Source organism: Babylonia areolata, chromosome 7 (genome assembly GCF_041734735.1).
Source record: "Babylonia areolata isolate BAREFJ2019XMU chromosome 7, ASM4173473v1, whole genome shotgun sequence".
In the NCBI taxonomy this organism is placed as follows: domain Eukaryota; kingdom Metazoa; phylum Mollusca; class Gastropoda; order Neogastropoda; family Buccinidae; genus Babylonia; species Babylonia areolata.
In genome coordinates this window covers 701,923-846,101 of record NC_134882.1, presented here as the reverse complement: position 1 = coordinate 846,101, position 144,179 = coordinate 701,923, and the positions used below count along the sequence as shown (strand labels likewise).

The 144,179-nt window shown below is 43.7% G+C and overlaps 2 protein-coding genes across 3 annotated transcripts; one reads left to right on the top strand and one right to left on the bottom strand.

Annotated features, from left to right (window-relative positions):
* The first annotated feature begins 45,455 nt into the window (after positions 1–45,455).
* LOC143283641 (uncharacterized) lies at positions 45,456–69,278 on the top strand. The gene is made up of 4 exons (XM_076589828.1): positions 45,456–45,507; positions 49,762–50,208; positions 55,144–56,733; positions 57,520–69,278. Exons 2-4 carry the CDS (start codon positions 49,762–49,764, stop codon positions 58,132–58,134), a joined length of 2,652 nt encoding a protein of 883 aa, XP_076445943.1. The 5' UTR covers positions 45,456–45,507; the 3' UTR covers positions 58,135–69,278.
* A 16,126-nt stretch (positions 69,279–85,404) lies between these two features.
* Positions 85,405–111,075, bottom strand: LOC143283640 (MSL complex subunit 3-like). 2 transcript variants are annotated; one of them, XM_076589826.1, is made up of 12 exons: positions 110,725–111,075; positions 109,684–109,766; positions 108,825–108,917; positions 107,990–108,137; positions 102,650–102,694; positions 102,105–102,203; positions 99,239–99,405; positions 98,659–98,808; positions 95,327–95,537; positions 92,265–92,649; positions 89,971–90,055; positions 85,405–87,602 (listed from the first exon to the last, which is right to left on the bottom strand). In XM_076589826.1, exons 1-12 carry the CDS (start codon positions 110,821–110,823, stop codon positions 87,566–87,568), a joined length of 1,602 nt encoding a protein of 533 aa, XP_076445941.1. In that variant the 5' UTR covers positions 110,824–111,075; the 3' UTR covers positions 85,405–87,565. The 2 variants fall into 2 exon arrangements, with proteins under 2 accessions (XP_076445941.1, XP_076445942.1); XM_076589827.1 differs by having other exon boundaries at positions 92,265–92,646.
* Between the last annotated feature and the right edge of the window lie 33,104 nt (positions 111,076–144,179).

The window sequence follows — 144,179 nt, the reverse complement described above, 5'->3', positions numbered from 1 at the left end:
AAGGCATGTTTATAGTCCACTGGATGATGCCAGGCGCTTTGAGCAGCATTGGTGCTGGATATCGCGCCATAGAAAAACTATGTATTATTATTATTATTATTATTAGATATCGATCTGCCCCTCCCCCTCCCCCATTATCTTATTTTATGTTTTAAAACAGATGTTGTGTAGCGAATGAAGATTATTGATCCGTCCACATGCATCAAATTGATGTCTCCTTGAAACAGACTGAATCTCTCTGTCTCTGTCTCTCTCTCTGTGTCTCTCTCTCTCTCTCTCTCTCTCGGACAGATTGGAAGAATAGACCATGCCTAAAATCGGAATCATGAATAAAAAAAACGTTTTGGGTTCTGAGTTATCTCTCGATTTCTCAGCATATGAAAAATTCCTTGAGCTTTTATGATACCGATCGGAGTTGACTTTTCCAGTCACCGAAACATGGCTTTGGCCAAACAGGTGTGGTCGAAAAAAAAAGAAGAAAAAAAAGCAAAAAAAAGCGTTAGCTCTACCTGTGGACGAGGGTGTGGGTGCTGACAGTGTTTATTTCTGTCGTGAAGGTGGTGCTCAGGATTCATTTTGTTTTTACTCCCAAGCAATTAGCCCAGAAGTACTCGCGGAAGCACTCCTTTGGAAGGAGTCATTACAACAAGCTACACTGGACTATAACTGATTTTATTACTATCAAAAGGAAAATTTACTTACTGACCGACTTCTGTTTTTGTGATTGTTTGAGTTGTTTGTTATTTTGCTAAAACGCCAGTGTTGAGTAGCCATTTGGGTACGTTTGCTCGGCAGGACGTTTACCTTTTTGGTTCCAGGACCGGACATCAGTCTCGACAATCAAATTATCAGCATCTCCATCACAATGGACTGTTCCTTGTCCCTGGTTTTCTAACCTGTTACCCCCCCATCACAATGGACTGTTCTTTGTCCCTGGTTTTCTAACCTGTTACCCCCCATCACAATGGACTGTTCTTTGTCCCTGGTTTTCTAACCTGTTACCCCCCATCACAATGGACTGTTCCTTGTCCCTGGTTTTCTAACCTGTTACCCCCCATCACAATGGACTGTTCTTTGTCCCTGGTTTTCTAACCTGTTAGCCCCCATCACAATGGACTGTTCTTTGTCCCTGGTTTTCTAACCTGTTACCCTCCATCACAATGGACTGTTCTTTGTCCTTGGTTTTCTAACCTGTTACCCCCCATCACAATGGACTGTTCTTTGTCCCTGGTTTTCTAACCTGTTACCCCCCATCACAATGGACTGTTCTTTGTCCCTGGTTTTCTAACCTGTTACCCCCCATCACAATGGACTGTTCTTTGTCCCTGGTTTTCTAACCTGTTAGCCCCCATCACAATGGACTGTTCTTTGTCCCTGGTTTTCTAACCTGTTACCCTCCATCACAATGGACTGTTCTTTGTCCCTGGTTTTCTAACCTGTTACCCCCCATCACAATGGACTGTTCTTTGTCCCTGGTTTTCTAACCTGTTACCCCCCATCACAATGGACTGTTCCTTGTCCCTGGTTTTCTAACCTGTTACCCCCCATCACAATGGACTGTTCTTTGTCCCTGGTTTTCAAACCTGTTACCCCCCATCACAATGGACTGTTCTTTGTCCCTGGTTTTCAAACCTGTTACCCCCCATCACAATGGACTGTTCTTTGTCCCTGGTTTTCAAACCTGTTACCCCCCATCACAATGGACTGTTCTTTGTCCCTGGTTTTCAAACCTGTTACCCCCCATCATGATAAAGCGTTGTTTATTGATCAAGCTGGCAAGAAAGCATGACACTTTCTTTGTTGATACAGTCATGTCAGAAGTGTTGATACAGTCATGTTGATACAGTCATGTTGATACAGTCATGTCAGCAGTGTTGATACAGTCATGTTGATACAGTCATGTCAGCAGTGTTGATACAGTCATGTTGATACAGTCATGTTGATAGTCATGTTGATACAGTCATGTTGATACAGTCATGTCAGCAGTGTTGATACAGTCATGTTGATGCAGTCATGTTGCTACAGTCATGTTGATACAGTCATGTTGATAGTCATGTTGCTACAGTCATGTTGATACAGTCATGTCAGCAGTGTTGATACAGTCATGGTGATAAGTCATGTTGATACAGTCATGTCAGCAGTGTTGTTAGTCATGTTGATACAGTCATGTCAGCAGTGAAATCCACTGCCATGCCCATGACTCCTGCCTGGCCAAATCCATACCCATCAAAACCAGTGATGCACTTGGTGTTATGTATTTCGACGAAATCTTCATAACCGCTCACTGTGCAGACTTAATGGAAAGTTCAACCTCAAGGCCATTACAGTCGACGTAGAAATGACTGACCAAGACAGGCTGCAGTGCCATCTACCCGTAACATTGGCATCTGGGTACCTCTTGCTGGTGTCCAATGGCATCAGCAAGGAACTGATTTTGTGCTTGTTCCAAGAGTCCCGATGGTTCAAAAATGCCAGAGGGTTCCAACGAAGGTGATATCCAAAAAGGTGTTGCATGTCCTCAGGATTTCTACTTGCCGCTGAAACAACTGCTGAAACAGGAGCCACCCACTGTTGCTAACTATACGACATTGATGGTAACCACCTGATCTGCCCTCTTCAATGTAAAGTCTAACACTACATTTCCTACCATGGCTTGTATTCTTAATTCCGGCTGCTTTGACAGTGTCCACATAGATATGTTTGTCACACATTACACTGTCGGCAATGTCATGCAGTAAAGAATCAGGGTCAAATATTCCTGACAGACAGGTAGTCAATACGTTGTGTTTCTCTTTCGTCCCTTGATTGCCGTGATTCTGATGCCCCCTTATTCTGGTTGCTGGAATAATACTGCAGGCCTGTGACTGACTGCATTGCACTGTTCATTTCAGCACGTGCTGGCATTGAGAACAGCCACTGTGTACGCTGCGACTCCCCCATTCCCTCACTGTGTGTCAGCCCCAACCAGTGCTGTTGACACTCCTCATCACTTGCTCCATCACCAGGTCTGGAGTTGGACCTGTCTAGTATCTGTCGCTTCCACGGATGGCATGGTGGCCATTACAGAACTCATGAATATCCTGATGGATCAACTGAAGAACTTGCATCTCCTGCAGGTAGATGTGCACTGATTTTGTGTTCAGGTCATGCCCAGTGACAAAAATACAGCAATATTTCCGGCAAAGATTCAAAGTGCAGAAGCCACATTGATGATCAGCCATCTCAGTCTTCACGCCGTCCAACCTTTGCTGAACTATGTCCTGGACTTCTTTTGCACTCACTGGCTCTATAAGCTGTTCGCGCTCAATGCACTGTCAATGTATCTGAGAGCTTCAGAATTTAATCAGGGATGATATTTTCATCAATGCACTGTCAATGTATCTGAGAGATTCAGAATTGTCATCAGGGATGATATTTTCATCAATGCACTGTCAATGTATCTGAGAGATTCAGAATTGTCACCATGGATGATATTTTCATCAGTGCACTGTCAATGTATCTGAGAGCTTTAGAATTTAATCAGGGATGATATTTTCATCAATGCACTGTCAATGTATCTGAGAGATTCAGAATTGTCATCAGGGATGATATTTTCATCAGTGCACTGTCAATGTATCTGAGAGCTTTAGAATTTAATCAGGGATGATATTTTCATCAATGCACTGTCAATGTATCTGAGAGATTCAGAATTGTCATCAGGGATGATATTTTCATCAATGCACTGTCAATGTATCTGACAGCTTCAGAATTGTCACCAGGGGTGATATTTTCATCAATGCCTTGTCAATGTATTTGAGAGCTTCAGAATTGTCATCAGGGATGATATTTTGATCTTCCAGACAGTCTTTGCTCTTCATGACCATCTGATGCACTTCATTTTGCCACCTTCATACTCCAGCCAGCTGTACACTTCATGTTGCCACCTTCATACTCCAGCCAGCTGTACACTTCATGTTGCCACCTTCATACTCCAGCCAGCTGCATACTTCATTTTGCCATCTTCATACTCCAGCCAGCTGCATACTTCATTTTGCCACCTTCATACTCCAGCCAGCTGCATACTCTTTCCCACGCTAGATTGACGTCTGCTGCACCAGGGTTCATAAGTCATATATACATATCGTTCTTTTCACATCAAGACTTGATGTTGGCAGACTTTGCCATCATGTACCTTGCAAACATTCTGAATTTATTGTCTCGACAGTGCTCCGACAATTTTATTCAAACAAACCTGATTAACACGTATTAATATATTTATATTCTGTATATTAACAAGCAGAGCATGAATTATTTCTTGTGCTTTGAGTGAAGTATCAACAAAATCGTACTTAAGTACGAAATGATACCGTGGCTTATAAAATGTCATGACTGGTAAGAAACTGGAAAACATTCATAAAAATAAATTTTCGTCTTCTATAAAATAAAATAAAATAAAAATATATGTAAAATACATGAAATTGAAAATGCTTGTTTCCTTTTAAAGGAGCTGTCTTACATTGTGTACGGTTATCTGCTCACAGAGATATAGGTCAGCATCAGCTCTCTTACATGGTGTACGGTTATCTGCTCACAGAGATATAGGTCAGCATCAGCTCTCTTACTTGGTGTACGGTTATCTGCTCACAGAGATATAGGGCAGCATCAGCTCTCTTACGTGGTGTACGGTTATCTGCTCACAGAGATATAGGGCAGCATCAGCTCTCTTTCATGGTGTACGGTTATCTGCTCACAGAGATATAGGGCAGCATCAGCTCTCTTACATGGTGTACGGTTATCTGCTCACAGAGATATAGGGCAGCATCAGCTCTCTTACATGGTGTACGGTTATCTGCTCACAGAGATATAGGGCAGCATCAGCTCTCTTACATGGTGTACGGTTATCTGCTCACAGAGATATAGGGCAGCATCAGCTCTCTTACATGGTGTACGGTTATCTGCTCACAGAGATATAGGGCAGCATCAGCTCTACCCGGCAGCAGTCACATGTTGATACACAGTTCTGTGCCGCGCCAATAACCGTTCCCTGGCGAGCTGCATTCCGTGATGTCCTACCTCCCTCACACACCCTCACCTAGCAGCTTGCCACTCGTTGTCACGTGATGTCCTACCTCCCTCACACACCCTCACCTAGCAGCTTGCCACTCGTTGTCACGTGATGTCCCACCTCCCTCACACACCCTCACCTAGCAGCTTGCCACTTGTTGTCACGTGATGTCCCACCTCCCTCACACACCCTCACCTAGCAGCTTGCCACTCGTTGTCAGGTGATGTCCCACCTCCCTCACACACCCTCACCTAGCAGCTTGCCACTCGTTGTCACGTGATGTCCCACCTCCCTCACACACCCTCACCTAGCAGCTTGCCACTCGTTGTCACGTGATGTCCCACCTCCCTCACACACCCTCACCTAGCAGCTTGCCACTCGTTGTCAGGCACTGCTTCACGGCCGGCAGTGTGAAAAATAATTATCAAAAATGAAAATCTAATGTTGCCCCCCACCCTTCCCCCGCCCTACCCCACCCCCACACAGTGGTAAACTTTACACCAGTGTGATCGGTGTATTTTAGTCTATTTTATTGTAAAAAGAACGGTTTTGTCGCACGCATTTGGACCATTCTTGTAGTACAGAAGGAGATATCAATGTCAATGGATCAACAAGAGTGAGCCGCTATGGTCGAACGGTCGTGTGGTGGTCATGGAGAAGACTTTCAGCTGGACCCTTTCCGACCCCACAGCCCTGACTAGTCAGGCCTCACTGACTTGCCAACAACAGTCCCTTGACCATTAACCGCTGGGCGTGACGCGTCATGCCCGAGCAAGCCTCTTGTCGGAGATAGGACAATGACAGCAAGCGACGAGCAGTGGTGGGCAGATCAACACTAGTGTAGCTGAGGAGTGACCAGGACGACAAGCAGTCTTCATACCGGTCAAGTTGTTCAGTGTAGGGTGTCCGGTGTTGTTTACTGGTGGAGGTCTGTGGCCGTGGTTGCTGAGAGGGAGGTTGGGGGGCTCAGCTGAGTTCCTCGTGATCTTGTCATGTGTGCACTTCGCTCCAACAAACTGTGGAGCACACGTACCTAGTGCTCATCGGAAACATTCACTTCCACTCCTTTGTGGCGGCAGAACACGGGACTGGTTTGCTCTTCGGTTCACGGGAAAGGTCGTCAGGCACTGGACACATGTTCTCCATGCAGGTCAGAATAATGCTATAGTCAGGTCATGTTTTTGTGGTGGTGCTTTTTTTTCTTTCTTTTTTTTTCTTTTGTTCTGTTCATGAACCCTGACTGTGACATTGTACGGTAACTATGGGAATGCATTGCTATGATCATAGTGTTTAAAAAAAAGGGAAAAAAAAGAAAAAGAAAATAAGAAATAACAACAACAAAGCATGTTATGACCCTAAGCATGAGACAGTCTGTGACAAGTAGCGCAATACTTTTCATTAAATACCTTTCTTTAAGTATAAAAAGGGGAAAAAAAAGCACACATATATATATATAGCTGTTTGTTAACTCTCTCAATCTGTTTCTGTCTGTCTGTCTGTCTTTCTCTGTCTGTCTCCCTCTCTCTTGATCTTGTAATGTACATTTAATACGCTTTTGAATATGGAGAAGAATTTACACAATGAATGAATTGGTCTATTTGTAAACATAATATGTTGCATGTTGCGCACGAACATGTTATGTATTTACTGATTCCTCCATTTCTTCAAGTTATCGATTTATCGTCTGCAACAACAGGGTAGTTTTGTTTGAGCGAAGCACGTGTTCTCTCAGCATGTTCATTGTCCCATTGTATCCCTCTCCCCGTCTATGTCTGGCCCGGTGGTCTTCACAATTAACCCTGTGTCAGTTTTAGGAGAAGTTTTGGGGCCTGTTTTATTTTCAATTGATATAAATGATCTTCCACTTCATGTTTCATCCTCTTGTGAACTTTTCGCTGATGATACAACACTCCATCAAAAAGACACAAATGCCAACACAGTATGCACTGATTTGCAGAGCGATACTGATAAACTTATAAACTGGACTGAAATGAACCACATGGCAATTCACCCACAGAAGTCCAAATTTATGTTAATCACAACCAGACAAAAACGACAATATATCAAATCTAAAATAAAAGGGCTCAAGATACTTGATAATGATTTGCTGGAAGTTAGTTCTTATAGACTACTTGGTCTTACACTTGACAATAACCTTTCCTAGTCTTATCATATCTCTGCTTTATGCAAGAAGTTATCGAAAAAAGTATTTCAGCTCAATAGAATTAAGCATTTCCTTAATCAACATACCCGTAAATTATTTTTTCATGCATACATCCAACCAGATATTGACTATGCATCAACATGCTGGGACGGGGCTAGTAAAAAAATTGCTTAAAACCTCTCAAAAGTATATACAGACGTTCGCTTAAGCTCATTCTCCTTAAATCTTCTATTCAAGCAAATGACTATGTTGAACTAAATATTCCCCCCTTTCATCTTAAATGTCGCTTTAACAAGGGTGTTTTTATGTACAAAATTATGAAGAAATTTGCACCGCCCTATCTTAAAAGGAAATTCCCGGAAAAAATAATTCGTAGCAAGAGTACCATTTTTACCCCTCGTCCCAGAACTAACCTTTTCATGTCCTCTCTCACGTATTCTGGTGGTAAACTGTGGAATGAAATACCGGAGTATCTTAGAAATAGATCTACCATAGCATCTTTCAAAAAAGCATATCAAAAATATCTGATGCAACAAATGTAATTAGTTCCAGCAAAAATCAAAGCATGTGATGAGATCCTAGTAAGCCAACATATTTTGATTAATTGTTCTCCAACAGTGTGTAAGCAAGGAAAAAGGCCAGTGTAAATATACGTGTGTATGTCTGTGTTTTTGTGTGTTCGAGAACATGTGTGTGTTTGAAGATTTTCTTGTGGCAATGTTTTGTATGATTTTCATGATGTTTCCGTAATTGTAGTCTTTGATTCACCCGTTTTTGTATCTATTATTATCTATTTGGTTTGTTCTATGTCATTTATTTATTCACACTTATTTCATTCATCATTTTGTGTGTATGTGTGTGCATGTGTGTGTGAGGACATGGTGTAAAGAAACTTCCAGCTTATCCATTCTACCCTCAATAAAACATTTGACATTGTCATTGTCATTGTATCAGTGTCACTCTCTCTCTTCCCCCTCTCTTTATCTGTTTCTATAGTAAACCTCTCTCTTCCCCCTCTCTATATCTGTTTCTATAGTAAACCTCTCTCTTCCCCCTCTCTATATCTGTTTCTATAGTAAACCTCTCTCTTCCCCCTCTCTATATCTGTTTCTATAGTAAACCTCTCTCTTCCCCCTCTCTATATCTGTTTCTATAGTAAACCTCTCTCTTCCCCCTCTCTATATCTGTTGCTATAGTAAACCTCTCTCTTCTCCCTCTCTATATCTGTTTCTATAGTAAACCTCTCTCTTCCCCCTCTCTATATCTGTTTCTATTGTAAACCTCTCTCTTCTCCCTCTCTATATCTGTTTCTATAGTAAACCTCTCTCTTCCCCCTATCTATGTTTCTATAGTAAACCTCTCTCTTCCCCCTCTCTATATCTGTTTCTATAGTAAACCTCTCTCTTCCCCCTCTCTATACCTGTTTCTATAGTAAACCTCTCTCTTCCCCCTCTCTATATCTGTTTCTATAGTAAACCTCTCTCTTCCCCCTCTCTATATCTGTTTCTATAGTAAACCTCTCTCTTCCCCCTCTCTATATCTGTTTCTATCCTCTCTCTTCTCCCTCTCTATATCTATTTCTATAGTAAACCTCTCTCTTCCCCCTCTCTATATCTGTTTCTATAGTAAACCTCTCTCTTCCCCCTCTCTATATCTGTTTCTATCCTCTCTCTTCCCCCTCTCTATATCTGTTTCTATCCTCTCTCTTCCCCCTCTCTATATCTGTTTCTATAGTAAACATCTCTCTTCCCCCTCTCTATATCTGTTTCTATAGTAAACCTCTCTCTTCCCCCTATCTATATCTGTTTCTATAGTAAACCTCTCTCTTCCCCCTCTCTATATCTGTTTCTATAGTAAACCTCTCTCTTCCCCCTCTCTATATCTGTTTCTATCGTCTCTCTTCCCCCTCTCTATATCTGTTTCTATCGTCTCTCTTCTCCCTCTCTATATCTGTTTCTATCCTCTCTCTTCCCCCTCTCTATATCTGTTTCTATAGTAAACCTCTCTCTTCTCCCTCTCTATATCTGTTTCTATCCTCTCTCTTCCCCCTCTCTATATCTGTTTCTATAGTAAACATCTCTCTTCCCCCTCTCTATATCTGTTTCTATAGTAAACCTCTCTCTTCTCCCTCTCTATATCTGTTTCTATCCTCTCTCTTCTCCCTCTCTATATCTGTTTCTATAGTAAACCTCTCTCTTCCCCATATCTATGTTTCTATAGTAAACATCTCTCTTCCCCTCTCTATATCTGTTTCTATAGTAAACCTCTCTCTTCTCCCTCTCTATATCTGTTTCTATAGTAAACCTCTCTCTTCCCCCTCTCTATATCTGTTTCTATAGTAAACCTCTCTCTTCCCCCTCTCTATATCTGTTTATATAGTAAACCTCTCTCTTCTCCCTCTCTATATCTGTTTCTATAGTAAACCTCTCTCTTCCCCCTGTCTATATCTGTTTCTATCCTCTCTCTTCTCCCTCTCTATATCTGTTTCTATAGTAAACCTCTCTCTTCCCCCTGTCTATATCTGTTTCTATCCTCTCTCTTCTCCCTCTCTATATCTGTTTCAATAGTAAACCTCTCTCTTCCCCCTCTCTATATCTGTTTCTATCCTCTCTCTTCCCCCTCTCTATATCTGTTTCTATAGTAAACCTCTCTCTTCCCCCTCTCTATATCTGTTTCTATAGTAAACCTCTCTCTTCCCCCTCTCTATATCTGTTTCTATAGTAAACCTCTCTCTTCCCCTCTCTATATCTGTTTCTATAGTCTCTTCCCCCTCTCTATATCTGTTTCTATAGTAAACCTCTCTCTTCCCCCTCTCTATATCTGTTTCTATAGTATACCTCTCTCTTCTCCCTCTCTATATCTGTTTCTATAGTAAACCTCTCTCTTCCCCCTATCTATGTTTCTATAGTAAACCTCTCTCTTCTCCCTCTCTATATCTGTTTCTATAGTAAACCTCTCTCTTCCCCCTCTCTATATCTGTTTCTATAGTAAACCTCTCTCTTCCCCCTCTCTATATGTTTCTATAGTAAACCTCTCTCTTCTCCCTCTCTATATCTGTTTCTATTGTAAACATCTCTCTTCTCCCTCTCTATATCTGTTTCTATAGTAAACATCTCTCTTCTCCCTCTCTATATCTGTTTCTATCCTCTCTCTTCTCCCTCTCTATATCTGTTTCTATAGTAAACCTCTCTCTTCTCCCTCTCTATATCTGTTTCTATAGTAAACCTCTCTCTTCCCCCTATCTATGTTTCTATAGTAAACCTCTCTCTTCTCCCTCTCTATATCTGTTGCTATAGTAAACCTCTCTCTTCCCCCTATCTATGTTTCTATAGTAAACCTCTCTCTTCTCCCTCTCTATATCTGTTTCTATAGTAAACCTCTCTCTTCCCCCTATCTATGTTTCTATAGTAAACCTCTCTCTTCTCCCTCTCTATATCTGTTTCTATTGTAAACATCTCTCTTCTCCCTCTCTATATCTGTTTCTATAGTAAACCTCTCTCTTCCCCCTCTCTATATCTGTTTCTATAGTAAACCTCTCTCTTCTCCCTCTCTATATCTGTTTCTATAGTAAACCTCTCTCTTCTCCCTCTCTATATCTGTTTCTATAGTAAACATCTCTCTTCTCCCTCTCTATATCTGTTTCTATAGTAAACCTCTCTCTTCTCCCTCTCTATATCTGTTTCTATAGTAAACATCTCTCTTCTCCCTCTCTATATCTGTTTCTATCCTCTCTCTTCTCCCTCTCTATATCTGTTTCTATAGTAAACCTCTCTCTTCTCCCTCTCTATATCTGTTTCTATAGTAAACCTCTCTCTTCTTCCTCTCTATATCTGTTTCTATAGTAAACCTCTCTCTTCTCCCTCTCTATATCTGTTTCTATAGTAAACCTCTCTCTTCCCCCTATCTATGTTTCTATAGTAAACCTCTCTCTTCCCCCTCTCTATATCTGTTGCTATGTGCAAAGACAATATATTTTTTCGCTTTTAACATTGTGGTACCCAAATTATTTGGTTGAATACACATCTTCCATGAAACCACAGAGAATGACAGAGAGACGATATGAGGGGAGGGAGAGAGAGAGAGAGAGAGAGAGAGAGAGAGAGAGGCTCACACACACACACACACACACACACACACACACACACACACACACACCACACACACACACACACACACACACACACACACACACACACACAGGGCACACGTACTCTGACCTGTCAAAGACTCGGAAAGGATGGCGACAGCAACAGAAGAAAAGAAAGAAGAAGAGAAGAAGGGAAAAGGGAAAGAGCGAAGTAAAGAAAAGAAAGGCGAAGACAAGAGAAGAAGAGACAGAGGGGGAGTCAGACCTCTTACTCTCCTTTTCAGAGGAGGCCATTATCTTGTCTCTGTGCCAGGCCCTTTCAGGACACCCCGCGACAGCCTTGTCACTTTTCCACTCGCCGCCAGAGGTCGTTAAAAACGTTATGCATGTGTGTGTGTGTGTGTGTGTGTGTGTGTGTGTGTGTGTGTGCCTATGTGTGTGTGTGTGTGTGTGTGTGAGGGGGGGAGGAACGAGGCAGAAAGGGAAAGAGCGGGACGGCGAAGGGGCCACAGTGTCCAGCCTGTGGGAGGTTGTTGAGGACGACAGTAAGGTCAGAGAACACGCCACACGGGAACAGGTAAACCGGGCCTGCACCCCCACCCCCCTGCACCCCCACCCCCCTGTGCACCGTCCCAGAGGATGGTGGGAGGGGCGGGGTGGGGTAGGGGTTGTTGGACGGGAGAGTGGGGGAAATCAAGGGAAGCAACCAAACAACCCATCCTCGAGCAACTGGTGACTGGCTGAACTTGACACGGACAGTCTGGTTTGGGTAAAACATGGAGTGGTGTCAACTGGTGACACTGGCTGAACTTGACACGGACAGTTTGGTTTGGGTAAAACATGGAGTGGTGTCAACTGGTGACACTGGCTGAACTTGACACGGACAGTTTGGTTTGGGTAAAACATGGAGTGGTGTCAACTGGTGACACTGGCTGAACTTGACACGGACAGTTTGGTTTGGGTAAAACATGGAGTGGTGTCAACTGGTGTCGGCTTTTCCTTATTCATCAGTACCTCGCCCCCTTTCTTGTTTTCTTTGCAGTTGTCTTCTTGTTGATATCATGTTGTATAGGTATACTTTGTCCTGTGTATAATTTGTAATGAAATTTATAACACGATATTTTATTTATTTTCTATGCTGGTGTCTTCTTGTAGACGCCATGCTGTATATGTATTATATTTTTCATTATGGCTAATTGTAATGAAAATAGATATAGTAATACTTGTTTTGTTTATGAAAAAGCAACGATCATAAAATAGCTGAAAACAAACCAAACTGCAAGACATACTATGAAATCTTTACCATGAAGTTTCATGTTTCTATAGAACGAAAAATGATTTTAAGAAATGGTTATAAACAAAGGAACGAATGACAAGTGCAGCAAGCAGTGTGTTTTTTCGTTAGAAAAACGTCTTTTAACTTTAGAGTGATGTTAGACGGGGGTGAGGGGGGAAGCGTGAGAATGTGTGTGTGTGTGTGTGTGTGTGTGTGTGTGTGTGTGTGTGTGTGTGTGTGTGTGTGTGTGTGTGTGTGTGTGCGCGCGCGCACGCACGCACGCACGCGTGTAGGGGTTGGAGAGACAATAGGAAGAGGTGGTGTGATGACTGAGACTGGAAAAGAGACATCAAAAGTGGTAGATGTTAATAAGAACTAGTAAAGATTGGACTGACTGAAAGTAAAGTACAACGATCTCACACATTTCCATAACGGGATAAAGCATGCTCATTATTGGGAGAAAAAAACAAAACAAAAAAACAAACATTATCAATCAAAGGTAGATACCAACTGGACTTTAATTCCAATGTTCTTTAATTTGTCTGAGTAAGGATTATTCAGAACATCTTCTAGGGACAAATACAACTCTCTCCAACATTCCTGTAAGATGATTAAACATGCTCATTATTAGAAAAACGTTATGATTAAGCATGCTCATTATTAGAAAAACGTTATGATTAAGCATGCTCATTATTACAAAAAAACCTTATCGGCAATCAAAGTTATATACCAACTGGACTTTTGATTTAAACCTTCTCTAATTTGTCAGAGTAATAAAAACAAATATTCAAAACACCTTCTAAGGGCAAATACGTGTTCAGTGGAAGCTGGTCAGTGAGTTTTTCGAAAGACCAGTTGTTGTGTGAGTAGGCTATAAAACCAGACACAACAGGCTTAGCGACCCGTAGCATGTTTCGCCGGCTGAGAGTCACACGGTACACTGATCACCAAGAGGCATGGTACACTAATCTTGAAGGTCGGAATGTTGACAATGTGGAGCGAAACAACATGGCCACCATAGTCAGGGTGTGTGAGAGCGAGCAGTTCAGCTCCACCCAGCCCAGCACTAACACCCAGACAACACAAGCACAGACTTAAGTAGATAATCGTTCACACACATGAATGCTGACTTACCTGCTCAATTTGTTCGACGCAAAAGCAGCAGACTGTTTCGCCATTGCACGACTTTTATTCTTTAGTTTATACATCCATTAGATATCAAACAGACACATTTATTACGGTAACAAGTGCTAAGGCAGAGAGATATAGTGATTATGCAATGGCACTGCAGATCTATTTCAACAAATCTACCTCATTTTGCACAGCATCTTTCGGAAAATAACTGTCATGTATTAGTTTTGCAGTAATTAAATATAAACAAAACAAAAATCCCCAGACTACATAATTTTTATTATTCAGCCATTTTCCAGTTGGAGGATGGTGAGGGAAAGATCAACACAGCTATTTATATAACAGAAGATTTGATGTTTCATGGGATCCAAACATCCTGTATCTGTCTAGATGATATCAATACATGTGCAAGCTGATATCACTACTATAACAGACACGCTAAGTAGTGATCACTTACCGATTGTCATTACTTAAAAAGGTAATTAAGTGTAATGTTATTATGAAAAAGGTAAAATTCCAAAATACAATTATAGAAAAGCTGACTGGACCGAACTGGAAACCATACCTTCGATCACTGATATCAGTGACGTTCGCGTCGAAAATGTTGACAATTCATACGCTAAATTCATGGAAGCAGTTTTGTATGCTGATGCGTCTATTCCTAAATGTAGTGCAGTAAATCAGACAAACATTCGGGCAATGAGTGGTGGAACGCACAATGTAAAGAAGCTCAGAGCTTAAAAAAATTAATTAATTTAAAAAAAAATAAAAAAACCATTGCACTTTGGGTGTTTTACAAAGACCAATCAGACGAAGATAAGCACACAGAAATAAAGAATACAAAAAATCATTTAACTGGATATTAACACAGGCCAAACTGCAATACTGGTCAGATTTTTGTAACAAAGATGTTTCTGGTCTAAAGGATATCCACAAAGTCTGGAGAAAATTATTTTTTAAAGGTGTAAATCTCTCTGCTATCGACATTAAATTAGAAAACAATTATTTTTTAAAGGTACAAATCTCTCTGCTATCGACATTAAATTAGAAAACAATTATTTTTTAAAGGTACAAATCTATCTGCTATCGACATTAAATTAGAAAACAATTATTTTTTAAAGGTACAAATCTATCTGCCATCGACATTAAATTAGAAAACAATTATTTTTTAAAGGTACAAATCTCTCTGCTATCGACATTAAATTAGAAAACAATTATTTTTTAAAGGTACAAATCTCTCTGCTATCGACATTAAATTAGAAAACAATTATTTTTTAAACATATCTGCTATCGACATTAAATTAGAAAACAATTATTTTTTAAAGGTACAAATCTCTCTGCTATCGACATTAAATTAGAAAACAATTATTTTTTAAAGGTACAAATCTATCTGCTATCGACATTAAATTAGAAAACAATTATTTTTTAAAGGTACAAATCTATCTGCTATCGACATTAAATTAGAAAACAATTATTTTTTAAAGGTACAAATCTCTCTGCTATCGACATTAAATTAGAAAACAATTATTTTTTAAAGGTACAAATCTCTCTGCTATCGACATTAAATTAGAAAACAATTATTTTTTAAAGGTACAAATCTCTCTGCTATCGACATTAAATTAGAAAACAATTATTTTTTAAACATATCTGCCATCGACATTAAATTAGAAAACAATTATTTTTTAACGGTACAAATCTCTCTGCTATCGACATTAAATTAGAAAACAATTATTTTTTAAAGGTACAAATCTCTCTGCTATCGACATTAAATTAGAAAACAATTATTTTTTAAAGGTACAAATCTATCTGCTATCGACATTAAATTAGAAAACAAAGAGTTCCTGACTGCCTTTGAAAAGCTGAAGCATTTGCAGAAAGTGTTTGCCAACTCCAGCTGCACAGAGAAAGAGAGAATTCTAAGGGAAAAGGAAGCAGCATACGAAAAATATGATGACCCACAAATTACAATAAAATCATTATACAAACACTCCAATCACTTATCTGGAATGAAAGAAATTAATATCTTCTCCTTGAACAAACAAACAAACAAAAAACAAAACCAAAAAACGACAGTGGGACCAGACGCCATTTCAAATGAAGTGTTAAACCATTTACCGGATACGTTCCTCAGATTTCTACATAATCATATTCAATATTCAATACTCCTAATCATATTCAATATTCAATACTCATAATCATATTCAATATTCATAATCATATTCAATACTCCTAATCATATTCAATACTCCTAATCATATTCAATACTGCTGGTCAAACGGTGGCCTACTTTGCCTGCTGTATGGAAACAGTCCACACTGGTTCCTGTCCTCAAACAAGGCAAGCCAAAAACTGATCAAAATAATACAGACCAGTCGCTCTGACTTCACATGTTGGAAAGTTAATAGAAAGACTTGTGCTAAACAGGCTTCTTTATTACTGTGAAAAAAACAAAATACTATAATTCTAGTTAACCAAGCAGGTTTTTGAAAAGGAGGAACCTAGTTAAAATGACTAATCAGAGCAAACATCTATTTGCTCGTAGAAAAAATGTGCCAGCCCTGTCTTTTTGAAGATTATTCACATAAAATCAACTGGTTTATCAGGCTGCATGTTTAATCATTTCAAAGCTTTTCTAAACAACAGAGTCATCAAGACAAGGGTGGGAAACACTGTACCCCTGATCACCTGACGTGGCCGTCCCACGACGATCGGCAATGCATCAATACTTTTCAACGTCTTCACTCGCGATCTTTCAGTCCTTGTCAAGTAAGGTTGAAAAGGTACACTACATAGACGATATATATTCATATGAATGAAACTAACAATGAAAAAAAAAAACCCACTCCTCTCAATAAATTGTGCAAAGAGGTTGTGTCGAGAACTGATTAAGCTGACCAACAGTATGTCAGAAAATGGCTTGAGTCTGCAGCCAGAAAAGTCGTGCATGGTTCTGCTGTATCCTGGTTATAACCCAGACATATTACCTACTTTTAAAATAGGTGGGTGATGATGGAATATAAACAAGTAGTAAAATTCCTTGACAACAGCAGCAACACCACCAGTGTACAGAGAATACAGTTCAAAAGGAGCTCAACGACCACTCGGGAAAATGAACCTTCCAAAAATAGTGGCAGGAACAAAGGAGACGTCACACCTTCCCCTGCACCTCCACTCCCACTGCCACGCTCCACGACCCAAGATTCCACCCCAACATTGTCATGTCGTTGTGACCACCGTAAATGTTCTCCTCTCTCTCTCTCTCTTCGTGTGTGTGTGTGTGTGTGTGTGTGTGTGTGTGTGTGTGTGTGTGTGATTATACGCGCGCGCGCTGGCGCAAAGTGAACGTGACTGTCTACATATCAGCACAGACACATTGTCATACTAGCAGTAAATATAGTACTACACATTACAACAAATTGTGATACTGGCTGTACATGTAGTGCTATACATTACATTGTGATACTGGCTGTACATGTGGTGCTACACATTACAACACATTGTGATACTGGCTGTACATGTAGTGCTACACATTACAACACATTGTGATACTGGCTGTACATGTAGTGCTACACATTACAACACATTGTGATACTGGCTGTACATGTAGTGCTGCACATTACAACACATTGTGATACTGGCTGTACATGTAGTGCTACACATTACATTGTGATACTGGCTGTACATGTAGTGCTACACATTACAACACATTGTGATACTGGCTGTACATGTAGTGCTACACATTACAACAAATTGTGATACTGGCTGTACATGTGGTGCTACACATTACAACACATTGTGATACTGGCTGTACATGTACTACACATTACAACACATTGTGATACTGGCTGTACATGTAGTGCTACACATTACATCACATTGTGATACTGGCTGTACATGTAGTGCTACACATTACATCACATTGTGATACTGGCTGTACATGTAGTGCTACACATTACATTGTGATACTGGCTGTACATGTAGTACTACACATTACAACACATTGTGATACTGGCTGTACATGTAGTGCTACACATTACATTGTGATACTGGCTGTACATGTAGTGCTACACATTACAACACATTGTGATACTGGCTGTACATGTAGTGCTACACATTTCGGCACGTACACACATATTGTGATACTTGCTGTACATGTAGCATATGTACATGTAGCATATATGACGCTGGTCATTAAGATTAGACGATAAACCGAGGTGCGCAGCGTGCACTTTGCGCACGTTAAAGAACCCACGGCATCAAAAACGTTGTCCCGGGGGAAAATTGCGAAGAAAATGATAATGTGTTATACATGTGTATGTGTGTCCGTGGTTGAAGCCGGACTGAAGGACACAGGAAACGCATGACGAGCGCCCCAAAACAGCTGTCAGTCGACTGAACCCAGGTAGGCGGTCAGTTGTGCAAATAACTCGGATGCACTTAGCGTGACCGAAGATAGGCGTTATATAAGTATCAATAATGATCATGATAAAGACAACAACAACAACAGTAATAATGATAATAATGATAATCATAGATGGAAGAAGAAGAAGATGATGATGACAACTATAATAATAGTAACAACAAGAATGATAATGATGATAATGATAATAATGATAGTAATGATGATGATGATGATGGTGATGATAATGATAATACTAATACTAATAATAGATGGCAGAAGAAGATGATGATGATGATGATGATGACAATAATAATAATCATCATCATCATGATGATAATAATGATAGATGGAAGAAGAAGAAGTAGAAGAATACGATGATAATTATAACAATAATAATACTAATAGATGGAAGAAGAAGAAGAAGATGATGATGACGATGATGATGATGATGATGATGATGATGATGAAGAAAGCTGAGCACAGGCGTGACTAATTCTGATAACTGAGCAATAGAAAAGTACCGACACATACCATTTTCAGTTCCGACGTGTCATGATGTCGCGACGTGTGATCGTGCTGACGACGTCCGTGGCCATGGTCTTCCTACTGATGTTTTACGCACAGCCAACGTTCAGGTACTGCGTGGCGGAGAGGGCACACTCCTTCACAGGGCAGCAGCAGCAGCAGCAGCATCAGCAGCGGTCTTTGGCTCAACTTGAGGTCAGTGACCGCCCGGACACACACACTGCCCTTGTCAGTCAGCGGGTCGTAAGCATTGCTGTTGTCCTGTATCTGCCTTCGTTGCTTTGTGTTGGGGTGGGTTGGTTGTGCTGGGTTGGGTTGGGTTTGCTGTGTTGAGTTGTGGTGTGCTGTGCTGGTTGGGTTGTGTTGGGTTGGGTTGGTTGTGCTGGTTGGGTTGTGTTGGGGTGGGTTGGTTGTGCTGGGTTGGGTTGTGTTGGGGTGGGTTGGTTGTGCTGGGTTGGGTTGTGTTGGGGTGGGTTGGTTGTGCTGGGTTGGGTTGTGTTGGGGTGGGTTGGTTGTGCTGGTTGGGTTGGGTTTTCTGTGTTGTGTTGTGGTGTGCTGTGCTGGGTTGGGCTGGGTTTGTTGTGTTGAGTTGTGTTGTGCTGTGCTGGGTTGTGTTGGGTTGGGTTGGGTTGGTTGTGCTGGGTTGGGTCGGGCTGAGATGGGTTGTGCTGTGCTTGGTTGTGTTGGGACGGGTTGGGTTGGGTTGTTTTGTGCTGTATTGGATTGGGTTTGCTGTGTTGTGTTGTGCTGTGCTGGGTTGGGTTGGGTTGGTTATGCTGGGTTGGCTCGGGTTGTGTTGTACTCGGTTGTGTTGGGACGGGTTGGGTTGGGTTATGCTGTGCTGGGTTGGGTGGGTTGGGTTGGGTTATGCTGTGCTGGGTTGTGTTGGGACGGGTTGGGTTGGGTTATGCTGTGCTGGGTTGTGTTGGGTCGAGTTGTCTTGTGCTGTGCTGGGTTGGGTTGGGTTGGGTTGGGTTGCACCGGGAGGGATTGGTTGTGTTGGATCGGGTTGTGCTGTGTTGGGTCGGGTTGTGCTGTGCTTGCTTGGGTTGGGTTGGCTTGGCTTGGCTTGGCTGTGCTGGGCTGGGTTGAGTTGTCTCACTCAGAGGAACATTGGGGAAATTTTGGAGTCCCTTTCGTTGATGCTGGCACCATGCCCTTTTTTGTTTCATTTAGAGACATACCGCGTCCAGCTGGGAGACTATCGGTACCTAAACTGAGTACAGGACAGACGTCCAGCTGGGAGACTATCGGTACCTAAACTGAGTACAGGACAGACGTCCAGCTGGGAGACTATCGGTACCTAAACTGAGTACAGGACAGACGTCCAACTGGGAGACTATCGGTACCTAAACTGAGTACAGGACAGACGTCCAACTGGGAGACTATCGGTACCTAAACTGAGTACAGGACAGACGTCCAGCTGGGAGACTATCGGTACCTAAACTGAGTACAGGACAGACGTCCAGCTGGGAGACTATCGGTACCTAAACTGAGTACAGGACAGACGTCCAGCTGGGAGACTATCGGTACCTAAACTGAGTACAGGACAGACGTCCAGCTGGGAGACTATCGGTACCTAAACTGAGTACAGGACAGACGAACCGAGGCTTGGAACAACTGATTTCCCATCGTGTTTTATTTCAGACAAAAAACAACAAAGAAAAAAAGAAACAAACAAACAACAACAACAACTAAAACAGACTTGGTTTTAGTAACTGTGAACACGTGTTTAGAAAGTAGGCGGCGGCCCAATAATGCTCCTATCTCTGGGCCTTCTGAAAGATGCCAAATCTTCCCGATACTGAACGACAGTGAAGTTGCGCTAAAACAGCTTGTAGGCTACGTCACACACACAAAAAAGAAGTCATTTCGAACGTCATTTTGCACATTACGTCAATTACACGTACTCACTGAGCAGAAAGCAAAAGCACACGCATGGGAAAAGATTGAAAACGTGTAGCTCTCCCGCGACAGTCGTATTGTATTGTATTGTGATGTATTGTATCGTATTTTATCGTATTGTATTGTGCAGGGGGGGAAAAGGGGTGGGGGTGGGAGAGATATCGGTTTTTCCTGTGTGAAACTGGTTGACATAGTTTGTCAGGACTAGCACACAGATGGAAATCCATTCTTTCTACTGCGCACATCTTTGCGCCCATCCGGTCACTGCGCATCCACTAATCTCTGACACAGTATGCTATACATTCCTCACTGGTAACTGTTACATTCCTCACTGTAACTGTTACATTCCTCACTGGTAACTGTTACATTCCTCACTGTAACTGTTACATCCCTCACTGGTAACTGTTACATTCCTCACTGGTAGCTGTTACATTCCTCACTGTAACTGTTACATCCCTCACTGGTAACTGTTACATTCCTCACTGGTAGCTGTTACATTCCTCACTGTAACTGTTACATTCCTCACTGGTAGCTGTTACATTCCTCACTGTAACTGTTACATCCCTCACTGGTAACTGTTACATTCCTCACTGTAGCTGTTACATTCCTCACTGGTAACTGTTACATTTCTCACTGTAACTGTTACATCCCTCACTGGTAACTGTTACATTCCTCACTGTAACTGTTACATTACATTCCTCACTGTAACTGTTACATTCCTCACTGGTAGCTGTTACATTCCTCACTGTAACTGTTACATTCCTCACTGGTAACTGTTACATTCCTCACTGTAACTGTTACATTCCTCACTGGTAACTATCGGAGGTAGGTGGCAGAATGGTTAAGATGCTCAACTGCCAATATAGTGAGTTCGTGAGGGTGTGGGTTCGAATCCCGCTCTCTGGAAAATCAAACTGAGTGTCCAGTCATTTGGATCAGACCGAAGGTACCGCGTGTGCAACGCACACTTGGCGCACTGAAACAGAACCCATGGCAACGAGTGTCCTCTGGCGAAATCATGTAGAAGAAATCCACTCTGATAGGTACACAAATATAGAAGCATGGCCTCAGTCCCTGGCTGAGCGCGTTGGGTTATACTGCTGGTCAGGCATCTGCCTAGCAGATGTGGTGTAGCGTATATGGATTTGTCCGAACGCAGGTACGCCTACTTGAGAAACTAAAACTACTGTTATATCAGTGTGTGACAGACACCAGTGTGTGATATCAGGGTGTGACAGTCACCAGTGTCTGTGATATCAGGGTGTGACAGACACTAGTGTGTGTGTGATATCAGGGTGTGACAGACACCAGTGTGTGTGATATCAGGGTGTGACAGACACCAGTGTGTGTGTGATATCAGGGTGTGACAGACACCAGTGTGTGTGATATCAGGGTGTAACAGACACCAGTGTGTGTGATATCAGGGTGTGACAGACACCAGTGTGTGTGATATCAGAGTGTGACAGACACCAGTGTGTGTGATATCAGGGTGTGACAGACACCAGTGTGTGTGTGATATCAGGGTGTGACAGACACCAGTGTGTGTGATATCAGGGTGTGACAGACACCAGTGTGTGTGATATCAGGGTGTGACAGACACCAGTGTGTGTGTGTGTGTGTGTGTGTGTGTGTGTGTGTGTGATATCAGGGTGTGACAGACACTAGTGTGTGTGATATCAGGGTGTGACAGACACTAGTGTGTGTGATATCAGGGTGTGACAGACACCTGTGTGTGTGTGTGTGTGTGTGTGTGTGTGATATCAGGGTGTGACAGACACCGGTGTGTGTGATATCAGGGTGCGACAGACACCAGTGGGTGTGTGTGTGTGTGTGTGTGTGTGTGTGTGTGTGTGTGTGTGTGTGTGTGTGTGTGATATCAGAGTGTGACAGACACCAGTGTGTGTGATATCAGGGTGTGACTGACACCAGTGTGTGTGATATCAGGGTGTGACAGACACCAGTGTGTGTGATATCAGAGTGTGACAGACACCAGTGTGTGTGATATCAGAGTGTGACAGACACCAGTGTGTATGATATCAGAGTGTGACAGACACCAGTGTGTGTGATATCAGGGTGTGACAGACACCAGTGTGTGTGATATCAGGGTGTGACAGACACCAGTGTGTGTGATATCAGGGTGTGACAGACACCAGTGTGTGTGATATCAGAGTGTGACAGACACCAGTGTGTGTGATATCAGAGTGTGACAGACACCAGTGTGTGTGATATCAGGGTGTGACTGACACCAGTGTGTGTGTGTGTGTGTGTGTGTGTGTGTGTGTGTGTGTGTGTGTGTGTGTGTGATATCAGGGTGTGACAGACACCAGTGTGTGTGATATCAGGGTGTGACAGACACCAGTGTGTGTGTGTGTGTGTGTGTGTGTGTGTGTCTGTGTCTGTGTGTGTGTGTGTGTGTGTGATATCAGGGTGTGACAGACACCAGTGTGTGTGTGATATCAGGGTGTGACTGACATCAGTGTGTGTGATATCAGGGTGTGACAGACACCAGTGTGTGTGATATCAGGGTGTGACAGACACCAGTGTGTGTGCAGGGGAGGGCAGAGAGGCACGGGTCCACCAGTGACCTGCCCCTGGCCATGATGGAGCGTGACGTCACGTGGAACGAACCCTGGCCGGAGATGGAGATAGGCGTCACTCCTCCCGGACAGGTCCTCATGCCACCCACCCCTTTCTGACCACCCATACACACACAGAGCTGAATGACCGTTACCATGCTTCCTTGGTGATGATGATGATGATGATGATCATCATGATGATGATGATGCTGATGATGATGATGTTGGTCCCCATGTTACTCACCCCTTTCTGACCACCCATACACACACAGAACTGAATGACCATTACCATGCCTCCTTGGTGATGATGATGATGATGATGATGATGATGATGATGTTGGTCCCCATGTCACCCACCCCTTTCTGACCACCCATACACACACAGAGCTGAATGACTGTTATCATGCCTCCTTGGTGGTGATGATGATGATGATGATGATGATGATGATGATGATGATGATGATGTGTGATGATGGTGATGATGGTGATGTTGATGATGGTGATGATGATGATGATGATGATGATGATGTGTGATGATGTTGATGATGATGATGATGATGATGATGATGATGGTGTTGATGATGATGTTGATGATGATGATGATGATGATGTTGATGTTGACGATGATGATGTTGATGATAATGATGATGACGATGATAATGATGATGATGATGATGATGTTGATGATGATGTTGATGATGTTGATGATGATGATGTTGATGATGATGATGATGATGATGTTGGTCCCCATGTGACCCACCCCTTTCTGACCATCCACACACACACGCGCGCGCGCGCGCGTGCGCACACACATGCACACACGCATGCACATACTTCAATCATACACACTCTTTCTCTCTCTCTCTCTCTGTATACATGTGTGTCTGAAAACATGTGCGTGTGTGTGTGTGTGTGTGTGTGTGTGTGTGTGTGTGTGTGTGTGTGTGTGTGTGCTTATGTGTACTGAAAGATTGAACTGTGATCAGGTAGCCCCAGCAGTGCACTACGTGTGGTGCGGGGGGAGCAGGCAGCTGACGTTCCAGCACTACCTGGGCCTGCTGAGCGCTCTACGAGTGCTGAAGCCGCTCAAGTTCTACTTCTACTACACACACAACCAGCCCGTGCTGGACAGACTGTGGTACAACACCTGGTTTCAGGTGGGTTCTCATCACACATACGGACTTTAAAAGATGAAAAAACGGAGAAAAACGTGTGTGTGTGTGTGTGTGTGTGTGTGTGTGTGTGTGTGTGTGTGTGTGTGTGTGCGTGCGTGCGTGCGTGCGCGCGCTTTGTTTTTTGTCTTGTATTTATGGTTTGTTTTGTGTGTCCTCACCATTCTGTATTTTGAACTTCTTCCTCTTGTGATGATATTTATGCTTTTACCTTTGTTCAGCAAGTTCAGTTACATCATTGAAAAAAAGGGGAATGGCATGAGTTAATACTAATACCGCACTGTTTTCACTTCTCCAAAGGTGAAGCCTCCAGTGTTCCGGACCATTTCACGGGAGATATATCATAACTCATGCGCAGACTCAGTCCAAGAACCTTTCACAAACGTGAAAGATGTGTGTGTCTGTGAAGGAAGATCTATACGGATGCGCAAATGTGTATGTGTGTGTGTGTGTGCGTGCGTGTGCGCGCGCGTGTGTGTGTGTGTGCACGCGCGCGCGCACTTGCGTGCGTTCACACCATACTTCAGTTGATGGGGCTGCATTATCTGTGAGTAGCTGTGTAATTTCCTGGGCAAAGTCCCTGGCCTGAGGGTGTGTGTCCATGGTTTGCAGTGGATCCATTCCGCCAGTCTTTGCACAATGCCAGCATCGCCAGATGAAAGCTCTGCAACTAGTAACGCAGTCCCATCCCTGCTGTTTTCATTTTTCAAATGGTTGGCTATTTGCACAAGTGATGATGCAGAAAGGGTTCTGTTGAAATGGGGGGACAGCTTGTGAGTTGGTTGGTCAGTGTGGGGACAGCTTGTGACTTGGTTAGTCAGTGTGGGGACAGCTTGTGACTTGGTTAGTCAGTGTGGGGACAGCTTGTGACCTGGTTGGTCAGTGTGGGGACAGCTTGTGAGCTGGTTGGTCAGTGTGGGGACAGCTTGTGACTTGTTTGGTCAGTGTGGGGACAGCTTGTGACTTGGTTGGTCAGTGTGGGGACAGCTTGTGACTTGTTTGGTCAGTGTGGGGACAGCTTGTGACTTGGTTGGTCAGTGTGGGGACAGCTTGTGACTTGGTTGGTCAGTGTGGGGACAGCTTGTGACTTGGTTGGTCAGTGTGGGGAGGGAGAAGAGGGTGCATGCGATCGCCTTGAGTTGGACTGATGTGTGCAGTTATGACTGATATGTCGGAACAAAAAAAACAAAAAAAAACAAAAAAAAACCCTTTCAGTGGGGTATAGATATTGGAAACTGGGGGAAGGCTAAAATGGAATGGATGTCTTGAAAAACAATGTATCAACAGGTAATAAAGAATTCATTTTTCCAATCTTAAGCGTGCAGCTGCAGAAGGATGCAAGGGAGGTCTTCTTCTTCTTCGTTCGTGGGCCGCGCCTCCCTCGTTCACTCGTGTGCACCAGTTGGTTTTTAAGTGTATGACCGTTTTAGCTCCCGCACTGTAGGCAATCATACTCCGTTTTCGGGGGTGGGGTGTATGCCAGGTATGTTTTTGTTTCCATAATCCACCGAACGCTGACAAGGAGTACGGCCGCATATTTAACGCGCGTATTTGATCTTCTGTGCGTATATACACGAAGGGGGTTCAGGCACTAGCAGTTCTGCACATATGCTGACCTGGAAGATGGGAAACATCTCCACCCTTTACCCACCAGGCGCCGTGACCTGGAAGATGGGAAACATCTCCACCCTTTACCCAGCAGGCGCCGTGACCTGGAAGATGGGAAACATCTCCACCCTTTACCCAGCAGGCGCCGTGACCTGGAAGATGAGAAACATCTCCACCCTTTACCCAGCAGGCGCCGTGACCTGGAAGATGGGAAACATCTCCACCCTTTACCCAGCAGGCGCCGTGACCTGGAAGATGGGAAACATCTCCACCCTTTACCCAGCAGGCGCCGTGACCTGGAAGATGGGAAACATCTCCACCCTTTACCCAGCAGGCGCCGTGACCTGGGAGATGGGAAACATCTCCACCCTTTACCCAGCAGGCGCCGTGACCTGGAAGATGGGAAACATCTCCACCCTTTACCCAGCAGGCGCCGTGACCTGGGAGATTGGAAACATCTCCACCCTTTACCCAGCAGGCGCCGTGACCTGGGAGATGGGAAACATCTCCACCCTTTACCCAGCAGGCGCCGTGACCTGGAAGATGGGAAACATCTCCACCCTTTACCCAGCAGGCGCCGTGACCTGGAAGATGAGAAACATCTCCACCCTTTACCCAGCAGGCGCCGTGACCTGGAAGATGGGAAACATCTCCACCCTTTACCCAGCAGGCGCCGTGACCTGGAAGATGGGAAACATCTCCACCCTTTACCCAGCAGGCGCCGTGACCTGGAAGATGAGAAACATCTCCACCCTTTACCCAGCAGGCGCCGTGACCTGGAAGATGAGAAACATCTCCACCCTTTACCCAGCAGGCGCCGTGACCGGGACTCGAACCCGGGACCTTCAGATTGAAAGTCCAACGCTTTGACCTCTCGGCTGTTGCGCCCTTCTCAAGTGAGGTCACAATGTGTGTATCACACGAGTGGTCAACTCATCTGTATGAATGAATCCAACAGAATTATATGTTCAGATGTACAGCGTCCAAAAAGCAGCAGTTCCTTTAATGCTAATCCAAAGTATACCCAATTCTTCTTCCTTCGTGAGCCGCGACTCCCAACGTTCACTCGTATAGTGCACGTGTGGGCTTAGAAATTCTTATTATGTGTATGACTGTTTTTACCCCCGGCATGTAGGCAGCCCGTGTCATACTCCGTTTTCGGTGCGGGAGGGTTGTGTGTGTGTGTGTGTGTGTGTGTGTGTGTGTGTGTGTGTGTGTGTGTGTGTGTGTGTGTGTGGAGGAGGTGGAGGGGGATGTACTGAAATGTCTGTGGAAGATTTCTTGGCGCCTTGTGGATTCAGCCACAGCGCGGAGGGCTGACTGGATGAAGGGTCAGCTGGCGACGATCGTTTTCTCTAGCTTCTTTCTGTTTCTTTAAACACAGGAGTTCAAGGAAGCCGTGCCGGTGGCGGACATAGTTCAGATGGGCGTCAAACACAGCTGCGGCTCCAGAGAGATGCTGAAAGCCATCCTGGACATCCTCACCGCGGAAGGGGGAGTCTACCTGGGCGAGAAGTTGATCCTGGCGGGCATCCCCCCGGACTTTCTCCACCACGACACCTGGTACGCCTTTGTCCCCGGGGACAGGGACCTGACGCGAGGCATCGTGTACGTGAGGAAGGACTTCGGCGCCGGAGCCGCCAAGCAGAACGCCAGCGATCTCCTGGAGAAGATCCTGGCCGACAGGATGGGGTGCGTGTCCGTGCAGAAGCTGAACGATCATGGGCACGGGACGGGAGGCGAGTGCGTCCTCATGGATCAGACCCCCAACTACCCGAGGGACATCTGGGGGGCCCGGACCGCCTTCGGGGAGCTGGCTCGCTGGCTCTTCTACGGGCAGCGCGCTCCCTACCAGGTGCGGAGAGACCCCAGCAAGCCCATCCCGCGCATCGCTCACTACATCCGGGTTCAGAGCAACGAGAAGCCCATGTACCAGGACACGTTCAGCTTTACCCACTTCATGAGTCAGTCTGTTGAATTTTCCTTTCCTTTCTTTTTTTTCTTTTGCTGATTCGGACAAGTCCAGCTTTACACACTTCTTGAGTATGCCTGTTTTTGTTTTTTTGTTTTTTTCATGACAAGTTCAGTTATGAATCAAGTGAGTCTTTTTACTGTTTAATTTGTTTCTCTTGTTTTGCATCAGGACAAGTTCAGCTTTACCCACTTCTCAAGTGAGTCTTTTTACTGTTTAATTTGTTTCTCTTGTTTTGCATCAGGACAAGTTCAGCTTTACCCACTTCTCAAGTGAGTCTTTTTACTGTTTAATTTGTTTCTCTTGTTTTGCATCAGGACAAGTTCAGCTTTACCCACTTCTCAAGTGAGTCTTTTTACTGTTTAATTTGTTTCTCTTGTTTTGCATCAGGACAAGTTCAGCTTTACCCACTTCTCAAGTGAGTCTTTTTACTGTTTAATTTGTTTCTCTTGTTTTGCATCAGGACATGTTCAGCTTTACCCACTTCTCAAATCAGTCTGTTTTCTGTTGAGTTTTAGACAGACAGACAAACAACAACATACGGGTGGCGCTATGCTGCAGCGATGCGCTCTCCCTCGTGAGAGCAGCCCGAATTTCACACAGATAAATCTGTTGTGACAAAGATGTAATACAATACAACACAGACACACAGACACACAGACACACACACACACACACACACACGCAGACACAAACACAGAAACACAGACACAGACACACACACACAGACACACACACACACACACACACACACACACACACACACACACACATACCTACCCCTGAACCAAAGGTGTTGAGCGTGGCAGGCGTCCTGAGCGCGCTCCACTTGGGCGGCTTTGAGCACATGTATACCTACCTGCCTACATACCAACAACCTACCTACCAACCTACCTACCTACCAACCAACCTTCCTACCTACCTGTCTGCCTACCTGCCTACCAACCAACCTACCTACTTACCTACCTACCAACCTACCTGCCAACCTACCTACCTGCCAGCCTACCTACGTAACTTGATAGGTATACACACATATATGCATATCCACTCCTGAATCAACGGTGCTGCGTGTGGCAGGTGTCCTGAGCGCGCTACACGTGGGTGGCTTTCATCACGTGTACCTGCACGTGGACAAGGAGCCCAGAGGGTCGTGGTGGGACCTGCTCAAGACGGAGAACGTCACCGTCATCAGGCTGCAGAAACCCAACTGGGTGTACCAGCAGAAGATCACGGGCATCACCCACTTCAGTGATGTGTCTAGGTATGTATGTAGTCAGCTCCGGCACCGTGGCATCAACTTAAAAATGATTTATAAGGTTTGTTTGATAGGTAACATTCCATGTTGTGTCCAGGTATGAAGTCAGAGTTGACCCAGCGCCACGGAATGACCCTTAAAAAACATGATGATATATAAGGTTTGTTTGGTAGTTGACATTCTGTGTTCTGGACCTTAACCACATCTGTGATGTGTCCAGGTATGTTCTGAGCATCAACCACATCTGTGATGTGTCCAGGTATGTTCTGAGCATCAACCACATCTGTGATGTGTCCAGGTATGTTCTGAGCATCAACCACATCTGTGATGTGTCCAGGTATGTTCTGAGCATCAACCACATCTGTGATGTGTCCAGGTATGTTCTGAGCATCAACCACATCTGTGATGTCTCCAGGTATGTTCTGAGCATCAACCACATCTGTGATGTGTCCAGGTATGTTCTGAGCATCAACCACATCTGTGATGTGTCCAGGTATGTTCTGAGCATCAACCACATCTGTGATGTGTCCAGGTATGTTCTGAGTATCAACCACATCTGTGATGTGTCCAGGTATGTAGTCAGAGTTGACCTAGTGCCAACATTTTTTATTTAGAAATAAACCTAAAAAGAAATGCAAAACTCAGCTCAACGCATCGCAACTGAACGCAATACAATACAATACAATACAATACAATACAATACAATACACACTTTCGTAAGTGTTGGATTTTGACACGATTCTGCAGAAGAAATCTTCTCTAATAGTCTGACAGGTACTCAAACATAATGATGTACCTGCTCTCAAAGAGAAATAGTCTGACAGGTACTCAAACAAAATGCTGTACCTGCTCTCAAGGAGAAATAGTCTGACAGGTACTCAAACATAATGCTGTACCTGCTCTCAAAGAGAAATAGTCTGACAGGTACTCAAACATAATGCTGTACCTGCTCTCAAAGATAAATAGTCTGACAGGTACTCAAACATAATGCTGTACCTGCTCTCAAAGAGAAATAGTCTGACAGGTACTCAAACATAATGCTGTACCTGCTCTCAAAGATAAATAGTCTGACAGGTACTCAAACATAATGCTGTACCTGGTCTCAAAGAGAAATAGACTGACAGGTACTCAAACATAATGCTGTACCTGCTCTCAAAGACAGGTACTCAAACATAATGCTGTACCTGCTCTCAAAGAGAAATAGTCTGACAGGTACTCAAACATAATGCTGTACCTGCTCTCAAAGACAGGTACTCAAACATAATGCTGTACCTGCTCTCAAAGACAGGTACTCAAACACAATGATTTATCTGCTCTCAAAGACAGGTACTCAAACACAATGATTTATTTGCTCTCAAAGACAGGTACTCAAACACAATGATGTACCTGCTCTCAAAGACAGGTACTCAAACACAATGATGTACTTGCACTCAAGGCCTGACCAGCGCTTTGTGTTATGCTAGTGTCAGGCATCTGCCTGGCAGATGTGGTGTAGCGTATGTGGATTCGTCCCAACGCACTGACGCCTCCCTGAGTAACTGAAACTTGAAACCGTAACTGAAAGTGGATTGATTTTTTGTTGTTGTCAGATACAACATTCTGTATCGATATGGCGGCGCCTACCAGGACTTTGACTGTGTGTGGACGTCGCGCGTCCCTGACGGCCTCCTGGAGTACCCCACCGTGATCTCCCCAGCCATCTCCAAGAACGACCCGTGGCCGGACGGCCTGGCCCTGGGTATGATCATGGCGCGGCCAGGGGCACCCTTCATCCGGCACGCCTTCAAGGGCTACCGCACGTACCGCGGAGACAACTACCTCTACAACGCCATCATGAGGTCCTACCGGACTTACGAGCAGTTCCCAGACACTGTGCACTTCGATCCACATTTCAAGGTGAGTCTTGAGGCTAGGGTTGGGGCTGGGGAGGGGGTCAGTGGGGGGTTAGGTGGTTACTCTCAAAGTTCTGGTCAGCGTTCAGGGGAAGGTCATGCACCTGCTCCTTTCATTTTTTTTCTTATTTTTTTTTAGCAGATGTGGTGTAGCGTGTCTGATGAGTCCGCACGTCTTGACACCTCCTTGAAAGTGAAAGTGAAAGTGAAGCTGAGGTTGTTGATCCCCCTTCAGTGTGTAACACGCTGGTAGGCAGGCGTGTCTCCTTTACTGGGATCCTGTTGTGCTGTTGCAGCTGAACTCAAGGCGTCAAGTGTTCGTTCCTTTGCTTAGCGTCTTTCTACAATTGTGATTATAGACTAACATCCATCCCCTTCCCCACCCCACTCATGCCATCACTACTGTTCCTATTCTTCTCTTCTCAATGTGCATCACACACAAAAAGTATGAAGATCAACCAAACTCAGCAACACAGAGACAGTGGGGCTTTTGATTAAACTCTGAATTATTTCAAACATGAGTTGATTGTCGTATAAAACGTCAGATATGCTGTTCGTGCCATGTCCATTTTAGAGTTTAGCGATCTATTGGCTTACACCCTTAGGGCCAGGTTGTTCAAACCTGACGTCTTGAACATTGGCCTTGCATTATAGTGATGAATTGTACTTGCACCTGATGTCATTCATGTGTTCAGTGTTGAAGACAAATATTTCCATTTTTAAAACGAATTTACAGCTGCGCCTGATGTCTTACATCGTTGCTTTGTGTGGAAGACATTGCTAGTGAAACACTTCTATAAATGAATTCTGACCTGTATCCGATGAGTTTCGTTTTCTGTGTGTGCGGAAAACAAATGTTTTTATTCATGAATTCATACACGTATCTCCTGTCTTGGAGTTGCGTTTTGCGTTAGGGACAAAATGAGCGCTTTTGATACAGTAAGTGCTTGAAACATACATCTTCAACAGTGTTACGTAGAGATAAATGCCATGATAGACTGCATGAATCAGCTATCTTTCAGTAGTTTTGCTTGAAGACTAATGCCCTTATTGAGTGCATGAATCAGATATCTTTCAACAGTTTTGTGTGGAGATAAATGCTCATATTGAGTGCATGAATCAGATATCTTTCAACAGTTTTGTGTGGAGATAAATGCCCATATTGAGTACATAAATCAGATATCTTTCAACAGTTTTGTGTGGAGATAAATGCCCATATTGAGTACATGAATCAGATATCTTTCAACAGTTTGCATGAAGATTAATACCTTAAAGACTGCCTGAACCAGATATCTTTCAACAGTTTGCATGAAGATTGATACCTTAAAGACTGCCCGAACCAGATATATTTCAACAGTTTGCATGAATTTTAAATGCCCTTAAAAACTACGTATTTCAGCTGTCTTTCAACAGTTTCTGCATGAAGACAAAATAAATGCTTTAAAAGCCAACTCAGATTCGATTGCCTGGTGTGTTTCAGGTGTTTTGCGTGAAGGACAAGTGCTTTCCACAGTGGATGCGGGACTCTCACTGGGACCTGAAGAAGAACGGAGGGCGGGATTACGCATGGAGCACGGAGACCAGAGCTCTGCATCTGGTGGTCCCTAAAGTGTGGAAGTCGTTCAAGTCCCCGGCTGCCCTGAAGGAGGGCAGGGACATGGTTGCCGACGTGGGACGGAACATCTTGCAGAAAGCCGGGCGTATGTCCCTCCTGGACAATGCTTAAGATAAAATACAATACAACAGAATAAAACGGCTGCTTGTTCATTTTCGTCGATGGGAATGTGGGTGTTGTTGTTTGATAGTTTGGTTTATTTTCAGTTATGATTGATCTCGACGTAAAGTAGCTAATCGTTTCTGATATATAAAGTATCTCTCGTTTTTTTGTGTTCTTTTTCAAAAATGTTTTTCTTTATAATCTTTTTTTTTTCAGTCCAGTCTTTGAGATTACAGTCTTTGCTATTGCATGATTAGAAATCATCCCGTTAGTGATTATATACCACACTGATACAATTATTCATTCTCAGGTAATGCACAAAGACAGAATTATTTTCTGTTAGCCCTTTCACTACCAGTCAATTTAGAGTGCAAAATTCTCTTGTGCTATAAAGACAGAAAATATGGTGTCTAAGACTAGCTGGGGATTCCCCCTGTGATGTATGGAAAATATGGCCTATCCTACCGCGAACATAAAGAGCAGTAGGTTGATGGACTGATCTGGTCACCCTTCAGTGACATGGGTCCTCTACCCAGCTGATGCACAATGCGAGTTTGGGGGTGAAAGGGTTAATGTTAGACGTATAGGCCTACGTTAATAAACTAGGACATACGTAAATAAAATCATACATACATACGATCACACAGACACAAACATAAACACGAACAAGCGCACGTCTGCACATGAGAAAAAACGTTGATTTTTTAAAACCTATATACGTATGGGTGTTTTACAGTTAATGTGTAATGAAGAAAAGAAAATACATATTATTCAATGTTATATATTGTATTCAGATTATGCCATGGGTGTTAAAGATTCAATTCAAATTGTTCTATTTAGTAGGTTTATTTTACACTAGCCATGATGAGTGTTTTCGTCTTTTACGTTGTTCATTCATTAGAAATGCACATAACTGAATAACAAGACAAGACAAGACAAGACAAGACGTGTTTATTTCGGGAAACCCCGTGGGGCACATGAAAATGTTATATATTTCCTTGTGACAGAGTGAGCTACGAATGCCTGTGGCCAGAGGAAGAACGAGAAATATTATTTGTACATTTAGAATACCTGTATGAATGTGAAAATGTTTTGCACGTGGTAAGTGTGGGTGAATCGTGAGCTGTGCATGTTCATGTGTGTGTGTGTGTGTGCGTATGTGTATGTGCTGTAACGTCAGTCTGAATGTATCAGAGCTCGGGTGATGTGCGTCTGTGAGACGGAGTGAGCCTTGACTGTTCCGAATATCAGGTGGGGAAAAATTGTTAAGTTTTTATTTCATTGTTTATTCGATGGTTAGTTGCTGGATAATTTTATTCGAAATTCAACTTATGATTGAATAGTTTGAGAAGTTAGTTTTTGTTTTTGGTTTTGAAATGTTTGCTTTTTGATAAATTAATACTTTATGTAATTTATAAGACGTAGTGACTCTTAAATGAATATTGTATTGTTCATTGGAAAAAATGGTATGAATGCATGAGTGGTGTGAATGGACAGTAAATGTAAGAAAATAACATAAGGGGACAGTTAAATGAAACTATAGACCTGTTAGTTTGACTTGTATAACCTGTAAAGTTCTGGAATCATATGTAAGAGATACTATTGTTGATCATATGACAGAAAATTGTTTGTATGCGGAATGCCAACACGGATTTCGGAAACACAGATCATGTGTAACTCAGTTACTAGAACTCATGGAAGACTTCACACAAATGATAAACAGGGATGAAGATATTGATGTGCTTTACTTAGACTTTAAGAAAGCTTTTGATTCTGTGCCACACCAGAGATTATTAAAAAAGATAGAATCTGATGGAATATCAGGAAAAGTGTTAAATTGGACCTGGGATTTTCTCACAAACCGAAAACAAAGAGTTAAGGTGGGAGATAGTTATTCAAAGGACCCAATGGGTCCTTAGTGGAATTCCACAGGGTAGTATCTTAGGACCCATACTTTTTACATTATTCATAAATGACTTGCCTCAAACAGTAGCAAGTGTATGTAAATTTTTTGCAGACGACACTAAACTTTACTGTTCACCAAGTTCACGACACATAATGCAAAATGACATTGACTCCTTGATAGAATGGTCTGAAAAATGGAACTTATACTTTAATGCTTCCAAATGCAAAGTATTACACATTGGTCGAACAAACCCAAAACATAACTATGTAATGAAAAACGACGACGAAATAACCAATATTGTGAAATGTGAAGAGGAGAAAGACTTAGGAGTGACGTTTGATAAAGACTTACTGTTTGACAGACATATTAACCAAGTTGTTAACAAGGCAAATCAAAGGCTGGGTATTATTAAACGTACTTTTTCGTTTATTGATAAGGATATTTTTCTCCGACTTTATAAAGCTCTTGTAAGACCTCTCTTGGAGTATGGTCTCCCTGCCTGGTGTCATAGACTAATACGTCAATCAATTACTATTGAGAGTGCAAAGACGTGCTACTAAACTGGTGCATGAAATTAAGGATTTGTCTTACGAAGAAAGACTGAAATTCCTAAAATTACCCTCAATGAAAGCAAGACGAAAAAGAGATTTGATTCAAGCCTATAAGATCTGTAATGGTATAGACGATATCAAAAAAGATCACTTCTTTGATTCACCGCCAGATACTAATATGGAAACAAGAAACAGTGTTGATAAAATTTATAAACAGAGACATAACAATAACACAAGGAAATTTGCTTTCAGTTATAGGGTTACTAACGACTGGAACAAACTAACCACTAACATCAAGTATGCTTCCAATACCAACAACTTCAAGAACCTTATCGATAATCACAAAATTTTAAAAGACATCTGGTTTGACTTTGATGGTCCAAGATAACTGTAACTGGGTCTACTTAGACTGAGACAAGACTGATAACGACATAGCATAAAGGCCTTGAGGCCTTGTCTAATCATGAATGAGACGGGGCGTAAAAAGCCGTGAGGCTACGATGATCAACATCAACCCCTAACCTGAACCTGAACCTGAACCTGATTAATGAGGATTAGCTGGATACTCGTTCAGTGTGTCGGAAGGAAGAATTTATCTGGAGTGTGCCAAGAGGTAAAAACATGGAAAAAGTGTTGTCAGGGCTCCATGTTGACCAGCCAGGGAGTGGAAGGACCCCTTGTGGAACTGGTGTTTCCAGGTGGAAGTGTGCATGAGTGGGGGAAAAAAACTTTTTTCGTTTTTGTCTTAATCATAACTGGCTCAGGGGAAAATTCTTGTTTGTTTTCTGTTTCTGTTTACTGAGAGAGTGATAGACTGAAGACTGAAGCGAACTCGATAAATATTTCTTCCCTTATCTTGTCTGTTTCCTCACCCACTTAGGGTGCGACACACAGCTACTTCTAACCAGCCATGATTTCCTGCAATCCTTCGATCGCCAGCGCCAAGTCGACGTGGCGATCTTAGATTTTTCTAAGGCTTTCGATACTGTCCCCCACAAGCGTCTTCTCCACAAACTGCAGGCTTATGGTATCAGAGGCAGTCTCCACATCTGGCTCACTAACTTTCTGACGTCTTCTCCACAAACTGCAGGCTTATGGTATCAGAGGCAGTCTCCACATCTGGCTCACTAACTTTCTGACGTCTTCTCCACAAACTGCAGGCTTATGGTATCAGAGGCAGCCTCCACATCTGGCTCACTAACTTTCTAACGTCTTCTCCACAAACTGCAGGCTTATGGTATCAGAGGCAGCCTCCACATCTGGCTCACTAACTTTCTGACGTCTTCTCCACAAACTGCAGACTTATGGTATCAGAGGCAGCCTCCACATCTGGCTCACTGACTTTCTAACTCACAAGAGGCTGGCGGTAGTAATAGAAGGTGACTCATCAGAAGAAACCAGTGTGGACTCGGGAGTACCCCAGGGAACATGTCTCGGCCCTCTCTTCCTGTGTCACATTAACGACCTGCCAGACACCGTCAAGTCACAGGTCTGTCTGTTCGCCGACGACTGCCTCTTATACCGCGAAATAAACACCTTTCAAGACCACCTACAACTTCAAAACGACCTCTGCCTACTTGAAACCTGGGCCTCTGACTGGGGTATGAAATTCAACCCAAAGAAATGCTATATCCTCAGCATCCAACAGTCCTCCAACTGCAACTACTCCCTCTGTAATACCCCGCTCCAACATGTTTCCTCCAACCCATACCTTGGTATCATCTTCTCTAATGACCTGAAGTGGGACACCCACATTGCCAACATCTCGAAGAAAGCAAACAACATCCTAGGATTTCTCCGCAGAAGCTTGCACTTCTTTTCCTCACCACTGCAAGAAAAACGCATATCTAGCCCTCATACGCCCACTCTTAGAGTATGGATGCATCATCTGGTCCCCATACCTACAGCAAGATATAAACATATATATATATATATATATATATATATATATATATATATATATATATATATATATATAGATATAAAGTTTAGTTGGTGATTTTTCTTTAACTCTGTGCACTTTCCCCCTTGATTTTCGATCACTGGTGATCAATGGAGAATTGTCGGAAATTATCATACGTAAAACACATGTTTGCTAAACAGACGCATTCATCATGAAACAAAGTAGTATTTTAAAGAATTATTGTCGGGAATCTTCGCGAAAGGAGAAGGTCGCCTGTTTCTACAAGTAAGTGATGACGTCTGAAACAAGTATGTTCAGTTTATTACCAATAGTGTTATGACAGGGATAAGCCAGAATCGAAGAGTGATGACTCATGAATGGGTTTGTTTGTCTCATACATTTCTTTCATAGTTTCTTACTCATGGTGTTTTCTGTACATTCTTTACATACCTTTTTCTTAATTGATGTGTAAAAACAAACTGGTTTCTTTTTGACATTCTCTTCATAACCCATTTGTATCCAAAGAACCAAAGCAACTGTTTCCACTGTTAAAACGGGTGACTTGTTCAGGTGGGAGTTGTCGGTCTATTTTTAGCAATAATATCAACATATTGTTTAAAGAAAGAAACTGACTGTAGTTTGTGAATAATAATTTTTATATATTCCCTTATCCATGGGATGCTACATTAATGTTAACCGTCTAAACTCGTTTTTTCTGCAAAACAAGAAGTCTGTTGTGGTGTACATGACATGTGGTTTGTAGTAATCAATCAGGAAATATAGTTATGATCTTATTCACAGCACTGAACATATAGTTTTTGACACAGCACTGAATTTCGTTTCAGATGAAAGAAAAATGATTGCTTTCTCAATAAAAGTTAAAATTGTTAACTTGAACTCAATATCTTTGATTTGTTTTGTTTTTTGGTTTTTTGTTGTTGTTGTCTTTTTGTTGTTTTTTTTGTTTTTTTGTTCAGTGAGAATGTGAAAAATAATGAAAATGCTCAAAATTTCTATTTTTAACAACAGAGGTCAAAGGTAATCAAAATGACAATGTTCCACAAGCATTTAAAAACATATTTTGAAAGTTTGTTTTATTCTGATGACATTGATATATAACACATCAAGTTTGGTCCAAATGCACACTTTATAAGCATTTTCAAATTGCTGCATAGTTATTGCTAAAAAAAAAAGTGCGAAAAACTCAAACAAAATGAAGAAGAGGATGAAGAAGAAAAAAAAGAAGTGTAATGTGAGAAGTCATTAGATAATGTGGATCTTTTCACCCAATCTTTGTGGATCCGCCAAACAGTGCAAGTTTGTATATCTGTACTCGGCATGAGTGATCTGTTCACAGTCCAACTAGAATCAGACAAACGTAAGGGGGCTTAGTTGGTGGCCCTGTCATAAGTACGTTAAATCAGAACATTGAACACTAACCTAAGTGACTCACTGAGAAGCAGTGCAGGGTTTTGTCTGGTGCACATGTCTGGTCCCTGGCGACATAACATCGATGATAATTCTCTGTAGACTGCCGTCGCTGGGACTGCGTAATGGGGGTTGGGGAATACGTAGCGTCGTCTTCTTCCATCGCCGTGACCGCAGACATCCTGTTGACTATTCTGTCACTTTGACGAGAGGTGGGATGCGCACTGATGAAATGCTGGACCGCTGGGGGAGACTGGAGGCCCGTGACACGAATGTGTCAATGGTCTTGGCCTCCACGACTTCCTGGGGAAGTGGAAGTAATGCCACTGAAACGGTGCAGATAATGTGAAGAGAGAGTGAGTTTGGGAGGGGGGGGGGGGGGGAGAGGAGCACTGGCAGGAAAAGTGTTATGAAGAGTAACCATTGCTCGGACCTTCAACGCGATGCCATTCACCACTAAATGACAAAAATATACTCATTACTGTAAACTGAACAACAGGATTATCGGCCATAGCCGGCCTCGATCAGCTGAGGGGGTGTCAACGTTAAATCCGATTACACCCTTGTGCATGGATGAAATCAAGAGCAGGGAAAGAATTCCTCATTGTCAGAATGACTTTTGATGGATGCGCTTATATATATATATATATATATATATATATATATAAGTGTGTGTGTGTGTAATGGACTTTGCTGAGTGGTAAGGGTTGTTAAATTTATGAAATTTTGGATAAGAGGGTTAAAACATTTAAAAAATAAAAAAAAAATTTGATCAAATTGTCACGGATCTTTATCTTGTCGGCGACGCCACTTTTGTAGCCGTGTTAACCTGAGTGGTATATTAAAGGGGACGGTACAAAAGAATTATGGATGTACTGAATTAGAGTATGAAGGTTAAAGGATAGAAAAGATCCACACACCGGCCAAGGACATATAGAAGGCCAGTCACAAAAGGGTTTTTCTATTGTTTTATTACAATATTATGAGAAGTAAAGAAGAAGAGAAGAAGAGAAGACAGTGCTTGAACAGACACAAACAACAAATGTCATAAGTTCATCATGTCAGAACAAGTGGATAGTGAGCACATGTATACATATCAACATGGAATGACTACCACTTGGTTTGGGACAAGCAACAACATAACAAAATACATATGTGTGAAGACCAAACACTGAGAGCAAATGACACTTCTGATACATTTAAATAGTGCAGTTACAGTGGTTGAAGCAAAGCTGATTTATTGAAAGTACACTGACAGTACATATTTACGTAAAGCTCACACTGTGTTAAAGTGACTCAAATGAATCAGTTGTCATGTAGCACTATACCGGAGTAAGCCGTACAGGAGAGAGCACGATAGCAAAATTACAATTCACAGACTTATACATATCAGATGGTTTTAACCAATATAACTGATGTCAATCCAACACTACCATGTAATCAGCACAACAGAATACAGCTGTGACTACATGCCAAAGCAGTAACTGAACCAGGTGAACCAACCTAAGACAATATCAACATACGCATAAGAACACATGTTTCAAAACTTACAATTTACAAATCACCAACACATTTGACGCAAAGTACTTACAGTGATGATTGATGTGCAACACTGGCCTTTTGGGTTACACAGTGAGACAGAGTGAGCAGACTATAGCCACAAGGCAGCTCAAGTGAAAAGTGACCAGTGATAGATTGAAGAATCATCACACATCGCATATTGTGTATCATCATCCTGCATATGACCAGTGATCACACGCTTTACCTATTTATGCAAGTTATACGGACTGCAAAGGCACCCACGTGTGCTGCAAAGCAAATCGGGTCTGTTGGGATGAATATTTGCATAATCTGTGTTGTCAGGTGTTCATATAGTGTTATTTCTAAATGATCCCTGAACCGATTTACGTTGGATTGGTTGCAGAAGAAAGAGCTCAACACCACCTTTATAATGAGTATAAAATGAAGTGTTGATTATCTAAGATGAATTTACAATCTTAATTTAAGTCACCTGGACTGATAAGTTTTGTAATGAGTTCACTGCTGAAAGTTACAAACTGCGTTAAATCAGTTCAACATAGGCAAACACAAATGGAATAGATTTAAAGATGGAAATGCGACAATTCTGCCAGTATATAAAACTTGTAGTTTACTGATCCAGCAAAAGAGATATTTAACTATACATGGTGTGTCAGAAACAGATTTCAAATCTGGCAAAGCCCTCGAGCTACACTGGTCATGTAGTAATTGCCAGCTGTGCACTTGGCTACATCTATGTATACACCCACAAACACACGTGCAATATATATATATATATATATATATATATATATATATATATATATATATATATATATATATATAAACAACTGAAAAACGGGGGAAGGGTGGAAAAAGGACAGTTCCCATCAAAGACAGCAATCAGATTTGGATCATCATGAACAATATACAATGCTGAGGCCAATAGTGGTCATTGTCAATGTAATATTATGTAAAGGGACAAATGGAGTACAGACAGAGTGCTTCTGTGTAAGCCACGTTTATTCCGCCAAGTTCGGACCAACCGAAGTTATTTCCCTTAGCTCGTCTCGATACACAAAGCACTACAAACGCATGCACCATACTACAACTCCCCTTTTTTTGTGTGGGGTACTGTTCATTTCCATCTAGATACACAATGAACTAAAAATGAATTTAAAGCAGATCATGCAGTATGCACAATGAGCCTCACTGAGCTTTTGTGAGAGTCTGTTCACTTCTCTCCTCTTCCCTCTTCTACCGATTCGTAACGATGTCAATCAATTCAGTATAGTTTCCTTCCAAAGAGATAAGGAAATTATGGCTTGTGGGCGGATACATATCATGGGATATACTCTGAAACTTTTAGTGATAAGAGAATTTTGTGGTGAAAAGGAGAAAAGAAACAAAAATGTAGTGAAAAATAAACACAAGACGTTAAACATATTTGTATGGGTTTTGTATGTCATTTTTGTCGGGTAGCGAAACTGGTGCACATGACAGTGCATCTGCTGAGGTGATCTGATTTTTTTTCCTGCCACATGGGTGACTTTGGTGTATTGCATGAGACGGAGAAACGCTGGATCTGTGGTGGCATCTTGAGCAGTTCTGCTGTGTTGAGCAAGGGGATCAGTCGCATGTGGTCTGTTTCCAGGCTGAACTTCAGTCCCAAAACATATTCCCTCAGTCTCTCGCAGGCCCAAGTAGCTGCCAGGGCTTCCTTTTCAATTACTGCGTAATTATTCTCTGCATCTGTGAGTGATCTTGAAATGAAGCAGATGGGTCGTCGTGTGCCATTGTCTTGTGTTTGGTAGAGCACTGCCCTGATCCCTGTGTTGAAAGCATCAGCTGCAATGGTTGTCTCTCGGTCAGGGCTGTAGTGAGCAAGGACTGGTGTAGAGGTGAGGAGGCATTTTGTTTGTTGAAAGGCTGCCTCTTGTTGGTCGCCCCATGTCCATGCTGTGTCCTTGCGGAGTAGGCCCCATAGTGGTGTGGTTATGTCAGCAAGGTTAGGCGTGAACTTTGCTAGTTGGTTTACCATGCCAAGGAAGTGCTGGAGTTCAGTGATGTTGGTGGGAGGTGGGAAGCTAGCGATGGCCTCCACCTTGGCTGGATCCACGTGGATGCCATTTGCATCGATGATGTGGCCTAGGAACCTGATTGATGGTTTTGAGAATTCACATTTGTTGTTCAGGGTGAGGCCAGCTTCCTGGAGTCGTTGCAGGACTGTCCTCAGGCGCTGGTCGTGTGTTTGCTGGTCCTCTGCATGGACAAGGATGTCGTCCATGTGGCAGATGACGTCCTCGATATTCTCCAGGATCTGAGACATATGGCGCTGGAACACTTCACTGGCTGAGCTAATGCCAAAGGGGAGGCGATTGAAGCAAAATCGCCCAAAGGGCGTGACGAAAGTGGTGTAGAGCCTTGAGCCAGGGTCTAGAGGTACTTGCCAAAACCCGCTTTTAGCATCAAGCTTCGTGAAGACTTTGGTCTTTGACAGCTTAGCCAAGCTCTCGTCCACTGATGCCATGGGGTGAACTTCCCGCTGCATGGCTTTGTTCAGCTGTGTTAAGTCCACGCAGATGCGGACTGCCCCGTTTGGTTTTGGAACGATGACGATTCCCGAGCACCAGCTGGTGGGTTCCAAAACAGGGGAAATGACTCCTTCTTCAATCATTCTGTCGATCTCACGCTTGACTTTTGGGACGAGTGGATGGGGAATTTTGCGTGGGGCATACAGGCATGACGGACGGGCTTCTGGCTTGAGAGAAATGGAGTAAGGGGTTTGCAGCAGCCCGAGAACAGTGAAAAGTTGAGGGAATTCTTGCTTGAAATCCGTTGTCTGTGTCACATTGTGGATGCGTGCAACGAAGCCAAGCTTGGTGCAGTCTGATCTGTTGAGGAGGGAGCATGTCTGTCCTTTGATGACATATAGCGTTTCTGTTGTTGTCTTTTCTTTGTGCTGCAGCTGTGCTTGAAAGGTGCCGAGTATGTTCAGTTTGGTGTTTCCTGGTCCCTTCAGGGATTTGGTTGGCTTGGTCAAAGTATGTGAGGCTGCCCATTTTTCTCCAACCACTGTCACTGATGCCCCCGTGTCCAGCTTGAAGGTGTGAGGACAGCCATTGATAAGAACTTCAGCTGACCAGCAGTCTTCATCCTGTAGAGGTAGACATGACCCAGAAAATGGCTGTCATAGTCATTGTCCCCATCATCTTCCTCATCTTCAAACTGTTCATGGTCTGCCCTTGGGCAACAGGCGTGTCGAGGAGCTTGGCTACTGCGGCATACTGCTTGGAAGTGTCCATGTTTGTGACACTTGCTGCATGTTGCGTTCTTAGCTGGGCATTTGTCTCAACTGTGTGTCTCTTTGCCGCAATAACCACAAACGGCCAATTTGTGGAGGTCTTGAATGAATGCATCTATGGTTTCTCCGACTGCCTGTGAGTGTTTGTTGAATTTTGCTCTTTCTACAATGTTTTTTCAAACGTTGAGGTAACCATTGAAGGCCTGCAACAAGTCTTTGAATTCAATTGTGTCCTCGTTTACACGTAAGGTGGCAAGAATGTCGTCAGCACTTTCTCCCATGGTGTACAGAAAGGTGCTCACCTGTTCACGTCGTGGTCTCTTTATCAGTCCAGACGCCGTCCAGTATCTTTCGAAACGCTGGCGCCATTTCAGCCAGTTCGCTGGCGTGCCGTCAAACGGTTTGGGAGTGGGGAGATTGAGGGGTCGATGACCGTTGTTGTCACTTGCCTGCTGGTTTTCTGCCATGTTTTGGGGGTCGATGAGACTTCTGCCACTATGTAATATTATGTAAAGGGACAAATGGAGTCCAGTCCACGCTGCAGACTCTACATCAGAAGCAGTTTCTTCGTTCAGTGCGTAACCGCCACCTGGAACAGCCTGCCAGACAGTGTGGTCACAGCCACATCAGTCAGTGCTTTCAAGAACAGGCTCGATGCACACTGGAAGGAGCTCCCTGCAAAATTTGACCCAGATTGTTATCATTAGTCACAACTGTCGACATCTTGCACCACGTATGCATTTTCAGTTGTATTAGTGAGAAGACCTGTGAACAAGCTCCAAAGAGCTTCAACACGGACACAAACCAGTAACCGGTAACCAGAGTGCTTCTGTGCAAGCCACGTTTATTCCGCCAAGTTCGGATCAACCGGAGTTATTTCCCTTAGCTCGTCTGGATACACAAAGCACTACAAACGCATGCATCATACTACAATCAATGCATTGAAACTCTTCTTGCTTCGTGGACTGCAACTCCCACATTCGCTTGTATGTACACGAGTGGGCTTTTACGTGTATGACCGTCCCACCTGCCCCCGCCCTCCCACCCCCACACCCCCACACCCGCCATGTAGGCAGCCGTACTCTGGCCGCTTTCGGGAGCGGCAGAAACTATCAGATTACATATATCAGTATTCTGATTTTGTTTTGTTTTGATTTATCAGTTCCTGAAAGCAGAACAAGTCAAGCAGCTGGGTCCACTGGTCATTGTCAGTGCATGGGAACTACTGATGTTGATTACCTATATATTGTAGTCACTGATTTGGATTTATCAGTCCAGTCGTGAAAGAGAACAAGTCAAGCCGCTGGGTCCACTGGTCATTGTCAATGCATGGGAACTACTGATGTTGATTACCTATATATTGTGGTCATTTGGATTTATCAGTCTAGTCGTGAAAGAGAACAAGTCAAGCACCTCAGACCCCCCCCCCCCCCCCCCCCCCCCCCCCTGGCCAGCGGAGGGCATAAACAAAACTTTTAGAGAGTATAACTTTCACACACCAGAGGAACATGAAAGTAGTTAATTTAATTCTGTTTAGTCTGATGCATCAAAGACACAAGGCTGTGCATGCTGTGTAGTGGGAGCCCGTGAGAATTAAAATCTTGTGTAAAAAAAACAACAAAAAAACAAACAAAACAAAAACGAAAAAAAAGAAGAAAATAGAAAGTTTGCATTCTGTGAACTTGAAGTTTCATCAGTGTGTGTGTGTCAGTTTTTTTACTGAAAATTTCACGGCTGAAGATGGTAACTGAACTGAACCAGTATAAGCAACAACTGCTTTTTTCTGATTTTTTGGTTTACATTAGCTAGGCCATGCGATAGAGAGAGAGAGAGAGAGAGAGAGAGAGAGAGAGAGTGAGTATATTAATTTTTTTTAAAAATAGGAACTGTTGTAATTGCAAAGCATGGATCGGCAAAATCGATAAGGTGCTATATGAATAAGCATATTATTATTGTTGTTATTATTATTATTATTATTAGTAGTAGTAGTAGTAGTAGTAGTAATAGTATATTTGTTATACTGTTACTATTATTATCATTTATTTCATTTAGCGTGTGTGTACACAGCGGCTTTCCTTTTCCTGCAACTGTGGACTTCAAAATTCGGAGTGACTTCCGGAAAAAACAAACATGGCGGATTTTGAGTTGTTTACAGGGCCACGTTGCGAAGCGTGAGTTTGATTAGTTAATCATCATTGGGAACCTGGTTTTGAAATCAGATGTAATTATTTACCTTATAAGAAAGTGCAAAAAAGAACATTTTTTAAAGTTGCTACTGGTACCGGTGGTCGCCTGAGTAGTCTCTGACACCTAACTTTTCGAACATCTGTCCTTAGTTTCAGTTTCAGTTGCTCAAGGAGGCGTCACTGCGTTCGGACAAACCATATACGCCACACCACATCCGCCAAGCAGATGCCTGACCAGCAGCGTAACCCAACGCGCTTAGTCAGGCCTTGAGAAAAACAACAACAACAAAAAAACAACAACCAAAAACAAAAAACAAAAACAAAAACGGGGGAATAAATAATAGATAAGCTTACATAAATAAATACATGAATAATAATTATAATATAGAAAAAGGTAGTAGTAATAATAATAGTAATACTAATAAGTCAACAATGGTGATAAATAAGCGAATAAATGTAAAACATGAAGACACACATTCACACACACACCCACACATGCACAACAGAAATGCACCAAACATGCAGTTTCACAGATATGAAAGCACAGTCAAATACATATAAACGTACATGAGCTCCAACACACACACACACACACACAATTACCTTGCACCTCCTCTACCCCCCTCCTCCACACACTCATTTCTAGTCTACGTATCGCAGCTTCCATGGCACACACACACACACACACACACACAAACACACACTCACAGAGATGAACACTTACTTGTACAAGCACACACACATACGCCCATATCTCCCACCCCCAACCCCACACACATATATACAAAGATATATATATATAGATATATATATATATAGATATATATATATATATATATATATATATATATATATATATATATATACACGTTCCAATATCCTGTTGCTCCCACAGTGTAGGCATGCATATACTCACATACCTCATCCTCTACCCCACCTCCCCCCACACTCCCACCTCCTCACACACACACACACACACACACACACACACACGTACACAGATGTCTCCTGGCACTTGTGTAAATTTACACTCTCGCGCATTCACAAATGCACTCAAAAGCACAGACCCACACATCCACACAAACACACATACACACACGCACAGAGGCTGCCACTGACTGGCCGTAAGAGGGATGGGAAAAGATCTCTGATGCCAAAAACGTGGCGTCTAGTGTGTTGCTCAGTCTATGGTATCTGGAAAGGCCCACAGAGACTCTGTTCCGTTTTGAAGAAATTTGCGCAATGTTGGTTTGGAAATGATGCCGATATTTGTTTGATTTGCAAAGCATCGTGCTCTACCTTTCATGTTAGACTTGCGGCCGCTCCCTCTCTCTGCTTTTATTTCTTTGAGGCGATCGATGGTGTGATGGCCTTGTACCTGTTCTTTTTGGTATTCTTTGATTTTTCTGAGGATTTCCGATTTTCCTAGATGTAGGCCGCTCGTTGGTGTTGCGTTACCAGCAAGTCTGTCAGCTCGCTCATTTCCCTTAAAGTCTTAACTCCCGAGAGCAAGGTTTCGGTTGCGCATGCGCACTAGAGCCTATCCATAAAAGGGAAAGGGGCGGAGTTTATCTATAAAAAGCGCGAGCACGTGTCCGGTAGGTTAGTAGATCGTCATATTTCTCTCCGTTTGCATGTTTTACAAACAATGTGGTCGTTTACGGTTGCCAACGTCGAGGGGCTGTCTGCATGCTTTCCAATTCTCACTGGACAGTACCACGTGCTGGTGCTATTTTTATCTGACAGACACGTCTAGCGCAAACACAAACGGCTCTAGCTCCGCCCCTTTTCTCTGCATTCAAATTTTGTATTACGTGTAGCTGACACATTTTGTACTTTCCAAAGTCAATTCAGGTCTAGATTGGAAGCTGCTAGGCAAATCTCGCTCTCTGCCATAAATGAAGCCAAACCGTAGCTTTATTAGGCTTTTATTTTGAATAAACCTTCACCGACGTCACAGTGTCAGACTCTGGTGAGAAACTGGCTTGATTCAAATCGCCCGCCATTTATAGTCCGGTTCAGGCTTTAACACCTGCATGTCCCGGGCAGTATGACCATGTGAGTTTTTTAATCTGAAAGTTGCGCATTGCCTTATGCCACTCTGGGCTTCCCATTCCGTTTTCAATTTTCTGTATGAGGTTCATTGAGTCGGTTAGAATCATGGCATGTTGGTTTCCGGGCGTATGGATGGACGATAGCCACTGGAGGGCATGTGTCGCAGCTTCAACTTCCATCGTTAGGCTGGAGGTTGTGACTTTGTAGGCAGCATTCTCTTCCCAAATTGTTTTCCCATTTTGTTTCGCAGTGAATCCCCAACCAGACTGGTCTTTGGTGACTGAGCCATCTGTGTATATGATGATGTCCTCTTCTTAACTGTTTTCTTCTATGAGTAGCTTCACTTCCGCATCAGTTTTGCCCTCTGGCCATTCCCGACAATGTCTTCCTAGAGTGGGTGAAATGACTGTGTTGAATAGATGGTTGAGGTTTTTGGGGGTTTTCTCCCATTCTTTTGTTTCTTTCAGGTCTTGTAGTCGGCATACTAGCTGGATTGTGTCTTCTGCTTGTCCCATCCATGATCTTCCTCGTCCTAGAAGGCTGCCTTTTGGTTCTTTGACTGTGTCATGCAGTGGGTTTTGAGGGTTTTCTAATGCTTTGAAGTAGGTCTTGACCTGTTCTAACTTGTTTCTGGCCTGCACTGAAGGAAGGTCAAGCAGGTATCGCATGGTTTCTGTGGGCGTGTCTTTTGTTGTTCCAAGGATCAGCCTCATAGCTTCATTTTGTACTCTTTCTAATTTTAGGAGGTTGCTTTGAGACGGTGTTGTTAGCCCAAGTCCGTAGTCAATCACACTGAGGACGAGTGTCCTTAGCAGGGGGTAATATTATCAGCCGTGGGTCCGGAATTTGTTTCAGTGGGTTCAATACAAAGGTAGGTGGTGCCCTTGTATATGCAATAACTAAAAAACCCCAACTTCAAGTGCAAAACTCCAGCATTTTCGCCGACAAGATTTTTTGAATTTAGGTGCGTGAAGCCTCGTGCGAGGCCTGTTCAGCGTTGAGTCTTGCCGCATAACACTTGGCGATGTGAGTCTAGTAGCTCTACCTGATCATGGCAAACTGGGTTGTACAATGTTTTAGGTTTGCCTAGTGGGCATCTAGTTTGGAATTGAAAGAGTTGGCGTTGCAACTGTCTGATGTGGGAGGCTGTTCCAGGAGTTGACACGTTCTGGAAAGTAGTTGCTTCGAATGTGCATCCTCCAGTGATCTCCCCTTCTTCGTCTTCCACTTGACGACCAACATCAGTATGTTGATGAAACTGTCGTGTTTTGGGAGGTTGCTGTTGGGCGCAATTAGCTGGGCTACCGAGGGATGTACTATTAACTGATAGGGGAGATGGGGCGCAGTCCACTGGTGTGTTTGCATCTCCAGCTAGGCCAATCCGGCTACAGTAGTGCCCCCCCCCAAGGAATACACCCGACCGGCACACCCTAGCCTTCTACGACTCTACTTACCAGTGAAAAAAACAAAACATAAAAAAAAGAGATGGGGGTGGGTGGACTTGCTGGCTGTGTTAGCCGCTTGAATTACAAGTGAAATCTTCAATGGAAATTATTATAAAGATACAAGAAACGATCCAACCAGAGTTCACTGTTGATCTGTTGCTTGTTCTTCAGTATCCCACCGCTGCCACCATGTAACGATCACTCAATCGGTGTCGTCAACACAGGAGCCCGAGTCTTGTGGAGAGAGGCGACATTTATTTTACCGCCGTAAACCCCTTAGTGCAAGGCATGCTGGGAAGGGCAGTAACCCATGTGTGCAAGTTCAAGGTTAACCGGATGTAATACCATAGTATCTCCACACTAGGGATTTCATGGCTTGGATTTTATAATTTCTTTGGATTTTAATTAATAATGTATTCTGTCTTCTGTGCATCGAACTAGTTCCTCTATGTGTAGTGGGTATAGTACAGTTTCAGTTCCATGGAGGTGTCAGATTATGCAGACTGATTCATATAGTATATGCTAAACCGCATAGATCTGCTGTAAAAATCCTTCTCTCTCTGTCTCTAATCTCTGTGTGTGTGTGTGTGTGTATATGTATATATATATATATATATATATATATATATGTGTGTGTGTGTCTTTCTCAGTATCTGTAACTCAGTATCTGTTTATTTTTCTTAGTGTTTATCTATTTAACCATCAATAAATCTGTCTTATCGTCCTGTTTCTCTGGCAGATGAGAAACGTTGACAGGCAGACGGCAAATCCGGGCATCACTATCACCAACTCGTGTAGAATGATCGCCAAACGGAGACTCACCGTGGCACGCTTTTTTCAACTGGGTGCTTTGGCACTCCTCACCTTCCTTCTGGTGATGGTGTCCCAGCGCCACCCTCTGGACCTCAGTGCGCTCAACCCCATCCACATCCTGCCACGTCTGTCAGCCATCAGGCCTCTCATTGCTGCCTCCAGCGATCAGATCCTGCGAAAGACAGGCCCTCCCAGGAAGTGTGCCTTGTACACGCTGAGAGCGGGGAAGAGAAAGGGAGGGGAGCGGGAGGCAGAGTGCCGCCGTGTGTCACCAGTGCCAGGGTCATGTGACGTGGCGGACAGGCTGTTCCGTTCCACACCCCCTGCCCACTGTGATGGTGGTCAGAAACATGTGCAGTTTTGTTCTCTCACAGTAAGTGTGGCAGGGTGTGTGTGTGTGTGTATATATATATATATATATATTGAGAGAGAGAGAGAGACAGAGTGAGAGATGGAGTGATAGAAAGAGACAGAGTGAGTGAGAGAGAGAGAGAGAATGTGTGTGAGAGACGGAGACAGGGGTAGAGAGAGTGAGTGAGTGAGAGAGACAGATGTATATATATATATATGTCCATGGCACACAAACTGGGTTTCTCACTCTCTTCATTTTATTTCAATTTTAAATACTTTATTGTCTCTCTCTCCCCCTCTCTCTCTCTCTCTCTCTCTCTCTCTCTCTCTCTCTCTCTCTCTCTCTCTCTATGAAACACTTATTGGGTATATCAGTATATATATGTGTGTGTGTGTCTATATATATATATATATATTATATATGTGTGTGTGTGTGTGTGTGTGTGTGTGTGTTTGACACACTGATTGTATTACTATATTATATGACAACTGGGTGTATTACTAAATGTATTATCTATATTCTCTCTCTCTTTCTCTCCCTCTCTCTTTATATATGTATACATGTATATGACACACTTACTAGCTGTACCACTGTAAAGATGACACACTTGCTTGCTATATCACTGTATATAACACACACTGGGTATATCACTGTATATAACACACACTGGGTATGATGGAGTCTCCCGTCAGTCCAGTGGATGAGTAGGCAGGCAGGCTTATCTGTCGGTGTGTGTCCTCATATGGGAGAAGAGGCCGATTCTGGATGCACAGCACTTCCCACAGGTGTTGCAAGGGAAAACGTCCCCAGAATTTGAGGCCTGCTTCCTTCGCTCACGCTTCTCCTTAATGGCCAGTGTTCTCTTGTTTCCAAATGTCTTTATGCCACTAGAGCACAGCATCCTCCAGTGACAGCGGTCAAGGGCATCAGTTTCCCAGGAAGCGATGTCTATGTCACAGGCTTTGAGGTTTGTCTTCAAGGTGTCCTTGAAGCGCTTGCAGGGTCTTCCAAGTTCACGGTGGCCTTCCTTCAGCTGGCCATACTTCAGCTGGCCATACAAAAGCATCTTCGGGATCCTGCTGTCTGTCATGCGGACAATGTGTCCTGTCCACCATAGTTGGCACTGGATCAGCAGGCTTTCAATGCTGGGCAGGTCGCTCCTATCTAGGACCTGGAGGTTGCTGACCCTGTCTTGCCTTCTTATGCTGAGGATCTTTTGTAGGCATCTCTGAAACTGCTCAAGTTGTTGAATATGACGGCGATATGTCGTCCATGTTTCACAGCAGTGCAACAAGGTGGTCAGCACAACAGCTCTGTAGGTTTTCATCTTGGTGCTGAGCCTGATGCCACACAGCCTGTTGTTGAGTCTGCCAAAGGCGGAGCTGGCCTTGGCGATGCGCAGCGTCACTTCTGCATCAAGGGCTCCGTTGCTGCATAGGGTGCTGCCCAGGTAGAAAAACTTGTCGACTGACTTGATCTCTGTGTCATTGATCTTGATTGCAGGTGGGGGGGTAGGCACTGGCGTTCTGTGAGCTAGCTGGTTGGTACATGGACTTGGTCTTGCTGAGGCTGATGGTGAGTCCAAAGCGCCTGCAGGAGGTTGAGAACCTGTCCATAATGAACTGCATGTCCTCATGGGTGTGTGCAGCAAGCGCGCAGTCATCAGCAAAGAGGAACTCTCTCATCAGTGCCTCAAACTCCCAGGACCTGGCATGGAGTCGCCGCAAATTGAAAAGTTTGCCATCTGTGCGAAACTGAATGTAGATGCCCCAGTCACAGTCTTGGAAGGCGTCAATCAGCATGGCAGAGAAGAGAATGGAGAACAGTGTGGGTGCCAAGACGCAGCCCTGCTTCACTCCATTTACCACAGGGAACGGATCCGACATGTCAGTATTTTCCTGTACTCTTGCCTGCATGCCATCGTGGAATGACGCAATCAGCTGGATTAGGCTCTCTGGGCAGCTGAACTTTAAGAGGATCTTCCACAGACCATGGCGGTTCACCGTGTCGAAGGCCTTAGTCAGGTCTACAAAGACCATGTGGAGTTCCTTGTTCTGCTCACGGCACTTCTCTTGCATCTGGCGTACGGCAAACACCATGTCACATGCTCCCCTGCCTGAGCGGAAGCCGCACTGTGCTTCAGGGATGACTGTGTTGGAGACATGGTCAGCCAGTCTGTTCAGTATGATGCGGGCGAAGATTTTGCCGGCGATGCAGAGGAGAGAGATTCCACGGTGGTTATCGCAGGATGTTTTGTCTCCCTTCCGTTTGTAAATGTGGACAATAGAAGCATCCTTGAAATCCTGGGGGACCTCCCCTCTCTCCCAAATAGACTGGAACAGGGCGGTCAGCTTGTCTGTCAGCACCTCGCCTGCATACTTGTAGATGTCGGCCTGGATTCCATCCGCTCCTGGTGCTTTTCCTGATGCTGTCAGCTTCAGGGCCTTCTGGGTCTCGACCTTGGTGGGAGGGGCAGCTAGCGAGTCATTGACTGGTAGCTGTGGGAGGTCTGCAATTGCCTCGTCAGTTTCAGTTTCAGTTTCAGTAGCTCAAGGAGGCGTCACTGCGTTCAGACAAATCCATATATGCTACACCACATCTGCCAAGCAGATGCCTGACCTCGTCAGATACGGATGAGTCCCTGTTGAGGAGGGTGTTGAAGTGCTCTGCCCAGCGGGCAAGGATGTCTTGTCTGTCAGGAGGGTGGTCTGGTCCGAGGCTCGGACAGGGGTTGATCCTGTGACTCTCGGCCTACACAAAACTCAGAGACCATCATGGAAGGTCTTCATGTCGTGAGCATCAGCAGCGGACTGAAGCTCTTCGGACTTTCTATTCCACCAGGTGTTCTTCGTCTCACGCAGCCTCTTCTGTACGAGATGCTTGGTTTGCAAGAACTGGTTCTCCTTCCTCTGGCAGTCTTTATCAGAAATGTGATCTTGATGCCGTATATGCAGTGTGTTCAGGAGCTTGGAGATTCCAGAGTCGTTCTTGTCAAACCAGTCTTTGTGGTTCCCCTGTACAAAGCCGAGTGTGTCAGCTGCTGCTGTGTACACAGTATTTCTAAAGGTGCTCCATACCTCTTCTACATCAGTCGATGCAGGAATTTCTTGGACAGCTGCTTGGATTTGCTGCTGCAGCACGTCCTTGGTGATAGGGAGGCGGTGGATGTTCAGCTTCCTAGGGGGTTTCTGTCTGGCTGGTTGGACCTTGTGTGCAAGTCTGATGTTTATCTTGCTGCGTACCAGGCGATGGTCTGACCAACAGACTGCTCCTCTCATGCAGTGTGTAATGGAAACATCACCTCTGTCCCTCTGCCGGACAATCACATAGTCCAGCATGTGCCATTGCTTGGAGCGGGGGTGCATCCATGTGTTCTTGTACTTGTCTGCTTGTTGGAAGAGGGTGTTGGTGATGGTCAGTCCATGCTGCGCGCAGAGCGAGAGCAAAAGCAGTCCATTGAAGTTGCACTTGCTGGTGCCATGCTGTCCTAGGACTTTCAGCCGCGAGGAGAAGTCCACCTGGTAGCAATCGAGCATTCTAGCAATGAGCGCTGTGCGTCTTTCTGGTCTGTCGTCTCTGTCAAAGAGGGTGTGAACATTCCAGGCACCCAGAGTCAGGGCATGACTCCTGGTTCTTTTCTTCTGTTGTTTTCGACTGCTAGTGTTGGATGTCCAAGTAGGTGCACTTTCCTACTAGGTACTAGGTGAGGCAGGCTTTGTTTAGGGATCCTTTTATCTCCCCTTCCCCATGTGGGGAGAGCAGTGTTGTCCCTAAAAAGGGTTGCTCTGACACTGTGGGAGGATACGGGCGCCGCATCTGCCCCAGTCTACGGCGGACGACCATCACCCCACAGCCGCCTGCGTGCAGAGTTGTGACTAGGAACTGCTAGCAGCATCCTCTGCCTGTACCCATTACCACTTCTCCATCGCTGCAGGGCTTGGGAAAGCTGGGTGTTGAAGGGCTAGCTCGTCGTTCCGATATTAGCCTGGTTGCCTGACCAGCACAGGTGACTTTTTTTTTTTAGTGAGTAGTAGTTGTGCAGTCCCTTCCCCACTCTCTCACCTACCGACGCTCACAGTCCCACAAGTGCAGATATTGCCACGTGTAGGACGGCCTCGGCAGGTGCAGGTTTTTTCTTTGGAGCTCCGTCTCCTAGGGGGACTTCCAGCCAAGGCTAAGAACTCCCCCTGCCCTTTGGTCATCCTCTTCTGCCTTCACTCCCATTGGGAAAGGTTTCCTCCTCCGCCTGGTCCGTCGTTGGAAGACTTCACATGCGGCAGGTAGTACTGGGTTACATGGTACCAGTAGCAAGGGCTATGCTCCTGACCTGAACTTGACCTGACACTGGGTATATCACTGTCTATCACACTGGGTATATCACTGTTTATAACACACTGGGTATATCACTGTATATATCACACTGGGTATATCACTGTATATAACACACACTGGGTATATCACTGTATATAACACACACTGGGTATATCACTGTATATAACACACTGGGTATATCAGTGTATATAACACACACTGGGTATATCACTATGCATGTATTTTGTCTCTCCTGAGTTATCAGCTGTATGTTTATCCAAGAGTTTTAGTTAGTATACAGTTTTTCTTTGATTAACAGTTTGAAACAGCTCTGTCCTAGAGGTCTTTGGTTTGTCATATTTATTTATTCTTTTGTCATTGGATGTGTATATTCAAGTTAATTCTTTCCCAAAGAAAAACTGCACTGGAGATTGTGGTGAATGATTTTCACACATGTACATGAGCGAGTGTGTGTGTGTGTGTGTGTGTGTGTGTGTGTGTGTGTGTGTGTGAATGAATAAATGAGTGTACTAGTTTGTGGCAAGGTGAGTACATTTTTCAAGTCTTTCTTTGAGTGTGTGAGAGCATGTCAGCTTGTGGCAGGGTGAGTCTTTCTTTGAGTGTGATGTTGGTTTTCTTGTGCAGAGCACAGACAGTGGGCACAGGGTTCAGTGTAGTCTCCAGCAGTGTGCTTCACATCTCCTTGGGGCTGCAGTGGACGTTCCAACAGGTGGACTGAAGTGGAAGAGGTTCCAGTCTCCACAGGCACTGGAGGAATGGATCAGTGGTCTCCTTCGTCCCGTGATGGAAGGCCGGAGACATTTTGGGTTTTGTTTCATTGGCTGTGGGGAGACATCGGAGCAGGAGGATGGAGGGCTTGGCTATCTGCAGGATGACACTGATTCCTTTTATCAAATTGATGCCTTGCAAATTCTCCTCCTTCCTCCACAGATGACAGCAGGGTATGCCAGCCGCTCACACTCAGACTTTGATATCAATTTTAACTTGATCTTTATTGACTCAGTGTCTCGACAGCATTTCTTTCGCTCCATGCCAAACACGTTGAAACTGTTTGAAGACCTGACCAACAACAATACCTCAGGTGTAAGTGTGTTTGATTTTGAACTGGTGCAGGCTGTCCGATCCAGGACCTTTGAGACCTTGCAGATGTTGTTTTCCGGTGAAGTGGATCCTTCAGTCAAACCTTTTGGTGTCCTAGAACTTCCACCAGAACCCTTGAAGACCGAGGCACTGTTGAAGAAATTGAAGGAAAGAGGTTATTCCACCCTGTGGTTGGAAGATCTGTGCTATCTGTGGGAGTGGGGGATATCCAAGGATCTGCTGGTTCACAACAAGTCTTTGACTCCAGACCAGACCTGGAGGAGACTGCAGAAAGCTCTGAGCAAAGCCGGCATCGACTCTCTGGAAGTCACTTACGCCATGTGTAAAGTGCTGAGCGAGAACGGTGTGCCAGACCACTTCCACGGCCCGGATGCTGTGTGTCTGAATGGTCGTCATCAGCATGACTACCTGCTGGACTACCTGTGGCTGTATCAGCAGACCATGGTCAAAACAGGCACGCCGTTCTTCTCCTTCCTGGAGACCAATGTTGGCCACGAAGATTCTGGCCGACGTATCCAGACCTTTGATCGTTCTCTTCAACACCACCTGGAAAGTGTGCTGAAGCTGAAGAACACGGTGACAATCATATTTTCAGATCATGGAAACAGTTACGGCACCTTCATTGAGAAGTCCATGGAGGGACGAATGGAGCTGTTCCATCCTCATCTTTTTATCCTGGTTCCAGACGGTGTGGCAGGCACTCTTGGGCCAGCAGCCATGGAGGCTTTGCGAGTCAACCAGCATCGCCTTGTCAGCCATCTGGATCTCCATTATGCCTTGCAGAGTCTTGCCTACAACCACCAGAACACAGTGTCTGAAAAACACTTTAAGTATAATGTGTCCAGTCGAGGTTTGCTGAGCATCGTTTCATCCAGCCGTAGCTGTGGCCAGATCCCACGCATCATGCCCAACCTGTGCATCTGCCAGAACTTTGACATGGCAGTGGACAGCGACAACTATCATGCTCTCTTTGCTCACCTGGCGCTTGCCAAGATCAACACGGAGATTCAGCATCAGTTCCTGCAGTCAGGCAGCCAGCACACCCAGGCCTTTGGCCACTGCCGCCGCCTGGTCCTTGGGGATTTCAAAAACATCAGAAAGAGCTTCAATGGTGTAAGTTGGCTTTTTCATTTTTCTTTTAGAGTTTTTGTTGTTGTTATTTTTTTGTTTTTTTTAAGTGTATTTGCTGTGTTTGGGTTCGCTGCCTGTATTTGACTGTGTTGATGTATTTTGAGTTGTAGGTTGTTTTGAAATCTGTTGTGATCTTTTAAGTTTCTTTTTGTTCTATATAATTTGTTGGATGGGTTCTGTTGGTATTTCTTTTTGTGTGTATGTGTGTGTGTTATTCTTATTGTCTAACTTCCAGCATAATTCTAATAAGCTGGTTGTCATTTTGAGTCCAACTTAAAAACTTTCATTTTAACCCTGAGCAGATTCTCACACTTTCTCTCTCTCTCTCATAATACAGCTGAACCCAGTTTGATTATTATTGTCATTTTTAAGAAAGTGTTTCAAAAGTAAATTTTAGTTGTGGACATAGCTGTGCTGCAGAACAGATTTCTTTGAAAAAAGAAATGTACAAATGCCTGAAATGCCAGCTGTTACCGGCCATCAGTTAGAAGATTGAGCCTTTGGTTCAGAATATTGAGAGTTTGCATTTTAATTTCAGTCCATACTTGCTGACAATACTTACAGGTACTTTATGACCTTTACAATTGTCCAAAAACTACTTTTTGATTTCGCATTTAATCCTTGATTGTTGACAACATTTACAGTATTATAATGACATAAATTCACAATTGTCCACAGACCACAATGTGATTTGTATTTAATCCTTATATGCTGACAACATTGACAGGTATTATAATGTGTAAATGACCATTACAATATTGTCCACAGACTACTGTCTCCCTGAAGATGGACTTGCTGGTGCCTTTGGAAGAGCCTGGAAATGAATCTGAAGAGAGTTTGGGGCAGGCTGAGGAAGAGACCGTGTCCCGGCCAATGGAGATCTTCTTCGTGTCCATGGAGGTTCAGCTGGGTGGAAACAGTGCGGTCCGGCCCGGCGTCATCTTGGAGAGGCTTGACCGCATCACCCCCTACAGCAAGTTCTCTGTGTGTGCTGACCGCGGCGTGGAACTCCGGCTGTGTGTGTGTGACGTCAATGCCACCCATGACCCCAGGAAAAGCATCAGTGAAACGAGTGCTGCACACTTTGATTTCCACCTGAGACCCGAGATCTTTGTGGCTGACGGCACTGGGGAGTGCTTGCAGCTGATTCTGAAGAAGAACAAGCATGGAGGCGTGTTTTCTGCTGCCAATGTATGCACAGGAAAGGTGTTCAAGGTTGTGTTCTCACTGGAAACCTCGGAGATGATAGTGTCGGATGCAATGCCGCGAGAGGCAAGAGTGTTTCCGGGACAGGAGGAGTTTCTGTGCATGGCGGTGGCGACTGCCCCCAAGGTAGACTGGAGCTGGGCCTTCACACTCCAACATCTCCAGCAGGATTTGTGACACGCTGTGTGTCCCGGCAGAGCTCGGCCCATTCCTCTGCCTGCTCTTTGATGGTACCGCTGCTCTCAGTGGCCTCTACATTTTGAGGCAGGGCTCTTCATCCTGTTTAGCTTTCCAGCCGTTCCCATTCACATTACCTGCTGTTCCTGTTTTCCTATTCAGTCTCTCTTTCTCTCTCACACACACAAACCAATGAAGAAAGAGAGATTTTATAAAAAAAACAACAAAAACAAAACAAACTTACACACACACACACACACTGTCACAGACACAGACTTAAAGAGCGACCAAGTACTTGGGCAAATATGTGAAAGGGAGTCACCAGTTTGGTGGAAGGTGAATTGGGAAGAGGTGAATCAGGAACAAGCAAATCAGAAATCTAAGCAATTGAAGATGACACTGTCCTGACCACTGCGACTTTCCCCAGGCAGTTCCTATTGTGGAATGAAGTATTGAAAGAGACGGACTTTTGAGTTTTATCAGATCATTGTGGAATGAAGTATTGAAAGAGACGGACTTTTGAGTTTTATCAGATCATTGTGGAATGAAGTATTGAAAGAGACGGACTTTTGAGTTTTATCAGATCATTGTGGAATGAAGAATTGAAAGAGACGGACTTTTGAGTTTTATCAGATCATTGTGGAATGAAGAATTGAAAGAGACGGACTTTTGAGAGTTTTATCAGATCAGCTTGGGCATGATCCAGAATTTTCCCTGCAAACTTATAGTGTCTGATTTTATCAAGTCTACATGCAGGGTAAACGCTATGAATTGTATATTGTTGTTATTTATGTTGATTTTTGGACCATTTCTTCACATCCTCTTTGCTATCATTCATTATGAGATTTGTAAGGAAGACCATGCTTGCATGTTGGTGAATGACTGACATCATTTCATTCAATTTCTCAGCATGCTGGCTTGCTTGTTGAACGATTTATGGTTGTGAAAGTCTAAAACAGAGCTGGACCAAAGTATTCAGTGGGAAAGACAGTGCAGCCACTCTGAAATTGATGCATCTACCTTGCACTAGCTGTTCTGCACATCAGACTTCAGTCATAGTGATCATGCAGCATTAGCATTTGTGTATGCTAATGCAGTAATGTTATTATTGTTTGGTCATAAGTTTCAGCCACTCGGTGGAAAATGTGGCACTTGCTTCAACTGTTCAATGTGAAACTGAAAGTTAATCATTCTTAATTTTTTCTGTCTTTAAAATTTTTAAAATTTTTTATTAGATATTATTTGCAGCACACATACACAGTGACAAACTGGTAAGTGTTTGCACATTTATGAGAGTGTGATGTATACATGTGCATATTTAATTATTATCTCAAGAGGAAAGAAAGAACTACCACAAAAGTATGCTTGTAGTTGCAGTATGTTTGATTAATGAACACTTGTTACTTCTGATAAATGGTATTAGTGAGCAAATGTTTAGGTCCATTCCAAGACAGTTCCTGAATGCCCTGTTAGTCATTTGCTTTTTTGCAGTATGTTTGATTAATGAACACTTGTTACTTCTGATAAATGGTATTAGTGAGCAGTTTAGGTCCATTCCAAGACAGTTCCTGAAGGCCCTGTTAGTCATTTGCTTTTTTGCAGTATGTTTGATTAATGAACACTTGTTACTTCTGATAAATGGTATTAGTGAGCAGTTTAGGTCCATTCCAAGACAGTTCCTGAAGGCCCTGTTAGTCATTTGCTTTTTTGCAGTATGTTTGATTAATGAACACTTGTTACTTCTGATAAATGGTATTAGTGAGCAGTTTAGGTCCATTCCAAGACAGTTCCTGAAGGCCCTGTTAGTCATTTGCTTTTTTGCAGTATGTTTGATTAATGAACACTTGTTACTTCTGATAAATGGTATTAGTGAGCAGTTTAGGTCCATTCCAAGACAGTTCCTGAATGCCCTGTTAGTCATTTGCTTTTTTGCAGTATGTTTGATTAATGAACACTTGTTACTTCTGATAAATGGTATTAGTGAGCAGTTTAGGTCCATTCCAAGACAGTTCCTGATTGCCCTGTTAGTCATTTGCTTTTGACACTTTTACTTTGCCATAGTATTTTTGGAACAATAATTTGTTTTGTTTTATTGCTTTCCTGTGAGACTTGTCTGCCGTAGATGAGAGCACTTTCACAGAAGGTATCTGTATCAGAGAAATAGTCCCTTACTCAACATTATTAGCCAGTGTTGTCAGTATATATATATATATTTTTGGTATTATGGTTCTTAGATGATGTCAGAAGATACATTCATATCTTAAATATCAGCTGTGGAAAAACTCCATTGGAATATGTACTTTACCTAGCAGTTTAGTTGCAGTATTGAATTGTTGGCTGCTGAACATTTGTAGTTTTCGATGCCTGTGCATAAGTGAGAGAGAATAATGTTTTGATTTAAATACAAATGATTTTGTATTTATAAGCATGAGAGAGAGAGAGTACACTGTGTGTGTGTATGATTTGTAATGTTCTGAAAACTTGTGCATTTTATAATTACTATTGAATCTACATATCATTTCATGTGGTCAGAACCAATTGACATATCATGTAAAAGGAATTTGCAGTGACAGTTGTAGCATAAATAATTGTTGAAATCAAGTTTCCATTTCTTGCCCATTTGATTGGACATTTAATTTGTTAAAGGGTCTAGTTTGTCTTTGCAGAACTTGGCCCAGAAAAAACCCTCACATTACAATCTGAACTGTTATATAAGATTTGTGGGAACTTTGCAAATCATTACTTTTTGTTGTTGTTTATTCGTATGTTTGCAACATTCCATTTTGTAGATCTGTGAGAAAGCCGATGGTGCGAACAGGCAGTGTGATTGATGAGAGAGAACTAGTATTATTTTGCTTTGAACAGATGTGCCATTTCGTAAGATGAAAATGCATACCAGTTTCCATAATGCAAGGAGCGACTGCTCCAAAACGTAGTTCATGAGGCAAAACTTTAATGGCTAAAACTGGATGCGTGTTTTAAATTATTTTACCAAGGGTACTCAAGGTGTGATGAATGATACACATATTTTGTATGATGGTCTCAATTTGGGGGCAGAGTTTTTCTCCAAAGTACCAGGAAGCAATGCCATTAAAGGTTTTTGTGAAGCAAAATAGTGTGTGTGATCCCTCAAACAATACAGTTCAAAAAGCAGTCATATTATGCATCATATATGTATGCACATAATGTTAAGAAGAAAGGGACCCTTTTAATCTCACTGTATGTTTAGTATCTATTTTGTAATTGAAATGCCATAGTGTTTGTGCAAATGTTGTTAAAAGCTGACATGTTCTGTTCAGTAAGTAAACCTTGCCTTGACCTGTTTACCACATGTATTCTCTTGTCAACCTCATGTTTACTGAACTGAAATAATGCATAAAATGTGAACAATAACAACACGTACAGTTACAGTCATCTGTAATTGTCAATTTTTTGTTTCAGTGTTTTGGTAAAAGATAGGACATCAACATTTTAAAAATCTTAAATTTAAAAAAAATATTTTATTGTTATTTTAAACACAAAGAGTGAAACTGCATCACAGGGGGTACAAATATGAAAGGATATATAAAATCATCACGTTTTATCTCTACTCTATGTTCAACAGTTTGTGCAGTAACAGTTTGCCTGTTTATGTGTACAGGCATTTTGACTTTATTTTGGTATTTTATTATTAATTTCCTAGAGGTAAACAGAATGTGATACAGGTAACAAATGTGGATTGACAAGCTTTTCTGTTGCATGTTTTTCTTGGTGTAAAATAGTTTTGAGGAATAACAGTGGAACAGGTTCCTTTCTTTTCTTTATGCTGGGAAATAAAAGCCCTTTCCCCAGGATAAGGTTTTTAAGTGTTCCGTCACAGCAAGGTTTCCAAATAAAATGTCCACTTAGATACATCTACTGCACATATGTAGACAGTCTGAACAGGGCATCAAAGAAAAATGATGCAATAGTGGCATTAGTTTGCTGCAAATTCCTCTTTATTATTGTGTGTATAGTTTGTTGCAAATTCCTCTTTATTATTGTGGCATTAGTTTGCTGCAAATTCCTCTTTATTATTGTGGCATTAGTTTGCTGCAAATTCCTCTTTATTATTTTGTGTATAGTTTGCTGCAAATTCCTCTTTATTTTGTTTGTATAGTTTGCTGCAAATTCCTCTTTATTTTGTTTGTATAGTGTGCTGCAAATTCCTCTTTATTATGTGTGTATAGTTTGCTGCAAATTCCTCTTTATTATGTGTGTATAGTTTGCTGCAAATTCCTCTTTATTTTGTGTGTATAGTTTGCTGCAAATTCCTCTTTATTATTGTAGCATTAGTTTGCTGTAAATTCCTCTTTATTATGTGTGTATAATTTGCTGCAAATTCCTCTTTATTTTGTGTGTATAGTTTGCTGCAAATTCCTCTTTATTTTGTTTGTATAGTTTGCTGCAAATTCCTCTTTATTATGTGTGTATAGTTTGCTGCAAATTCCTCTTTATTATGTGTGTATAGTTTGCTGCAAATTCCTCTTTATTTTGTGTGTATAGTTTGCTGCAAATTCCTCTTTATTATTGTAGCATTAGTTTGCTGTAAATTCCTCTTTATTATGTGTGTATAATTTGCTGCAAATTCCTCTTTATTTTGTGTGTATAGTTTGCTGCAAATTCCTCTTTATTTTGTTTGTATAGTTTGCTGCAAATTCTTCTTTATTTTGTGTGTATAATTTGCTGCAAATTCCTCTTTATTTTGTGTGTATAGTTTGCTGCAAATTCCTCTTTATTATTTTGTGTGTATAGTTTGCTGCAAATTCCTCTTTATTATTTTGTGTGTATAGTTTGCTGCAAATTCCTCTTTATTTTGTGTGTATAGTTTGCTGCAAATTCCTCTTTATTTTGTGTGTATATTTAAAAAGTGATGGGATAAAATGTGAAAAATTTAAGTGCCTTCAATTTGGCAAAAAATGAAAAATCATTCGAGTTTTTCACTGCACAAAATGTCATATTATGAAATCAAACTAATATTTCCTGCTCCCTCAGGTTGTTCAAATTTGTTATCATTTATCAGTAATTTATTCTTAGTTGCCCCCCCCCAAAGAGAAAATTTTAACTGTAATGACCCAATGTGTGTGTCCATGATAAACATGATATTGTTGGTGTTTTCTGGTCTACTGCAATTGGTATTATCATATATTGCAACTAAACGTGGTAGGATGGTTGGTATGAAGATCTTTCAAGTTACCCCTATATGATGATAATATGGAAAGCAGGGTGATAGATGAAAGGTCTTGGTCATTATTTGGCAAAAAAAGAAAGAGCTTGACAGAGTGAGAGAGCTTATTGATTGTACACCCAGTTTGATCCAACTTGGTGTTGTCTGGTCATAGGGATAGCATGATCCATATCTTCAAAATCAGGTCAAGGTCACAATATGGCATATCATGATGTGATTTGAAAAGTATATATCTGGAGAGAGATGATTTTGTGCATTTTCATTAAATCTGGTGCAATGATTGGTTATGATGGGGAAAAAAAAAAAAAAAAAAAACATGGAGAAAAGGTCAGAGGTGAAAATGCACAATACAGCATTTTGAAAAAAAAAAAAAAAAAAATTGTAGAATCATCAACTTGGGTTTATCATCCAATTAAACATTGTGTATTGATTTCTTTTGGCCAGATCAAAGTTGCTTTGTAAATTTACAGGTCAAAGGTCAGGATGATCTGTTTTGGCATATCAGTTTTTTTGTTTCATGATTCATTTGTTTCATGATTCATTTGTTTCATGATTCATTTGTTTAAGTGGGTATCAGTCAAGAGTCTTGAAGGCCTTGCCTCTCTTTTTGTGTTTTGGCCAATTTTATCTTTGCCTTTTTATGGTGTTGCTTAAATGGGAGTACTCAATATGGCTTGAATCTGAGAAATTCTTTAATTTCAGTACAACATTTTGTGTCTGTAAACCTTTGGATAAATATGTTGGGAGAAACAGCACAATTATTTCTTACATTCATCATATTAAAAACATTGTTTGTGTTGGTCAAATTTATGAAAATCCTTGCAGGTTTTTGCCCATTTATTTCTTGTCCTTTTTGTCAGTCTTCTGATTTTGGGTGGTTGCGACTTATTTACTAAATATTACTGGCTGGAAATGGGGTACTGGCTGGAAATGGGGAATGTTGAAATGTCGGGGGTTTCATGCAGGTCATACGACTTGATGCTATTTTGGTGCCGAGGGTATTTTGGTGCCGAGGGTAGGACTCTTTTTTTCTCCAGGCTGAGTTCACTCAGTGATCAGCAACATAACTCAACCATCGTTCGTAGATGTTCAAACGAGTGTTTCAGTCAACCCGGTTTGATGCACAACTTGATGAGAAACTGAACTGAAGGAAACAGGACACTTCTGCATTTGATTTTATGTGAGGGAAAAGCCCCAAACCCTACTGAAGGAAACAGGACACTCTGCATTTGATTTTATGCGAGGGGAAGCCCCAAACCCTACTGAAGGAAACAGGACACTCTGCATTTGATTTTATGCGAGTGGAAGCCCCAAACCCTACTGAAGGAAACAGGACACTCTGCATTTGATTTTATGTGAGGGGAAGCCCCAAACCCTACTGAAGGAAACGGGACACTCTGCATTTGATTTTATGTGAGGGGAAGCCCCAAACCCAACTGAACTGAAGGAAACAGGACACTCTGCATTTGATTTTATGTGAGGGGAAGCCCCAAACCCTACTGAAGGAAACAGGACACTCTGCATTTGATTTTATGTGAGGGGAAGCCCCAAACCCTACTGAAGGAAACGGGACACTCTGCATTTGTTTTTATGTGAGGGGAAGCCCCAAACCCTACTGAAGGAAACAGGACACTCTGCATTTGATTTTATGTGAGGGGAAGCCCCAAACCCAACTGAACTGAAGGAAACGGGACACTCAGCATTTGATTTTATGTGAGGGAAAAAACCCCAAACCCTACTGAAGGAAACAGGGCACTCGGCATTTGATTTTATGTGAGCCTAGCAACACGATCGCATGTCTTGAGCACGGAGTCGGACATTTTGTTGAGCGAGTGAGGAGAGGTGTCGGGCAAACACTGCGGCAGTAACCCAACCAAAATGTTCAAATAAAGGACTGCCTCATGACGTAGATGGGGTTTCTAGCTATGAATAGACTCTAGAAAGATTCCCCAAGCTAAAGCTACCAGTCTTTTTGTCAACGAACTGAATGCAAACCAGGGAAAAGTCGGAATATTTCATCTCATCATTGTGGCAGCGAAGCGTACATGCTTGCGCTGACAAGTTATCTCGTCATATAGGCAGTATTAAAAAATGTTGAACTGACGCCGTGCTCAAAACATGCCATCGTGGCGAATTAAATCGACCAAGATTGCTTTCTTTAACTGATGCTCAAAAAGAATTAAAGTGTAAATTTGAAGAAGACGGGGATGAACATTTATGAGATGATTTGATAGAAAATAAGGGGAGCAATCAGAGTGAACAAGATACGACTGTCAATGAGTGATGCTGGCTGTACAGCTGTAGCAGACAGAAGGTGACTGAATTATTCACAGGACACAGTGTGAGCGATTTTCTTGGCACTCAGCCAGCGCGGTCTGATAACTGGATAAAGTGACTGTGTGACAGGGGTGAAGAGGAGGGGGATGGAGACTGAGGGGGCGTGGCCTCGCATCCATATTATCACTTGGAGAAGTCACAATGGATTGTGTATCTGTCTCTTTAAAAAAAAATATATATATTGTATGATTTTGTTTGTGCAGATATCCATTTTTCCAGAAAATATATTTTAGTGCAAATTACCCGACTTGTAATGAACAAGTTGAAAAGTGATAAAAAATAAAACACTGCTTTCAAACAACAGCATGTCACTGAAAATAAATAAAATGGGAAAACGTGTTTTGTATTCTTTATTCATTTACCTTTCAGAAAATATATACTTTCATGGGTCTTTCGCTCCAATAACAAAGAGCACAGAATTTTTTGAAAATTTATACCCGTTTTTTTGTTGTTTTTTTAACTTAAATCTTATTTTCCTGCCAGCAAAAAGGTTAATATTATCGGGGTTTTTTTTGGCTGTATGTAGGTACTTAATAAAAAGCTGCATTTAAGACACCCCCTCAAAAAATGTCACTGAAATCTGTGCACCAATAAACAATGACAAAAATGGCCTTTCTAAATACTTGATGCTGCGATGTACTTCTGAAAACGTGCACCATGACACTGGAAATTTAGCTCAATCTCAAGAGGATCCAGCTAGGGGCATATTGATGTACATTTCTACTTTTCACATACTGCATGTGGTTGATCAACCATTCATGGAGGGAACGATACTTTTTGATGGTTTTTTTTAATTCTGACAAATGTTTGGAGGAAACAATATTCATTGAGGGAATGACACATTGTGACCATTTCAATAAAACAAAATAAATCCAAGTTGTGTGTGTGTGTTTCTGACCATATTCTTTTCTCTTCTCTCCGTAATGTCAGTGTAATCCATGCGAAAATTTGTTGTGTTGAAGTCATTGTATTGTTTTCCAATCTTGATTCAGGAAATGTTGCAAGAGGCAGAGATGCTGTGCATGCATGTGTGAATGTGTGTAATCAGTGGACATATGCAAACAAGGGATGGACTTGTGCTGGATCAGTGTCAGAGTGCATCAGTTTCTACACGGGTCAATAGGGGGAAAAACTGCCCACAATTATTCAATTTCTGATTTCAACAAAAACTTTGAAGTTAACGAAACTTCCAATCATAAACTAAATGGCTCACACAAAATGATATGTTGATAGCACTTGGAAGTTTTATTTTACAACAGAAACGCTAAAAATGACACGACTTCTATACAGTCCTATTTTTTACTTTTGAGTTTGTCCAAACAAACTGCGCATGCTTGTGTACTGTGTAAGAAACTGAAATGAAGTGCATGTACTCTACAAGCACTGCCTACACCTTTTGCAAGCAGTTTATTATTTTATTTTAATTTTATTTTATAGTTATCTTTAATGTATGATATCACCAACTCCAACCTTAAAGTTATGGAAGAAATGGGACATGCCCACATTATATATATATATATATATATATTAATGTGCCTTTTATTTTCCTGTGTGCTAGCTGAAGTGGAAGCATAAGCAGCATTGACTTGGAAGTTGTGTCCCTTGTACATGGAAAGAGTTACCACTCTTTATCGTTCATTAATCCTTTTCTCTCATAGCCTCATTATTATTCTTTAATTTCAAATCAAGACTCTTAAAGATACATCAGTGTATTACTGGGAGTCAGAGAAACTGAAGGGAAACTTTGGCAAAACCATCTACCATACCATTCCCTGTCAAGTCTGAATCAATCCCAATATGGACCCAGTGACCCATATAAATTTACATTATACCTCGACACACTTTCCTTAGCAATTTATAAGAATTCCCAAAGGGGGAAAAAAAACCCAAGTTATTCTGAAAGATAGGACTCAGTTTGCAAGCTGATATCTTTTGCTACAAATAATCTGGTGTCTTCATTTGATGAATTACAAATGATTTGGTGGCTTCCTAACAGGAACATAACTAGTGCAGACTATGTATCCATACCATCAGCTCTGTGAACATGTGAGAACATTTCCACTGTAATACACTACAAATGACTGCTGTCATACTCTAAAAATGGGTTCCCCTGAGAATCCTCTGACCAGTGACAATTCAATTGTAAACAACATGCATTGCCAAAACAAGATGTATAGTACTATGTTGTATTGAATTGTATCACTCTTTGTCACGATAGATTTCTCTGTGTGAAGAGAGAAGTCTGTTGTGCAAAACAGAGATACTATACAAATTGTAGCGAATCACTCTGTCACAACAGATTTACAATACATCTTGTGTCACCTTCAGTGAAAACGAATGATGGAAACATGCAGTTTCTGTGCTCACCCAGGTCTGGAAATATACTGAACTTCAGCTTTTCTACATGGGGCACAACCACAGCACAATGAACAATACTTTCACTCCTGACCTCTGTAAACGTAAAATTCACCCCAAAATAATGCAAAATTTGTATGCAAAGAATTCATGCAAAATTTGCATGCCAAGGAAAAAGAGCAGTTCATCCATAGGCATGACATTTGACCACCAGTTTTGACTGAAACCACGGCGCCAGAAAAATCAAAACAAGCACTCTTGAGTCAAAAGATGAAAGAATTTTGAATGCATTCCTGGTGTCAAGGAAGAAATGCGGAGCAAAGTAAGCACTGATTTTGGGTAACAATGTTTTGAAGCCAAGGCAGCAGAACTGTGCTTGCAACAGCCTGATCCAGGAAGTCTGTTTTGATGATCTCTTCAGGAAATACACATGTTAACAAAGAAGCCATTTGCTCCAGTAACGGGCCTTATAGAAGGGAATGTCATCAAATACTGCCTCAGCTGTGAAAGGATCTATCCAAAGGTTAGTAAAATGATCTATCCAAAGGTTAGTAAAATGATCTATCCAAAGGTTAGTAAAATTTACATGTGAAAGTAAAAAGCTTCGCTCCCTTGTGCGAAAGAAATGTTTCACAGAAAAGTTTATGTGGAAATCAGATCTATAAATTTATACAATGACAAACATGTTGACGCAATGTTTTTTTCTTTCACTGTGAAGTTTGCATGCGAATTTGACATGTTTTGGGGGTTCATGGAATTTCACCTTCAGTCAGCTGTTCATTTCCCATCATACAGAATGTCAAAAAGTCTTTCCCAGTGCACACCACCCTTACCTGAGAACAAGCTGACATTATGACAAGTGCCAAATCATGAGTCATTCATCTCCACTCAATCCTTCCAAGTCCATTCTCCCAACTCAGTGTGCTCAAACACACTTCTTCACTTTCTGGACTCAGCATAGGCTTGCAAATGTAAAGACAGAGAATATTCCAGTCGCTGGCTCCAGCAAAGTGATCTTGTCAGAGCCCACCAAGATTAAAAAAAACTATCATGCATCACAACCCCCCAACCCCCCTCCCCAACCCCCTCAAAAAAAAGTAGAAAAAAAAACACCATTAGTCAGGCGCCTCCTTGAAAAAGAAACTGTGTAACTGGTCACACACATTGCCTTCCTTTCCTCCCACAAACATAGTGTAACTGGTCACACACATTGCCTTCCTATCCTCCCACAAACAGTGTAACTGGTCACACATTGCCTTCCTTTCCTCCCACAAACATAGTGTAACTGGTCACACACATTGCCTTCCTATCCTCCCACAAACATAGTGTAACTGGTCACACACATTGCCTTCCTATCCTCCCACAAACATAGTGTAACTGGTCACACACATTGCCTTCCTTTCCTCCCACAAACATAGTGTAACTGGTCACACATTGCCTTCCTTTCCTCCCACAAACATAGTGTAACTGGTCACACACATTGCCTTCCTATCCTCCCACAAACATAGTGTAACTGGTCACACACATTGCCTTCCTATCCTCCCACAAACATACTGTAACTGGTCACACATTGCCTTCCTTTCCTCCCACAAACTTAGTGTAACTGGTCACACACATTGCCTTCCTTTCCTCCCACAAACATAGTGTAACTGGTCACACACATTGTCACACACATTGCCTCCCTATCCTCCCACAAACATAGTGTAACTGGTCACACACATTGCCTTCCTATCCTCCCACAAACATAGTGTAACTAGTCACACACATTGCCTTCCTTTCCTCCCACAAACATAGTGTAACTGGTCACACACATTGCCTTCCTATCCTCCCACAAACATAGTGTAACTGGCCACACATTTCCTTCCTTTCCTCCCACAAACATAGTGTAACTGGTCACACACATTGCCTTCCTATCCTCCCACAAACATAGTGTAACTGGTCACACACACTGTCACACACATTGCCTCCCTATCCTCCCACATAGTGTAACTGGTCACACACACTGTCACACACATTGCCTTCCTATCCTCCCACAAACATAGTGTAACTGGTCACACATTGCTTTCCTTTCCTCCCACAAACTTAGTGTAACTGGTCACACACATTGCCTTTTTATCCTCCCACAAACATAGTGTAACTGGTCACACACATTGCCTTCCTTTCCTCCCACAAACTTAGTGTAACTGGTCACACACATTGCCTTCCTTTCCTCCCACAAACTTAGTGTAACTGGTCACACATATCGCCTTCCTATCCTCCCACAAACTTAGTGTAAGTGGTCACACACATTGCCTTCCTTTCCTCCCACAAACTTAGTGTAACTGGTCACACATATTGCCTTCCTATCCTCCCACAAACTTAGTGTAACTGGTCATACACATTGCCTTCCTTTCCTCCCACAAACTTAGTGTAACTGGTCACACACATTGCCTTCCTATCCTCCCACAAACATAGTGTAACTGGTCACACATTGCCTTCCTATCCTCCCACAAACATAGTGTAACTGGTCACACACATTGCCTTCCTTTCCTCCCACAAACATAGTGTAATTGGTCACACACATTGTACACACACATTGCCTTCATTTCCTCCCACAAACAGTGTAACTGGTCACACACATTGCCTTCCTATCCTCCCACAAACATACTGTAACTGGTCACACATTGCCTTCCTTTCCTCCCACAAACTTAGTGTAACTGGTCACACACATTGCCTTCCTTTCCTCCCACAAACATAGTGTAACTGGTCACACACATTGTCACACACATTGCCTCCCTATCCTCCCACAAACATAGTGTAACTGGTCACACACATTGCCTTCCTATCCTCCCACAAACATAGTGTAACTAGTCACACACATTGCCTTCCTTTCCTCCCACAAACATAGTGTAACTGGTCACACACATTGCCTTCCTATCCTCCCACAAACTTAGTGTAACTGGTCACACACATTGCCTTCCTATCCTCCCACAAACATAGTGTAACTGGCCACACATTTCCTTCCTTTCCTCCCACAAACATAGTGTAACTGGTCACACACATTGCCTTCCTATCCTCCCACAAACATAGTGTAACTGGTCACACACACTGTCACACACATTGCCTCCCTATCCTCCCACATAGTGTAACTGGTCACACACACTGTCACACACATTGCCTTCCTATCCTCCCACAAACATAGTGTAACTGGTCACACATTGCCTTCCTTTCCTCCCACAAACTTAGTGTAACTGGTCACACACATTGCCTTCCTATCCTCCCACAAACATAGTGTAACTGGTCACACACATTGCCTTCCTTTCCTCCCACAAACTTAGTGTAAGTGGTCACACACATTGCCTTCCTTTCCTCCCACAAACTTAGTGTAACTGGTCACACATATTGCCTTCCTATCCTCCCACAAACTTAGTGTAACTGGTCATACACATTGCCTTCCTTTCCTCCCACAAACTTAGTGTAACTGGTCACACACATTGCCTTCCTTTCCTCCCACAAACATAGTGTAACTGGTCACACACATTGTCACACACATTGCCTCCCTATCCTCCCACAAACATAGTGTAACTGGTCACACACATTGCCTTCCTATCCTCCCACAAACATAGTGTAACTAGTCACACACATTGCCTTCCTTTCCTCCCACAAACATAGTGTAACTGGTCACACACATTGCCTTCCTATCCTCCCACAAACTTAGTGTAACTGGTCACACACATTGCCTTCCTTTCCTCCCACAAACATAGTGTAACTGGCCACACATTTCCTTCCTTTCCTCCCACAAACATAGTGTAACTGGTCACACACATTGCCTTCCTATCCTCCCACAAACATAGTGTAAATCGGTCACACACACTGTCACACACATTGCCTCCCTATCCTCCCACATAGTGTAACTGGTCACACACACTGTCACACACATTGCCTTCCTATCCTCCCACAAACATAGTGTAACTGGTCACACATTGCCTTCCTTTCCTCCCACAAACTTAGTGTAACTGGTCACACACATTGCCTTCCTATCCTCCCACAAACATAGTGTAACTGGTCACACACATTGCCTTCCTTTCCTCCCACAAACTTAGTGTAAGTGGTCACACACATTGCCTTCCTTTCCTCCCACAAACTTAGTGTAACTGGTCACACATATTGCCTTCCTATCCTCCCACAAACTTAGTGTAACTGGTCATACACATTGCCTTCCTTTCCTCCCACAAACTTAGTGTAACTGGTCACACACATTGCCTTCCTATCCTCCCACAAACATAGTGTAACTGGTCACACATTGCCTTCCTATCCTCCCACAAACATAGTGTAACTGGTCACACACATTGCCTTCCTTTCCTCCCACAAACATAGTGTAATTGGTCACACACATTGTACACACACATTGCCTTCATTTCCTCCCACAAACAGTGTAACTGGTCACACACATTGCCTTCCTATCCTCCCACAAACATAGTGTAACTGGTCACACACACTGTCACACACATTGCCTTCCTATCCTCCCACAAACAGTGTAACTGGTCACACACACTGTCACACACATTGCCTTCCTATCCTCCCACAAACATAGTGTAACTGGTCACACACATTGCCTTCCTATCCTCCCACAAACTTAGTGTAACTGGTCACACACACTGTCACACACATTGCCTTCCTTTCCTCCCACAAACAGTGTCACTGGTCACACACATTGCCTTCCTATCCTCCCACAAACATACTGTAACTGGTCACACATTGCCTTCCTTTCCTCCCACAAACTTAGTGTAACTGGTCACACACATTGCCTTCCTTTCCTCCCACAAACATAGTGTAACTGGTCACACACATTGTCACACACATTGCCTCCCTATCCTCCCACAAACATAGTGTAACTGGTCACACACATTGCCTTCCTATCCTCCCACAAACATAGTGTAACTAGTCACACACATTGCCTTCCTTTCCTCCCACAAACATAGTGTAACTGGTCACACACATTGCCTTCCTATCCTCCCACAAACATAGTGTAACTGGCCACACATTTCCTTCCTTTCCTCCCACAAACATAGTGTAACTGGTCACACACATTGTCACACACACTGCCTTCCTATCCTCCCACAAACATAGTGTAACTGGTCACACACACTGTCACACACATTGCCTCCCTATCCTCCCACATAGTGTAACTGGTCACACACACTGTCACACACATTGCCTTCCTATCCTCCCACAAACATAGTGTAACTGGTCACACATTGCCTTCCTTTCCTCCCACAAACTTAGTGTAACTGGTCACACACATTGCCTTCCTATCCTCCCACAAACATAGTGTAACTGGTCACACACATTGCCTTCCTTTCCTCCCACAAACTTAGTGTAACTGGTCACACATATTGCCTTCCTATCCTCCCACAAACATAGTGTAACTGGTCACACATTGCCTTCCTTTCCTCCCACAAACTTAGTGTAACTGGTCACACACATTGCCTTCCTATCCTCCCACAAACATAGTGTAACTGGTCACACACATTGCCTTCCTTTCCTTCCACAAACTTAGTGTAACTGGTCACACATATTGCCTTCCTATCCTCCCACAAACTTAGTGTAAGTGGTCACACACATTGCCTTCCTTTCCTCCCACAAACTTAGTGTAACTGGTCACACACATTGCCTTCCTTTCCTCCCACAAACTTAGTGTAACTGGTCACACATATTGCCTTCCTATCCTCCCACAAACTTAGTGTAAGTGGTCACACACATTGCCTTCCTTTCCTCCCACAAACTTAGTGTAACTGGTCACACATATTGCCTTCCTATCCTCCCACAAACTTAGTGTAACTGGTCATACACATTGCCTTCCTTTCCTCCCACAAACTTAGTGTAACTGGTCACACACATTGCCTTCCTATCCTCCCACAAACATAGTGTAACTGGTCACACATTGCCTTCCTATCCTCCCACAAACATAGTGTAACTGGTCACACACATTGCCTTCCTTTCCTCCCACAAACATAGTGTAATTGGTCACACACATTGTACACACACATTGCCTTCATTTCCTCCCACAAACAGTGTAACTGGTCACACACATTGCCTTCCTATCCTCCCACAAACATAGTGTAACTGGTCACACACACTGTCACACACATTGCCTTCCTATCCTCCCACAAACAGTGTAACTGGTCACACACATTGTCACACACATTGCCTTCCTATCCTCCCACAAACATAGTGTAACTGGTCACACACATTGCCTTCCTATCCTCCCACAAACTTAGTGTAACTGGTCACACACACTGTCACACACATTGCCTTCCTTTCCTCCCACAAACAGTGTCACTGGTCACACACACTGCCTTCCTATCCTCCCACAAACATAGTGTAACTGGTCACACATTGTCACACACATTGCCTTCCTATCCTCCCACAAACTTAGTGTAACTGGTCACACACATTGCCTTCCTATCCTCCCACAAACATAGTGTAACTGGTCACACACATTGCCTTCCTATCCTCCCACAAACATAGTGTAACTGGTCACACACATTGCCTTCCTTTCCTCCCACAAACATAGTGTAACTGGTCACACACATTGCCTTCCTATCCTCCCACAAACATAGTGTAACTGGTCACACACATTGTCACACACATTGCCTTCCTATCCTCCCACAAACTTAGTGTAACTGGTCACTCATTGTCACACACATTGCCTTCCTATCCTCCCACAAACAGTGTAACTGGTCACACATTGCCTTCCTTTCCTCCCACAAACATAGTGTAACTGGTCACACACATTGCCTTCCTATCCTCCCACAAACTTAGTGTAACTGGTCACTCATTGTCACACACATTGCCTTCCTATCCTCCCACAAACATAGTGTAACTGGTCACACATTGCCTTCCTTTCCTCCCACAAACATAGTGTAACTGGTCACACACATTGCCTTCCTATCCTCCCACAAACAGTGTAACTGGTCACACACATTGTCACACACATTGCCTTCCTTTCCTCCCACAAACATAGTGTAATTGGTCACACACATTGCCTTCCTATCCTCCCACAAACATAGCATAACTGGTCACACACATTGCCTTCCTTTCCTCCCACAAACTTAGTGTAACTGGTCACACACATTGTCACACACATTGCCTTCCTATCCTCCCACAAACATAGTGTAACTGGTCACACATATTGCCTTCCTATCCTCCCACAAACTTAGTGTAACTGGTCATACACATTGCCTTCCTTTCCTCCCACAAACTTAGTGTAACTGGTCACACACATTGCCTTCCTATCCTCCCACAAACATAGTGTAACTGGTCACACATTGCCTTCCTATCCTCCCACAAACATAGTGTAACTGGTCACACACATTGCCTTCCTTTCCTCCCACAAACATAGTGTAATTGGTCACACACATTGTACACACACATTGCCTTCATTTCCTCCCACAAACAGTGTAACTGGTCACACACATTGCCTTCCTATCCTCCCACAAACATACTGTAACTGGTCACACATTGCCTTCCTTTCCTCCCACAAACTTAGTGTAACTGGTCACACACATTGCCTTCCTTTCCTCCCACAAACATAGTGTAACTGGTCACACACATTGTCACACACATTGCCTCCCTATCCTCCCACAAACATAGTGTAACTGGTCACACACATTGCCTTCCTATCCTCCCACAAACATAGTGTAACTAGTCACACACATTGCCTTCCTTTCCTCCCACAAACATAGTGTAACTGGTCACACACATTGCCTTCCTATCCTCCCACAAACTTAGTGTAACTGGTCACACACATTGCCTTCCTATCCTCCCACAAACATAGTGTAACTGGCCACACATTTCCTTCCTTTCCTCCCACAAACATAGTGTAACTGGTCACACACATTGCCTTCCTATCCTCCCACAAACATAGTGTAACTGGTCACACACACTGTCACACACATTGCCTCCCTATCCTCCCACATAGTGTAACTGGTCACACACACTGTCACACACATTGCCTTCCTATCCTCCCACAAACATAGTGTAACTGGTCACACATTGCCTTCCTTTCCTCCCACAAACTTAGTGTAACTGGTCACACACATTGCCTTCCTATCCTCCCACAAACATAGTGTAACTGGTCACACACATTGCCTTCCTTTCCTCCCACAAACTTAGTGTAAGTGGTCACACACATTGCCTTCCTTTCCTCCCACAAACTTAGTGTAACTGGTCACACATATTGCCTTCCTATCCTCCCACAAACTTAGTGTAACTGGTCATACACATTGCCTTCCTTTCCTCCCACAAACTTAGTGTAACTGGTCACACACATTGCCTTCCTTTCCTCCCACAAACATAGTGTAACTGGTCACACACATTGTCACACACATTGCCTCCCTATCCTCCCACAAACATAGTGTAACTGGTCACACACATTGCCTTCCTATCCTCCCACAAACATAGTGTAACTAGTCACACACATTGCCTTCCTTTCCTCCCACAAACATAGTGTAACTGGTCACACACATTGCCTTCCTATCCTCCCACAAACTTAGTGTAACTGGTCACACACATTGCCTTCCTATCCTCCCACAAACATAGTGTAACTGGCCACACATTTCCTTCCTTTCCTCCCACAAACATAGTGTAACTGGTCACACACATTGCCTTCCTATCCTCCCACAAACATAGTGTAACTGGTCACACACACTGTCACACACATTGCCTCCCTATCCTCCCACATAGTGTAACTGGTCACACACACTGTCACACACATTGCCTTCCTATCCTCCCACAAACATAGTGTAACTGGTCACACATTGCCTTCCTTTCCTCCCACAAACTTAGTGTAACTGGTCACACACATTGCCTTCCTATCCTCCCACAAACATAGTGTAACTGGTCACACACATTGCCTTCCTTTCCTCCCACAAACTTAGTGTAAGTGGTCACACACATTGCCTTCCTTTCCTCCCACAAACTTAGTGTAACTGGTCACACATATTGCCTTCCTATCCTCCCACAAACTTAGTGTAACTGGTCATAGACATTGCCTTCCTTTCCTCCCACAAACTTAGTGTAACTGGTCACACACATTGCCTTCCTATCCTCCCACAAACATAGTGTAACTGGTCACACATTGCCTTCCTATCCTCCCACAAACATAGTGTAACTGGTCACACACATTGCCTTCCTTTCCTCCCACAAACATAGTGTAATTGGTCACACACATTGTACACACACATTGCCTTCATTTCCTCCCACAAACAGTGTAACTGGTCACACACATTGCCTTCCTATCCTCCCACAAACATAGTGTAACTGGTCACACACACTGTCACACACATTGCCTTCCTATCCTCCCACAAACAGTGTAACTGGTCACACACACTGTCACACACATTGCCTTCCTATCCTCCCACAAACATAGTGTAACTGGTCACACACATTGCCTTCCTATCCTCCCACAAACTTAGTGTAACTGGTCACACACACTGTCACACACATTGCCTTCCTTTCCTCCCACAAACAGTGTCACTGGTCACACACATTGCCTTCCTATCCTCCCACAAACATACTGTAACTGGTCACACATTGCCTTCCTTTCCTCCCACAAACTTAGTGTAACTGGTCACACACATTGCCTTCCTTTCCTCCCACAAACATAGTGTAACTGGTCACACACATTGTCACACACATTGCCTCCCTATCCTCCCACAAACATAGTGTAACTGGTCACACACATTGCCTTCCTATCCTCCCACAAACATAGTGTAACTAGTCACACACATTGCCTTCCTTTCCTCCCACAAACATAGTGTAACTGGTCACACACATTGCCTTCCTATCCTCCCACAAACATAGTGTAACTGGCCACACATTTCCTTCCTTTCCTCCCACAAACATAGTGTAACTGGTCACACACATTGTCACACACACTGCCTTCCTATCCTCCCACAAACATAGTGTAACTGGTCACACACACTGTCACACACATTGCCTCCCTATCCTCCCACATAGTGTAACTGGTCACACACACTGTCACACACATTGCCTTCCTATCCTCCCACAAACATAGTGTAACTGGTCACACATTGCCTTCCTTTCCTCCCACAAACTTAGTGTAACTGGTCACACACATTGCCTTCCTATCCTCCCACAAACATAGTGTAACTGGTCACACACATTGCCTTCCTTTCCTCCCACAAACTTAGTGTAACTGGTCACACACATTGCCTTCCTATCCTCCCACAAACATAGTGTAACTGGTCACACACATTGCCTTCCTTTCCTTCCACAAACTTAGTGTAACTGGTCACACATATTGCCTTCCTATCCTCCCACAAACTTAGTGTAAGTGGTCACACACATTGCCTTCCTTTCCTCCCACAAACTTAGTGTAACTGGTCACACACATTGCCTTCCTTTCCTCCCACAAACTTAGTGTAACTGGTCACACATATTGCCTTCCTATCCTCCCACAAACTTAGTGTAAGTGGTCACACACATTGCCTTCCTTTCCTCCCACAAACTTAGTGTAACTGGTCACACATATTGCCTTCCTATCCTCCCACAAACTTAGTGTAACTGGTCATACACATTGCCTTCCTTTCCTCCCACAAACTTAGTGTAACTGGTCACACACATTGCCTTCCTATCCTCCCACAAACATAGTGTAACTGGTCACACATTGCCTTCCTATCCTCCCACAAACATAGTGTAACTGGTCACACACATTGCCTTCCTTTCCTCCCACAAACATAGTGTAATTGGTCACACACATTGTACACACACATTGCCTTCATTTCCTCCCACAAACAGTGTAACTGGTCACACACATTGCCTTCCTATCCTCCCACAAACATAGTGTAACTGGTCACACACACTGTCACACACATTGCCTTCCTATCCTCCCACAAACAGTGTAACTGGTCACACACATTGTCACACACATTGCCTTCCTATCCTCCCACAAACATAGTGTAACTGGTCACACACATTGCCTTCCTATCCTCCCACAAACTTAGTGTAACTGGTCACACACACTGTCACACACATTGCCTTCCTTTCCTCCCACAAACAGTGTCACTGGTCACACACACTGCCTTCCTATCCTCCCACAAACATAGTGTAACTGGTCACACATTGTCACACACATTGCCTTCCTATCCTCCCACAAACTTAGTGTAACTGGTCACACACATTGCCTTCCTATCCTCCCACAAACATAGTGTAACTGGTCACACACATTGCCTTCCTATCCTCCCACAAACATAGTGTAACTGGTCACACACATTGCCTTCCTTTCCTCCCACAAACATAGTGTAACTGGTCACACACATTGCCTTCCTATCCTCCCACAAACATAGTGTAACTGGTCACACACATTGTCACACACATTGCCTTCCTATCCTCCCACAAACTTAGTGTAACTGGTCACTCATTGTCACACACATTGCCTTCCTATCCTCCCACAAACAGTGTAACTGGTCACACATTGCCTTCCTTTCCTCCCACAAACATAGTGTAACTGGTCACACACATTGCCTTCCTATCCTCCCACAAACTTAGTGTAACTGGTCACTCATTGTCACACACATTGCCTTCCTATCCTCCCACAAACATAGTGTAACTGGTCACACATTGCCTTCCTTTCCTCCCACAAACATAGTGTAACTGGTCACACACATTGCCTTCCTATCCTCCCACAAACAGTGTAACTGGTCACACACATTGTCACACACATTGCCTTCCTTTCCTCCCACAAACATAGTGTAATTGGTCACACACATTGCCTTCCTATCCTCCCACAAACATAGCATAACTGGTCACACACATTGCCTTCCTTTCCTCCCACAAACTTAGTGTAACTGGTCACACACATTGTCACACACATTGCCTTCCTATCCTCCCACAAACATAGTGTAACTGGTCACACATATTGCCTTCCTATCCTCCCACAAACTTAGTGTAACTGGTCATACACATTGCCTTCCTTTCCTCCCACAAACTTAGTGTAACTGGTCACACACATTGCCTTCCTATCCTCCCACAAACATAGTGTAACTGGTCACACATTGCCTTCCTATCCTCCCACAAACATAGTGTAACTGGTCACACACATTGCCTTCCTTTCCTCCCACAAACATAGTGTAATTGGTCACACACATTGTACACACACATTGCCTTCATTTCCTCCCACAAACAGTGTAACTGGTCACACACATTGCCTTCCTATCCTCCCACAAACATACTGTAACTGGTCACACATTGCCTTCCTTTCCTCCCACAAACTTAGTGTAACTGGTCACACACATTGCCTTCCTTTCCTCCCACAAACATAGTGTAACTGGTCACACACATTGTCACACACATTGCCTCCCTATCCTCCCACAAACATAGTGTAACTGGTCACACACATTGCCTTCCTATCCTCCCACAAACATAGTGTAACTAGTCACACACATTGCCTTCCTTTCCTCCCACAAACATAGTGTAACTGGTCACACACATTGCCTTCCTATCCTCCCACAAACTTAGTGTAACTGGTCACACACATTGCCTTCCTATCCTCCCACAAACATAGTGTAACTGGCCACACATTTCCTTCCTTTCCTCCCACAAACATAGTGTAACTGGTCACACACATTGCCTTCCTATCCTCCCACAAACATAGTGTAACTGGTCACACACACTGTCACACACATTGCCTCCCTATCCTCCCACATAGTGTAACTGGTCACACACACTGTCACACACATTGCCTTCCTATCCTCCCACAAACATAGTGTAACTGGTCACACATTGCCTTCCTTTCCTCCCACAAACTTAGTGTAACTGGTCACACACATTGCCTTCCTATCCTCCCACAAACATAGTGTAACTGGTCACACACATTGCCTTCCTTTCCTCCCACAAACTTAGTGTAAGTGGTCACACACATTGCCTTCCTTTCCTCCCACAAACTTAGTGTAACTGGTCACACATATTGCCTTCCTATCCTCCCACAAACTTAGTGTAACTGGTCATACACATTGCCTTCCTTTCCTCCCACAAACTTAGTGTAACTGGTCACACACATTGCCTTCCTTTCCTCCCACAAACATAGTGTAACTGGTCACACACATTGTCACACACATTGCCTCCCTATCCTCCCACAAACATAGTGTAACTGGTCACACACATTGCCTTCCTATCCTCCCACAAACATAGTGTAACTAGTCACACACATTGCCTTCCTTTCCTCCCACAAACATAGTGTAACTGGTCACACACATTGCCTTCCTATCCTCCCACAAACTTAGTGTAACTGGTCACACACATTGCCTTCCTATCCTCCCACAAACATAGTGTAACTGGCCACACATTTCCTTCCTTTCCTCCCACAAACATAGTGTAACTGGTCACACACATTGCCTTCCTATCCTCCCACAAACATAGTGTAACTGGTCACACACACTGTCACACACATTGCCTCCCTATCCTCCCACATAGTGTAACTGGTCACACACACTGTCACACACATTGCCTTCCTATCCTCCCACAAACATAGTGTAACTGGTCACACATTGCCTTCCTTTCCTCCCACAAACTTAGTGTAACTGGTCACACACATTGCCTTCCTATCCTCCCACAAACATAGTGTAACTGGTCACACACATTGCCTTCCTTTCCTCCCACAAACTTAGTGTAAGTGGTCACACACATTGCCTTCCTTTCCTCCCACAAACTTAGTGTAACTGGTCACACATATTGCCTTCCTATCCTCCCACAAACTTAGTGTAACTGGTCATACACATTGCCTTCCTTTCCTCCCACAAACTTAGTGTAACTGGTCACACACATTGCCTTCCTATCCTCCCACAAACATAGTGTAACTGGTCACACATTGCCTTCCTATCCTCCCACAAACATAGTGTAACTGGTCACACACATTGCCTTCCTTTCCTCCCACAAACATAGTGTAATTGGTCACACACATTGTACACACACATTGCCTTCATTTCCTCCCACAAACAGTGTAACTGGTCACACACATTGCCTTCCTATCCTCCCACAAACATAGTGTAACTGGTCACACACACTGTCACACACATTGCCTTCCTATCCTCCCACAAACAGTGTAACTGGTCACACACACTGTCACACACATTGCCTTCCTATCCTCCCACAAACATAGTGTAACTGGTCACACACATTGCCTTCCTATCCTCCCACAAACTTAGTGTAACTGGTCACACACACTGTCACACACATTGCCTTCCTTTCCTCCCACAAACAGTGTCACTGGTCACACACATTGCCTTCCTATCCTCCCACAAACATACTGTAACTGGTCACACATTGCCTTCCTTTCCTCCCACAAACTTAGTGTAACTGGTCACACACATTGCCTTCCTTTCCTCCCACAAACATAGTGTAACTGGTCACACACATTGTCACACACATTGCCTCCCTATCCTCCCACAAACATAGTGTAACTGGTCACACACATTGCCTTCCTATCCTCCCACAAACATAGTGTAACTAGTCACACACATTGCCTTCCTTTCCTCCCACAAACATAGTGTAACTGGTCACACACATTGCCTTCCTATCCTCCCACAAACATAGTGTAACTGGCCACACATTTCCTTCCTTTCCTCCCACAAACATAGTGTAACTGGTCACACACATTGTCACACACACTGCCTTCCTATCCTCCCACAAACATAGTGTAACTGGTCACACACACTGTCACACACATTGCCTCCCTATCCTCCCACATAGTGTAACTGGTCACACACACTGTCACACACATTGCCTTCCTATCCTCCCACAAACATAGTGTAACTGGTCACACATTGCCTTCCTTTCCTCCCACAAACTTAGTGTAACTGGTCACACACATTGCCTTCCTATCCTCCCACAAACATAGTGTAACTGGTCACACACATTGCCTTCCTTTCCTCCCACAAACTTAGTGTAACTGGTCACACACATTGCCTTCCTATCCTCCCACAAACATAGTGTAACTGGTCACACACATTGCCTTCCTTTCCTTCCACAAACTTAGTGTAACTGGTCACACATATTGCCTTCCTATCCTCCCACAAACTTAGTGTAAGTGGTCACACACATTGCCTTCCTTTCCTCCCACAAACTTAGTGTAACTGGTCACACATATTGCCTTCCTATCCTCCCACAAACTTAGTGTAAGTGGTCACACACATTGCCTTCCTTTCCTCCCACAAACTTAGTGTAACTGGTCACACATATTGCCTTCCTATCCTCCCACAAACTTAGTGTAACTGGTCATACACATTGCCTTCCTTTCCTCCCACAAACTTAGTGTAACTGGTCACACACATTGCCTTCCTATCCTCCCACAAACATAGTGTAACTGGTCACACATTGCCTTCCTATCCTCCCACAAACATAGTGTAACTGGTCACACACATTGCCTTCCTTTCCTCCCACAAACATAGTGTAATTGGTCACACACATTGTACACACACATTGCCTTCATTTCCTCCCACAAACAGTGTAACTGGTCACACACATTGCCTTCCTATCCTCCCACAAACATAGTGTAACTGGTCACACACACTGTCACACACATTGCCTTCCTATCCTCCCACAAACAGTGTAACTGGTCACACACATTGTCACACACATTGCCTTCCTATCCTCCCACAAACATAGTGTAACTGGTCACACACATTGCCTTCCTATCCTCCCACAAACTTAGTGTAACTGGTCACACACACTGTCACACACATTGCCTTCCTTTCCTCCCACAAACAGTGTCACTGGTCACACACACTGCCTTCCTATCCTCCCACAAACATAGTGTAACTGGTCACACATTGTCACACACATTGCCTTCCTATCCTCCCACAAACTTAGTGTAACTGGTCACACACATTGCCTTCCTATCCTCCCACAAACATAGTGTAACTGGTCACACACATTGCCTTCCTATCCTCCCACAAACATAGTGTAACTGGTCACACACATTGCCTTCCTTTCCTCCCACAAACATAGTGTAACTGGTCACACACATTGCCTTCCTATCCTCCCACAAACATAGTGTAACTGGTCACACACATTGTCACACACATTGCCTTCCTATCCTCCCACAAACTTAGTGTAACTGGTCACTCATTGTCACACACATTGCCTTCCTATCCTCCCACAAACAGTGTAACTGGTCACACATTGCCTTCCTTTCCTCCCACAAACATAGTGTAACTGGTCACACACATTGCCTTCCTATCCTCCCACAAACTTAGTGTAACTGGTCACTCATTGTCACACACATTGCCTTCCTATCCTCCCACAAACATAGTGTAACTGGTCACACATTGCCTTCCTTTCCTCCCACAAACATAGTGTAACTGGTCACACACATTGCCTTCCTATCCTCCCACAAACAGTGTAACTGGTCACACACATTGTCACACACATTGCCTTCCTTTCCTCCCACAAACATAGTGTAATTGGTCACACACATTGCCTTCCTATCCTCCCACAAACATAGCATAACTGGTCACACACATTGCCTTCCTTTCCTCCCACAAACTTAGTGTAACTGGTCACACACATTGTCACACACATTGCCTTCCTATCCTCCCACAAACATAGTGTAACTGGTCACACACATTGCCTTCCTTTCCTCCCACAAACAGTGTAATTGGTCACACACATTGCCTTCCTATCCTCCCACAAACATAGTGTAACTGGTCACACACATTGACACACACATTGCCTTCCTATCCTCCCACAAACATAGTGTAACTGGTCACACACATTGACACACACATTGCCTTCCTATCCTCCCACAAACATAGTGTAACTGGTCACACACATTGACACACACATTGCCTTCCTATCCTCCCACAAACATAGTGTAACTGGTCACACACATTGCCTTCCATTCCTCCCACAAACAGTGTAATTGGTCACACACATTGCCTTCCTATCCTCCCACAAACATAGTGTAACTGGTCACACACATTGTCACACACATTGCCTTCCTATCCTCCCACAAACTTAGTGTAACTGGTCACACATTGTCACACACATTGCCTTCCTATCCTCCCACAAACATAGTGGAACTGGTCACACACATTGCCTTCCTATCCTCCCACAAACTTAGTGTAACTGGTCACACACATTGCCTTCCTATCCTCCCACAAACAGTGTAACTGGTCACACACATTGCCTTCCTTTCCTCCCACAAACATAGTGCAACTGGTCACACACATTGCCTTCCTATCCTCCCACAAACATAGTGTAACTGGTCACACACTGTCACACACATTGCCTTCCTATCCTCCCACAAACAGTGTAACTGGTCACACACATTGTCACACACATTGCCTTCCCTTCCTCCCACAAACATAGTGTAACTGGTCACACACATTGTCACACACATTGCCTTCCTTTCCTCCCACAAACACATACAACAGAACAAGAGCTGCTTGAAAAGAAACACGACTCACTACACCAAGACAGCTGATGACAAGAAAGAAAGAAAGAAAAAAAAGAAAAAGAAAAAAAGGAAGGGCCTTCAATATCAAGAAGAAAAGGACAAGTCATTTGAACACATTTCTGATTTTTTTTTCCCCAGATAAATGAGACGCAGTCTAAAACACACATGTCGTCGTCTTCCAGAGAATTAACCTTGCCAGTTTCAGTTTCAAGATGTGTGTTGAAGCATGTGGACTGATGCATATACACAACACCACAGCTTAAAAAAAAAAGAAAAAAAAAAGGGGATGATACCTGACCTATGCACTAGTCAGGCCTTGAGGGCCTACCCTAGCCCTGTCACTACCCTAGCCTTGTTGCTACCCTAGCCCTGTCGCTACCCTAGCCTTGTTGCTGCCCTAGCCCTGTCGCTACCCTAGCCTTGTTGCTACCCTAGCCCTGTCGCTACCCCTAGCCTTGTTGCTACCCTAGCTCTGTCGCTACCCTAGCCTTGCCGCTACCCTAGCCCTGTCGCTACCCCTAGCCTTGAGGACCTACCCTAGCCCTGTCGCTACCCTAGCCTTGTTGCTACCCCTAGCTTTGTCGCTACCCTAGCCTTGAGGACCTACCCTAGCCCTGTCGCTACCCTAGCCTTGAGGACCTACCCTAGCCTTGTTGCTACCCTAGCCCTGTCGCTACCCTAGCCTTGAGGACCTACCCTAGCCTTGTCACTACCCCTAGCTTGTTGCTACCCTAGCCCTGTCGCTACCCTAGCCTTGTTGCTACCCCTAGCTCTGTTGCTACCCTAGCCTTGTTGCTACCCCTAGCCCTGTCGCTACCCTAGCCTTGAGGACCTACCCTAGCCTTGTTGCTACCCTAGCCCTGTCGCTACCCTAGCCTTGAGGACCTACCCTAGCCTTGTCGCTACCCCTAGCCTTGTTGCTACCCTAGCCTTGTTGCTACCCTAGCCCTGTCGTAACCCTAGCCTTGAGGACCTACCCTAGCCCTGTCGCTACCCTAGCCTTGTTGCTACCCTAGCCCTGTCGTAACCCTAGCCTTGAGGACCTACCCTAGCCTTGTCGCTACCCCTAGCTCTGTTGCTACCCTAGCCTTGAGGGCCTACCCCAGCCTTGAGGGCCTACCCTAGCCTTGTTCCCTAGCCTTGTCGCTACCCTAGCCCTGTCGCTACCCTCGTCTTGAGGGCCTACCCTAGCCTTGTCGCTACCCTAGCCTTGAGGGTCTACCCTAGCCTTGTCGCTACCCAAGCCTTGAGGGTCTACCCTAGCCTTGTTGCTACCCTAGCCTTGTTGCTTTGTTGCTACCCTAGCCTTGTTGCTACCCTAGCCTTGTTGCTACCCTAGCCTTGTTGCTTTGTTGCTACCCTAGCCTTGTTGCTACCCTAGCCTTGAGGGTCTACCCTAGCCTTGTTGCTACCCTAGCCTTGTTGCTACCCTAGCCTTGAGGGTCTACCCTAGCCTTGTTGCTACTCTAGCCTTGTCGCTACCCTACCCTAGTCGCTACCCTACCCTAGTCGCTACCCTAGCCTTGTTGCTACCCTAGCCTTGAGGGCCTATCCTAGCCTTGTCGCAACCCTAGCCTTGAGGGCCTACCCTAGCCTTGTCGCTACCCTAGCCTTGAGGGCCTATCCTAGCCTTGTCGCTACCCTAGCCTTGAGGGCCTATCCTAGCCTTGTCGCTACCCTAGCCTTGAGGGCCTATCCTAGCCTTGTCGCTACCCTAGCCTTGAGGGCCTACCCTAGCCTTGTCGCTACCCTAGCCTTGTCGCTACCCTAGCCTTGTGGGCCTACCCTAGCCTTGTCGCTACCCTAGCCTTGAGGGCCTACCCTAGCCTTGAGGGCCTACGCTATCCTTGTCGCTACCCTAAAGGGCCTACGCTAGCCTTGTTGCTACCCTAGCCTTGTCGCCTTGCCAGTGTGGACAATCCTAGGACCTCCTGTGACTCAATGCCCTGTGGGCTTTGCTGGGTGTGTCAATGTGTGGCCTGTCAAAGTGAATTGTGAAGGATGTCCTGAGCGTCCCGTGAGCAAGGCATCCATTCCTTCTCTGGGTGTCACGGGGAAACCAGCTGGTCAGTGCATCAGTTGTAGAACTCCTGTTGATGATCCACCAAGTACCTGAACAAAACAGCAATCATCAATATTGTTATTACCATTATTGTTATTATTATCATCATCATCATCATCATGATCATAACTCCTGTTGATGATCCACCAAGTACCTGAACAAAACAGCAAGTCATCAATATTGTTATTACCATTATTGCTATTATCATCATCATCATCATAACTCCTGTTATGATCCACCAAGTACCTGAACACAAAAACAACAGTCACAATTCTTCTTTCTTCTTCCAATTAGTATGGTTGTGAATCTTAATCCAAAGTGACTCCTGGCAAGAAATGGATGTTTCACCATTTCCTACACTAACTCCATACATAATACATATAACAAACATGCTGCATACAATACAGGGTCAACAAAAAGTTAACTCCATTAAAAAACAACAATAGAAAAACCCAGTTAACTGCCTAAGTTGGTTTTTTTAACTTGCTATCTCCATAAAATTCTTTTTAAAAGATGTTATCAACTGACAGGCATCACAGGTGTTCCCGACAGCCACTGTTTTCAGTGTTAACTTCATACACAATATATGCAACAAACATGCTGCATAAAAGACACTAAACGTTCAGACTTCCACTGTTTTCAGTGTTAACTTCATACACAATATATGCAACAAACATGCTGCATAAAAGACACTAAAAGTTCAGACTTCCACTGTTTTCAGTGTTAACTTCATACACAATATATGCAACAAACATGCTGCATAAAAGACACTAAAAAGTTAAGGACCACTTGGGAACATGCCACTGTTTTCTTCTTTGGGGGCGGGCATGGTGAAATGATGCTTGTATTTCCAGCAAACAGCGGTGTATACAGCCAGTGTAATGGGCATGGTGAAATGATGCTTATATTTCCAGCAAACAGCGGTGTATACAGCCAGTGTAATGGGCATGGTGAAATGATGCTTATATTTCCAGCGAACAGCGGTGTATACAGTCAGTGTAATGGGCATGGTGAAATGATGCTTATATTTCCAGCAAACAGCGGTGTATACAGTCAGTGTAATGGGCAGTGTGAAATGATGCTTATATTTCTAGCAAACAGCGGTGTATACAGTCAGCGTAATGGGCATGGTGAAATGATGCTTATATTTCCAGCAAACAGTGGTGTATACAGTCAGTGTAATGGGCAGTGTGAAATGATGCTTATATTTCTAGCAAACAGCGGTGTATACAGTCAGCGTAATGGGCATGGTGAAATGATGCTTATATTTCCAGCAAACAGTGGTGTATACAGCCAGTGTAATGGGCATGGTGAAATGATGCTGATATTTCCAGCAAACAGCGGTGTATACAGTCAGTGTAATGGGCATGGTGAAATGATGCTTATATTTCCAGCAAACAGCGGTGTATACAGTCAGTGTAATGGGCAGTGTGAAATGATGCTTATATTTCCAGCAGACAGCGGTGTGTGCAGTCAGTGTAATGGGCATGGTGAAATGATGCTTATATTTCCAGCAAACAGCAGTGTGTGCAGTCAGTGTAATGGGCATGGTGAAATGATGCGAACTAATAGCTAACAGCTGAACTTACAGCAAACAGCAGTGTGTGTGTACTGACAGCAAACAGCAGTGTGTGTGTACTGACAGCAAACAGCGGTGTGTGTGTACTGACAGCAAACAGCGGTGTGTGTGTACTGAAAGCAAACAGCGGTGTGTGTGTACTGATAGCAAACAGTGGTGTGTGTGTACTGACAGCAAACAGCGCTGTGTGCAGCCAATGTACACCAATGGTACTTTCTTGCATGTGCACCTCTGTGCTATTGGGGATTTTTGGGTTTTTTTTTCACAACTAAAAACCACAGCTATCATTCAAACACCACTGAATAACAGTTTATTTTTGGGTGAAAAATCAGTTTTTCACCTGCATTTTGCGAGCTGTTCATAGTGCATGTGAGCCTGAAACAGCTGTTTGTGTAGTGGGTGAGCACCCAGTGCTGGTCCTCATGCAGCCTGCAGGATTCAAACTTTCTTCTTCTTCTTCGCTTGTGGGCTGCAACTCCCATCTTCACTCCTATATACATGAATGGGCTTTTATGTGTATCACCGTTTTCACCACGCTATGTAAGCAGCCATACTCCGTTTTCGGGGGTATGCATGTTGGGTATGTTCTTGTTTCCATAACCCAGCGAATGCTGACATGGATTACAGGATCTTTAAAGTTCGCATTTGTTCGCATTTAACCACTCACCTACTGCGCCCGTCTGACATTTTATGAAAATGAACCTGCTTTTACAAAGTGGTCCTTTACTTTTTCTGTGGTCTGCAGTACTAAATGGGGCACTTGCACTGAATGCACATGGTCTCTTCAAATTCCATGCACCAGTCCAAACATACAGGCAGGTATGTGCCGTGGTACTCACTGTAAACAGTTGTGGCACAACTTGACCAGCACTTGCAGCTTGTGGTTCTCAAAATTCATGCGGTTCAGTAGCTCAGGCAGTTTGACTGTAACCACACACAAACTCCATCATTTTTAAACTTACTTATCCTCCTTTGTGTGCTTGCATGTGCGTGCATGTGTATTTGTGTGTGTATGTGTGTGCATGCATGTGTGTGTGTGTGTGTGTGTGTGTGTGTGTGTGTGTGTGCATGTGTGTGTGTGTGTGCGTGCATGTGCTTGTGCTCGAGCTAAACAGTAAGTGATTAAAACAAAGTAGTCTTCTGATTCTGACCTGTGCTAAACAGTAAGTGATGAAAAAACAAAGTAGTCCTCTGATTCTGACTCGAGCTAAACAGTAAGTGATGAAAGCAAAGTTGTCCTCTGATTCTGACCTGAGCTAAACAGTAAGTGATTAAAACAAAGTAGTCCTCTAATTCTGACCTGAGCTAAACCATAAGCGATTAAAACAAAGTAGTCCTCTGATTCTGACTCAAGCTAAACAGTAAGCGATTAAAACAAAGTAGTCCTCTGATTCTGACCCGAGCTAAACAGTAAGTGATTAAAACAAAGTTGTCCTCTGATTCTGACTCAAGCTAAACAGTAAGCGATTAAAACAAAGTAGTCCTCTGATTCTGACTCAAGCTAAACAGTAAGCGATTAAAACAAAGTTGTCCTCTGATTCTGACTCAAGCTAAACAGTAAGCGATTAAAACAAAGTAGTCCTCTGATTCTGACTCAAGCCAAACAGTAAGCGATTAAAACAAAGTTGTCCTCTGATTCTGAAACATAAAACAAGACAGACATGGAACAAGATATAAACATGGAACAAGATGTAAACATGGAACAAGACAGACATGGAACAAGACAGACATGGAACAAGATGTAAACATGGAACAAGACAGACATGGAACAAGATGTAAACATGGAACAAGACAGACATGGAACAAGACAGACATGGAACAAGACAAACATGGAACAAGACAGACATGGAACAAGACAGACATGGAACAAGATGTAAACATGGAACAAGATGTAAACATGGAACAAGACAGACATGGAACAAGATGTAAACATGGAACAAGACAGACATGGAACAAGATACAAACATGGAACAAGATACAAACATGGAACAAGATACAAACATGGAACAAGACATAAACATGGAACAAGATACAAACATGGAACAAGATATAAACATGGAACAAGACAGACATGGAACAAGATATAAACATGGAACAAGATACAAACATGGAACAAGATACAAACATGGAACAAGACAGACATGGAACAAGATACAAACATGGAACAAGATACAAACATGGAACAAGATAAAAGAAAGAAATAAACATTAAACAAGACAAACACACACACAACATCAAACAAGACAAACACACATACAACATCAAACAAGACAAACAAGCACACAACATCAAACAAGACACACACACACACACGACATGAAACCAAATACATAAACATGAAACGAGAAACACGAAACAAGACAAACACATAAGGGAAGACAAACATGAAACAAGACAAACACATACAGGAAGACAAACAAACATCAAACAAGACAAACACATATGGGAAGACAAACATGAAACAAGACAAACACATATGGGAAGACAAACAAACATCAAACAAGACAAACATATGGGAAGACAAACAAACATGAAACAAGACAAACACATATGGGAAGACAAACAAACATGAAACAAGACAAACACATATGGGAAGACAAACAAACATGAAACAAGACAAAAAAACATGAACGAAGACCCAACAAACAAGACCAACAAACTAGACAAACACACACCCCCAACACAAAACAAGATAAATAAATATGAAACAAGACAAACATATGGCAAGACAAACACCAGAGACCAACAAACAATACCAAGAAACAAACATGACAATTAGGCCAAAACACAGGCATGACAAGAGGAGAGAGGAAAAGACGGCAGGCTGACCCAAAACAAACATGACAGACAATCAGGCCAAAACACAGGCATGACAAGAGGAGAGAGGAAAAGACGGCAGGCTGACCCAAAACAAACATGACAGACAATCAGGCCAAAACACAGGCATGACAAGAGGAGAGAGGAAAAGACGGCAGGCTGACCCAAAACAAACATGACAGACAATCAGGCCAAAACACAGGCATGACAAGAGGGGAGAGGAAAAGACGGCAGGCTGACCCAAAACAAACATGACAGACAATCAGGCCAAAACACAGGCATGACAAGAGGGGAGAGGAAAAGACGGCAGGCTGACCAAATAGTCGCAGCAGGTGGTGAATGCCGTACACCTGGGAGGGCATGACGGACATCTGCTTGCGGACCTCAGCCGGCAGGACCTGCCAGGTGAGGATGCTGTCTGTCAGGTCCTCCTTGCGTCTGTGCTGCAGCCCCCCAGACCCCAGCGACTCGGGGCCGCTGGCCCCCGGCACCCCTGGCCCTGCCCCCCCACAGGCTGAGGCCCCTGGCGTTGGGTCCCCGCTGGTGGTGGTGGTGGTGGCCGAGGTGGAGGCCAGGGGAGAGAACTCCACCTCTGGGTCAGAGTTGGTGGTGTCCTCCACTTTGATGGACAGGGGGTCATCGTGGATTCCGCGACGGCGCAGGGCCCTCGGCGACAGTTTGACGTTTGGGGTGTTGTCCTGCTGTCAACAAGCAACTACATTTTTATACACTGCCACCCCCAAAAACAGTATGGCTGCCTACATTGCGGGGTAAAAACAGTCATACACGTAAAAGCCCACTTGTGTACATACAAGTAAAGGTGGGAGGTGCAGCCCACGAACAAAGAATACATTGCCTTCCACTGACCTGGTGAGACTTGCCGCTTTCCATACCTACATGTACAAATATCTTAGGCAAACAACAAATCAAAACTATCAATATAAGAAAAAAAACACAGCAATCAACTAAAATCTGTTTATCCCAGTCAAAGGATCTCAGCCATGCTGCAAAAACACCTGTCTGCTGGCATCACTTAGTGACTGGGAGGATGCCGGTTCAGTCCCAATCAGAGGTGGTATTTGTCGGCCTGAGCGGAGTGTGCTATGGTTTCCAATGGGCAGACTGGGGCCACATATTCAAGGGTCATCCACTTTACAGGTGCGTCCTTGGGACTGTGTTGCTCAACACTGCAGGTGTCTCTATTTTTCAGCCTGGTTGACGCTGGGATGCATTATGAGAAATACAGCCTTGAAGGATGCATTATGAGAAATACAGCCTTGAAGATTCAAGATTCAAGATTCAAAAACTTTATTACTCAAGGATAAAGATTTTAGGCATTGCCCAGTCTTCCAATCTGTCCTTGTGACAACAATAACAATAACAACATTAACGATAACGACAAAAAATTAATAATTTTGTTAACACTGCTACATCCACTGCTACTACAACGAAGAATGATCACCACCATCATCATTAACATCGTAAAAAGTAATAAAATGAACGCATTCATACATTCATATCCATACATATGCACACACTCTCTCCACCCAACACACACCCACACACGTACACACACATATATACTTATGCACATACAGAGACATGACCAAGGTGAGAAACATATAGCGGACATAAAGAAAATAGAGAAGCACAACTTTGCCATTGCACATATACAAAAGTGATTAATTTGCTGATGCAGATGTTACAGGTAATAAGATCCAATTTACAGGCGAACAAGTAAGAACAAAGCACAAAGGTAGAAATAAAATAAATTCACTGCATGTAGGTATAGATACAAACTTCATGGAAAAAGCATGATTTTTGTATTTTTTAGCTGGTTATTAAAAAAAAACAGAAGCAAGCTTTGTGGGCCTATTGTTTGCGGAGCAGAAGTTCTCGTATGTTTGATTTGAAGGAACGTAATGAATCGCACGTCTTAATGAATGAAGGAAGAAAGTTCCAAGCAGATGGTCCAAAAAAGGATGCATTATGAGAAATACAGCCTTGAAGCATGTATTATGAGAAATACAGCCTTGAAGCATGCATTATGAGAAATACAGCCTTGAAGCATGCATTATGAGAAATACAGCCTTGAAGCATGCATTATGAGAAATACAGCATTGAAGCATGCATTATGAGAAATACAGCCTTGAAGCATGCATTATGAGAAATATAGCACTGAAGGATGTATTATGAGAACGTAGCATTGAAGGATGCATTATGAGAAATACAGCCTTGAAGCATGCATTACGAGAACGCAGCACTGAAGCATGCATTATGAGAACGCAGCACTGAAGCATGTATTATGAGAAATACAGCCTTGAAGGATGTATTATGAGAAATATAGCACTGAAGGATGTATTATGAGAACGCAGCATTGAAGGATGCATTATGAGAAATACAGCCTTGAAGCATGCATTATGAGAACGCAGCACTGAAGCATGTATTATGAGAAATACAGCCTTGAAGGATGTATTATGAGAAATACAGCCTTGAAGCATGCATTATGAGAAATACAGCCTTGAAGGATGCATTATGAGAACGCAGCCTTGAAGGATGTATTATGAGAAATACAGCCTTGAAGGATGCATTATGAGAACGCAGCCTTGAAGCATGCATTATGAGAAATACAGCCTTGAAGGATGCATTATGAGAACGCAGCCTTGAAGGATGTATTATGAGAAATACAGCCTTGAAGGATGTATTATGAGAAATACAGCCTTGAAGGATGCATTATGAGAAATACAGCCTTGAAGCATGCATTATGAGAAATACAGCCTTGAAGGATGCATTATGAGAACGCAGCCTTGAAGCATGTATTATGAGAAATACAGTCTTGAAGGATGCATTATAAGAAATACAGCACTGAAGCATGTATTATGAGAATGCAGCCTTAACAAGCAAATCGGAAACAATGGGCCTCCCAAAGCAGTATCTTCATCACATCATCATGGAAATAAGGAAAATCAAATGTCCCTAATTCTGGGACACCAAAATGAACCAACAAACCAAAACAAGCAACAACAAAGTTCAGTTCAGGTACTAAAGGTGGTGTCGCTGTGTTTGGACAAATCCATATAGGCTCCACAACATCTGCTCAGCAGATGCCTGACAAGCAGTGTAACCCAACGTGGTTAGTCAGGCTTTGAAGTAAAATAAGAAGAAAATAAGTGAAATAAGATTCAAAAGTAAATACATTGGTATTCAGTCAAATCAATGAATCAAAATAGTAAACAGAAATAATTCAAAAACAAAACCCCCAGAAAGTGGCGTATGGCTGCCTAATGGCAGGGTAAAAACGATCATACATGTAAAAGCCCACTCGTGTACATACGAGTAAACGTGGGAGTTGCAGCCCACGAAAAACAAACGCACAACCTTCTTGGGCCGCCTGGCTGACGGGTGTGCGGCAGAGGACGGCTGGTCATCGGACAGGTGGGAATCGATGGTGGAGCGACGGGTCAACCTCTTCGGCACCACCTCCGACTCTGCACTTGTTTCCTCCATGGCCTCATGATGGCCCCGCCCCCCCTTGTGGGCCACGGGCCGACCCCGCTTCTGTTTGTGCTCAGTGGCTGGCTGTTTGTCCCTGCACATTACACAGTGTGAACTGTATGGACACTGACTGACTGGTGTGGATATTGGACACTGACTGGTGTGGATACTGGACACTGACTGACTGGTGTGGATATTGGACACTGACTGGTGTGGATACTGGACACTGACTGACTGGTGTGGATATTGGACACTGACTGGTGTGGATACTGGACACTGACTGAATGGTGTGGATATTGGACACTGACTGGTGTGGATATTGGACACTGACTGGTGTGGATACTGGACACTGACTGACTGGTGTGGATACTGGACACTGACTGACTGGTGTGGATATTGGTGTGGATACTGGACACTGACTGACTGGTGTGGATATTGGTGTGGATACTGGACACTGATTGACTGGTGTGGATATTGGTGTGGATACTGGACACTGACTGACTGGTGTGGATACTGGACACTGATTGACTGGTGTGGATATTGGTGTGGATACTGGACACTGACTGGTGTGGATATTGGTGTGGATACTGGACACTGACTGGTGTGGATACTGGACACTGACTGGTGTGGATATTGGTGTGGATACTGGACACTGACTGGTGTGGATACTGGACACTGACTAACTGGTGTGGATACTGGACTGGTGTGGATACTGGACACTGACTGGTGTGGATACTGGACACTGACTGGTGTGGATACTGGGCACTGATTGACTGGTGTGGATACTGGACACTGACTGACTGGTGTGGATATTGGACACTGACTGGTGTGGATATTGGTGTGGATACTGGACACTGACTGGTGTGGATACTGGACACTGACTGGTGTGGATATTGGTGTGGATACTGGACACTGACTGGTGTGGATACTGGACACTGACTGGTGTGGATATTGGTGTGGATACTGGACACTGACTGGTGTGGATACTGGACACTGACTGACTGGTGTGGATACTGGACTGGTGTGGATACTGGACACTGACTGGTGTGGATACTGGACACTGACTGGTGTGGATACTGGGCACTGATTGACTGGTGTGGATACTGGACACTGACTGACTGGTGTGGATATTGGACACTGACTGGTGTGGATACTGGACACTGACTGACTGGTGTGGATACTGGACACTGACTGACTGGTGTGGATATTGGACACTGACTGGTGTGGATACTGGACACTGACTGACTGGTGTGGATACTGGACACTGACTGACTGGTGTGGATATTGGACACTGACTGGTGTGGATACTGGACACTGACTGGTGTGGATATTGGACACTGATTGACTGGTGTGGATATTGGTGTGGATACTGGACACTGACTGGTGTGGATATTGGTGTGGATACTGGACACTGACTGGTGTGGATATTGGTGTGGATATTGGACACTGACTGGTGTGGATACTGGACACTGATTGACTGGTGTGGATATTGGACACTGACTGGTGTGGATATTGGTGTGGATATTGGACACTGACTGGTGTGGATACTGGACACTGACTGGTGTGGATATTGGTGTGGATACTGGACACTGACTGGTGTAGATATTGGTGTGGATACTGGACACTGACTGGTGTAGATATTGGTGTGGATACTGGACACTGACTGGTGTAGATATTGGTGTGGATACTGGACATTGACTGGTGTAGATATTGGTGTGGATACTGGACACTGAATGACTGGTGTGGATACTGGACACTGATTGACTGATACGGATACTTACAGAGCACCTGTCCTTGTCAGATCTGGACACTGACTGATACGGATACTTACAGAGCACCTGTCCTTGTCAGATCTAGACACTGACTGATACGGATACTTACAGAGCACCTGTCCTTGTCAGATCTAGACACTGACTGATACGGATACTTATAGAGCACCTGTCCTTGTCAGATCTAGACACCGACTGATACGGATACTTACAGAGCACCTGTCCTTGTCAGATCTAGACACTGACTGATACTTATAGAGCACCTGTCCTTGTCAGATCTAGACACTGACTGATACTTATAGAGCACCTGTCCTTGTCAGATCTAGACACTGACTGATACTTATAGAGCACCTGTCCTTGTCAGATCTAGACACTGACTGATACAGATACTTATAGAGCACCTATCCTTGTCAGATCTAGACACTGACTGATACGGATACTTACAGAGCACCTGTCCTTGTCAGATCTAGACACTGACTGATACGGATACTTACAGAGCACCTGTCCTTGTCAGATCTAGACACTGACTGATACGGATACTTATAGAGCACCTGTCCTTGTCAGATCTAGACACTGACCGATACGGATACTTACAGAGCACCTGTCCTTGTCAGATCTAGACACTGACTGATACAGATACTTATAAAGCACCTATCCTTGTCAGATCTAGACACTGACTGATACGGATACTTACAAAGCACCAATCCTCGGCCAGATCTGGACACCGATTGATATGGATTACCTATCCAGCATCTTTCTTCTGTGTGTCACTGTGTGTGTGTGCATGTGTGTGTGTGAAAGTGAGAGTGAGAGAGTGAGTGTTAGTGTGTGTGTGTGTGTGTGTGTGCGCGCGCGTGCATGCATGTGTGTGCATGTGCAATCAAAAACTACGGCTGCAGTAAAATGTACCGCATGTCACAATGAAAGAGAGGCTGCATGCATGTTTGAACCACATGCTGGTAAGCGGACGAATCTTCAGTACTTCATTTATGCATCCCTGATCTAGACAGCGTGTATTAACTGCTGTCATGAAGTATTTTGCTGCATAACTGTCTGTCATATCAGCAACATGCCAAAAAGCATTTATATCAAGTGCTATAGAAGTTTACCTTCAGTGATGAATGTGTGCAGTGCTTCTTGGTGTTTGCTGTAAGCATACACAGTGTGTGTGGGGGGGGGGGGCGGGGGCGTGTGTGTGTGTGTGTGTGTGTGTGGGCACGTGAGTGCATGCATATGTGCATGTATTATGTTTTGTGGTCGGCAAGAACGTAGCTGATTTTTTATTTATTATCTTGTCCATAGTGCTGTAGTCTGGAGGGTTGAATCATGGATGCTACGGTTGAATTGTAGTGGTACTACTAGTAGTACTAGGCGGGTTGGATGTATACATCTGGTAGGTGTTCTACTAAAAGAAGAGAGAAGCAGAAAAGCATGTGACAGTATTACATGTCCTGGGTTGCTGGAGTGTGTTCAGACTGTGCAGCCTTCATGGCGCTCTCGTACTGCTCCTGTTCTGTGGCGTACAGCAGAATGATGGGGAGGGTGAAGTCAAACAGAATGCGAAGTCCGTCCACCAGTTCTTTGCACATCGCAAACCTGTGGACAGTGTGAACAACAGCTATCCAATCTGCCGTTCAAGTAAGCCATGGCATGTCTATTGTTTTACTTAACAGATGATGACAAAGAGAAGAACCTCTTATTAGCTTATCATAATAAAACACAGTATTTCACTTTTCTAATCAAACACACCCTGGTTAAAGAAGGTAAACTATGGTCCTATCAATGGAGTAGAAACACACACAATCCCCTCATCCCCCGTTTCCATTGGAGTCTACATTAATAAAAGCACCTGCTTCATTTCAGCTCAGGTGCAAAAACCACAGTTGTGGTGGGAGTGATGAAAATGTACCGGTAAATCACTTCACAGTAATCTTGAACTCTGAAAAAGGTGAGCCACAAATGATGTCCCGACACCCTAAAAGTTGAACGTTCCCAAAAGAGCTGTTTCCATTCCAGCGGCACTCACACATGATCAGGGGGCAGCTTCAGAACGTGTTTGTCAGAGCGCACTTTGTCTCTCTCCTTGCCCAGCGGCTCCCTCTCGGCTGGCTCACACAGGTAGTTGACACAGAATGTCTTCATGAAACCTTCCAGGATGTCCACCACGCATGGCTTGGCTGGGAGACTGCACAGCTGGTGACAAGCATATTAGTACTATAGTAATGATGTTTCAAGTTAAAACAAGCATATTAGTACTATAGTAATGATATGGTTAAAGTTAAAACAAGCATTTAATACTATAGTAATGATATGGTTAAAGTTAAAACAAGCATATTAATACTATTACTATAGTAATGAAATGGTTAAAGTTAAGACCAGCATATTCGTACTATAGTAATGATATGGTGAAAGTTAAAACAAGCATATTAATACTACAGTAATGATATGGTTAAAGTTAAGACAAGCATATTAATACTACAGTAATGATATGGTTAAAGTTAAGACAAGCATATTAATACTATAGTAATGATATGGTTAAAGTTAAAACAAGCATATTAATACTATAGTAATGATATGGTTAAAGTAAAGACAAGCATATTAATACTATAGTAATGATATGGTTAAAGTTAAAACAAGCATATTAGTACTATAGTAATGATATGGTTAAAGTTAAGACAAGCATATTAATACTATAGTAATGATATGGTTAAAGTTAAAACAAGCATATTAGTACTATAGTAATGATATGGTTAAAGTTAAAACAAGCATATTAATACTATAGTAATGATATGGTTAAAGTAAAGACAAGCATATTAATACTATAGTAATGATATGGTTAAAGTTAAAACAAGCATATTAATACTATAGTAAAGATATGGTTAAAGTAAAGACAAGCATATTAATACTATAGTAATGATATGGTTAAAGTTAAGACAAGCATATCAGTACTATAGTAATGATATGGTTAAAGTTAAAACAAGCATATTAATACGATTACTATAGTAATGAAATGGTTAAAGTTAAGACAAGCATATTAGTACTATAGTACTATAGTAATGATATGGTTAAATCTAAAACAAGCATATTAGTACTATAGTAATGATATGGTTAAAGTTAAAAAAAACCCAAAAACCCCAAAACATTGGGCAAAAGCAAATGAAAACAATCCAACAGCTATGCCCCACAGTGACCAGTGCAGTATCCACACAGGGTGCTGTTTGCTGTGGCTGTGTATAGTGGACTGGTAATGAGAGGCGCTGAGAGTTATAAAACTGTCAATCAAATGATGCACAAGATGGGACAGCAAAAATCAAACACAAACACACACACACACACACAAACACACACACGCACACACCCGCACACACACACACACAACCCAACCTAAGAGACAAAGCCTACATGCTCATGTGTGACAGTTATGATTATCATGCTGAAAAATCTCTAATATCTATAGCGTATAAAATGTAAGTTTCGAATAAAAGCTTATGTAGACATTATATTCACATCAGAATGTTATTTTATGTTGTGTACATGTGGTAAATGAACAAACCTGAATAAAAACAATTCTGAAAAAAAAGCATTAAGTTCCATTTTCCAGCAAAATTTCAGCCAAAAAACTGGACATCAAATCAGATTTCTGGACAGTATCTCAATCTGTACACCAAAATACAAAGACTGAACCACTCTGCCCAATTATTGTCATTTCTGATTCTTTTTAGGAATCTTGGAAACACAACTAATCTAAAAATAAGAAAAAGAAAAAAAAAAGACATAAAAAGAGGTTTCCACAGAAAAACTGAAACGATGTTGTCCAGGTATGAACTATCAAGACAGGCCATATAAACTGATACCTGGTGATTTCCACAGAAAAACTGAAACGATGTTGTCCAGGTATGAACTATCAAACCATGCCATATAAACTGACACATGGTGATTTCCACAGAAAAACTGAAACAATGTTGTCCAGGTATGAACTATCAAGACAGGCCATATAAACTGATACCTGGTGATTTCCACAGAAAAACTGAAACGATGTTGTCCAGGTATGAACTATCAAGACAGGCCATATAAACTGACACATGGTGATTTCCACAGAAAAACTGAAACAACATTGTCCAGGAATGAACTATCAAGACAGGCCATATAAACTGACACATGGTGATTTCCACAGAAAAACTGAAACAACGTTGTCCAGGTATGAACTATCAAGACAGGCCATATAAACTGACACCTGGTGATTTCCACAGAAAAACTGAAACGATGTTGTCCAGGTATGAACTATCAAACCATGCCATATAAACTGACACATGGTGATTTCCACAGAAAAACTGAAATGATGTTGTCCAGGAATGAACTATCAAGACAGGCCATATAAACTGACACCTGGTGATTTCCAAAGAAAAACTGAAACAATGTTGTCCAGGAATGAACTATCAAGACAGGCCATATAAACTGACACATGGTGATTTCCACAGAAAAACTGAAACAACGTTGTCCAGGTATGAACTATCAAGACAGGCCATATAAACTGATACCTGGTGATTTCCACAGAAAAACTGAAATGTTGTCCAGGTATGAACTATCAAGACAGGCCATATAAACTGATACCTGGTGATTTCCACAGAAAAACTGAAATGATGTTGTCCAGGTATGAACTATCAAGACAGGCCATATAAACTGACACCTGGTGATTTCCACAGAAAAACTGAAACGATGTCCAGGTATGAACTATCAAGACAGGCCATATAAACTGACACCTGGTGATTTCCACAGAAAAACTGAAACAACATTGTCCAGGTATGAACTATCAAGACAGGCCACATAAACTGACACCTGGTGATTTCCACAGAAAAACTGAAACGATGCTGTCCAGTTATCCCATCACTCACCTTTCCTCGAATGCTGACCGCAATGTAATCCTCTTCAAGACGAGACTTTAAGATGTCTGGGATGTCAATCGTCACGGGTGGACATTCCTGTTTGGGTTGCTTTAACAAACAAGCAAGAAAAGAGGCTTATTTCACATTCCATAAAAATCATCTCTGTTTTTTTAAAATACTATTTTTGCAAAAGCCTTTTTTTCCTTGAGTGCTGAGTCTCAAGGGTACAGTGGGGACTCTGATCAAATCCATGTGTAAAACATCACCGTTACAAAGTCTAGCCAAATGCATTTTGTTTCTTTTGTTTTTTTCTATTTTGGATGTTGGAAACAGATATATATATATCAACTCAAGGACAAGATCCTATCAACTCAACATACTTACAAAGTTTGTCAAATGGAAAAAAAAAAGTTCCACAGTAGAGTACTTCTTATTGTTACCTACTGTTTCTCTGAACAAATAATTCTTTACATGTATTATTGGATACCCCAAATAGGAAAGTAGTACACTTATGATGTACATGAAGGTGGTGCAATGTTTTGTTGAGGGCATACCTGTTTTCTCCTTATTCTGTTTCTGGACCCATTCTGAGGGCAGTTCTGGAGAAGGAAAAAAAGACAGCCATTCATAGCAATAACTCACTGTTTGACATCTAACAGTAGTTGTAGATTTAAATATTGTATTACAAGACATAATACTTTTCTTTTCTGCACCAACAGTGTGTTACGAAACATCAATGAACAGTAATTAACTGTTAATACATGAGTTCTAATACTCCCACTTGCTTGAATATACTTACTGTGTCAATCCACAGCATCCTACAGCCAATGTTTGCTTCGCATCTCAAATGTTTGTAGCAATGCAGTACAACGACAGCCTGGCTCACGACACCTCAGCCATTCAGCACACTTTGCACCATTAAGTGCTCAACTTGCACATCTTTCTCTATTCCAGAGTATCCCAAGACAATTGTAACAATAAAAGGAAGGACAGGCTGAGTGGACATGTGTGTCTGGAATGTTCAGTACAATCAACCACACAGGGAGTTTCAGAACTATGTTAGGTGTCACATCAGTGGACATGTGTGTCTGGAATGTTCAGTATAATCAAACACACAGGGAGTATCAGAACTATGTTAGGTGTCACACACATCAGTGGACATGTGTGTCTGGAATGTTCAGTATAATCAAACACACAGGGAGTTTCAGAACTATGTTAGGTGTCACGTCAGTGGACATGTGTGTCTGGAAGTTCAGTACAATCAAACACACAGGGAGTTTCAGAACTATGTTAGGTGTCACGTCAGTGGACATGTGTGTCTGGAATGTTCAGTACAATCAACCACACAGGGAGTTTCAGAACTATGTTAGGTGTCACATCAGTGGACATGTGTGTCTGGAATGGTTAGGTCAGTGGTATAGTCCTTGCTACTGGTACCATATAACCCAGTACTACCTGTCGCATGTGAGGTCTCCCAACAACAGACCAGGCGGAGGAGGAAACCTTTCCCAATGGCTGTGAAGGTGTAAGAGGATGACCAAAGGGCAGGGGGAGCTCTTACCCTTGGCTGGAAGTCCTCCGAGGAGACTGAACTCCAAAGAAAAAACCTGCACCTGCCGAGGCCGTTCTACTTGTGGCAGAATCTGCACCTGTGAGACTCAAGCATTGGTAGGCAAGAGAGTGGGGAAGGGACTGCGCACCTGTGGGACTCTGAGCATTGGTAGGCAAGAGAGTGGGGAAGGGACTGCACAACTCCTCTTCACTAAAAAAAAAAAAAAGTCACCTGTGCTGGTCAGGCAACCAGGCTATGTCGGAACGACGAGCTAGTCCTTCAACACCCACCTTTCCCAAGCCCTGCGGCAATGGAGAAGTGGTAATGGGGTCAGGCAGAGGATGCTGCTGGCAGTTCCTAGTCACGACTCTGCACGCAGGCGGCTGTGGGGTGATGGTCGTCCGCCGTAGACTGGGGCAGATGCGGTGCCTGTATCCTCCCACAGTGTCAGAGCAACCCTTTTTAGGGACAGCACTGCTGTCCCCACATGGGGAAGAGGAGATAAAAGGATCCCCAAACAAAGCCTGCCTCACCTAGTACCTAGTAGGAAACCGCACCTACTTGGACATCCAATACTAGCGGTCGAAAACAACAGAAGAAAAGAACCAGGAGTCATGCCCTGACTCTAGGTGCCTGGAATGTTTGCACCCTTTTAGACAGAGAAGACAGACCAGAAAGACGCACAGCGCTCATTGCTGGAGTGCTTGATTGCTACCAAATGGACATAGCAGCCCTGAGGGAAACCAGGTTTGCCAGTGAGACCCAGCTGGAGGAAGCTGGAGGGGGCTACACCTTCTACTGCATTGGGAAGCCAGATGGCACCCCAAGAACCTCAGGCGTGGGCTTTGCCATACAAACCAAACTTGCATGACAGTTTGACAGCCTTCCACATGGGATAAACGACAGGCTGATGACCCTGTGTCTGAAGCTGTCCAAGGATTGTTTCTCCACAGTCATCAGCTGCTATGCCCCGACAATGACCAACCCTGATGACATCAAAGAGGCTTTCTACGAGGAGCTTAGCCGCACCATTTCAGCGGTAGACAGGAAGGACAGGCTGATCATCCTTGGGGATTTCAATACCCACGTCGGTGTGGACTTCTCCTCGCGGCCAAAAGTCCTAGGACAGCATGGCACCGGCAAGTGCAACTTCAACGGACTGCTTTTGCTCTCGCTCTGCGCACAGCATGGACTGACCATCCCCAACACCCTCTTCCAACAAGCGGACAAGTACAAGAACACATAGATGCACTCCTGCTCCAAGCAATGGCACATGCTGGACTATGTGATTGTCTGGCAGAGGGACAGAGGTGATGTTTCCATTACATGCTGCATGAGAGGAGCAGTCTGTTCCCACTGTCCCAGTTACAACTTAAGACGAAGGTTGGGAAGCGGATAAAGTGACCGCCCTCCTGCCAGTCTAAATTTGGGGTGTTCAAGGTCTGTCCAGTCTCAGATCTCATGATACAGAATGATAGGTGGATACCACTTCTCTCCTTGCCAGAGACTGAAGGGCTTCTCTTGGCTCCTCCTTGTGGAGCACGTTGGCAGAATGGTTAGGACGCTGATCTGTCAATACGCTGTCCAAGAGGGTCTGGATTTGACTCCTGGTCTGGCCCTTTCTCTCTAGTTTTGACTGGAAAATAAACTGTCTAGTCATCTATCCTGGTCTGGCCCTTTCTCTCTAGTTTTGACTGGAAAATCAAACTGTCTAGTCATCTATCCTGGCCTGGCCCTTTCTCTCTAGTTGGACTGCAAAATCAAACTGTCTAGTCATATATCCTGGTCTTGCCCTTTCTAGTTGGACTGGAAAATAAACTGTCTAGTCATATATCCTGGTCTGGCCCTTTCTCTCTAGTTGGACTGGAAAATAAACTGTCTAGTCATCTATCCTGGTCTTGCCCTTTCTCTCTAGTTGGACTGGAAAATAAACTGTCTAGTCATATATCCTGGTCTGGCCCTTTCTCTCCAGTTGGACTGGAAAATAAACTGTCTAGTCATATATCCTGGTCTTGCCCTTTCTCTCTAGTTGGACTGGAAAATAAACTGTCTAGTCATATATCCTGGTCTTGCCCTTTCTCTCTAGTTGGACTGGAAAATAAACTGTCTAGTCATATATCCTGGTCTTGCCCTTTCTCTCTAGTTGGACTGCAAAATCAAACTGTCTAGTCATATATCCTGGTCTTGCCCTTTCTAGTTGGACTGGAAAATAAACTGTCTAGTCATATATCCTGGTCTTGCCCTTTCTCTCCAGTTGGACTGGAAAATCAAACTGTCTAGTCATATATCCTAGTCTTGCCCTTTCTAGTTGGACTGGAAAATCAAACTGTCTAGTCATATATCCTGGTCTTGCCCTTTCTAGTTGGACTGCAAAATCAAACTGTCTAGTCATATATCCTGGTCTTGCCCTTTCTCTCCAGTTGGACTGGAAAATCAAACTGTCTAGTCATATATCCTGGTCTGGCCCTTTCTCTCCAGTTGGACTGGAAAATCAAACTGTCTAGTCATCTGGATGAAATGATAAACCGAGATCCCACATGCAGCATGCATTTGGCGCGCTGAAAAAGAACCTATGGCAACATGTGTTCTCCTCTGCTGAGGAAATCCACTGATATAGTGACAGGTATCCTATGGCAACTTGTGTTCTCCTCTGCTGAGGAAATGCCTTGACACAGTGACACCGACAGGTATCCTATGGCAACATGTGTTCTCCTCTGCTGAGGAAATCCACTGACACAGTGACAGGTATCCTATGGCAACATGTGTTCTCCTCTGCTGAGGAAATCCACTGACACACTGACAGGTATCCTATGGCAACATGTGTTCTCTGCTGAGGAAATCCACTGACACAGTGACAGGTATCCTATGGCAACATGTGTTCTCCTCTGCTGAGGAAATCCACTGACACACTGACAGGTATCCTATGGCAACATGTGTTCTCTGCTGAGGAAATCCACTGACACACTGACAGGTATCCTATGGCAACATGTGTTCTCCTCTGCTGAGGAAATCCACTGACACACTGACAGGTATCCGATGGCAACGTGTTCTCCTCTGCTGAGGAAATCCACTGACACAGTGACAGGTATCCAAACAGACATGCATGCACTGAGGGTTTTGTTGCGTTGTGTCATGCTGCTGGTCAGGCATCTGCCAAGCAGATGTGGTGCTGCGAAACAGATTTGTCCAACTGCAGTGACGTTTCTTTTAAAAAAAAAGAAAAAAGAAATGAGACTTGGCTCCTCCCAGAGGGTAGGAGTCCACTGAGTTGGGGCACTTTCCTGAAGAAGCAAGGGGAAGTCTGGCTGCTGAGACTAGTGAGAGGGGTTATAATTATAAACATATAAACTCCCAACTTTGAAAGAGGAGTCTCCTGGCATTAGGACTCCAACTCCAAGATGTAACCAGGGTGGCCAAGCCTGGGCACCAGACAGAGGCCTCCAAATGGTGAGGTTCCCGAGCTGAGAACCCTTTGTGCAGTCATGTCCTTCACTAAAAACCTTACTTCATCGCGGAGACTGGGGTGTCCATCTGACGAACAAGACGGAGAAAGAAGAAACCTTAGCAACTAAAGAGGGAGTGTGACTTAGCTATGCACACCTACCAATCCCCGTCTGGCATCACATCACTACCATCCCCACCACTCACAGCACAGGAGGGGTGGGGGGGGGGGGGGGGGGGGGGTAGAAGACAAGGTGGCACTGGGGCAGATGGGGCAAAATGTTTCTTTAGTTTTACTTTTAGACCAGGGTTGGAGAATAGGTGTCAGGACCTTGAACTAAAACCCTCCGGTCCCCCTCTGATCTGCTGGGAAAGACCTACCTCCACAATGGTGATTTTGACAGATTTCAAATAAACTCTTTTTTGAGACCGCCAAAAACTTTCAAAATGAGAAGCTATGAAACTTCAGTCATATAAAAATTCAAATGTTAGCTTCACAAGCATACAATGTTAATAAAATCAGTGTTCATATTTACTTTGGCAGGATCTTCATTCTCTTGACAGCGTATTTCCTGGTCAGAATATGTTTATTTGTCAAAGTGTCAGTCAGGATCTTCAGTCTTTGAATAGAGTACATACATGTATCTTTGTTTTTTCCTGGTCAGAATATGTTGATTTGTCAAAGTGTCAGTCAGGATCTTCAGTCTTTGAATAGAGTACATACATGTATCTTTGTTTTTTCCTGGTCAGAATATGTTGATTTGTCAAAGTGTCAGTCAGGATCTTCAGTCTTTGAATAGAGTACATACATGTATCTTTGTTTGATCACATTTAGTGATTTACTTCATTAAGATCTTCAGTCTCCGTAAACACATGTCTCCATCACTTTGTTCACACTCACTTTGTTAGGATCTTCATTTTCCGACTGCATATCTTCGTCACTGCCACTACTGTCACTGTCACTCTCACTGCTGTCTTGGGCTGGAGCTTTCACATTGGCATCTCTCAAAATCTGATCAATCTTGCGGCGACGCTGGCGGTTTTTCCGACTGCAATGTTAGATGTAAAAAAAATAAATTGACATTTTGTCTTCTCCTGTGCACAACAAGGTGAACAATAATGCTTCAGCATTTAATACTGCTCCTTTCATATTCATATTCTCAAGTTTTGTGTGGCAGATACAGAGTCCATCTGAACAATAACACATCTACTGATCTAGGAAAGTTAATCAGTTATTAGTTATTTCAAATAAAAAAAATTTCATTTTTCTCAGTCAAAATGGTTTCTTTGAAGAAGTTGAACCATTTTGGGTGAGCAGTAAGGTTTGTCTGATTTTTCTTTGAAAAGAAAAGGAAAAAGAAGAAAAAAAAATCCCACTTAAACAACCAAATTCTGAAAAGCCTCCACAATCATTTTGCTGATTATTCAGTTTACTGGAATGTTTACCACTGATAGTGATACCACACTTTAACACACTGACCATTTTACCATAATTATAATCCCACAATGTGATCTGTAAAACAAGAAACCAAGCTCAATTAACAAGTCAGTATTAAAGCTGTCAAATCTTTTTTGTCATGGGCTCAAACTAAAAAGTTTCATGATAAATATTAATTTACTAACACAAGTAACGAATCAGGACAAAGTTAACAAGAAAAAAAAATCATTGTTTATTTCTTAACAAAACTTACCTGTAAACAAATGGTTTACTTTCAATACAACAATGCAGAACTTACTGTTTCTTTGCAGTTTCAGTCAGACGTTTCATCAACGCCTTATTTTCTTCGCTTGCCTTCAGAATGAATGACTCTGGTACAAGTCTGTCCCAGCTGAAACAAATGATATACACATCAGCGATCTTTCTTCTCTGCCACCCTCTGCTGGTGACCATGCACACACAAACAATGACCGCTCATAAAAACCAACAACTTGTTCCAATCTGCATTAACTGATTAAGGCTTTTTGACTAAAATGTCATACACAAATTAAGCAGTACTTACCACTAAGTCAGATTGTTTTAACCTGTTTAGTGGCTATGAAATATATTTCAATACATTTATATAAAATACAATGTACATGTATAAATTAGTCAGCCATTTAGTAACAAAGTGAAAAGAAGTACTAAAGTAGACACAGAGAGACATAACTATTAAAAACAACTGCTCTAAAAGCAGAACCAGACTTACACCAGAAAAATAAAGAACTGTGGGGCGAAAAGAAAGTAAATTTTAGCATTTGTATACTCTAATAATAAATTAGTGTATCACTTACAAAAATAGTAACATGGAGTCAGATGGACACATATTTCATATCAAACCACTGAAACAGCTTCTTAAAAAGCACCACTAAAACAGCTTCTTAAAAAGCAAAACTTATCTGCTTCAACAAGTGTTTTGTATTAAAGTCATACTCTTGTCTTACCTGCAAAAGGAAAATAAAAAATTAAATATTGAAATTAATAAACTCTACACAGATAAAGTAACTGAACAGTTCCCAATGATAACATTAAAAAATTATCATGTGGCATAAAGCCAATTAGAACTTACTCCTGCTGACTTGATAAGTTGATAATCACTGATCGTTCCCAACACTGACCTGTTATTCCACCCTTGAAAATGAACCAGGTAAGCTGCACACTTTCGGCCGGTTTTGTCTCGGGATACTTGACTGTCTAAAACCTGTAAAAATACAGTATATGTTTTGGAGAATAATCATGGCAGTTTAAAGAATGTACTGTAATCATTAGTATACTTCAATACGACACTTCGACAGTTGGCACAGATTTCATTGTAACTTGATACGAAGATATGAATGCATTTTATACTATTTCTAAACATACAATTTTACAAATCACAACATGAATGTTTATATGCATGACGAGTAAAATGAACAAAACAGTCATACACATAAATGTTACATGTCTGCATAAGTATGTATGTGAACACAGTCGAAACCTGATTGACACAGGAAACGATTGATAATCCCAATGGCAGCTTCCCAGGTAGTAGCCTGTTGAGCAAACGGCATGCGTAAGGTGTGACAGCCTTAAACCCCTGACTGCAAGCAACAGAAGAACATACCACATAAACTAGGTACCAGCGGACCACAGATTACAGATTACAGAAGCTACTCCTTTTCCCCCCTGAACCATCTGCGACTGTAATGCCCTCCCTGCTGAGTCTCCCTCCTTGGACACCTTCATCCCCAAAGTGTTCAGATCACAGTAAACACTAAACCCCTCTGCCTTTTTTTCTGGTGGTGTGGCGGCCTGCAGCTTCACTTAGGTTGCTGCAGAGCCTTGTGCCTGAAGGCCTCAGTGAAGCTCCCAATGCAGCTGCGCCTTAACCTTTAGGACCAACCCCCCCCCCCTTTTTTTTCTTCTTCTATTTTCAACCTCTTTTCTCTCTCCCTCTCCACGCTGCCACCTCCCACATGCCAATAATAGCCGGTCTGACAGTTGATGGACATTGCAGGAAGAAGAAATCATGACTCCGTGTTTGTAAAGCGCTTAGAGCTTACCAAGTATCCATATCATCACCAATAGTCGATCTGAGGTGGGGTCAGACCTTATATGTGTGTGTGTGTGTGAGAGAGAGAGAGAGAGAGAGAAAGAGAGAGAGAGTGATCCTGATTTACCTTGGCTTCATACAGTACTCTGGCTTTCGTAGGATCAGGCTCGAAGCAGAGAACTAGCTCTCCAACGGAATGTTCAAATCTGATACCTCTCTTTGCCATTTCCTCTCATGAATAGTGTTAAGTTTGTAGCAGTTCTCGTATCCGACACAAACACAAACGACACCGTAAAGTAGCCAGCGCGCGTCGATGATAAATTCGTATTCATGTCGTAAACCTTTTGTTGTCTCCTCTTTTATAAAACCAGCTGTATTGTGCCTACTGCTTGATTACTTATTCACTTTTCATGACCTATTACTAAATAGTAATAAAATCTATGAATTTACAGGAAGGTGTAAGGAAGAAGAAGTAGATGATAACGACTATCGACAAGCGATTCAGCATGATGCTGGCCAGACACCGGATTTTTGGTCAAGGCCGTAGTTCATAGTTAGCGTTGGTATGAAGTAGTAACTTTTTCCTTTGCACAACCGGAGCTCTTTCACTCAAACATCATTTTTGAGATGTTATTCATGCAGCCTTGACATAAAATGTGCCCATTAATTTTTAGTACTGGGGGACACATAAAACTCAAACTGTTCAACATCCATCTCCTCGATGAAGGCTTATCATTCCTCACCCCGGAGAACTGAAGCTAATTTATCATCATCGATCTCCGCAGTGCCCGGCCGGGCCCCGCCGACACTGGCACTGACCCCTGGCTCCACCCTCCAGCACGAACCGTCTTCTTTGTTTTTATCGCTATGCTTATTCATCGTATTCTTGTTCTTTATATCTCTCTGTGTGTCTGTCTCTATCTCTCCTCTTGAGGAGCAGTGTAAAAAAGCACACCAGTGCTTACTCAACTGATTATCCTCGAAAGTAAAGAATTGTGTCTTGTCAGTCTTTCTTATTCTCAGTCCCAATCCGTGTTCATGGTCTTATCAATTGCCAGTTCAGTAAATGATAGCAGTTGTTTCCTTGCTAAGGAAGGACTAACCCCGATTCGATCCTTCCCTTCCTCAGTCTATCTCTACCGCGGGTCTCTCTACCTCAGTGTCTGTCATTGTTGTCATTGTCATTCTCCCCACCTTCACCACACCAATCCATTCCCCAGTGTCTCTGTTCAGTCATTCTCCCCACTTTCACCACACCAATCCATTCCCCGATGTCTCTGTTCAGTCATTCTCCCCACCTTCACCACACCAATCCATTCCCCGATGTCTCTGTTCAGTCATTCTTTTTCTCGACAAAGTTCGACTTCCGCTTCAATTTCTGAGAGAGAGTTTCTGTTTCGAATTCTATCTCCAATATATTCACACACTGTGACACTATATACACACATATGCAAGCATACAGGGCACACACACACACACACACACACACACACACACACACACACACACACACACACACACAGGCAAACAGGAACACGCATATCCTGGAGATAACGCATCCGCCGAGGAAGCGAGAGAATCTGAGCGCGCTGGTTGGAATCACGGCTCAGCCGCCGATATTTTCTCCCGCTCCACTAGACCTTGAGTAGTGCCCGGGACGGTCTGGACGCTAGTCATTTGAATGAGACGATAAACTTGACCGAGGTCCCGTGTGCAGCATGAACCCACGGCAACAAAAGGGTTGTTCCTAGCAAAATTATGTAGAAAAATCCATTTCGATTGGAAAAACAAATAAAACTGCACGCAGGAAAAAATACAAAAAAAATGGGTGGCGCCGTGTAGTGTATCGACACGCTCTCCCTGTGGAGAGCAGCCCGAATTTCACAGAGAAATCTGTTGTGCTAAAAAAAAAAAAAAGCACACACACACACACTCACACACACGCACACACACACACACACACACACACACGATATATATATATCAACAACACTGTACTGAGGCTCTTCATGTCTTTAAAACTTGTATTCTAAAAAAAGCAGCAAATTTTCGCTGCAGTAAAAACAGCTTCTCCCTTCAGTTAAAATTTGTATTCTAAACAAGCAGCAAATTTTCGCTGTAAAAACCGCTTCTCTCTTGAAGCTGTTTTCACAACGAAAATTTGCAGCTTTTTTAGAATACAAGTTTTAAAGACATGAAGAGCCTACTGTTGTTGATATTTTATATTTTACCGGTCTTGGTACTTAGTTACCTCAGTGCTGTCTGCAAGGAGCGGAGCCCAGGACACGAAGAGAGTGTGAACTCTCTCTCTCTCTCTCTCTATATATATATGTATGTATGTGTGTATATAGACACACACTCTCTCAGTCTCTGCCTCCCTTCCACCTCCCGGTCTTCACTCATGAGCAAATGTGTGTGCGTGTGCGTACGTGTGTATATACGTGTGTGTGTGTGTGTGTGTGTGTGTGTGTGTGTGTGTGTTTGTAAGTAAGAGAGATACTCCATGGAAGGTCCATCCGAAGTGCATGTAAGGGAGACTACCGAAGAAAGCCTATTCTGTCATTGTCACTACATTGGTTTGCTCCCTTCAGCTGAAGTTTGGGAACCCAACATCCCCAAATCATCGCAAGAAATATCACACACACACACACACACACACACACACACACACACACACTGACGTACGCAAGTGAACATACGCCCTGTGAAGATTTCTCTTCGCCCTTCGTCATTCCTCAGTTATTCATTAATTCATTCATTCATTCATTCACTGACTCACTATCACCGAAACACTGTCAACGTCAGTGTCAAAGTAATAATCTTGTTTCAATATCGAAAAATGCATAGACAATAACTTAGAATTTTTATTTATTTATTTTTTATCAAGCTATCCGAAAAAAGAAGATGAGAACATAGCTTTGGAAAAAAAAAGAAAAAAGAAAAAAAAGAAAGAAAACCACACACACACACACACACACACAATGTGCACAGAATATGAATGCACACATATACTGAGAATAGTGTGAAAATGAAGTACAGATTTTCGGTTTCACACTCATATATATATACATACACACATGAATGGCCTAAACCGCACCCACCCCACTTTACACACATGTCCCTTCATATAAAACAGATACATTGCCGATGAATGTCTACACAAAACATTTTACAGATAATAAACAAAGCTGCAGACTGAGACGGACCAGGATTTTGACTAGTACTACTGTGCATCTCTAAGATTTTAAAACACATTTTCATTACTTATTCTTTTCAAAACGAGTTAAATGTTTCTCTGTAAATTTCCGACAGAACACAGGAAGCTAGATTTGTAATGGTTATGTTTTAGTCTTGGGATATATAACATATGTCTGTAGTCTTAAGTTTTAAAGAGTTTCTATGTACTCTTTTGGAGAGCATTTTCGTAGACTAACATAACAATTTGCATGAAGAACAGCGTGTTGTGAAAAGATAATAAATCATGTTGTATCACTGGTGTCAGGGAGCTCGACTTCAACGACTAAACTTATTGTTATGCTATACTTTCAGACACTGTGTGTATTATCATCATTATCATCATCATTATTGCTGTCGTTGTTGTTGGTGGCGTAATATCATTGTCATAATTTTAAGTATTCATTTGTTTATTAATCACCTACTCAATTAATTAATTTTTACCACAAATTGGTTCTTACGTAGGCCTATTACTTTGCAAAGTGCTTTGTAGTTTATGCAAATGTGCGTCATCATCAGGTGTTATCATCATCGACGTCGTCGTCATTATTATCATTTGTAGTAGTAGTAGTAGTAGTAGCAGCAGTAGTAGCAGTAATAGTAGTAGTAGTGGTTCATTATTACAATGCTGACCGTGTGTCCGACTGGACGGAATAAGGGGAATAAGCAAGAAACGTCGATTCTCAATTTTACTATTTGCGCCCCTTTAGCCATATGGAATCGGGCCAGTGAGCTCGGCTCAGGAACAGGGTGTTAGAGAAGTCCCCTGGCACTCCTTACTTGCGAATCCCACGCCAGATATGCCCCGAGGCTTATAACAATAACAATAACAATACCACCACCACTACTACTGCTACTAATTACTACTAATCAATTACTAACTTAAAAGCTCTATAGGCATACACATGTTCAAACTATAAGTGCGTGTGAAGAAGAAAAGATTTAGGAGTGACGTTTGATGATAAACGTTCCCTGGGCCTCACATTCAGAGTGTTATAAATAAAGCTAACCAACTGATTGGAATTATAAAGAGAGGTTTTTTTTGCTGTTAAAGATAAGGTTACCGTTTTGAAATTATAAAAGGCTTTTGTTAGACCTCATTTGGAATATGGGAATGTTGTGCGGTATTCTACATGGAAATATCAGTCAGTAACTATTGACACTGTTCAAAGGAGAGCTACTAAAATGTTGAAGGAATGCCAGAATATGACATATGGAGAAAGATTAAAGTTTTTGAATTTGCACTCTCTGAAGGGACGAAGGATTAGTGGAGATTTGATACAGACTTATAAAATTATTAACAACACTGACTCGGAGGACATCAGTTGATACTAACATTTTTTTTTTTTTTTTTTTTTTTTTTTTTTTTCACTTTTCGCCAATCAAGCATAACAAGAAATTCCGAAGGAAAAAATATTTGTTCAATCATTTTGCACAAACAAAAGAAAATCTAATTTTTCTTTTCGTGGTGTTAACTTGTGGAACTATCGCCTCCAGTTGAATTTGCAGAAGATACTAACAGTTTGAAGAACTTTCTGGACTGCGATCCAAAGTTTCGCAACATGTTTTATGAATTTGATGAATAATTGCTTCGATATTTCTCAAATAAGGCATGCAATGCAGAACAACAAAGGCAATACAAAGGGGGGACATCAAAACGCCGTGAGTCCTAAAGGCAAAAAATGTCAGTCCCTACTGCTACTACTACAGAAACCACCAGTCGCGAAAATGCCATAATCTTGGCGACAGCGATGTACTCAACAGATACAGATACAGATACCATGCCACGTTACGACGATAAAATGGAGGATGACTGCTGAATCTGTAAAACACCAAATGGAGAAAATTAAAAAACAAACAAACAAACAAACAGCAAAAAAAAAAACAAAAAACACACACACACACAAAACAAAAACAACAACAACAACAACAAAATGTGCCGGGTTGTAAAATAAGACTCACTTTTGATATAAGGTGTCCAACGTTTCAGACCATAGGCCTGTCTTCAGGGACTGTGTCAGTTGGAAATGACAGTGGAGGTAAAAGAAAGGCTTGAGAAGATTGTGAGTAGTAATCAGTAAAACTGAGGAGGGGAGGATGAAGAGAGAAGTGAGTAGATACAGAGAGGGGGGGGGGGGGGGGGGAGAGAAGCAGATCCAGAACGGGAAGGAAGGTGATTGATAGACAGATAGATAGATAAATATATAGATAGATAGATGGATGGATAGTCATTTCGGTTAACCAGTGGTAGATTACATCTCTTTCAAATCCAAGTAAAGGCCTACTATACACAGTGCTTTCCCTGTCCCATTTCACAATTGTGCAGAAATTCCAACTCTATCATGTTACACTACTCTCTTAAAAAGAAAGAAAGAAAGAAGAAGAAAAAAAGAAAGAAAAAAAGAAAAGGAGAGAATCCTGTACGTCCGCGTGCCGTCTGTGACTTCTCAGAATGGGCGCGAGGGGCTGTCGGAGGAGGGGGTGTGGATCAGTGGATGTGGGAGGGGGGGGGGGACACCGCCCTGAATCAAGTGGGGAGCAGGGAGGGGGAGAGGGGGTGGGGGTGTGTGTGTGTGTGGGAGGGGGGGGGGACACCGCCCTGAATCAAGTGGGGAGCAAGGAGGGGGAGAGGGGGTGGGGGTGGGTGTGTGTGTGTGTGGGAGGGGGGGACACCGCCCTGAATCAAGTGGGGAGCAAGGAGGGGGAGAGGGGGTGGGGGTGGGTGTGTGTGTGTGGGAGGGGGGGGGGGGGACACCGCCCTGAATCAAGTGGGGAGCAGAGAGGGGGAGAGGGGGGGTGGATTCGGGGGTGGGGGTGGGTGTGTGTGTGTGTGGGAGGGGGGGACACCGCCCTGAATCAAGTGGGGAGCAGGGAGGGGGAGAGGGGGTGGATTCGGGGGAAGGGAGGGGGGGGGCACCGCCCTGAATCAAGTGGGGAGCAGGGAGGGGGAGAGGGGGTGGATTCGGGGGGGAGGGAGGGAGGGGGGGGGCACCGCCCTGAATCAAGTGGGGAGCAGGGAGGGGGAGAGGGGGTGGATTCGGGGGAAGGGAGGGAGGGGGGGGACACCGCCCTGAATCAAGTGGGGAGCAGGGAGGGGGAGAGGGGGTGGATTCGGGGGAAGGGAGGGAGGGGGGGGACACCGCCCTGAATCAAGTGGGGAGCAGGGAGGGGGAGAGGGGTGGATGCGGGGGGGAGGGGGGGGGGCACCGCCCTGAATCAAGTGGGGAGCAGGGAGGAGGAGAGGGGGTGGATTCGGGGGAAGGGGGGCACCGCCCTGAATCAAGTGGGGAGCAGGGAGGGGGAGAGGGGGTGGATTCGGGGGAAGGGAGGGAGGAGGGGGGGGGGGCACCGCCCTGAATCAAGTGGGGAGGAAGGAGGAGGAGAGGGGGTGGATTCGGGGGAAGGGGGAGGGGCCGGAGTGAAGGGAGCAAAGGCGGGTTGGGGGTGGGAGGGAGGGGGGGGGGGAGGGGGTACAGGGGCACGGAAGAGTGGAAACAAACCCTCCACCTTGTCACGATCGCGAGCTGTCTTTTCTTAACCGTTCAGACTGACCGAAGGACAAAGCTGCCTGCGATCATTGCACGAACATGGCTGTTGACCTTGGTTTTGCCAACGTTTGTCGGCAGGGTTTCCCACGCGAAGAGTTGAGTTTAACGACCTGTCGGCTTTACGCCCTCAAGGTCAAGTTGTTCGTGGCTGTGGTCTTTTCCATGGGGGTGTGGCGTGGTCAAGGCGTTGGTCCTGAGGTCTTGTTTGAGGAGGGTCCTTGCTGGTCCTTCTGGCCGCCGGCGATGTCCATGGTCCGTGCTGTGTCCTGGCTGTGTTCGGGTTCCCTGAGGCTGCCGGCCTTTGCAGGTAGCTCGCTACATTCCCAGCGGGATACCACTGGATGCACGTGTTTCCTCTGTCAGAACAGTCTTTTGGTCAGTCTTTTCTCTTTTCATGGTCCATCTTTCTGGAACCATCTTCCATTGTAGAGACTCTCCTCTTCTTCAGCTTCGTTCAAGCTTCACTGTAACTTCAGCTATCGACATCCTCACCATTCCCTCGTTCTTGTTGTGTACCTCGTGTGTGTGTGTGTGTGTGTGTGTGTGTGTGTGTGTGTGTGTGTGTTGTAATCATCTGTGTATGCGTGTGCGTGATTCTGTTAACCCGTTTTTCTAAGGCGCCAACAGTCCTATTTAGAGAAAAATACATATATGGTTATGGAATTGGGAATATTAAGAAGCAATAAAATCAGATAACAAGAAAAGAACAACAATAATAATAATAATATTACTACTACTACGACTACAACTAATATTGATAATAATATTCAGTAAAAATAAGCCATTTATTTCGTGCAGGAAGGGAAACTAGTACAACTTACTTTCAATTCAAGTAAATCCATGAAACCTGGGAAGGTTGTGTAACTTATTCTTACACCTGGAACAATGATAAATGCCAATAATGCTGAAGTTTGAATTATATATATATATATTATTTATCTTCTTCATCATCATCATTATCATCATTATTTTACTCAAGAATGGTTTACTGTCCAAACGCAGGTGACAAATTCGTTGTTTGATGTCTTTTTTGTAATTCTTTTTTTTATATTTGAATTGATAATGGATACTTATTGAGGCGTAGCACACACACACACACACACACACACACACCGATAAACATGTAAATTTTATGTGTATGACCGTTTTGTATATTTACCCCAATATGTAGGCAGCTATACTCCGTTTTCGGGGGTGTGCACGCTGGGTATGTTCTGGTTTCCTTAACTCACCGAACGCTGACATGGATTACAGGATCTTTAACGTGCATATTTGATTTTCTGCGTGCGTATACACACGAAGGTGGTTCAGGCACTAGCAGTTCTGTACATATGTTGACCTGGAAGATCGGAAGAAAAAAAAATCTCCACCCTTCACCCACCAGGCGCCGTTACTGAGATTCGAACCCGGGACCCTCTGATTGAAAGTCCAATGATTTAACCACTCGGCTATTGTATTGTGTTTTTAACATTGCTGGATTAAAGTTACAATTCAGTGTGTATGTACTGCTATTGTATCCACCGCACCCCAATGGGGGCAAACATTTTAATTTCTCTGAATCAGGTGTCAAAGTGTGCGGTCTCATCTATATATACGCAACACCACATCTGCTTAAAAAAAAAAAGCAAAAAAAAAGCAAGTGCCTGACCGATGCATAAATAACCTCACGTGATGGACAGGTCTTGAGAGGCCTACTCTCTCACAAAAAAGGGAATAAAATAACTATATAAAACGAACGAATAAATAAAACCAAAGGATTGATGAGGAAAAACCATGACTGCCACCAGTGGCTGCTGCTGTGGGAGTTGAAATATCCACAACAGTTTTGACAAACACAACGGACGAACCACCCCAATGGACTGTCAACTGCATTGGCAAAAAGAGAAACCCACTGGTCTTTGCCTAAGTCAATTCTTTTCTGTTCATAATTCGCTTACAAACAGTAGGACCAAACACACATGCCAACAAAGAAACTCCCCTGGTCTCAATTAAAACATTGTCAGGTTCCCACAAGTAGCCCAGTTACACGTGCAGCAGTGCCGTCAACTGGAAGCACGATGTGACCTCTCCAGCTGCCCCGCAGTGTTATCACGCTCATCTGGGACAGGAATTCTGTACACCCTCCAAACAAAAATCTCTGCCTGTCCCCTGGAAGACGGCAGCCAGACGTGCTCCTGCTGGGGCGTTCTTTGGAACAATCCAAAACATGATCACCTGACGACTCACCAGGGACTGGACGATAAGACCAACGATGGGAGCGATGATGATAATGACGATCATTTCGCACAGCCAGTCCTCCCTGTGATCAAAGCTCTCCTGCTGACTGCCCATGACGGCGCGAGGCGCGAGGCTCACGACCTTGACAGTGGCCACGTGACCAGTTAGCCACAGGGGACAGCACTCTGGGGAAGGCGGCCACACGAACAGAACAACAGGACAGGGTTGTGGCGCTTTGATGGGGCGGCTTGGAGAGGTCTGGAAGAACGGGGCAGTCCCTTGGAGACCGGATCGGGTCGCCGTTTGTCCGTTTGTGTTGTCAGTTCTGTGGAGGTGAGAAGCAGGGAATCATGCTTGATGGGACGATTATTCTCACCGCGTGAACGTGCTTGCTCATTAGTGGCTTGGCTTCGTCCTCTGAACTTGGAGAAGGCATCACTCAAAAAGACGCGTTTTGCCTGGAACAGAACTCGAAACATTGATCACGTATACAGGTACAAAAATAATATTAAAATAAAAGGGAGTGCTCGACATTTTTTGCACGGCTTGAAGATATGCGGAGAAAGAGCGGGCATAGACAGGACAGCAGTGGCTGCCCAGAACCCTCCTAACTACACACTTCCTTGCCCTCCATGTCAGGGCATAGACAGAGGACAGCAGTGGCTGTCCAGAACCCTCCTAACTACACACTTCCTTGCCCTCCATGTCAGGGCATAGACAGAGGACAGCAGTGGCTGTCCAGAACCCTCCTAACTACACACTTCCTTGCCCTCCATGTCAGGGCATAGACAGAGGACAGCAGTGGCTGTCCAGAACCCTCCTAACTACACACTTCCTTGCCCTCCATGTCAGGGCATAGACAGAGGACAGCAGTGGCTGCCCAGAATCCTCCTAACTACACACTTCCTTGCCCTCCATGTCAGGGCATAGACAGAGGACAGCAGTGGTTGTCCAGAACCCTCCTAACTACACACTTCCTTGCCCTCCATGTCAGGGCATAGACACGGGACAGCAGTGGCTGCCCAGAACCCTCCTAACTACACACTTCCTTGCCCTCCATGTCAGGGCATAGACACGGGACAGCAGTGGCTGTCCAGAACCCTCCTAACTACACACTTCCTTGCCCTCCATGTCAGTGCCATGGTGTCAGTGCCATGGTGTCAGTGTCACTCACCAGTCGGCCAGTGCAGGCACCACAGGGCTTGCTTACAAGAACCTCCTGTCCTCAGATCCGAGGAACCTGACATCATCAAGATATGCATGCTTTGATACATACTTCTAAAGATATGAAAGAAAAATTCTTGGCTTAAAAGAAACAAACAAAAAATATACAAGAACTCCCCCCAAAAACAACAACAACAAACAAAAAAACAAACCAAAAAAACCCAAAAATCAACAACAAACGAATGGATAAATGACCAAATAAAATGAATAACCGGTAATAGCACACAAACACGTTAACTGTGACACAATGTTTTCATGGTTGTGTCTGTTGATCAATTGGCAATATCCACATTTCTTTCTCTGTATTTTTCCGTTTATAGAGCGGTTAATAATATTGTAATACATGCTCTACATGTCTTCCTCTGCTCTCTTTGACTGGTCTTCTTTACGTCTCTTGACAGGCCAAGAATTGTAGTGTATATATTATTAGAATTCTATTTAAACAAATTTACGATTTTTCCGTGTAAGGAAAGAAACTGAATGGAAAGAACACGCGGGAAGAAACGTGGTATTGCCATGAACGGCTTTCTCACAGTGCAGCTTACTTAGAGCTGATATACGTCGTTCACAGAAAAGAATAACGACCACTTGGGAACTTGCACAGTTTTCTTCGGTGTATACAGTCAGTGTAATGGGCATGGGGAAATGATGCTTATATTTCCAGCAAACAGCGGTGTATACAGTCAGTGTAATGGGCATGGTGAAATGATGCTTATATTTCCAGCAAACAGCGGTGTATACAGTCAGTGTAATGGGCATGGTGAAATGATGCTTATATTTCCAGCAAACAGCGGTGTATACAGTCAGTGTAATGGGCATGGTGAAATGATGCTTATATTTCCAGCAAACAGCGGTGTATACAGCCAGTGTAATGGGCATGGTGAAATGATGCTTATATTTCCAGCAAACAGCGGTGTATACAGTCAGTGTAATGGGCATGGTGAAATGATGCTTATATTTCCAGCAAACAGCGGTGTATACAGTCAGTGTAATGGGCATGGTGAAATGATGCTTATATTTCCAGCAAACAGCGGTGTATACAGCCAGTGTAATGGGCATGGTGAAATGATGCTTATATTTCCAGCAAACAGCGGTGTATGCAGTCAGTGTAATGGGCATGGTGAAATGATGCTTATATTTCCAGCAAACAGCGGTGTATGCAGTCAGTGTAATGAACACCACTCATAACCAGAGGTAATTTCTTGCACGTGCACTTCCATTTTCGAAAGCCCAAAGCTGTTGATAAAGCCGTGAATGTCTGTCAATGTCTGGCTGAAACAGTGACTTTTCACTGTCAATGTCTGGCTGAAACAGTGACTTTTCACTGTCAATGTCTGGCTGAAACTTTTCACTGTCAATTTCTGGCTGAAACAGTGACTTTTCACTGTCAATGTCTGGCTGAAACAGTGACTTTTCACTGTCAATTTCTGGCTGAAACAGTGACTTTTCACTGTCAATGTCTGGCTGAAACAGTGACTTTTCACTGTCAATTTCTAACTGAAACAGTGACTTTTCACTGTCAATTTCTAACTGAAACAGTGACTTTTCACTGTCAATTTCTGGCTGAAACAGTGATTTTTCACTGTCAATTTCTGGCTGAAACAGTGACTTTTACAAGGCATTTTTCACGTACGCTTTAAGTCCATTCAATGCGAAGCCACACAGTAGATCATATGCAGCATGCATATTTAAATCATCTCACGATTTTTCTTCACACCCGATGAAAGCAACTCTGTGTTGAGGAAGCGATCCTTTTCGTTGTGTGAAGTTTTCATGTTAACTGCAGTATCCACATGGCACCCTCTTCCATAGCTAGATGTCTGCAAACACTGCTGATGTTATCATGATGATTGTTGTGGGTTTGTTTCTTATCCAATCAGCTTACAAAGCGTTATTTCTAAAACTTCATGATGAACGGGGTGATGCTGTTTCTGACCTGCATCATCCATGTCGTGAGCTCTTTGTGCTTCCCCTCCTTTCTCGGAAATACTGAGATCAGGACAACTAGCATAGTCAGGCCAAACTGAACGATCAGGACAACTAGCATAGTCAGGCCAAACTGAACGATCAGGACAACTAGCATAGTCAGGCCAAACTGAACGATCAGGACAACTAGCATAGGCCAAACTGAACGATCAGGACAACTAGCATAGTCAGGCCAAACTGAACGATCAGGACAACTAACATAGTCAGGCTAAAATGAACGATCAGGACAACTAGCATAGTCAGGCCAAACTGAACGATCAGGACAACTAACATAGGCCAAATTGAACGATCAGGACAACCAGCATAGTCAGGCCAAACTGAACGATCAGGACAACTAACATAGGCCAAACTGAACGATCAGGACAACTAGCATAGTCAGGCCAAACTGAACGATCAGGACAACTAGCATAGTCAGGCCAAACTGAACGATCAGGACAACTAGCATAGTCAGGCCAAACTGAACGATCAGGACAACTAACATAGGCCAAACTGAACGATCAGGACAACTAGCATAGTCAGGCCAAACTGAACGATCAGGACAACTAGCATAGTCAGGCCAAACTGAACGATCAGGACAACTAACATAGTCAGGCTAAAATGAACGATCAGGACAACTAGCATAGTCAGGCCAAACTGAACGATCAGGACAACTAACATAGGCCAAACTGAACGATCAGGACAACTAGCATAGTCAGGCCAAACTGAACGATCAGGACAACTAGCATAGTCAGGCCAAACTGAACGATCAGGACAACTAACATAGTCAAGCTAAAATGAACGATCAGGACAACTAACATAGTCAGGCCAAACTGAACGATCAGGACAACTAACATAGTCAGGCCAAAATCCACGATCAGGACAACTAACATAGGTAAATCAACGATCAGGACAACTAACAGTCAGGCCAAAATCCACGATCAGGACAACTAACATAGGTAAATCAACGATCAAGACAACTAACAGTCAGGCCAAAATCCACGATCAGGACAACTAACATAGGTAAATCAACGATCAGGACAACTAACATAGGTAAATCAACGATCAGGACAACTAACAGTCAGGTAAATCCACGATCAGGACAACTAACAGTCAGGTAAATCCACGATCAGGACAACTAACATAGGTAAATCAACGATCAGGACAACTAACAGTCAGGCCAAAATCCACGATCAGGACAACTAACAGTCAGGCCAAAATCCACCAGGACTCCGGATTTCTTTTTCTTCTATTTAGTATCGTTGTCATCGTTGTCGTCGTTTTTGTTGTTGTTGTAGTGGTTGTTGTTGTTGTTGTCTTCCTCCTCCTTCTTATAAGACGAGATATCAAAATGCATGGAAGGGCTGTTTGGATAATGTAACCGTTTCAGAAACATGACAAGAAGACGCCACCTTCATTGAAGAGAGGGGCGGAGGGGGGGGGGGGGATCGAGAAGAGATCGAAAGCAAAACGTATTTTAGGGAGGAGGGGGCGCGGGGTGGAAGGAGTATGTGTGTGGGGGGGTAGGTGGTGTAGGGATTGAGGGGATAGAGGTGGGGGTGACCTCTGGTTTGTTGCAGCAAGTCACCCCTTTCCTCCACTTTTAAAGTGAAGGTGGCAGAATGGTTAAGACACTTACCTGCTGATACAGTGTCCTGCAGGGTCTCGGCTCGGTGGGCTTCAGTCCTGTACAGCTTCTTGTTTCCCAGCGTAACGTGCATGGTTCAATCCTGATCAACACCCGTTTTGTGGAGGAGGGTGGCAGCAGGGTTAAGACGTTTTTCTGTCATTACAGTGTACATGGGGATCCAGGTTCAAATCCCGCTCTCACCTGTTCTCCCAAGTTTGATTGGAAGATCAAACTGAACGTCTAGTCATTATGATGAAACAATAGACCAAGTCCCGTGTGCAGCAAGCACTTGGTGCACGTAAAAAGAACCCATGGCAACAAAAGTGTCGTCCACTGGCAAACTCTGCAGAAGTCCACTCTAATACATACATATATATTCCTTCATGAAAACTCGAGACTGTTCCGAAAATTTGGAATACCTAATAGATTGATGTATTCACACACACACACACACACATATATATATATATATATCTCAAGGTCTCACTTATGTGTTGGGTTATGCTGCTGTCGGGCAGATATTGTGTAGCGCATACGGATTTGTTCCAACGCAGTGACGCCTCCTTAAGAAACTGAAACTGACAGTGATAACTTGAATTTTGGGGGAAGGGCAGAAGAGCGGAGTAAAGAGTATAGATGAAGTAGATTTTACAGGCTCTTTGAGCGGAAAGCCGGGCAAAGAAAGAAAAGATGGAGTCGTACAGGCTGTTTGAGAGGAGGACAGAGGAGCAGAGATAAGAGTATAGATTGAGTAGTACAGGCTGTTTGAGAGGAGGACAGAGGAGCAGAGATAAGAGTATAGATTGAGTAGTACAGGCTCTTTGAGCGGAGGACAGAGGAGCAGAGATAAGAGTATAGATTGAGTAGTACAGGCTCTTTGAGCGGAGGACAGAGGAGCAGAGATAAGAGTATAGATTGAGTAGTACAGGCTCTTTGAGCGGAGGACAGAGGAGCGGAGATAAGAGAGTATAGATGGAGTAGTACAGGCTCTTTGAGCGGAGGACAGAGGAGCAGAGATAAGAGAGTATAGATGGAGTAGTACAGGCTCTTTGAGCGGAGGACAGAGGAGCAGAGATAAGAGAGTATAGATGGAGTAGTACAGGCTGTTTGAGCGGAGGACAGAGGAGCGGGTGCAGGCAGGCAGGCAGTCGCAGTCGGCGGGAAATCAATAGAGTTAGGGTAGAGCCCAGACGTCCCGCCCAGCCCACAAAGCAAGCCACATGGCCCTGGGCTTCAGAGGCGGGCAATGATCAGCCATCGTAACATTAGGGGAGAGAGAGAGAGAAGGTGGGGAGGGGGGCGGGGGGGGGGGGGGGGGGGAGAAATGGGAGTGTGTGCGGGATGGGTGGTGGGGAGGGGGTGGGGGGGGGAGAAAGTGGAGAAGGGCTTTCTGCACTGAGCGCATCCCCCTTCAGATTGGCCAATAATTCAATTTTATCTCCGCCAGTCAACGACCACCGTGGCGCCAGACCTTGTGCCCAGCTTGCCTGCCCGTCTCCAGGCCTCGGCCAATTACCGTCGCCCCGTCTTGTCTCGTAGCTGGCCCCTTCAGCTACTGGGTAGCTATGGATGCAAGGAGGACCGCTGCAGCCCAGAGGTCTTCGAGCTCTCCCGATAAGTGCTGCATTTCTTCCAGCGAGGCTAGTGCGTTGTTGTTGTTGTTGTTGTTGTAAGAACCGCACGAGGTTTTAGGACTGGTTGGTAGTGACTCGATGCCCTGTGTCCCCCGTTGTCAGGTCTTGGAGCTGTCATGTCACTGCCGGTTAGCACTTGATTGGATGGTGGGGCGGCGGTCGCCAAAGACTGAGGTGGGGGTGCGGTGGCCGAGAAGGAGGAGGGGTAGGGGGTGCGGGTGGGGTGGGGTGGGGTGGGTGGGGTTCCGGGGTGTGGGGGTGGGGTGGGGGGGCTACGACTGGACCTCTATCACTGTACACGCTTACTGTTTGACTCTGTGTCTGTCTGTGTGTCTGTCTCCGTTCTGTTTCTGATCCTCGGCAGTCAGTGAAGTGGGTACTGTCCGAGTCAGTTTGCCAGTCACACCCACTCTCGGTGAATGTTGCAAATGGAACTCTCTCTCTCTGTCTCTATCTATCTATCTATCTATCTACACACACACACACACACACATATATATATATATATATGTATATATATATATATATGGAATATCATATTACATGTAGAACTGCGCATATGAATTTGTATTAACATTTTCCAGCCAGTCACAATCAGAGATAATCTTCCACGCCGTCTGGGGATTTTATTCACAGTATATAAGGGACTGAATAGATTGATTACGGATTGACCCATTTCGCCCACCGACTACGTGATATAAGGTTTGATATGACCATGTGGTTAAAAGATCAGTTTGCTGCACAGTCATTCAACTTGTCTTCGTTTTCACGCAAAACTCAGCCACTCCTTGGTCACGCACAATGCAATACAATAATACGATACGATACGATACAGCATGGTACGATACGATATGATACAACATGATACGATACGACACAATACAACATGGTACGATACGATACGATACGATACAATACAACATAGTACGATACGATACGATATGATACAACATGATACGATACGACACAATACAACATGGTACGATACGATACGATACAACATGATACGATACGACACAATACAACATGGTACGATACGATACGATACAACATGATACGATACGACACAATACAACATGGTACGACACGATACGATACGATACGATACAACATAGTACGATACGATACGATATGATACGTCACGACACGACACGAATATTAGAGGTATATTTGATATATAGACTTTCTCATATTTATCAATGCACGTACACACACACACACACACACACACACACACACACACACAGATAAATGTCTGAGTATGTATGCTGCAGCATTTTTGTATTCGTGCTAGTTCCAAAATATTCTTGAATTGTGAAACAATGATTGATATTGTTGGCTGATGTCCGGCAATACCCCTCAGCATCAACAATACGCAGGCGCTAAAAGAAAATAAAAAATTGATAACCCATACACGTTTAACGACTATATGATCAATGAAATCACATGTTGTGTTAAAGCTTTCACTTTCGTTTGATCCTTTCCTTTTTACCCCCCCCCCCCCCTCCCCTTTTTTTTCTTCTTCTTTTTCTTTCAACCCGAAGAATAATAATTCAGTCAATAGATTTTTGAAAACAGCAATAATATCTGTGATCACGTATTCTTGATCAGTGTAAACATTTAGACTCGTTTAAGCCCCTCGTTAAATTCAATCTTACAAATGAAATCGTTTCAGATACTCTTGTCTTTCTTTGATGTGTGTTTCCCTTCTCCCAATTCAATGCCCACACAGTTTCTACATTCAATGCCCACACAGTTTCTACATTCAATGCCCACACACCCACACAGTTTCTACATTCAATGCCCACACAGTTTCTACATTCAATGCCCACACAGTTTCACAGTTTCTACATTCAATGCCCACACAGTTTCTACATTCAATGCCCACACAGTTTCTACATTCAATGCCCACAGTTTCTACATTCAATGCCCACACAGTTTCTACATTCAATGCCCACACAGTTTCACAGTTTCTACATTCAATGCCCACACAGTTTCTACATTCAATGCCCACACAGTTTCTACATTCAATGCCCACAGTTTCTACATTCAATGCCCACACAGTTTCTACATTCAATGCCCACAGTTTCTACATTCAATGCCCACAGTTTCTACATTCAATGCCCACACAGTTTCACAGTTTCTACATTCAATGCCCACACAGTTTCTACATTCAATGCCCACACAGTTTCACAGTTTCTACATTCAATGCCCACACAGTTTCTACATTCAATGCCCACAGTTTCTACATTCAATGCCCACACAGTTTCTACATTCAATGCCCACACAGTTTCACAGTTTCTACATTCAATGCCCACACAGTTTCTACATTCAATGCCCACACAGTTTCTACATTCAATGCCCACAGTTTCTACATTCAATGCCCACACAGTTTCTACATTCAATGCCCACACAGTTTCTACATTCAATGCCCACACAGTTTCTACATTCAATGCCCACAGTTTCTACATTCAATGCCCACACAGTTTCACAGTTTCTACATTCAATGCCCACACAGTTTCTACATTCAATGCCCACACAGTTTCTACATTCAATGCCCACAGTTTCTACATTCAATGCCCACAGTTTCTACATTCAATGCCCACACAGTTTCACAGTTTCTACATTTAATGCCCACAGTTTCTACATTCAATGCCCACAGTTTCTACATTCAATGCCCACACAGTTTCTACATTCAATGCCCACAGTTTCTACATTCAATGCCCACACAGTTTCACAGTTTCTACATTCAATGCCCACAGTTTCTACATTCAATGCCCACACAGTTTCTACATTCAATGCCCACACAGTTTCTACATTCAATGCCCACAGTTTCTACATTCAATGCCCACACAGTTTCTACATTCAATGCCCACAGTTTCTACATTCAATGCCCACACAGTTTCACAGTTTCTACATTTAATGCCCACAGTTTCTACATTCAATGCCCACAGTTTCTACATTCAATGCCCACACAGTTTCTACATTCAATGCCCACAGTTTCTACATTCAATGCCCACACAGTTTCACAGTTTCTACATTCAATGCCCACAGTTTCTACATTCAATGCCCACACAGTTTCTACATTCAATGCCCACACAGTTTCTACATTCAATGCCCACAGTTTCTACATTCAATGCCCACACAGTTTCTACATTCAATGCCCACAGTTTCTACATTCAATGCCCACAGTTTCTACATTCAATGCCCACAGTTTCTACATTCAATGCCCACACAGTTTCTACATTCAATGCCCACAGTTTCTACATTCAATGCCCACACAGTTTCTACATTCAATGCCCACACAGTTTCTACATTCAATGCCCACACAGTTTCTACATTCAATGCCCACACAGTTTCACAGTTTCTACATTCAATGCCCACACAGTTTCTACATTCAATGCCCACAGTTTCTACATTCAATGCCCACACAGTTTCTACATTCAATGCCCACAGTTTCTACATTCAATGCCCACACAGTTTCTACATTCAATGCCCACAGTTTCTACATTCAATGCCCACACAGTTTCTACATTCAATGCCCACAGTTTCTACATTCAATGCCCACACAGTTCACAGTTTCTACATTCAATGCCCCACAGTTTCTACATTCAATGCCCACACAGTTTCTACATTCAATGCCCACAGTTTCTACATTCAATGCCCACACAGTTTCTAGATTCAATGCCCACAGTTTCTACATTCAATGCCCACACAGTTTCTACATTCAATGCCCACACAGTTTCACAGTTTCTACATTCAATGCCCACACAGTTTCTACATTCAATGCCCACAGTTTCTACATTCAATGCCCACACAGTTTCTACATTCAATGCCCACACAGTTTCTACATTCAATGCCCACACAGTTTCTACATTCAATGCCCACACAGTTTCTACATTCAATGCCCACACAGTTTCGACATTCAATGCCCACACAGTTTCGACATTCAATGCCCACAGTTTCTACATTCAATGCCCACACAGTTTCACAGTTTCTACATTCAATGCCCACACAGTTTCACAGTTTCTACATTCAATGCCCACACAGTTTCGACATTCAATGCCCACACAGTTTCGACATTCAATGCCCACACAGTTTCCAGACAGAAAAAGCCCATTTTTTTCTCTTCAATGGGAATATGAGGACAAGAGCTGGAGAAAAAAAAAAAAGAAGAAGAAAAAAGCATGTTACTTGTTTATCTATTATTTTTGATGATAAATAACTTGTTTGATAATATTGTGAAATAAACTCACTCAGGAAAGTTCTGATCATATTTTCATCTGTCCTAAAATGGCAATATTAACGGAACAGACCGGGAAAGCAATACGGTCTGATTTTCATCCTTTCTTTTGTTTTGAAACTATCCACCTGACCAGCGCTTTTGGTTTGTGCGCACGTCAAGCAGCTGCCCCCCATCTCTCTCTCTGTCTCCTTCCCTCTCTCTCTCTCTCCCTTCCTCTCTGTCTCTCTCTCCCTCTATGTCTCTCTCTCTCTGCCTCCTTCCCTCTCTCTCCCTCCCTCCCTCTCTGTCTCTCTCTCTCTCTCTGCCTCCTTCCCTCTCTCTCTCTTGCGGTTTTTAAAAATGTATGTATGTATTTATTTTCTAATAAATAAGGTGTGATGGAGAGAACATAATAAATCAGGTGTGATTGAGGGAACATAATAAATCAGGTGTGATGGAGGGAACATAATAAATCCAGTGTGATGGAGAGAACATAATAAATCAGGTGTGATGGAGAGAACATAATAAATCAGGTGTGATGGAGAGAACATAATAAATCAGGTGTGATGGAGAGAACATAATAAATCAGGTGTGATGGAGAGAACATAATAAATCAGGTGTGATGGAGGGAACATAATAAATCAGGTGTGATGGAGAGAACATAATAAATCAGGTGTGATGGAGAGAACATAATAAATCAGGTGTGATGGAGAGAACATAATAAATCAGGTGTGATGGAGAGAACATAATGCATCAGGTGTGATGGAGAGAACATCATAAATCAGGTGTGATGGAGAGAACATCATAAATCAGGTGTGGTGGAGAGAACATAATGCATCAGGTGTGGTGGAGAGAACATAATAAATCAGGTGTGATGGAGAGAACATAATAAATCAGGTGTGATGGAGAGAACATAATAAATCAGGTGTGATGGAGAGAACATAATAAATCAGGTGTGATGGAGAGAACATCATAAATCAGGTGTGATGGAGAGAACATGGGTCTGTCCGCCCGCTTTGACTCCTCCTCCACACTGAAACTGAAACTGAAGCGCCACCTTGTTAATCTGAAACAGAAAATAATAGCGCCTGATTAATTATGAGAGCAGACCCGGGATAGCATCATAACTAGTTACACTGACTTCCTCCTCCTCCTCCTCCTCGTCATCATCCTCTTCAGGCAAGAGTGGCGCCATGATTTTAATGGCGTCAGGCACAGTTGGGCTGGCTCTCCTCTTCACGTGCTCTCACGTTCATCGCGCTGCTCGGGCGCTAATCACATCACAAACAGCGGAAACGCCAGCCTCAACACCACGCCATGCAATCTTTGTTCATTGATTCCGCCTCCCCAAAACAGCAGATTCATTAGATTAGCCCCATTATCTGCAAGCCAAATCACTCAGGACGGCGGGGGAAAAGAGAGGGTGAAGTGGGGACGGAGGGAGGGGGAGTGAGGGGAAGGATCGTTTTTCGGTGCTTGCCCGGAATCGGAACGAGAGCGTGCGCATGCGCATCTTCGAGGCGCGCGTGCCAGAGGCGGGTGGGGGTGTGATTGGGGCGGGGAGATAGCGGTCAGGGGTGGCTTTGAAGAGAGAGTGGCTGCTAATCTCCGCTAATCTGGTGGCAAGGAGAAAGCGAGGGGGTCCGAGGGGTCTGGCCGTTCTGCTTCAAGCTCTCTGCAAGGAGGCTCAGGTTACACTCACAGCCCACAGATCCTGACGTCCTTGTTCTTCACTGCTGTGGTGCTGCAACACTGTGGAGGCCACTTTATCTGGCTCTGTGTGTGTGTGTGTGTGTGTGTGTGTGTGTGTGTGTGTCCGGGGTGGGTGGGGGGTGGGGGGTGGGGGTTGGGGGGGTGGCGGGGGGGGGGGGGATGCGTGTGTAGGTGCGTGTAGGTAATGAGAATAAGTGGGTGAAGTTTCGTTGAAAAAAAAGAAGAAATGTCAATCTAACATCCTTGGAACAAAAAACTAACAACTATAACAGTAAACCAACTGGACTATTGAGAAAAGAATGGAGAAATTCGCACTTTACCGATGGACTGCTGAAAAATTGTCGACACTGAAGATGATTTCAGGTCAGGGATGTGGGATTTTAACACATTTTGGCAATTTAGAATGTGACAGAGAGAGAGAGAGAGAGAGAGAGAGAGAGAGAGAGAGTGTGTGTGTGTGTGTGTGTGTGTGTGCGTGCGAGTGTGTGAGCGTGTTGTTCATTGCAAGGCCTAGACACTCTGCTAACAGAACATCAGTTTTCATGTGAACTGAAATGATAGTTCCGGATGCTGCCATGACAGCAAAACAACAGGTTCGTCAAGCCCTGTTAGCACGGAGAATACACGAGGGACCAATTTGACCGCCCGCGCGACAGAAACCCCAAACACCACAGTTGCCACTTTGTTTGCTCTGCGCAGAGGCTTGTTAATAACTGACAAAATTTGACGTGAAATGTATATGATATGTGATATCTTTGAAATGATCTGATGCGATTGGATATTCCCAGAGAGACAGGGAAAGGGAGAGAGAGATAGAGACAGAGACAGACAGAGAGAGAGAGAGAGAGAGAGAGTGCCTGAGTCTGAGTCTGAATGGTTTACTGATTAGGCCAAAGGCCCATTTCAGTGGCTGAGCACATACACACAAACATTAATTAGCAATCAAATATAATACACATGACCACAAAACCGACACACATGTAAACAAACAAACAAACAAAAAAGGTAATGCTTTTTCAAAACTAGCATCGGCAAGGATTAATCTTGTCACTTTTGATAATTGACCAACACTTCTCATTGTGTTACGGATCTGGAATGCATTGTGAATACAATAAGCAAGTGGCAGTGATGTGCGTCTGTGGCCAGAAGCAAGAAAACAACAACTTTCACCTCAATGGACCGTCAGTTGAGATATCCTTAAGAATGTACTGTTCTCTTAGTTCTGAGAACTTAGGACACTTCATTACAAGATAATTATACTTCCGTTTCTACTTTATCTCCACACGACACTTCAATACAAGATATACTTCCGTTTCTACTTTATCTCCACACGACACTTCATTACAAGAAATAGTTGTTTCTCTAAATCTGTCAGCCTTGTACAAAAATAAAGAAAGATTACGTATGATATCAGGTTTTGTGCATGACATTGATAAACTCGTCTGAACAAACTAGGATGTATGTGATATTCAGGATGGATAAATGTAACTATAATACCACTAAGTTTTGGACAACAGAAATAAAGGGCACTTCATCTTCTTTTGCTGTCTTGCACAATGGATATAATAAATCAGTCACGACATGATCTATATCTGAAACGGTGCACATTCAAGTCTGAAATACCAAACCGAAATCGTGTTGTTACATATTTCAATTGTCCATCACGGTTCATTTTCAAATGATATTAAAGATAACGAGCACAAGAAAATGTCCAATGCAAACTAAAATCGTTCACTTGCATTAATATGATCATTCCTAAGAGAGTTCGGAGAGAGAGAGAAAGAGAGAGAGAGAGAGAGAGAGAGAGAGAGAGAGAGAACAGAGACAGACAGAGACAGACAGAGAGAGAGAGAGAGAGAGAGGTGGGGAGGGGGGTGCAATAGCAGCCACTGTTGATTACAAATGGAAGACTTCGTCCAGATTTAAATTACAAAAATCGTGAATAACTTCCAGCTGGGATTACTGATTTAAGAACACAATCTTATGGAGTATTAGCCGCAGTAAACAATATATTTTTTAGTCATCTAGATCCTGCTGTAGCAAAAAAGAAGAAAGAAACGTTGAGCAACATACGAATGTTTTTTTTTCCATGCATTTATTTCATTATTCTATTTTTCAAAAAGACTTTCTTTTCAATCTGCTTTCCTTCTTTAAAAGTTTTTTTTTTCTTTTTTTTTAATCTGCTTATTATCATTTTGATGTTGCTCCATGTATTGCATTAGAAACAAGAAAGGTCACTGCTATGGCTTTACCCTCTTTCTTCCTTTACGATTGGTCTTGTAAATGGCGCGAGCATCGGTCACGAGACAACACTATCACGTGATGGCGCCTGCGAAACAATCGTTCGGCCGCCATCTTGGTTCGTCTCGAGTGGCGGGTCAAAGGGCAGGGAGCGAGAGAGCGAGGCCAGACAAGGAGCAGATAAGTGAAGAGCTACCGATGTTGTTGGGGCTGACAAAACGACACTCAAGTTCTCCCGTGCCATTTTGATGTCCCGCGTACAGGGCGCCATGTCTGCTTCACGTGGCGCGGGCATTGCTTCCACTATCACGGTCATGGGGCGGTGGTTGGGGGGCTGGAGGGCGGGGGTGTCCCATGGTCATCCCAGACCACTGAGGTCATCTGCTTTAGTGTCTCCGTGGACCGTAGTTCTGCAAAAGAGCCACAACGGTGGACTGCCATGATGTGGCATCTTCGTCATCTCCTATCAGTTGTGTCTTGTCTCCGGTGTTGGAAGGTTGTATGTAGCGTAAATGTTTCTCCAGCGAATTTTACACTTTTTGGGAGGGGGAGGTGGGGGGAGGGGGGGGTTGTCATGTATTGTACTGTACTGTACTGTACTGTATTGTATTGTACTGTATTGTATTGCATTTGGATTTCGTTGGAGTGCACTGGATTTTTTTTATTGCATTGTATTATCTTTTATTACAATGGATTTCACAATATATGTGAAATCGTTGCTACTTTGCAATGTACACATATGAAATGTACATGTTTGAAGATGTTTTTCAAGGAACTCAAACAAAATAAAGACTTTATTCATTAATTTTCTTTGTTTCTTTGCTTGTTTGTGTGTCGTTTATATGCAGTGTTCTCAAACCTTTATCATTATATGGTTATTCCTCCCCCCCCCACCCACCCCTTTTATTTGTTTGTTTGTTTTAATGAATAAGTAAAAAAAAAAAAAAAATTCCAATAACATTGTTGAGAAACTTCAAATGAGACGTCAAATTTTCGAAGCATTGCAGTAGCCTGTGTTTTTGTCCAAATTACTTCATCATGCTGCGTGAGCATATCATAAACTTTTTTTAAAAAAACGTGAATTCAAAACATTGTTTTGTTTTATGGTTAATCAACTGAAGTCATAAACACAGTTATAGTTTTCAGCTTGGGCGCATTGTTGATGTGGCTCAGCAAATAACTGTACTTGTTCCCAGCGGAACTGTCTGCCGAAGTCTGTGACCTTTTCTGCCCTGCTCTTTGGGTGACCTGGGTTCCCATCCTGGTGTGTCTCGTTTTTTTCTGTCGGAGCGGGATGTCGCTGGAGGATGGAATGATCCAGTTCCAGTGCAGCAATACGTACATGTGTTTTCCTTGTGTTTTGTTATTCTCTCTCTCTTAAAAAAACAACAACTTTTATTTATTTAAGATATATATATATATATATATATATATATATATATATATATATATATATATATATATATTTACAGTTTGCTGCTTTCGCTTTTGTCCCTCTTCAGAGCGAGGGCTGGATGTAAAAACGAAAAAGGCGTACCTCGCTTATCTGTTATTCTCGTTAATAAAGATTTTTTCTTGTCTTGCCTTGCTTTGTTTTTCCTTGTCTTGTCTTGTGCTGTCTTGTCTTGCCTTGTCCTGTCTTGTTTTCTCTTGCCTTGACTTGTCTTGTTTTGTCTTGCCTTGTCCTGCCTTGTCTTGTTTTGTCTTGCCTTGTCTTGTCTTCCTCTCCTCCATATCTATAACTGTTGTGAGCCAGTCAAACTTTTTCTGCAGGTTTGGCAGAATCCTGAGCATTATTACACGGACCTACAGACGGTCTCCATTCCTGACGAGTCTACAGACTGTCGCTGGTCTGGCTGCATGACCATGAAGGTCACGAAGTCGTTAGCCGGGGGTAGCAGATGGTAACTTTACAGCTGTTCGTTGTATGAAAGTCAGTCGTGTCCGACTATGAGCATCAGAACAGCAGGAGAGGCAACTGCTGTCCCGACTATCTGGGCTAGTAGAATTTAATTATTGTCGAGAGTGTCTTGCCCAAGTTAGATCCCAACTCTCTCGGCCGTGAGGGCTATGTAATGGGACAGTCGGCGTTGGGATGGTCGCCAAAGGCCAACTAGCCCCCCAAGAATGCAGCACTAAGAGCCAGTACAGTGTTGCATCCCAGTTTGACAGTCACAGTCCTTCACAAAACACTAGGCTGTAAATGAATTCCCACTGCAGTGGGGAAACCAATGATCACACATCATACTCTGCTACAGACCCAACTGTAAGCTTAAGACGTCAATGTTTGATACATAAGCCGAACGTTGAGCCAGATGTACGTTTATCATGAAATAATATGCACTTGTACAACCCCCCTCCCCCACCCACTACCCCAACCCGCCAAAGGATTCAGCAGCCTGTGCATGTTTTCCTCTTATGGCCCCGTGGTCACTGACCCAACACAGCTCCCTGTGGACTGCTGGTTCGAGGACAGCGACAGAACCAGGCTGGGTGGCGGCTGTGCATCAGGAAGTCCACATGATGGTTGTGAGAGAGTCGTTCCACTGGCAGGCCGCGGGATGTAATCCAGATCCCCCTCCTTCCGTTTCCCCTTCTTACACGCCATTAAAAAAAAAATCAAACATGGGACAGCTTCCTTACCTTATTTTCGTCGTGTTGAATATCATCTGCTGGGCCGACTTCGTATACTTCTTCCATTTCGCCTCGGAATGTCAACATAGCCACGTGACATGCATATGTTGGAGGTCACGAACTTTATGTCCGAGATATGGTGGACCGTTCAAATAACTACTCTGATTCGATAAAATCGCTCAAAGAAATGTCGAAAAAAAACCCCATCGTTCTGGACTTTTCGCGAATGTGCAGCATGCATATTTTAGAGTGAATTGAGCCAAGACAGAATTTAAAAGCACTTACTGCAAATTCAAAACGTATGTTGATTGGACGGTTCCCCTCCACCCCCACCACCACCAATAAAAATGACATATTACAACACGCCTCAGTTCCTTGTGTCTACATCAGCGGCTGCTTTCTTTTTCCTCCCTCACGTGTGTGGAGAGTCACTGGGTACTGCATGGAGAAACTGTGTGGAGAGTCACTGTGTGGAGAGTCACTGGGTACTGCATGGAGAAACTGTGTGGAGAGTCACTGGGTACTGCATGGAGAAACTGTGTGGAGAGTCATTGTGTGGAGAGTCACTGTGTGGAGAGTCATTGGGTACTGCATGGAGAAACTGTGTGGAGAGTCACTGTGTGGAGAGTCATTGGGTACTGCATGGAGAAACTGTGTGGAGAGTCACTGGGTACTGCATGGAGAAACTGTGTGGAGAGTCACTGGGTACTGCATGGAGAAACTGTGTGGAGAGTCACTGTGTGGAGAGTCATTGGGTACTGCATGGAGAAACTGTGTGGAGAGTCATTGTGTGGAGAGTCATTGTGTACTGTATGGAGAAACTGTGTGGAGAGTCATTGGGTACTGCATGGAGAAACTGTGTGGAGAGTCATTGGGTACTGCATGGAGAAACTGTGTGGAGAGTCACTGTGTGGAGAGTCATTGGGTACTGCATGGAGAAACTGTGTGGAGAGTCATTGTGTGGAGAGTCATTGTGTACTGTATGGAGAAACTGTGTGGAGAGTCACTGTGTGGAGAGTCATTGGGTACTGCATGGAGAAACTGTGTGGAGAGTCATTGTGTGGAGAGTCACTGTGTGGAGAGTCACTGGGTACTGCATGGAGAAACTGTGTGGAGAGTCATTGTGTGGAGAGTCACTGTGTGGAGAGTCACTGTGTGGAGAGTCATTGGGTACTGCATGGAGAAACTGTGTGGAGAGTCATTGTGTGGAGAGTCACTGTGTGGAGAGTCACTGGGTACTGCATGGAGAAACTGTGTGGAGAGTCATTGTGTGGAGAGTCACTGTGTGGAGAGTCACTGTGTGGAGAGTCATTGGGTACTGCATGGAGAAACTGTGTGGAGAGTCATTGTGTGGAGAGTCACTGTGTGGAGAGTCACTGGGTACTGCATGGAGAAACTGTGTGGAGAGTCATTGGGTACTGCATGGAGAAACTGTGTGGAGAGTCACTGGGTGTATGGTGGGTGTGGGTGTAGGTGTGGATGTATGGTGGGTGTGGGTGTGTGGTGGGTGTGGGAGTGGGTGTAGATGTAGGTGTGAGTGTGGGTGTAGGTGTGGTGTATGGTGGGTGTAGGTGTAGGTGTGGGTGTATGGTGGGTGTAGGTGTGGGTGTGGGTGTATGGTGGGTGTGGGTGTGGGTGTGGGTGTATGGTGGGTGTGGGTGTGGGTGTAGATGTAGGTGTGAGTGTGGGTGTAGGGGTGGTGTATGGTGGGTGTAGGTGTGGGTGTGGGTGTATGGTGGGTGTAGGTGTGGGTGTATGGTGGGTGTGGGTGTGGGAGTGGGTGTAGATGTAGGTGTCAGTGTGGGTGTAGGGGTGGTGTATGGTGGGTGTAGGTGTAGGTGTGGATGTATGGTGGGTGTGGGTGTATGGTGGGTGTGGGAGTGGGTGTAGATGTAGGTGTGAGTGTGGGTGTAGGTGTGGATGTACGGTGGGTGTGGGTGTATGGCGGGTGTGGGAGTGGGTGTAGATGTAGGTGTGAGTGTGGGTGTAGGGGTGGTGTATGGTGGGTGTAGGTGTGGGTGTATGGCGGGTGTGGGTGTGGGTGTAGGTGTGGGTGTATGGTGGGTGTAGGTGTGGGTGTAGGTGTATGGCGGGTGTGGGTGTGGGTGTAGGTGTGGGTGTATGGCGGGTGTGGGTGTAGGTGTGGGTGTATGGCGGGTGTAGGTGTGGGTGTATGGTGGGTGTAGGTGTGGGTGTAGGTGTGGGTGTATGGCGGGTGTGGGTGTGGGTGTAGATGTAGGTGTGAATGTAGGTGCAGGTGTGAGTGCGGGTGTATGGTGGGTGTAGGTGTGAGTGTAGGTGTGGGTGTATGCATATAGTGGGTGTGGGCGTATGGTGGGTGTGGGTGTATGGTGGGTGTGGGTGTAGGTGTGAATGTGGGTGTATGGTGGGTGCTGGTGTGGGTGTGAATGTGGGCGTATGGTGGGTGTGGTGTATGGTGGGTGTGGTGTATGGTGGGTGTAGGTGTGTGTGTATGGTGGGTGTGGGTGTAGGTGTTAGGTGGGTGTAGGTGTGGATGTGGTGTATGGTGGGTGTGGGTGTGGATGTGGGTGCAAGTGTGGGTATGCGTGTATGGTGGGTGTAGGTGTGGGTGTGGGTGTATGGTGGGTGTGGATGTGGGTGTAGGTTTGGGTGATGGTGTATGGTTGGTGTGGGTGCATAGAAGGTGTGTGTGTAGGTGTGGGTGTGGGTGTGTGTAGGTGTGGGTGTGTGTAGGTGTGGGTGTAGGTGTGTGTAGGTGTGGGTGTGGGTGTGTGTAGGTGTGGGTGTGGGTGTGTGTAGGTGTGGGTGTGGGTGTGTGTAGGTGTGTGTGTAGGTGTGTGTAGGTGTGGGTGTGGGTGTGTGTGGGTGTGGGTGTAGGTGTGTGTAGGTGTGGGTGTAGGTGTGTGTAGGTGTGGGTGTGGGTGTGGGTGTGGTGTAGGTGTGTGGTGTGGGTGTGGGTGTGTGTGGGTGTGGGTGTAGGTGTGTGTAGGTGTGGGTGTGGGTGTGTGTAGGTGTGGGTGTAGGTGTGTGTAGGTGTGGGTGTGGGTGTGTGTAGGTGTGGGTGTGTGTAGGTGTGGGTGTGTGTAGGTGTGGGTGTAGGTGTGGGTGTGTGTAGGTGTGGGTGTGGGTGTGGGTGTGTGTGGGTGCAAGTGTAGGTGTGTGGTGGGTGTGGATGTGGGTGTATGGTGCGTGTAGGTGTATGGTGGGTGTGGGTGTGGGTATAGGTGTGGGTGTATGGTGGGTGTTGGTGTATGGTGGGTGTGGGTGTAGGTGTGGGTGTATGGTGGGTGTTGGTGTATGGTGGGTGTGGGTGTATGGTGGGTGTTGGTGTATGGTGGGTGTGGGTGTATGGTGGGTGTGGGTGTATGGTGGGTGTGGGTGTATGGTGGGTGTGGGTGTGGGTGTAGGTGTGGGTGTATGGTGGGTGTGGGTGTAGGTGTGGGTGTATGGTGGGTGTGGGTGTATGGTGGGTGTGGGTGTAGGTGTGGGTGTATGGTGGGTGTGGGTGTAGGTGTGTACGTGGGTGTGGTGTATGGTGGGTGTGGGTGTAGGTGTGGTTGTAGGTGTGGGTGTGTTTGTGTGTGTGTGTGTGGGGTGGGGGGGGGTGCATGTGTGTGTGGGTGTGGGTTGGGTGTGGGTGTGGCTCGGGGGCGGGGTCTGCATTGGTAGACCGGCGCGGGAGATGAGAGGAAAATAAGGCGATTATGTGTGAAATATTGTCTTCTAATTTGAAGCTTAAGTTAATGGGCCGAACTGATAAATAAGATTAAAAACCCGACTATCGGCGCAGGCGATGATGCATGAAGACCATTCAACCTCCTGGCCACCCCCTCCACCCCCACCACCTAACGTCTGACCACCCGTCTTTCAACTCCCTCTCACTTCCTCCGGTCATTTCAACACTGCCGGCGAGGATCGCAATCAATCGCTCTCACATTCTGGCAGCCAGAGAGAGAGAGAAGGGGGGAGGGAGGGAGAGAGAACGGGGGGGGGGAGGGAGGGAGAGAGAACGGGGGGGGGGGAGGGAGGGAGAGAGAGGGGGAGGGAGGGAGAGAGAGGGGGAGAGAGGAGGGAGAGAGAGAAAGAGACAGAGAGGGAGGGAGAGAGAGGGGGGAGAGAGAAAGAGTGAGGGGGGAGAGGGAGAGAGAGAAAAAGACAGACAGACAGACAGACGCAGACAGACAGAGAGAGAGAGAGAGAGAGAGAGAGAGAGAGAGAGAGAGAGAGAGAGAGAGATCAGTTACGTGCCTCCAGCCACAGAAATGCCAGAACTTCTCGCGGTCCAATCATTCTCCCTGCAGTTTAGTAGCAGTACAGTGCCTGGCAAAAAACCCCTTCCCCCACCCCCTGCACCACCACCACCTGCAAATGCTTCTCCCCACCCCTCTCCCGCTCCCCCACTCCCCGCCATCACCCGGCCCCCACTCCCAGCTGTTTATGAATATGCATACGATAAGGATCGGCGGAGAGCAGCGGAGGCTCCGGAGAGGACTGGCGTGTGTTTATCTGGCCGTCATTAGAGCGGACAGGGGGCTGGGGGCAGGGGGTAGTGGCAGCCAGTCAGAACAATTACGTATCATGGCTTCATCAGGGGGGAGGTCCCTAGCAGTCGGCGCCGGGGCGAGGGGAACCGTCAGGGCCTAAACGGTCAATTATGACGTCAGAGGCCGCGGAGGTAATCGTCATGGAGCGTTTACGTCACCCTCTCTCTCTCTTTCTCTCTCTCGGCCCGGGCCAGGGGGCTGCACTCTGATATGTTGGAGGACACGAGATGCCGTCACACCGTGCGCGTGATCCAGTTCTTTCTTCTTTTGGTTGTTGTTTGCTTGACAGGAATCTGCATAAACCAAACAAACACAGCAACGACAAACTGCTTGACAGGAATCTGCATAAACCAAACAAACACAGCAACGACAACAAATTGCTTGACAGGAATCTGCATAAACCAAACAAACACAGCAACGACAACAAACTGCTTGACAGGAATCTGCATAAACCAAACAAACACAGCAACGACAACAAATTGCTTGACAGGAATCTGCATAAACCAAACAAACACAGCAACGACAACAAATTGCTTGACAGGAATCTGCATAAACCAAACAAACACAGCAACGACAAATTGCTTGACAGGAATCTGCATAAACCAAACAAACACAGCAACGACAAATTGCTTGACAGGAATCTGCATAAACCAAACAAACACAGCAACGACAAATTGCTTGACAGGAATCTGCATAAACCAAACAAACACAACAACGACAAATTGCTTGACAGGAATCTGCATAAACCAAACAAACACAGCAACGACAACAAACTGCTTGACAGGAATCTGCATAAACCAAACAAACACAACAACGACAACAATTTGCTTGACAGGAATCTGCATAAACCAAACAAACACAGCAACAACAAATTGCTTGACAGGAATCTGCATAAACCAAACAAACACAACAACGACAAACTGCTTGACAGGAATCTGCATAAACCAAACAAACACAACAACGACAACAAATTGCTTGACAGGAATCTGCATAAACCAAACAAACACAGCAACAACAAACTACTTGACAGGAATCTGCATAAACCAAACAAACACAACAACGACAACAAATTGCTTGATAGGAACCCGCATGAAACAACACAACAAAAAGCATGATGTTATTGGTGCTATTGTTTTGTGCGATCATTCATTCAATAAACGTGCTTTTTACGATTTGGGTTTTTCATGGGCAACACGCTCCACAAAATGTCCATTTAGATTACACATGCACAGATAGGTCTACAGATAGGAAGCAGAGAGAGAGAGAGAGAGAGAGAGAGAGAGAGAGAGAACATTGGCCTGAGAACACTGAACACTAAAATGTTTAATGTCATTAGCTGCAAAGCTCTAGTGACATAGTAGGTACAAATCAGAACAAAAATGGTGCAAAACAAATAAAATGGAACAGAAAGGAAAACATAATCAAACTAAACTACTAAGGGATAAGCAGCACTTTGGTACTTTGTCATTTGCTTAAAATGTCCATGTGGCAGACGGGTACTGTGCCTTTCCCCGCCAGTCGTTCGTCTCCAAGGTTTGAACAGTACACAGGAAACAAAGTACATATAATCCGTATAATGATTATTTAAGCATGTGACATCGACACACATTACGAACACATAACAAAGTACATATAAAACATATAATACATAATAAAAATACATTGTCGAAATTGACCATCTAAATGTAACCCTTCCTTTTGTCTATGATGCCTCCCCCCCACCCCTCTCATAGATCAAACCCATACTTAGTTTATAATTGATTAATGAGTGTCTGGACCGATAGTAGACGTTTTACCTATATTTACTACCTCGGATACGCATTTTGCTGGCGAGAGTATCGTATCTTCATTTTCTGTCATCAGTTTGCCGAACAAATCTTTTCTCTGCACTGGTGCTGTATTGAAAAGGGTACAGGGTTTGTTTTTTTTCGCAATTATTCGCATCTTTTGCAGTTAAATATGAAATGGTTTTCATCTTCTGGGCTTTCGCCACACATTGAACAAGGCGATGTTGCTACGTCTGAAACGAACCATCTTCTGTTGGTATTCAGTCCAAGTGCTCTCAATCTGAGCCTCGCAAAACAGATTCTATGCCACTTGTTTGTTACGATCTTGATATATTTCTCTGTTTGAAAAATTGATTTACATGAATAGAACCATTTATACCTATCATTGCTCTATTTCTCCGTGCCAATTTTGTTTGTAACATGCTATAAGTCTATCTTTAAATTCAGATACAAAGCCGCACACCCAAACCAGACCGTATCCATGTTCCGTTAGTGTTTTCTTCATGTGGATTACCCAGTTGTTTGCCCTTCTCCTCTTGCAGCAGCAGCATCTCGTATGCTTGCCTACATAATCGTGATGTTGGCAGTCTAGTAAGTTTGAGCCAGTATTTCATGCATTATACAACAATTGATTTAATATGCGATGGGTACCTGCCAGTTTCGCCATACATTAAAGTGATTGATGAATGTAATGGGACACCAAGAAAGCGCTTCACTGCAAAAGAATGTACTCTTTCCATTTGATGAAACACACACACACACACACACACACACACACACAGAGTGTTCCTGAACAGCTTGTGGGGACAAGGGAGGACTGGAGGGAGGCGGTTATTGTTGTTGTTGTTCTTTCCCTCTCTGTCATTCTCTCTTTCTGTGAGCCTTGGTTATTGTTGTTGTTGTTGTTGTTGTTGTTCTTTCCCTCTCTGTCATTCTCTCTTTCTGTGAGCCTTGGTTATTGTTGTTGTTGTTGTTGTTGTTGTTCTTTCCCTCTCTGTCATTCTCTC

Coding starts and splice junctions, on each gene's coding strand:
- LOC143283640 (XM_076589826.1), bottom strand. CDS start 110,823: ATGGCAAAGAGAGGTATCAGATTTGAACATTCCGTTGGAGAGCTAGTT. Junction 108,138..108,824: donor ACTGAAACTGCAAAGAAACA/GTAAGTTCTGCA, acceptor CTAACATTGCAG/TCGGAAAAACCGCCAGCGTC. Junction 95,538..98,658: donor ACTCCAGCAACCCAGGACAT/GTAATACTGTCA, acceptor TGTAATGTGCAG/GGACAAACAGCCAGCCACTG.
- LOC143283641 (XM_076589828.1), top strand. CDS start 49,762: ATGAGAAACGTTGACAGGCAGACGGCAAATCCGGGCATCACTATCACC. Junction 50,209..55,143: donor TGCAGTTTTGTTCTCTCACA/GTAAGTGTGGCA, acceptor TTTCTTGTGCAG/AGCACAGACAGTGGGCACAG. Junction 56,734..57,519: donor TCAGAAAGAGCTTCAATGGT/GTAAGTTGGCTT, acceptor TATTGTCCACAG/ACTACTGTCTCCCTGAAGAT.